The following is a 109,836-nucleotide window of genomic DNA, read 5'->3' on the forward strand; positions in this document are numbered from 1 at the left end:
ACCAGATAACATTGTGTGTTTTTTTAATTCTTTTGTACGGGGTTAGGGTCTATTTTCACATTTGCTACAAGTTCTGCTCCACTGAAAAACCCTTACATACTATTAGTCCTTTGAGCCCCACAAGTAAAACGCACAACACTTCCACATACCAATTTGAAAAGAATCATTACATCACAACATTACAGCATCACACGATTGCACTTCTGCAACTCATGAAGCTACACTCAAACCATCACCAAACATCTTGTCATGTCTATACTCAGATTTAGATCGGCTGCTGTTTGGATATTTAGTAAATACCTCTGAGTTTGTAAAAGTCTCATACTTTCTGTTCTCAACATTGAAAAAACTGTACATGCAGCTGTGCCACGTAAAATCAGTGACATTAAAAAAATGGTTTTATTAAAGCAATGCCACCACAAGTCAAAACGTAGAACAGGAACTTGCATGCAGTCAGATTGCAGTCTTTAAATATACACATTGACACTGTATAAATCGTTTCGTGAATACTTTCTGCTAAATTAAAGATATTATAACATGGAAATGGGCAGATGTTCGTTTGATATGAATCCCTATCTGGCCTTTTAAGAACATAAACATGTGTTGTAAAGTAACTAGTTAATTAGCTAAGACATTAATCGCCAACTCTTTGGGCGATTAATGGAAAAAAGTTTAAGATTCTCTGATTACAGCCACTTAAATGTGAATATTTCTCTGATTCCAGGAATGACTGCTTTTGGTATTACTTTCCTAAAATAAAAGAAGAAGAAAAAAAAAAAGGAACAGATGCACCAGATTATAACACATCCTTTTCAAGTGACATCTCCATCTCTGCTCTGCTCCCACTTTTCTGTCAGATGTCAGACACTTCTCCAACAGTGAAACACACAGAAAGGTGTTAGAAAGCATGAAAGACTGTAAATGACAGCAAAACACAGTAAAGACTCTCATCCTGACCTGAAAATGAAATTGGTGCATTTAACAGCATATAGTGAATTTAGTGATGTGACAAAGAGCCAGAAGGCATAGTTTACTTCTCAAGCATTCACAGTCATAATGCACAAGATGATTTTTCCTCCAGTAGTTTATTTTGATTAAATGCCTTCAGAAGAATTAAAAAGAATAAAATCCATTACTTCATTAACTAAATTACATTTTTATTGTGCTCACATTTTTATAATAAAATGGTACATAAATGTGGACATTTATCCTCATTAGGGTTGAGCTAAGCCCACCTGTGCATGCTGGAGAAATGAATCCATGATTAAAAATGTCAAAACCCACCAAACTCCAGCTCAGAGTCTTCCTTGACTTCAGCATCATTCTTGTAGTAGTGTGTGAGCACTTTCTGCACAAACCTTGGAGAAATGTGGTAAAACAAAGTTTAAAACATATTCCTAGTTCTTTTATTTCTTGACATTTTTATACACACTGTAGTAACTTATATACAGTGTACACCACCTAGAGTCTCTGGACACTTCACAAGTCATGAAGTACATTATACATGATATAAACGAAAATACACAATATACATGTGAAAATACATACACATTCATACACAATCACGCACACAAATACACAGGCAATAGTGCTTAAAAGACTACATGGCTGAGGTGAGTAATTTAGAACAAGGATCGGTAGATTATGTTCCCAGGCAGTGGAATCACAGGAGATCATACTGATGAGAAAATAAATGTGTTGTCAGTGTAATTCCATCTACACTTTTACAGCAGCTCCTTTGATTAAGACATACACGGCAGGAATGTAATACCGAAAGTAGTGTATAGTTAACAAAAGGGAAGTAATGCATTGCAACTTGAAATTGAAACTAGTTGCCAAAAAAAGCATCCTCCTTCCAGTATTCCTGGACGTAGTCTGTCAAAATGAAGAAGTTTAATGTCACTGAGTTTGAACTCTAACATGACTGAGCACTTTTTCTAGTCGTTTCACAGTAATTTTGAGCATATGAAAATCAATACAGTTTCCTGGAAAACCTAAAATTAGTTTTGGCCCGCCAGATGTTTTTCATGTAAGAACATCTGAATTCATTTTAAAAATGACATTTTCTTTGCTATTGAGGGTGCTTTACTTTTTGTGAGGTAAAATGTTATTTGAAAATGTAGGATCCCTAATTATTATCAATAGAGTGACTGGGAGTCCGTCAAAGAGGGATCTTGGGGTTCTAGTGCTAAAGAAAGCCATGAGAAGCAGGTGAAGAAAATGTACTTACTTAGATTATCCTGGGAAAGTTTTTTTCTATTATCACCTTTCTAACACAGAAGTGAAAATTTGCATAATAACAGTATGATACAATAAGTACTTTTTCCCTGTGGTCCACTATTGAGTTTTCATTTTGGCCCTCAAAGGGAAAAACGTTTGGGCACCCGTGCAATAGATTACTAAGCATTCAGTCAAAACCCATGATTCATCTAAAAAATGAAAAGCTTCATACAGCTGACTGTATACTATGATGCATACAGTATCAAGCATTCCATTAAACTGCAGTCAAAGTACAGTGCCTGATATTTGATTTTTTTCCCAGAACACCTGAATGATACCATCAATATCCTTCCACTTCTCTTTGCGACCAGCCAGCACCTTCCATCTCAGCGCAGTCTTCCTGGAAAACTAAACTAAGTAGACTTAATTATGATACATGTAATCATTTACAGGCCCACTGCACACTGTCTCTCTCTTTTAAGACATTGTTTGTACAAGAAGTTTATCACAATTAAAAAAGATTGTCTAATAGAATCTGACTGACCAACAAACGCAGACGTACAAACACCTGACAAAGTACTCAGAACTGCTTCCATGTTAGTTTCTGCTACAAAGGGTGTCTTTTCCATTATGACACACACGCATGGATGCACTGGGTGAAGACTTTACCAGTCGACGCTGTGGTGGTTTGTAAAAAAAGTAATTATTGTGCTTTTAGGTATTTGTATAGAAGTACAGATATATACTGCAGTCAAAGAATGCTTATACTGGCTTCCACAATGTGTGCCTAAGACCCTTCTCACACTACTTCCTGTCCCACCTACCAGCACATTTTTTCAGACAAAGATAAAATCCAAAAGCAACCTCCATAAATTTGGAGACACACCGAGTAACATATTTTGAGACCTTTCATACATTGGCCCATGCTTAGACCATCTTCACTGAGCAGAGACACTCATCAGAGAGATGTCTCATCATACGCAGCACATTTTAGAATATCCTTATTTAGTTTTATTATTTGGCCCTTTAAGCAGAGGCATCTGAAGTCAGCATCACTTTAAAAACAACACTCTGAGTTTACTCGTAGCTGAGAGAAAAGACAATAAAGATTAAAAGTCCTCCTGAAGTTGATTCTCCTTGAGGAAACAACTGGAAATAAAGTTCTTATCTCTGACAAGTCCAATACCTGTCTGGTTGAACTAACATAAAACTGAAGGCTGAAGCACTACTACTTAAAGACAACTGAATCCTAACTGGCTAAACTGCATACCTGTGTTACATGTGCACAAGCAACTTTTTTGATGTCTGTATGTGACTACGTTTTGGCTCTGACTCAAAAAATTGGACTGCTAACTGAGCTCAGGGCAGTTACAATTAGCCTCCATTAGCACTCAGTGCGTTTACATGCACAGCTTAGTCAGAGTACAGCCATAGTTCGACTATGCTGCTTAATCAGACAACTGCAGGTGTCCGAGTATACATGCCGGTGAGTAAATCGAATTACTGGCTGAAGCATGTCATAGCCCGGTACGCTAGGTGGTGCTGTACCCATTTCAACTAGCGGTAATAGAGAGCCACCTCCAACTGACCTCTTTACATCACCAGCTGCCTCAGCATTCAAGAAAGATGGCGTACGAAGAGCGAGGAGAAACTACATATTTATACATTTCGTATATGGTTTACATGATAATTTGTGTAATTAGATGCACTGTTCCGCTCTGTCTTGCGGTTATTTTGGAGGAAAGCCTCTGCCGCCGCCGCCGCCGCCATCACCATCCTTCTGCTTCCGGCTCACGGCCCTGGTAAAAAAATCTCAAGCCCGTGCAGAACGCAAAAATCTGATTCAATCTGATGGAGCGTATACATGCAAAAGTAATGCGACTATCAATCGAATACTCTAGGTGTATTAATCCGACTATGGTGGTCCTCTGTGTTCGTTCTGGCTCGGTACTGCCTCGTCATCGTTGGGCCTGATTCTGGCATATAGGTGATCAATAGAGCAAGAGGTGTGCTGACACATTCACAGGAACTTGAACTTATGGGAAGCCGTTTAGGCCATACCAGCATACTTCACTTGCACATATATGCATTTCTACATGTATATACACTACTGAGTTTATGCGTGTATGTGAAAGTGCTCAGTTTCAATATATATGTGTGTGCAAGTGTAGAATGTATATATGTGGAAGTAAAGTATGAAGTTGTGGCTGAAATGGCTTCCCATATTAGCTAGCTAAGCAGTACATCGAACGTGTCTAGTCTGCAGCCAGTGATAAACCCCTTGGAAACTGAAAATCAACTGAGAGGTTAAAAAACAAATCTGTGTTTGCGAGTTTGTCTGGTGATTCCAGGCTCCACCTTTAGGAAAGTATCAAAAGTAGAAGTACTCATTATGCAGTAAAATGTTTCGTATACATGAAAACTCTGTCAAACTGTTTCTCCATTCGGTCTGCAGTCACCCGCTTTTCTTTTCAGAGATCTGAAATATTGAATCAACTCCAGATTGATGTTTGGCATTTGTTTTGCCAAGTAAGAGTGTAGTCTTATAAACTTTGTGTAATGTGGATACCAGCATCATAACTGCACTTCAAACTCCATCTATTCAACTACTGTCTTTAGTTTGTATATTTCATGTCCTACACATATTGTCATCTGCATGTTTACCCTTACAAATATGTTATTAAGTAGCCAATGAGCTCTTCTAATCTTATCAGAACATTTCCTCTTTCTGTCTTTAACATTTAAAATCTGTCTCCCTCTGAACCATCTTTGCTCTCACTTCTGTCATTGTATTTGAGACCAGATAACATTGTGTGTTTGTAAGTTGGTTTTGCATGTTCATCTGTCTCTATTCTATTCAGTACCATTCATTAGTCATTATTGTACTTCAAGCCCCATGAATAACAGATGCAACAATGGCACCCATTGATTAAAAAGCATCATTACAACACAACATTACAGCATCACACTTTTTTACTTCTGCAACACACGATGCTCCACTCATTCAAAATATCGTGGTGCACTAAGTGAGGCAGGTATGTAGCACTGATCAAGGAGGACAGAGGTTAGGGATCTGCTGGGATATGGGGACATGTTGGAGGAAAGAAAGGCAATCTCTAGCCTGAAAGCAGCTGCACTTGTTAATAAAAAAATAGAACAACTGAGGACCCAGGGATGAATTGAGCCAGAAGGAGGCAGTAATGCAACTCAAAGAATGGCAACTGCCAAAAAACACCAAAGAAGAAGAAGAAAGAGTGACATATGACCAAATGTGTGCGTGTTCAGGTCAACACTGCCTGAGAAGGTATATGAATTAACCCTGCACATGAAACCGGACAGCTGGCCTTGTGTCAGGACTCATAACGCAAAGTGTGTTGCTGCTGTTTGGGTATTTAGTAAATGCCTCTGAGATTGTAAAAGGTTTAACACTGTTCTCAGCATTGAAAGAGCTGTACCTGCAGCTCTGCAGCAGAATCCAATGACATTAAAAACTGAAACAACAGAAGATATATCTGGTTTTATTAAAGCAAATGTCACCACAATTCATAACACAGAGCAGGAACTTGTTTGCAGTCAGATTGATTGTCAGGTCTCTAAATACACACACTGACACAGCATAAGTCGTTATGTGAATACTTTGTGCAAAATTAAAGATATTTTAACATTAGTAATGTTTGTAAAATGACCAGAGTTAAATTACATTTTTCATTCAGAAATCAAACTCTTCAATGTACGCGGTGTGTATGTGTGTGACTATATGATCTGGATCCCGATCACACTTCATACATATTGTATAGATACATAAAACAACATGTAGTAAATTTAGCAAAGCACAATTTTTTTAACATCGTTGAGACAGTAAGTCATTACAGTTTACTTCAAGATCATATCTCTCACAACAGTTATATAGTCAGTTACATATATAATGCAAAATAGTATCTTACCCCCAGTAATTTAGTTTGATTAGATGCCCTGTATATTCATTAACAACATATGTTTTATACTGTGGATTTGCACATGCTGACCACAGATGAATCAAGTTGGCTGTATAAAATGCATCACATGCAGATGTATGGTTATCAGTTAAAACCTGACTTTTGCCCACCACTGAGGATCTCACACCATCTGATACTCAAAGGGTCACACTATTTTCTACCTCTGCTGGAATCAAGTATGTGTATGGGACTCCCAGACTTCCATTTCTGGCTTTGACATTGGCTTCAAACTCTTCAAGCCTTTCTTGAAATTCCTTTATCAGCTTGCAGGGAGTCTCCTCAGTGAAATGATTCTTCGGGTAATGGCCGAGAGGCACCTGATGAGGTCATAGATTAAAAGAAGGTTGTTTTTTGTTTTTTTTTGCCAAATCATTTGAATGTTTATCAAAGAGACTATTGTGAACATAATGTACAGTTATTGAAAGTGAGTATTATGGCTGTGATGATATATAGATACATACTTAACTTAAATATGGGTATAATTTATGTCATTTTTAAGTCTTGGCACTTACAAAGTCAGTGGACTGCTTGCTGAGGAGCCACACGACGGCCATTCCATGAACTGTTGTGCTGACGTCAGGGAATGTGTCCAGCATCGTGGCCTCGTTTGTTGTCCCCTTTTTAGTTGGTGGAGGACACTGCAGAGAGGTGGGGGCGTTGGGCATCCAGCCATCAAAGTCATACTGCAGTGAAGGAAATGCATTTCTTCACATATGGATAGAAAGTGCCTGTTTAGCCATAGGTGAGAGGTTAATTCTGTCTGTTTTACGGTAGTCAGTCATGTGAAACATGAGGTTGCTGCAGTAGAAGGACAGTAACAGGACCAATCACGTTAGCTAGTTAGCAGCCTGTTAGCTAAGCTAGCACAATATCATACGGTCTCTCCGAAATCCAGGGGCAAAAGTTACATTTTTTGAACGTACTCAAGGCAAAGTCTTGTTGAAATTTTTTGGAAGGGAGGAGTTTCACAGGCACATCAGATATATGACTCACCTATGAAGCATTATGCTTTTATACCAAATGTAAACTAAGATAGTGACCTTAGGAAACATCATACCTGGGTATATTAGCATTTGTTGCATTTAGCTCAAAGCAGGACTGTGTCAAAGTACAGCCCCATTAACCGTGGCTGTAGACTTAGATTAACAAGATTCACCTGTCCAGAGCTGACGGCTGCATGCTGTGCTGAGCTGGTGAAGATCACCATGGTGACGAACTTGACCAACTCAGCCACAGAGGTGAAGCTCTGAGGAATTCCTGAGAATTAGACAGAATATTGTGTTTAGATAGCTACATTAAAATTTGATTTGCACTTGAATTTTGACAATAAAATGGTAAATTAATGTGCACATTTATCATCATTAGGACTTGTTTTTCAGTAAAGCCCACCTGTGCTTTTCTTGGAGAGGAATCCATGAACAAAAATGTCCGAAATCCACTTCTGCAGTTCAGAGTCTTGCTTGACCTCAGCATCATTCTTGTAGTAGTGGCCGAGCACTCCCTGCACAAACCTTTGAAAAATGTGGATAAATCCAGTAAAACACATTCCAAATTTACTTACACGTTTTTATACACACTGCAGTAGTTTTTCTAATGCTAGCAGACCAAAGAGATCAAATTATGTCATTGGAACAAGTTTCCACAGGCCGTTTATTCACATAAACTTACATCATCAGTATCAGCATCAATCAGAATCAGAATACGTTATTAATCCCCAGGGGGGAAATTGTTTTTGTTCCAATACTCTGTGCAAAGTAGTAATCGAAATACAGCATGAATGGAAACAAGAAATAAAGATAAGGATATAAATAAAATACTAAAATAGACAATAAAATAAAATAGAATGAAAATATTAAAGTAGACGATGTGTTCATTACAATGTGACAATATGTGATGAACAATGTGTTCACCTCATGTGTTCATCACCTGATGTACTAATCACAGTTTGGTCATTGTGTCAAATTGACTTCACAGTCTGGCTCTCCTGCTGGCTTGTGTAAACAGCATTTTAAATAAATGTTGCCAGCCTTTTTAGCTTGTTTGTTGCTATTTGGCCCCTGACAAACCCTACCAATGTCTTAGTCTTTGTACTGTAAAACAGTATAAAGACTTTCAGTGACTTCATGTTACTAAAAACTAAGATAATAATGCATACAGTACCTGCTGATGATATCCCAAAGCCTGAGTCCATCATCCCTGTAGTGGAAGTTTGGCACATCCTCCAGTCCACGCTCAGCAATGTCATCTGGTATACAGAGGGAGCTGTAGGTCATGGAGGACATGGATCTCCTCAGGATTGTGATCATACCCTCTCCACCAGATGCTGCATACTAGGGATCATTCACATATGTGAGGAAAACAGTCAGAGAGGAATACTGTAGATTATATGGTTCTACTGCGCATGTTGGTCTTTTCATACCTTTGTGAAAACTCCAGTCTTAGATATCAGAAGCAGTCGAGCCAGGATGTTGATCTGCAGAGTGTAGCGGGTGTGATGTATGAGGAGCTGAGGGAGAGAAGGGACTTTGTTATTAACACTATTATTTGTCACCCAAGTCAGAAAGTTAAAAAACAAAAATCAGCAGTTTAGACAGAGTTAAACTACAGTGAGTTCAGAATTCTCCCTCACAGTTACCTTGTACAAAGGATGCACCATGGGCACGTTGCGCAGTAGTGACACTGTGAACACTTCAGCCAGCAGGTGAGTGCGCAGCAGGTGAACGTTGAGTTCATGTATGTTAAAATCTGCGCTTCTCACGAAGATCTTGGCCATCAACCAGTCGTACTCAGAATCAGTAGGAAAGAAGATGGGATTGTCGTCTGCTGGAGTCTGCTTCAGCTGCAGGAGAAGGAAGGAGGATGAGGTCATCAAATTAATTTGGTCCTTTACCATCACTGGTCTGTATGGTTGACTTTTAAATATAGTTTTGTTCTGCTTGCCAGTTTGTTTTTTGCAGCATGGTATTCTGTTGATCCCTTTAGGGGATATTCATTATTCATTTAATGCTTGTGTGACATGAAAATATAACTGACTTGACTTGTGCCCTTGTCAGCCTGTCAAACTTGAATATGGCAAATGGTGATTTTATTTTTAAATTAAACTTCCTTTCCTAGTAGAAAGAACTGAGAGACAAAGTCAGTAAATAGCAAATGAACCTGGGCCCACCTGTGCACCCCTGGGCATGTTGGTCTTAAAATCAGGTGTGATCAGACACACTGGTGGCTCACTGCTATCTTCAGACAGCATAGAACAACAGTGCTGTAGACCAACAAAGCTAGTCTAAAGTCAAAGGTGCAGTGTTTGCCTTCTATTTGATAAGTGCTTTATTCAGACGGTAAGATGATCCTACACAGGCAGGTTTAAAACACTCTTAGTTTATCATTAGAGAGGCTATGTTCAATCATTTTAAATGTTTCCATGAATGTGGTAATGTCACTGTCACAAATGCTGTGGCACATTTAAGCGGCAAAACTATTAGTTATTAATTTGACAGGAAACAGAATTAGAGTTTTAGCTTTGACGGAGCTCTGGAGGACAGCTGCTTCACTAGGCTGAATAAATGGAAAGCCTCTTAAGCAAAACGTAGTACACTTGAAGTTCATTTTATTAAGTATGTTCGAGTATAAGTATAGCAAGTATACTATGGACCATGTACTTGTAGAGTACTAGAAAGTTTACAAATGTAATTCTTATTCTGACTAAATTGGAAGACTTTAAGTTTATAAAAGTACTTTAAGTATACTTTATAAGGTCATTTTAAGTTTACAGATGTACACTTTCAAGTACTCAACAAGTACACTGATCTGTATGTTACTAGTATACTAATTATATTCTTCCAGTCCACATTTTATTAAGATGTGACTCAAAATAAATGTGTGTAGTGAACAACATTTTTATTCTGTTAAATTAAGTATAAACACAATTGTGGGAACTTGTAATCTAGCAAGTTCTAGCCAGAAAATCACCATTTATCAACATCCACACCCACAGTGTCACAGACGGGAAGTCTCTCCCGGAAAACACCCCTTCACTCACGGTGCCAACATATTTGTCATTTTTGTTAACACAATATAACCCACAACCGTCTTACAGATCATCTTATTCACAACCACATTCGCGAACCATAATTACACCAACAACAACAGAATACCCAACAGTATTTGCGCCACAGTCCACTAGGGGTGTTACAGTATACTAAAGTACAAGTATAAGCTTTAGTATTAAAGTATAAGTGTAAGTCTAAGTATTAATGTAGTTAGTCTTAGACTATTCTTTATACTTTTCAGTATAAGCCAAGTATACTTCACTATACTTTTCTTAAGTATATAGAATATAGTATATAAAAAGTACACTTAAAGTATACTGCCTCAGTTTTAGTATAAAATAAGTATACTTGTAGTACACTTGAATAAACTACTTTTTGCTAAGGGTGGTGCTGTGCACCTTCCTTTGTGCCCATGTGATCTGCTATTTAACTAGCAAAACGGATACAGTCTAAGTAAATGCTTTCAGGTGGATACTTCATGCTACAGGGGAACATATGTGTTACAGTTTCTAGCTTGCCGCTTTATTATTGCCTGTATTTGACTCGCCATCTTACCTGAATAGCAACTGGCATCAGCTGATCTTGAGGTGTTTTGTGCAAGAGGACCAGGGGAGCCATCAAGTACTGCTTCTTCCTATTGATGACATTTTGTTTCACTCCATCCAAAATTTTGTAGTCAGCCAGGAATATGTTGCCTTTCTGTTGGATATTTAGGGAGGATGAAAAATGACTTGCACTAACAAAGATTTCTCAAGGTCAAGGCATCAAGGTCAAGGCAATCACCTTCATTTCTTCTTCCAATCTAGACTGACCATGGAGGAAGACCATGTCATCAGTAACAGGAAAGTTACTGGGCAGGGCCGTACAGCGTCTGATCAACATGGGGTTGATGCCATTTAGATATTGGTAGCCAAAAAACACATCCTCCTTCCAATGTTCCTGAACATAGTCTAGAAAAAGAGGGAGTTGACATCACAAGTTTCAAAATTGTTTCAGCGCTTTTATTAGTCTAAGTGTGCACTGCATGTGAAACAGAGAAATGGGAGAACAATTTGTTTCATATAAATCAGAGTGACAGACATGATTGGACACTGTTTCTAGTTGTTTCAATCATTTGTTAGTCAGAGTCTTGATTATATGCAATTAAATGCAGTTACCATGAAGACCTAGACCTATAAGACAGAGATACACACTCATTTCCTTTTGAATGTTTCTATTAGTGAGTCAAGTACAAAAGCCAATAGATTATCAAGCATTGAGTCAAAATTTATAACTTATCAGGAGTAGCATAATAAAATACAGTTGACTATCTGAGTAAATACAGTTGAATGTGTACTACTATGCAAACAGTATCAAATATTCCCTTAAACTACTATGATAGTTCAGTACCTGCCATGTGAGTTTTATGCCAGAATGCCCGATTAAGATGATGCATATCCTTCCACTTCTTCTTGCAGTTAGCCAACACTTCCAGTTTCAGCTCAATCATCCTGGTATATGAAAAAAAAGAGATTAATTGTTAGAAATGTTGTTTTATAACCAGGTCTTGAGAACCTAAACCTGAAATATCGACAGAATTTGAGGAATTCACCCTGTGATTGCTGTGAAGGCAAACTGTATAGTCTTGGTGAAGGAGAAGCGGACCTCAGGAGGCAGAGAACAAGGGTTTTTTGCCTTTATGCAGTGTGGTATTCCCTCTTTATACACTTCCCAGCTGGGAAAAATAGAGCAGAGAAGCGAGGACAGTCTCTCATATATATATATATATATATATATATATATATATATATATATATATATATATATATATATATATATATATATATATATATATATATATATATATATATACATATACATATATATATATATATACATATATACATATATATATATATATATATACATATATACATATATATATATATAAATATACATATATACATATATATATATATATATATATATATAATATAAGGGTGCATTAATCTGAGCTCTCACCGATACTCTTCCTTTCTCCGCTTCAGCTCTTTATCCCGACTGTACCTGCCAAGACGATGGTTGTCTTCAAAGACTCTCAGAGCTTAAAGAAAGATCCACAAGAAACTTTAAACTTGAGGGAATATACAGTATGTTGGCGTGAATTTACTCCTTATGCATCTCTGTATAATCTAGCATTTAGAACTTGTCTTTCTTGAATGTCTCATTACAGTGAACAGCATATAGGATAACAGGATGTCAGATAGGAAAATTCCCACAAACCTGTTCCCTCTCTGAAGCGGTGCACCTTGCTGTCAGTGATCCAGCGGTAGATAGGGACTGTGTACGTGACTTCTTCAGGGGATTTTATCTCCACCTTGTCAGGGAACCAGTCTTCTTCAGGGAACAGTGAGAAGCGCTGTTTGTCTAGCTCTATTAGCAGCAGCTTTCCAATGGAGACCGGGCAGGGCACGGTAAAACTAGACACCTGGAATATAGAAAGGTTGATTTGATAACCAAGAATGGAGTAGTAACAAAACAATGACTGACATACAGTTACTGAAAGTAGAAGGGTGGTTAATGCTGCAGATATGAGTCTCAGATAAAGAAGCTTGTTGTACATTTAGAGGAGGATATTTCAGACTTACTGCTCCTCTGGCGAAGGCTGAAGATCCTTTGTAGTCTCTGAGCTGAGTGCGGCAGCTCTCTCCATCTGTACCCATCAGCTTAATGTAGACATCATTATAAGTCGTGGCATGGTCGAGACTGCCAGTGAATACGGTCACTTCATAATTCACCATTTTCATTCTGGAAAGCAGAAGAATCCTGATGGGGAGAGATTAATTAAAAACAATCTCTCCACCAATTAGGTGAAAACTGGGGTTGGTAAATTGGAAAAACCATCTAGCCCAATTATCCAGCCAGTGAACCCTGCCCCCTGCACTAGTGGTGGGGGGATTTATCCAAATATCGATACAAACATTGGTATTGATATAGATATTGACACTGCTGTGGTTTCATCAAAGAGGCGACCTGGCTGTTTGTGTCTGGTGTGTAAGTTCTGCTGCGCATGTAATAATGTGGAGCAGAAACACTTTGCTCCTCCTCTTCCTTCCTGTGTTTTGGTGTTCTACCATCACAGGATTCCTCGGTGCAGCACAAACAGACGAGCAAGCAGGCTCAGCCAGCAGCACAATGTCAAGAAAAGATTAGTATGCACAGACACCCACCCACCCACACACACACACGCACGAACAGCTGCACACACACCCACACACACACACACACGAAAAGCTGCACACACACACACACACACACACACACACACACACACACACCACATACACTCCTGCCAGACACCAGACACCATACATAGTCCTGAAATGATTCTACAACATGTTAAAGTTTGGCTTGCTGCATAATGTTTGCCATAAATTCATGTAAAAGGGAAGGTATTATAATCGTTGATAAAATCATTCAAGTGAGACATTGGGAGAGGAAGTGAGAAAGGGAGTGGTGCAGTGTGCCTGTGTAAATCAAGGAACTGCACTTGCAGTGTTTTACTCTGTCTCTAATGATCAGAATGAGAGTTAAATACTGGCGTTGCAAAGTAGAACAATGTGTAATGTGTGATTATGTTTGAAATCAATGTATTAGAAGTTAGTAATGTAATGAAGGTGAGTGTGTTTGAAATCAATGTATTAGAAGGTGGCAATATAATCCCAGAGGAAACGAAAATTGGAAAAGAGATCTCAGTAGTGTCTCATCCAGTTCTCCTAAACAACTATGAGATCTATGTGAGACCAAAGAGAGGCTGTGACTGATTTCTCCTGTTTATCAATTGTTCCTCCTGAGAAACAGGTGCAGAAAATCTCAACTTGGGCTCCCTGTAAGTTTCAAAGGAGATCTCATCAAGCTCCCAATGAAGTTTCAGAATGTCTCCCCAGTACTGGAAAGGAGCAAGGTTTAAGTGGTAAAGTCTCAAGTCTCACCTATTGCTCCTAAGGAATTTTAGGAGAAACAAATGAGAAATGTTTGAGACCAACAAAAGACTACAACGAGACTGAAATGAGAACTCTCATTGAGCTCCTTTAGTAAAATTTTCCTCTGGGCTTGGGTGTGTTGTTCTGACAGCTAAACAGATCACTTGTCAAACAAAAGAGAAATGTTCAACACTTCAATCCACAAAGCAATTTGGCTATTAATAATAATTAAAGATTATCAGGAATAATTATCAATTAGGATAAATAATAAGATCCGATTTACAATAGATCATCCTGGGGCACCATCCCTGAAGAAGTCTCAGAAAAGGTACTAAACTGTTTGTAACTCTGATCTCCATCCACTGGCTGATCACCCCTCGATTAAGATTTCGTAATACCTTAACATGCACTGGTCACAGTCTGTGCCCATGCCCAACGCATGATCAGGATCTGACACATCCTCTAGGCCTCATGTTGATCTGACCAGTTCTTTAACCTGTTCTTTTAATTTCCTCATGACCTCAGCTCAACACCTTATTACTGATTATCATTAGCTTTCCAAACTTTGATACATTGCTTTTAATCACATTGTACACTTTTTCACCGCATACACGGCCAAGTTCAACAGTTTGACCTGTTCCACTTTGCCAGGTCACTCATAGTGTGATCAGTGCAAGTGAGTACATCCCCTAACCACAGACTCTGCTTCTTCTTTTTCCTTAACAACCACCTTTGCCCTACTTTGCTTTATCTTAATGTCTTTAATATTCCCTTCATTCCCAGAGGAAAATTTTACTGCTCAAAGCTTGCTCCTTTATGGCTATGGAGCTTCGGAAGAGTGATGAGGAGGAACAGCCCTTCTCATTATACAGTGTCCAGGGTGAGGATGAAGAGGCGGGGGTGCTACCCTACAAGGTATGCATGACTCTGAATGGAGAAACAGTGACATTTGAAGTGAATACTGGATGTGGATTTACCATACTGAATATGGAAACATTCAAAGAGAAAGTGAAAAATGCCCCTCCATTGAAGAAAACTTGCTTGAAGTTGAGAACATTTACAAAACAAAAGATAAAGGTAATGGGGAAAACATATGTAAAAGTGAACTACAAACAGCAAGAAAATATATTGCCCAACATAGTAGTTAAAGGTACAGGTCCAAACCTACTGGGAAGATGGTGGATGAAGCATATTAAACTGGACTGGGCAGAAATCAAGCACCTCGCACACCATCCACAGTCCCTGACACTAGAGCCAGTATACACTGCAAACCACTCACAGCCCCTGACGCTAGAGTACATGCTACAAAAACATAAGGGAGTCTTTAAAGAGGAGCTGGGGACTTTAAAAGGGTTCCAAGCTACTATTCATGTACCCGATAATGCTGCTCCTCGCTTTTATAGACCCAGATCTGTTCCCTATGCTATGAAGCCTAAAGTTGATGCTGAGATTGACAGATTGCTAAAAGAGAACACCATTACTGTGAAGTATTCTGGCTGGGCAGCTCCCGTAGTTCCTTTGCGCAAACCTGATGGTAACTGTAGATTGTGTGGAGATTATAAATTCACTGTCAATAGAGTCTCCACCTTGGAACAGTACCCCATACCCAAGGTGGAGGATTAGATGGCAGTGTTATCTGGTGGAAAACAGTTCACAAAACTGGATGCATGCATATAAGCAGATCCAAATGGATGATCAATCCAAGAAGTACTTAACTGTAAATACTCACCATTACCGGAGCAACCAGAGAAATGCACCTCAGAACCCTGGATGAGGTGCTGACCAGGTTAGAAGATGCTGGTCTCAGATTAAAGAGAAGTAAATGCATGTTGCTGGCTGATGAAGTTGGAGTATTGGAGTATTTGGGACATAACTTGGATGCTAAATGAGTGCACACTGTGCAAGGTAAAAGCTGTTGTTGATGCTCCCACCCCAACTTCAGTGACAGAGCTCAAAGCCTATCTGGGCTTGTTGAATTATTACAACCTCTTCCTTCCCAATCTCTCCACATTGCTAACCCCTTTACATCATTTGCTGAGGAAAGATGTGGAGTGGAGCTGGGGGGTCCATCAAGCAGAAGCGTTCAGGAGGTCCAAAGCCTTACTGAAGTCAGGTGATGTCTTGGTGCATTATTCTGGAGAGAGGCCTTTAATATTAGCGTGCGATGCCTCACCCTATGGCGTCAGGGCAGTGTTGTCCCACAGAATGGAAGATGGAACAGAAAAAGCAATTGGTTTTGTATCTCGCACTTTGGCACCAGCAGAGAAGAAATACTCCCAACTGGATAAAGGTTTGGCTGTGATATTTGGAATTAAAAGGTTCCACAATTACCTCTATGGCTGAAAATTCACAATTGTAACTGACCATAAGCCCCTGATTTCCCTGTTCAATGAAACTAAACCTGTTCCTCAGATGGTGTCTCCACGTGTTCAGCTTTGGTCTGTATGGCTCAGACCTTATGATTATCATGCTGTACAGTATACCGCCCTGGAAGGCAGCATATCAATGCAGATGCCCTCAGTAGACTTCCCCTGCCAGAAACATTCCCTGCTGAGGAAGAGGAGGATCTAGTGCTGATGCTGGATGGAATGGATGATGCACCAGTGACCACAGAACAAGTAAAACATTGGACCGCTAAAGATGTGACATTGTCACATGTGTGTGAATATGTGCTAAAAGGATGGCCTTCCATAGTGGAGCCTAAATTCATGCCATATTTCACTCGCTGCTTAGAGCTTAGTGTACGAGATGGATGTGTTCTGTGGGGTGCTCGAGTTATTATTCCTCAGAAAGGACGTACAACACTGTTAAAGTTGCTACATTAGTCCCACCCAGGAATGTCTCAGATGGACTGGCCCGGTTGTATGTCTGGTGGCCACAGATGGATCAAGAGGTTGAGAGGGAAGTAAATCAGTGTGATGCATGTCAACAGAATAGCATGTCTCCTTCTACAGCACCCTTACATCCCTGGGAATGGCCAGGGAAGCCCTGAACTCAACTACATGTGGATTATGTAGGTCTGTTTTTGGGCAAGATGTTTCTGGTGCTGGTTGATTCCCATTCTAAATGGATGGATGTATATCCCGTGACTACAGCGACCTCTCATGGCACAATTGAAAAGCTCGGACAAAGGTTCAGTGTCCATGGATTGCTGCAGATGTTGGTGAGTGATAATGCTACATGCTTTACAAGTGCTGAGTTTGCTGAGTTCTTGTCTAAAAATGGAATAAAGTATGTGACTTCAGCCCAGTAGATCCCAGTATACCTCAGGCTGTGAGCATCCCATCTCCTGTGATGCCAAAACAAGTGCAGTCCCCTGAGGTCCAGGCCTCTGACTCTATACCCCATGTGAAAGACTCTGAGAGTGGCCCACCGATGCTGGGGAGTGAGTCCCCGCTGGTATTGGAGGAACAGTTAACACCACCCTTAAGGCACTAGAGAGAGGGGCCCTCCTGATTATTATAGGCCTTAATTAAACAGAAAAGATAAATAACAACAAAGGATACTGATTTATCAGCTCTGCAGAGAATACTACTGTTTAAATTTAATTGTTAAACAATATTTTTATTCTAAGTAGTCAGATGCCAATTTATGTGTATGGCATTTATAGTTCGGTTAACATTTGAATTTAAGTTAAAATTTGAGAGTTAAATTGAAGAGCGTTCAACTTATTAATGTAAGTAAAATGTGTCTCCTGTCTAATGTTGATTAACTGTCTTGTTTTCTTTTGCAGTGAGTGTTGTCTGCAGACCTAAGAAGGGAGGGATGTAGTATCCTGAGACTTCTTATAGTATCTAGAGGGAGCTCTAGGCTCCAGGTGTGGTTACCTGGCAGGAAGTCTATATATATAGAAGAAGCATGTCTAGTGACTCTCTCTGTGTGCTGCCTACTATGTGCCAGTAAAAGCCAAGCAACCTATTTTTTGGTGTCCTGCATCCTCTTTGAGTTTTCTGGAGTCACAATGTTATAGTTAATGTCTGAAATCATCTCCTAAAGTGTCTCTCTTACCTATTCCTTTTATGAACAGCACTTTTGAGTAACTGATTCACTACTGACACCTGTTTTTATAGGCAAAGATTTATGAGAGTGTCCAGTCATACCAGGAACTCTGGTTAAGGAATGTTCTGTGATGAAATACTCTATTGCTTTTACTGTGCTTCTTAGGAAGGTGCTGCCAGGCATCCGGAAATATCAACTAAAATTGTATCTTCTAGCCACCAGGGGAAACCCCCTTATAGACTAACAAGGAAGACTTCAAACATTCAAAATATGCATTTAGATTATACTTCCTTCATAAAATCACAGAGTAACCCAGCGTGGGACAGGCCCACTGCACACTGTGTTTCTGTTATAAGAAATGGTTTGTACAGGAGGTTTATCACAATTAAAAAAGATTGTTTAATAAAATCTGACTGATCAACAACAACCAACCAACAACATGACAAAGTACTCAGAACTCCTTCCATGTTACTTCCTGCTACAAAGGGTGTCTTTTCCATTATTACACACACACACACACACACACACACACACACACAGACACACGTCGACTTTACCAGTCGACGCTATGGTGGTTGGTAAAAAAAGTAATTATTGTGCTATTATATGTATTTGTATAAAAGTACAGATATATACTGCAGTCAAAGAATGCTTATACTGGCTTCCACAATGTGTACCTAAGACCCTTCTCACACTGCTTCCTGTCCCACCTACCAGCACATTTTTTCAGACAAAGATAAAATCCAAAAGCAACCTCCATAAATTTAGAGACAGAGTAAGATATTTTGAGACCTTTCATACATGGGCCAGTGCTTGGACCTTTTTCAGTTCACCTGTGAGACTGAACAGAGACACTCAGAGAGATGTCTCGTCATACGCAGCACATTTTAGAATGTCCTTATGAAGTTTTATTATTTGCCCTTTAAGTGGAGGCAACTGAAGTCAAAACAACACTCTGAGTTCACTCATAGCTCAGAGAAAAGACAATAAAGATTAAAAGTCCTCCTGAAGTTGATTCTCCTTGAGGAAACAACTGGAACTAAAGTTCTTATATTTGACATATCCAATATCTGTCTGGTTGAACTAACATAAACTGAAAGCTGGAGCAGGTTGAGGGAGTAAATTCTACAAGAAGAACGTTGAACATTAGCTAGCTATAATACATATCTGAGTAACATGAGCAAAAACAACTTTTTTTTCATGACTTTGTTGGACATAATCCAGGGACATTCAAACAATTTTCTAAACAAAGTTAGGCAATGTATGTATCTGACCATGATTTGGCTATGACTAAATTGGACTGCCATCTCAGCTCAGGGCAGTTACATTTAGCATCTGTTAGCTCTGGCTTTAACCACAAAGCAACCATTATCTGTCTACCAGGAAACTCCATAAATCACTCAATCAGCACTGTAAATAGCCTTTGTGGTCGTTCTGGCTCGGTACTGCCTCGTCATTGTTACTGATATACTGGCATATAGATGATCAATAGAGCAAGACGTGTGCTGACACATTCACAGGAACTTGAATTTATGGGAAGCCGTTTAGGCCATAGCAACATAGTTCACTTGTATGTATGTGCAAGTGAAGTATGAAGTTATGGCCTAAATGGCTTCCCATATAAGCAGTACATCACATTTGTCTGGTCTGCAGCCAGTGATAAACCCCTTGGAAACTGAAAATCAGCTGAGAGGTTAAAAAACAAATCTGTGTTTGCGAGTTTGTCTGGTGATTCCAGGCTACACCTTTATGGAAGTATCAAAAGTAGAAGTACTCATTATGCAGTAAAATGTTTCGTACTCTGTCAAACTGTTTCTCCATTCGGTCTGCAGTCACCCACTTTTCTTTTCAGAGATCCGGGCTGTTGAATCAACTCCAGATTGATGTTTAGCATTTGTTTTGCCAAGTAAGAGTGTAGTCTTATAGACTTTGTGTAATGTGGATACCAGCATCATAATTGCACTTCAAACTCCATCTATGCAACTACTGTCTTTAGTTTGTATATTTCATGTCCTACACATATTGTCATCTGCATGTTTACCCTTACAAATATGTTATTAAGTAGCCAATGAGCTCTTCTAATCTTATCAGAACATTTCCTCTTTCTGTCTTTAACATTTAAAATCTGTCTCCGTCTGATCCATCTTTGTTCTCACTTCTGTCATTGTATTTGAGACCAGATAACATTGTGTGTTTGTAAGTTGGTTTTGCATGTTCATCTGTCTCTATTCTATTCAGTACCATTCATTAGTCATTATTGTACTTCAAGCCCCATGAATAAAAGATGTGACAATGGCATCCACTGATCAAAAAGCATCACTACAACACAACATTACAGCATCACACTTTTTGACATATGACATAGTGACATATGACCAAATATATATATATATGGTTTTATTAAAGCAAATGCCACCACAAGTCATAACACAGAGCAGGAACTTGTTTGCAGTCAGATTGATTGTCAGGTCTCTAAATACACACACTGACACAGTGTAAAATGACCAGAGTTGAATTACATTTTTCATTCAGAAATCAAACTCTTCAATGTACGCTGTGTGTGTATGTGTGTGTCTATATGATCTGGATCCCGATCACACTTCATACATATTGTATAGATACATAAAACAACATATAATAAATTTAGCAAAGGACAATTTTTTTAACATCGTTGAGACAGTAAGTCATTACAGTTTACTTCAAGATCATATCTCTCACAACAGTTATATAGTCAGTTACATATATAATGCAAAATAGTATCTTACCCCCAGTAATTTAGTTTGATTAGATGTCCTGTATATTCATTAACAACATATGTTTTATACTGTGGATTTGCACATGCTGACCACAGATGAATCAAGTTGGCTGTATAAAATGCATCACATGCAGATGTATGGTTATCAGTTAAAACCTGACTTTTGCCCACCACTGAGGATCTCACACCATCTGATACTCAAAGGGTCACACTATTTTCTACCTCTGCTGGAATCAAGTATGTGTATGGGACTCCCAGACTTCCATTTCTGGCTTTGACATTGGCTTCAAACTCTTCAAGCCTTTCTTGAAATTCCTTTATCAGCTTGCAGGGAGTCTCCTCAGTGAAATGATTCTTCGGGTAATGGCCGAGAGGCACCTGATGAGGTCATAGATTAAAAGAAGGTTTTTTTTTGTTTTTTTTGCCAAATCATTTTAATGTTTATCAAAGAGACTATTGTGAACATAATGTACAGTTATTGAAAGTGAGTATTATGGCTGTGATGATATATAGATACATACTTAACTTAAATATGGGTATAATTTATGTCATTTTTAAGTCTTGGCACTTACAAAGTCAGTGGACTGCTTGCTGAGGAGCCACACGACGGCCATTCCATGAACTGTTGTGCTGACGTCAGGGAATGTGTCCAGCATCGTGGCCTCGTTTGTTGTCCCCTTTTTAGTTGGTGGAGGACACTGCAGAGAGGTGGGGGCGTTGGGCATCCAGCCATCAAAGTCATACTGCAATGAAGAAAATGCATCTTCACATATGGATAGAAAGTGCCTGTTTAGCCATAGGTGAGAGGTTAATTCTGTCTGTTTTACGGTAGTCAGTCATGTGAAACATGAGGTTGCTGCAGTAGAAGGACAGGAACAGGACCAATCATGTTAGCTAGTTAGCAGCCTGTTAGCTAAGCTAGCACAATGTCATATGGTCTCTCTGAAATCCAGGGGCAAAAGTTACATTTTTTGAACGTACTCAAGGCAAATTCTTGTTGAAATTTTATGGAAGGGAGGAGTTTCACAGGCACATCAGATATATGACTCACCTATGAAGCCTTATGCTTTTATACCCAATGTAAACTAAGATAGTGACCTTAGGAAACAACATACCTGGGTATATTAGCATATCTTGCATTTAGCTCAAAGCAGGACTGTGTCAAAGTACAGCCCCATTAAACGTGGCTGTAGACTTAGATTAACAAGATTCACCTGTCCAGAGTTGACAGCTGCATGCTGTGCTGAGCAGGTGAAGATCACCATGGTGACAAACTTGACCAACTCAGCCACAGAGGTGAAGCTCTGAGGAATTCCTGAGAATGAGACAGAATATTAAGTTTAGATAAAATTTGATTTGCACTTGAATTTTGACAATAAAATGGTCCATTAATGTGCACATTTATCACCATTAGGATTCGTTTTTCAGTGAAGCCCACCTGTGCTTTCCTTGGAGAGGAATCCATGAACAAAAATGTCTGAAATCCACTTCTGCAATTCAGAGTCTTGCTTGACCTCAGCATCATTCTTGTAGTAGTAGCCGAGCACTCCCTGCACAAACCTTTGAAAAATGTGGATAAATCCAGTAAAACACATTCCAAATTGACTTACATGTTTTTGTACACACTGCAGTAGTTTTTCTAATGCTAGCAGAACAAATAGATAAAATTATGTCAGTGAATCAAGTTTCCAAAGGAGATATGATGCTCAAAAATGTTATCATCCCTTTAACAGCCGTTTCTCCACATAAGCTTACATTATGTGTGTTCATCATGTCATGTACTACACACAGTTTCGTCATTGTGTCAAATTGACTTTACAATCTCCTGCTGGCTTGTGGAAACAGCAGTTTAAATAGATATTACCAGCCTTTTTAACTGTTTTGTTGTAATTTCATGACAAACCCTATCACTGTCTTAGCAGTATAAAAACTTTTAGTGACTTCATGTAACTAAGACCTAGGATCATAATGCATACAGTACCTGTTGATGATATCCCAAAGCCTGAGTCCATCATCCCTGTAGTGGAAGTTTGGCACATCCTCCAGTCCACGCTCAGCAATGTCATCTGGTATACAGAGGGAGCTGTAGGTCATGGAGGACATGGATCTCCTCAGGATTGTGATCATACCCTCTCCACCAGATGCTGCATACTAGGGATCATTCACATATGTGAGGAAAGCAGATGAATACTGTAGATGATATGGTTCTACTGGGCATGTTGGTTTTTTCATACCTTTGTGAAAACTCCAGTCTCAGATATCAGAAGCAGTCGAGCCAGGATGTTGATCTGCAGAGTGTAGCGAGTGTGAGATATGAGGAGCTGAGGGAGAGAAGGGACTTTGTTATTAACACTATTATTTGTCAACAGTCAGAAATCTTGATTAGTCAGTGTGAAATACTTCATTTAATATATTCAAACTAAAATCTTTTTGGTTTAACAACTTTGCAAGATACAAAAATCAGCAGGTTAAATAGACCAAAACTACAAGTACAGAATTCTCTCTCACAGTTACCTTGTACAGAGGATGCACCATGGGTAAGTTGCGCAGCAGTGACACTGTGAACACTTCAGCCAGCAGGTGAGTGCGCAGCAGGTGAACGTTGAGTTCATGTATGTTAAAATCTGCGCTTCTCACAAAGATCTTGGCCATCAACCAGTCGTACTCAGAATCAGTAGGAAAGAAGATGGGGTTGTCGTCTGCTGGAGTCTGCTTCAGCTGCAGGAGAAGGAAGGAGGATGAGGTCATCAAATTAATTTGGTCCTTTACCATCACTGGTCTGTATGTTTGAATTAAATACAGATTTGCTCTGTTTGCCAGTTTGATTTTATTTTAAAATTAAACTTCCTTTCCTAGCAGAAAGAACTATCATACATGTGACACAAAGCAGCCCACAGCGCAGCACTAGATTCAGGCAAAGGCAGTAAATAGCAAATGAAATGAAAAAAATGAAAGCATGTTGGTCTTAAAATTAGGTGTGATCAGGCACACTGGTGGCTCACTGCTATCTTCAGACAGCAGAGAACATCTGTGCTGTAGACCAACAAAGCTAGTCTAAAGTCAAAGGCACAGTATTTGCCTTCTACTTGAAGAGCGTGTGATTCAGACAGTAATATGATCCTACACAGGCTGAGGGAGAGGCTGCTTTCATTGATTTCCATGAATGTAGTAATATCACTGTCACTAATGCTGTGGAGGACAGCTGCTTCACTAGTCTGAATACATGTACAGCCTCTTTGTGCTGTGTCTGAGCGCCATGCGCTTTAGACCAAGCACATAGATCGTTTTAACAGCGCCCACTGATACAGAGTCTTGCTTCAAAACTTTTAGCAAAGTGGATGCTTCCTGTTACTTGGGAACATATGTTACAGTTTGGATCAAATCAAGCTTCTAGCTTGCAGCTTTATTATTGCCTGTATTTGACTCGTCATTTTACCTGAATAGCAAGTGGCATCAGCTGATCTTGAGGTGTTTTGTGCAAGAGGACCAGGGGAGCCATCAAGTACTGCTTCTTCTTATTGATGACATTTGGTTTCACTCCGTCCAAAAGTTTGTAGTCAACCAGGAATATGTTGCCATTCTGTTGGATATTTAGGAAGGATGAGAAATGACTTGCACTCACAAACATCATTCTAATAATGATTTCTCATGATCAAGGCAATCACCTTCATTTCTTCTTCCAAACTAGACTGACCATGAGGAAAGACCATGTCATCAGTAACAGGAAAGTTACTGGGCAGGGCCGTACAGCATCTGATCAACATGGGGTTGATGCCATTTAGATACTGGTAGCCAAAAAACACATCTTCCTTCCAGTGTTTCTGAACATAGTCTGGAAAAAGAGGAAATTAAACCCACTGAGTTATTAGTCTAAGTGTGCACTGCATGTGAAACAGAAAAATGGATTCAGTCAAAATTCATGTCCCCGGCTGAGCGCCACCATGTTGGAGTTTACCCTGGTGGACAAGCGGGTCGTCTCCCTACGCCTAAGTGCTGGGGGGAAAACTCTGACTGTTGTTTGTGCATATGCACCAAACGGCAGTTCAGAGTATGCAGCATTCTTGGAGATCCTGGGGCGAACAGGGACGAAAAGAAAAAAAAGGGCACATATTGCACGTTCTCGCTACTGAAGAGGGCACTAAGTTCTGCATATCCTCAAGGGAACTTTAGATATGTATGTTATACAAATGGTACATTATATAGCCTTAAAACAGACAAACTAGACACCAAGAGGGCACCCAAGAGGGCACCCATGAGAGCAGTATTTTGCCAAACAGGAGGGCACTTAAGCATGCCTTTTTGCCTCCTAAGAGGGCACTTTAGTGCACGTTTTTGCCACCCAAGAGGACAGTTTATCATGTTTTAACCAGCCAAGGGGGCAGTTTAGTGTGTTTTACTAACTAAGAGGGCAATTTAGCACATGTTTTGGCTCCCAAGAGGACACTTTAGCATGCCTTTTTCAACAGTTGGGCCAGCAGGGATGAGGATCAGCACCTCTAAATCTGAGGCCATGGTTCTCAGTAGGAAACCAGTGGATTGCCTACTCCGGGTGGGGAATGATTCCTTCCCTAAGTGAAGCAGTTTGAGTACCTCAGAGTTTTGTTCACGACGATGGGGCCGTGAGATCGACCTGAGAGTCTGAGCAGTGGGTGCGGTGTTGCATGCGCTTCACCGCACAAAGTGACGAAAAGGGAGCTGAGTCTAAGGGAAAGCTCTCGATCTGCTGGTCAATCTTCGTCCCTACCCTCACCTGTGGTCATGAGTAATGGGCCATGATCAAAAGAACGAGATTGAGGGTACAAGCGGCCAAAATGAGTCTTCTCCACAGGGTGGCTGGGTTCTCCCTTAGAGACAGGGTGAGAAGCTCAGCCATCCGCGAGGGACTCGGAGTAGAGCCGCTGCTCCTTTGCATGGAAAGGAGCAAGTTAAGGTGGTTCAGGCATCTGATGAGGGTGCCAGCAGGGCGCCTTCCTAGGGAGGTGTTCCTGGCACGTCCAACTGGGAAGAGACCTAGGGGCAGACCCCGGACCAGGCGGAGTGATTAAATCTCCTCTCTGGCCTGGGAACGCCTGGAGATTCCCCAGTCAGATTTAGCCGACGTGGCTTGGGAAAGGGAATTCAGGGGCTCGCTGCTGAAGCTGCTGCCCCCACGATGGATGGATGGATGTACAACTATGACAGTTCAGTACCTGCCATGTGAGTTTTATGCCAGAGTGCCCGATTAAGATGATGCATATCCTTCCACTTCTTCTTGCAATTAACCAACTCTTCCAGTCTCAGCTCAATCATCCTGGTATATGAAAGAAAAAAAACGTATTTGTTATACATTAAACATTTTTCATAAGCTAGAGAGCTGAAAGCTGAAATATCTGACAGAATTTGAGGAATTCACCCTGTGACTGCAGTGAAGGCAAACTGCATAGTCTTGGTGAAGGAGAAGCGGACCTCAGGAGGCAGAGAACAAGGGTTTTTTGCCTTTATGCAGTGTGGTATTCCCTCTTTATACACTTCCCAGCTGTGAAAAATAGAGCAGAGCAGTGAGGGCAGTCTCTCTCTCTCTCTTTCTCTCTCTCTCTGTCCTTATAAGCGTGCATTAATCTGAGATCTCACCAATACTCTTCCTTTCTCCGCTTCAGCTCTTTATCCCTATACTTGCCAAGACGACGGTTGTCTTCAAAGACTCTCAGTGCTTAAAGAAAGATCCACAAGAAACTTTAAACTTGAGGGTATATACAGTATGTTGGAGTGAATTTACTCCTTATGCACCTCTGTATAATCTAGCTTTGAGAACTTCTCTTTCTTGAATGCCTGATAACAGTGAATAGCATACAGGATTACAGGATATCAGGTAAAACAATTCAACAAACCTGTTCCCTCTCTGAAGTGATGCACCTTACTGTCAGTGATCCAGCGGTAGATAGGGACTGTGTACGTGACTTCTTCAGGGGATTTTATCTCCACCTTGGCAGGGAACCAGTCTTCGTTAGGGAAGAATGAGAAGCGCTGTTTGTCTAGCTCTATTAGCAGCAGCTTTCCAATGGAAACAGAGCAGGGCACAGTAAAACTGGACACCTGGAATATAGACAAAAATTTAAAAAGAAAAAGTTTATTTGATAACCATGAAAGGAGCCGTAACATAAAAAATTACTGACATACAGTTACTGAGAGTAGAAGGGTGGTTAATGTTGCAGATATGAGTCTGAGATGGATGAAGAAGCTTGTTGTAGATTTAGAGAAGGATATTTCAGACTTACTGCTCCTTTGATGAAGGCTAAAGATCCTTTGTGGTCTATGAGCTGGGTACGGTGGCTCTCTCCATCTGTGCCCACCAGCTTAATGTAGACATCGCTGTAAGTAGCGGCTTGGTCGAGACTGCCTGTGAATACGGTCACTTCATAATCCACCATTTTCACTCTGGATAGCAGAAGAATCCTGATCGGGGGAGAATGAAAAAAGAACAATTTCTCCACCAATTAGGTTAAAACTGGGGTCAGTAAGTTGGAAAGACAGTCTAGCCCAGCCTAAATTTTAAAGTATCCAGCCAGTAAACCCTGCCCCCTGCACTAGTGGTGGGTGGATTCTCCCGACTGTATCTGCCAAGATAATGGTTGTCTTAAAAGACTTTTAGAGCTTAAGAAAGTTAAAACTTGAGGGTATATACCAGGGGTCACCAACCTTTTTGAAACTGAGAGCTACTTCATGGGTACTGAGTCGTATGAAGGGCTACCAGTTTGATACACTCTTCTGAAATAACAAATCTGCTCAGTTTGCCTTTAGTTATATGTGATTATTAATGATTAATCATATTCATCTATGTGAAGACACTGATCACATTAATGATCTCTCACAATAATTATCAACAATGACTTAACAAGTTGGGAAACAGATAATATCAATATTCAATTTTCATTTTTAGAACAGGCCTGAGGGCTACTCATGTGGTCCTTGGGGGCTACCTGGTGCCCGCGGGCACCGTGTTGGTGACCCCTGGTATATACAGTATGTTGGAGTGAATTTACTCCTTATGCACCGCTGTATAATCTAGTTTATAGAACTTCTCTTTCTTGAATGTCTTATTACAGTGAACAGTGTTCAGGATTACAGTATGTCAGACAGGATCATCTCCACAAACCGGTTTTCTCTCTGAAGTGGCGCACCTCGCTGTCGATGATCTACCGGTAGACGTGACCGCTACAGGGGGTTTTATCTCCACCTTGTCAGGGAACCAGTGTTCTTCAGGGAAGTATGAGAAGCGCTGTTTGTCTAGCTCTATAAGAATCAAATTTCAAATGGAGAAAAAGCAGGACAGAGTAAAACTAGGCAACTGGAGCAAAGACAGAAATTGTTTGAAAACATCAAGATGTAGATAAAGGTCATACGATAACTAAAAACTGAGCTGCAACATCACAATAATTGTCGAACAGTAGAGGGGTGGTTAATACTGCAGATACGAGTCTGATGAAGGTTAAAGAACATTTGTTGTTTCAGTTTTGCTGCTTAAATGTGTTGCTGCGATGTCTTGGTGAACACACGATAATCGATCAATAATCGAGTCTGATTTTGCTCCGATTTGACTCCTTCCTGACGATGGATGATTATCTTCTGTGTTATAAGATTATCCAATACGATCATCCTGTGGTCTGTGGTGTTAAGAGTCAATTTGTCCTGATAATTTGTTTGGAAACGGGTTGCGGCCGACGATCGTAAATGTTGAACTTGTTCAATATTTACGACAAAAAATCTTAGTGTGTGGGGAAAGCTGTCAGTCACTACTACGTGAAATGTGAAACGCAACGTAGCCAACCAGCTGATTTCGGAACACAGAAGCGGGCGTAAATAAAAACAGAGGCGAGATCTAACTTTTTCTATGGGGATGTTCGAATTAGCCGTTTTAAGCCGTTTTAAATCCGTTTAGCGTTGGTGCTAACGTCAACCATTATGCACTACCATTAACCGTCATACTGGTGGTAAATTCAAGTATTGTGTGTTGTCAGAAAAACTCACATTCCCTCTTCTATGTCTTCCGTGTCTTTCGTATTTTACAACATTTATTTACTCTTTAATTTACAGTCTATGTTCTTTTCCGTTTATGAAGAGGCCGGTGACGCTGGGGCTGTTGCCATTGGTTACTGTAGATCACGTTTGACCATGCAATATTTCTGGCTCTAAGGACTAGATTCTAGATCGGCCGTGAGACAGATAATCCTCGTGTGTGGTGTCCTGTGCTGAGTACACAGTGCGATCAAGTTGATTTTTTAATCTTCATGTGTGGAGGCTCTACAGATAAAAAATCTCCTAAGATTAATAAAATCCTTATGTGTGTACTCCCCTTTAAAGAAAATCCAGTACCTCCAGAACTTGTACTGGCTCCCAGCCCCACAATGGATCCAATTCAAAATCCTTACTCACAAAGTCATCCATAACCAGGCCCCTTCCCAACTCACTCACCTGTTCCACAGCCGCACTTCTTCTTGCAGCCTCCGCTCCCCTGTTGCCACATCTGCTGTCTGCCAACCCTCTCAGCACTAAGCACCTTTCCCGGGCAACAGAGCCTTTCGAGTAGCCCCTCCCTCTTGGACTTTTGCCAACCACATGTGAAATGGAATGGGCACTGGAAGGGAAACATAGATGGCACTATTGTGTTTTATCTACTATAAGGGCATCCATAAGGGCATCCCGACATCTCCTCCCATATACCAACATCCTGCACGCTCACTTATTTTCTTCTTCTATGCTCCCTCTTGGCCTTACAATCCAAAGTCACAAAGTTTCTTACTATTGCTATGCAGACAACATACAGATATACCTTCCACTGAGACCTGGTGCCTCCGAAAAACCTAGATGCTGTTTTTAATCAAATGTTGGATGGTACAAATTATGTCAGAAATAATCCTTTTGAACTACCAACACAAAAGCATCAACAATCATTGAAAATACCTTATCCACAAACATAAATCCTTTTGCCAGAAATCAAGGTGTCATAATTGATTCAGATCTTTCAGTCGAACCTCAAATCAAAAAAGTTGGCCAGCCTTCCTTTATGCATTGAAGTATCCTCTCCAAAATCAAAGCAATAATGTCAAGATTCAAGAGTCGAAGTGTTTATTTCTATATGCACAGTAAAGGAACATGTTCTTCTGTACAATGAAGTTCTTTCTTTGCTGTCCACAGAATGCCAACAATGTAATAAAGGGAGGTCTTGGACTTAGCACATATGTACCTCCGGCGTGAGGGTAGAAGTGTCAGTAGTCCTTGTTTGGGGTGGGTGGGGTCTTTGAGGATGGGGGCAGCTCTCCTGTGGACCCTGCGGTGGTAAATGCTCTGCAGAGAAGGCAGTGGAGTCCTGGTGATCTTCTCCGCAGTCTTTACCATTATCTGTAGGCGTTTGCGGTTCAAAGCAGAAGTGCTGCTGTACCATGCGGTGATACAGCCGGTCAAGATGCTCTCAACAATTCAGCTGTAGAAGTTGCTGAGGATCTCGGGCGACATGCCAAACTTCCTTAGCCTCCTCAGAAAATACAGCCGCTGCTGGGCCCTCTTTACCAGCTGTGCTGTGTTGAGTGACCAAGTGAGGTCATCGCTGGTGTGGACGTCCAGGTATTTAAAGCTGCTCACCCTCTCTACTTCAAGCATCCGGTTGTACAGTGGCCAGTGAGGTATCCTCTATTATTACTATTATTATTGTTTATTGTAATATTACTGTCCTTTGGCTGCTGTGGCAAAGAAATGTCCCTGCTTGCAGGACTGTAAAGGAATTCTGATTCTGGAGTAGCCAATGAGCTCTTGTAATCCCATCAGAACATTTCCTCTGTCTGTCTTTGACATTTATAAACCATGTCTCCCTCTGATCCATCTCTGCTCCCACTTCTGTCCATTGCATTTTTGGACCAGATTACATTGTGTGCTTTCCCATTCAAACTCTGCCCATACACATTATCATGTCACCCCAGGGCCCATGGATTAAACGGTGCAAACGCTGCCACCTACCGATTTAAAAGCGTCATTACGACACAACGTTACAGCGTCACATGATACAAGATTTTACTTCCGCAACACGTGACGCCACCCATTCAAAAATGTCAGGGTGCACTGGGTGAAGTGCGTGCCGGATCTGTCTGTGCTCAGGTAAACACTGCGCGTGAAACCGGTCGGCAGCCCTCGCGCCCGGACTCATCATGTCTCTGCTCAGGTTTGGAGGCGTGTTGCTGCTGCTGGGATGTTCAGTGAGTACCTCTGAGTTTGAAAACATTGTATACCTTGCTGTCAAAAATATAACTCCACCAGACTCAGTTCAGTGACGTTAGAGACAGATGATGGATCTGGTTTAAGAAAAGCTGTGCGGCCGAAAGTCTCAACACAAAACAGGAACTTCCCTGCGAGATCGGCCGACAGGTCTTCAGATACACACATCTTTAAAGAGCACGACATTTGTGTCCATGTGAACACTTTTTCTGATGACACTAAAGGTGCTACAACATCTGTAATGTCTGTAAAACAGGCAGGTGTGCAGATTTAACATACATGAGTGAAATAGCAAATTGTTTTTCATCTATTCATCTAAGGATCTATTTTGCTGTTTAATTAGTCAGTTTGAGAATTTTTATTAAGATAAAAAAAAGTAAAGATTTGCTGATTGTGCTTCTTGAATATGAAGATTTGCTGGTTTCTTTAATCCTCTAGGGCAGTAGACTTTGGATTGTGCACAACACAACACATTTGAAGTTGTCACGTCAGGCTTTTGGAAACACTTATGGACAAAGATCGAATCGATTTATTGATAAATTATTTTCAATGATTTATCGACAAAGAAAATAGCTGTTGGTTGCAGCTCTAACATGTTGGTTGGTAGGTTGTAGCTGAAGCATTAGTCACAAGGTTTATCATGTCCGAATGACACATCGTGAAGTCAGCTGAGATGTCAGGCCTGTGCCATAAAAACATGAAACTTAACAACAGCGTGGAGCACGTTATAAACCATCTTAACTGTTAATATGTGATGGAAAGTGTAATGTTTGTAACATTTCAACTGTGAATCAAGTTATGATGTGTTGAACTGCAGCTCGGGGCACCTCGATCGTTCAGCGTGGATTACAAGAACGACTGCTTCCGGAAAGATGGGGAAGAGTTTCGCTACATATCAGGAAGCATCCACTACAGCAGGATCCCCAGAGTCTACTGGAAGGATCGGCTGCTTAAGATGTACATGGCAGGACTGAACGCCATCCAGACGTGGGTTTACATTACATCATCGCTAATTGTTGAAAGCAACTTGGCCTTATATAATGAGGAAAATTGATCAGCAGTGATTTGAACTGATCCTCATTTGAAACCGTTGATATAGATTTCCCAATGTCGGGCCGACATTAATCATGCATCTCCAAAAACATAGTTGTTTGCTGCAGCTGTAAAACTGCGATACAGCAAAGCCACCATGTGCATCCTCCTGCTGGAGAAAAATCCACCCGGGTGCGTGGGGATATTGACTCTGTAATCCCAGATGTTGGATGGAAAAAGCAGTTTTGAAATATTCGGTAGTCTAAGTTGATTGATTGGCATTCTACAAGTGATCAACAGAGCAGCAAGTCTAATCAGTCAATCAAACTTTAGTTACTTGCACCTTTCAAACAAGTCAAAATCCACTTCAAAGTGCTTAAAGGTTATTTATTTTACGTAACACACGTTACACAGCTGTACCAACTGCCTGATAGGTTTGATGTTGTTGTATTTTTTAACTTTTAGCCACTGGCAGCTAAATATCATTTGATGTTTAACACTTGATGCTGACTGCTAGAATAGGGTAGGATAAAACAAGGAGAGTTGGATCTTTTAGTATGTAAGAATAGTAATAACCCGAATGTGTGTTTTGATAATGCTGACACTCGATGTACGTTGAAGGTACGTCCCCTGGAACTTCCATGAGGAGTCTCCAGACCACTACAGTTTCAGTGGAGACAGGGATTTGGAGTATTTCCTTCAGGTGGCCCAAGACGTGGGTTTGCTGGTCATCCTTCGGCCTGGACCCTACATATGTGCAGAGTGGGACATGGTGAGTGGGGCTCTGGATACAGCTGATCCAGGTCCTGAAAAGTGTTTTTAGAGTTCGACACACTGCCATCTCAGACATCTTGAGTCTGGAAAGGATGGATCTTTGCTCAGAATAACAATTTGGCTACTGACACTTTAATTTACTTTCTGAATCTTCAAACTTTCAAACATATTTCCCAATGATATTAGTGATTTACAATGTGGACCCCCTCTGCGTGTTTGTTATGTTGACCAGGGTGGGCTGCCTGCCTGGCTTCTCAACAAGAAAGACATTGTGCTGCGGTCTTCTGATCCAGGTGAGAATCAAAGACAGACAGGCCGAATGGTGACATATGGCATGAGTTTTGAATGTAACAATGGATCTTTGAGACTGAAGGATTGACACGACTGACCCGTCACCCTTCAAAAACTGACACACTAAAGGATGCTGACTCCGTGGCAGGCCATCAGTCCCCGCATGACTGATGATGAGATTCTCCATTTTAAGGAGTGATTAGCTCTCATTGTTTAGTGACTCACACACAGTATCGTCTTATCGTCCTCTGATGTGCCAAAGACAACAAACCCCAAAGAGCCAGATGAATGGCCCTCAGCTCGGGCACATTTATGTGTACTAGTGACCAAGAGGGTTTCCATGTGCCCATCATTGTCCGGTGCTTTCCAATCAGCTCCTCAGCCATTTGGTGTCGCATCTGTTGTCATCACTCCCCGGAAGTCAACAACAACAGATTCACAGTTGCAGTGCACTTTGCATTATATTATGTGCATTTGTGTATTTCAGACTACATTGCAGCAGTTGACAAGTGGATGGGGAAGTTACTTCCGATGATGAAGCCTTTTCTCTACCAGAATGGGGGTCCTATCATCAGTGTACAGGTGAGTGTTGAGTCCTGCTCTGATTCCTGTAGGTTTGTTGTGCATTACGTATCATCGCAGCACGTAACTCATGAATAACATCCCCCACTTGCTGTTCCTGTGTTTTGTCAGGTGGAGAATGAATATGGCAGTTATTTCGCTTGTGACTACAACTACTTGCGTCACCTTTCCAAGCTGCTCCGGTCTCACCTGGGCAACGACGTGGTGCTCTTCACCACAGATGGAGCTGGGATCGGCTACCTCAAGTGCGGCTCAATACAGGATGTTTACGCCACTGTTGACTTTGGGCCAGGTAGGTGTCAGCGTTGTGATTTTCTCTACTTTATGTCATGTTTTAGGTCAGTCAGAAGTCACGAGGAAGTCTCAAACATGCACACAAACTCTCTTTGTTTGGATTCTGCCAGGTGGAAATGTAACCGCTGCCTTTGAATCGCAGAGGTACGCTGAACCTCACGGACCACTGGCAAGTATATCCCTCGATATGGATTTGCACCGTTTGTGATCTTCAGAACTACCATACATTTTCTCTCAGCTGCTGCTAAAGTTTCCTGCTGTATTTACAGGTGAACTCTGAATTTTACACCGGCTGGCTGGACCACTGGGGGTCACCTCACTCTGTCGTGTCTTCTGCCATAGTCGCCAAGTCCCTCAACGAGATGCTGGCCATGGGAGCAAACGTCAACATGTGAGAGTGCTTGTTTCTATGACACGTTAAAAAAAAATATATATAAAAGAAAATGTAAAATAACTGATACAAACATATAAAGGCATATGAAGGGGGACGTCCCCTTCCTAGGGAAACCAGAGCGTTGCCTCTCTCATTAGTCCTATAATATAATTGAAAAAGTTTAATTTGAAACAATATAATAATATGCATTTAGAACAGTTGTGCCAATTGTAGACAGAAGGTAGAGTTTTCAAGTTATTAGATATTCAGTTCCCCCGTCTTATGCTTGTTGTCGCTCATCAGCTAATGCCAGGAAGGTATTCAGGTTAGGTAAGATGTCTGACTCTCCTGTCAACAAAATACATTTTATCTAAGTCTTTAATTCACTGTAATGTCTCCCCTCACAGGTACATGTTCATAGGAGGAACCAACTTTGGATACTGGAACGGTGAGTACACTTAGACAGACTGGTCTGGTGAGATGATTTCATCATTTCAAGCGACTCACAGCAAATGTTGAAATGTCAAAGGTAAAAAGGTAGCACACATAAATATCTAATTTATTCTGACCATGTCGACAAACATGTTGACATTTCAGCCTTTATCAGAGCACAGAAGTAGATGGAAGTCATGTTGTCTATATACAGGAGATGGCAGGTGATTGGCTTGGGTTGGTGACATGGTAATTAACTTGAGGATATATTGGACATTGACTCAAAACTGATGAAATGCTAAATCCCGTACAGTTTAACAGTTCTGGCTTTCCACATTTTGCTGCTCTCCGACACATGCTTGTCCACCAGGGCATGTAAGCATGTAGATTACTGATGTTGTAACGCAGTTTATGAATGGTTTGATAGGAAACAAAAAAGGAACCTCACCCTCTGTTTTCCTCTTGATATCTCAGGTGCCAATGCGCCATATGGCGCACAGCCGACGAGCTACGACTACGACGCCCCGCTCACCGAAGCAGGAGACCTCACAGAGAAGTACTTTGCTATTCGAGAGGTGATCAGAATGGTAAGAAACACGAGTGCACGCCTGTGGTTAATCAGAATTGAGCAAAATGTAGTGAACAGATGACATCCATTGAAACCATTATTCAACATAACAAAATCTTTTAGAAAAGTGCCTGATTATCACAACACAATCACATAATCGCACAGCAATGACAATATCAATCATTAGGAAGACATTGTCAATGTTATATGTATCTTTTTCTCTACAGTACCGTAAGATACCAGAGGGCCCGGTTCCTCCAACAACTCCAAAGTACGCGTACGGGACTGTTGTGATGAAAAAGGTACGTCCTCTGTTGTTACATTCCGTGAACTCCTATCAGTATTTTCAGGGAATACTTACTTCAAACTCAACTTTTTAAAAGACTTCTTTGTTGTTTTTGTCTGATTTAAAACATGAAGAATGATTACTGAACGCAGCCTTCTTTCACCAGCTCCAGACAATATCAGACGCCTTAGAGAATCTGTCATTTTCCGGCCCTGTGAAAAGCGCATATCCTCTGACCTTCATTGAACTGAACCAGGTATCCGCTAATGTTTTTCTGTTTCAATGTCATGAAAACAAATGTTTTATCGTTGATTTGTTTTGACAGTGTATCCCCATGCTGTTTGTAGGCCTTTGGTTTTGTGCTGTACAGGACTGCTCTTCCTGTTGACTGCAGCGCACCAACGCCACTGTCGTCTCCACTGAACGGCGTCCGTGACAGAGCGTATGTGTCAGTGAACGGGGTGAGTCTGAATGTTTCCTAGTGGGCGTTATTACTCACAGGTCCACCACATGCCCTGTTGATCGCAGATTATGTTATATTGAACAGGTGGACATTTAGCAGGCCATCAGTCTCACTACTTAACTGGTACTATTTGACACACCATCATTCTTTTTAGTTTCTAGATTAGTTCCTGTGTTTAGACAGTATTAGACATCTGAGAACAAAGTAAGTTAGGCACTCTGGTGCTGTACCCCCGCTAGTATAGAAACAATGGAAAATATTTGTACTGTATTCTATTTGTACGTCCAGTATTGTTGCCAACATAACAGTGCTGATTTTCTTGTGAAGGTGGCTGTGGGCATTCTTGAGAGAAACAAGGCCATAACTGTCAATGTGACGGGGAAAGCTGGTAGTCAGGTGGACATACTGGTGGAGAACATGGGTCGAATCAACTATGGAAAAGACATCAACGACTTCAAGGTTTTTTCCAGCCACATTTTAAAGTTACCGTGTATGTGCTCTGAAGTGTCTGCTTAACCTTTTTAAAAAGCTTTGCTGGATTTCAGAAGGAGGTTATACACGCCTCAAATATTATATTTAACTGCAAAACATTGTATTTTTTATTAAAATTTGCCGTGTTAAGCGAATTAACACTTCCTCATGGTTGACTTTCAACTTGCGTGAAATGACTGGTTTCTTTGTTGCACAGGGCCTGGTGTCAAACATGACTCTGGGGAATGACACTCTAAAAGGCTGGACCATGTACAGTCTGAGTATCGATGAAGCGATCCGTCAAGGCCTTCTGAGTGAGACAAAACCAACAGCTTCACCGCAGCCTGCCGCTCTCTCCCCTCCAACCTTCTACAAGGGAAGCTTCATTATTCCTGACGGCATCCCCGACCTCCCCCAGGACACCTACATCCAGCTGCCCAAATGGAGGAAGGCATGTGACACGTTCAGGACATTCAGTTAGAGTTTGAAATGAAGCCATCTACCAAAATCTGTATGATATGACCATATATATGAATACAATTATATGAGTATGCATAGGAACATGGTTACATTTATTACTGACCTCAGGGGTTGATTTTTATAACCCCGCAAGAAAAAAAAAAAAGTTTTTTCATTTTTCTTTTCCTGTAGAAAAAAAAGGTGCTCACCTGCTTAAAAATAGAGACATCTATAAGATTTATTTATTATATCCAATAAATTAACCTTATAGAAGTCTCTCTTTTTTACATGTGTTAAGACAAATGAGCTAAATGAATACCCAACATTTTTGATAATAGATTCATTGCTTCTCTAATTACAATTTATAAGACAAAAATAGCAAAGATTTTAAATTATGAAAGATTGAAAGATATGTTGCTTGAGTTGAGTTCATTGGAGAAAAGAAACAAATAATCTTGGACTCAGGAAACCTGTAAAGGGCATTTTACACCATTTCCTGACGTTTCACAAACTAAACGATCATAAACTGACTCAAGATATGATTAACAAATTTTATATATTTATATATATATATATATATATATATATATATATATATATATATATATATATATATATATATATATATATATATATATATATATATATATATATATATATATATATATATATATATATATATATATCATGTGCCAAGTTTATTTAAGGGCTGCATCATTATTTTACACCATATGAATTACAGATTTATATAATAATGAATAGACTACATAAAAATCAGATATTTAACTCAATGGACAATAATTGACAATATCAGCCTACGTTGGGCCATTTGTTTAATGATAACAAGTTAGAATACCTAATTAATAAGAAGTCAGAGTGTATCCTGTTATGATATTCCCTCAGCAGGGGAAGGTTTTAAAGAAAAAGATGAGTGTTGGCCAGGTTTTGTTATGTCATGAATAAAGTGTTTATAAAATTAATCTAGTAGTAGACTAATTGAGCAAACCTTTTGATTTTGATTTTCAGGGTCAAATTTGGATTAACGGCTTCAACGTGGGACGTTACTGGCCTAGTCGAGGCCCTCAGGTGACACTTTTCGTCCCTGCCAACATCCTCAGCACGGCTGCGCCCAACAATGTGACTGTCCTGGAGCTGGAGGAGGCTCCCTGCAGCTCCGGGCCCTGCAGTGTGGTGTTTACTGCCACCCCAATCCTGAACGCAACGGTCCAGTCTGACTGCAAACTGCACGGGAGCCTCTTTGTTAGAGACGATTTCTCGTGATAATAAGGGAACTGCTGCACAAAAATCTGCTGCACAAAATCAATTTGCACTGCTCGCCAATGTGCTTCCCAAATCAGCACCTGTTCTGAGCTTGTTGAGTGTTTGTTTGATTTTTTTAAAAAGCTGTAATATGTGAAGGAGGGTTAATCTGGAACAGGACATCAGTGATCGAATGTGTCTTTAAAAGTGATGAAATGGGTTTAAAGCCAAATGCTGTGTTTAACCATCGGCCTGTGGGCGTCTCTACCTCACTGATTCATGACATTTTCATCCAAAGCCTTTTGTTTACATCACAAAGGGATTATTGCCAATCAAAGTGCTGCCAAAACATCAGAGCATCCTGTTTTTATTTTTAATGTGAAAAACACATCAGGGAAACCTTATATATACTGTAGATAATTACTATTATTATTATTATTATTATTTTACAGCTGCAGATGTATTGTGGGCCTGCTGATATTTAGTTTTTATTGACTTGAAAATATTCTGCATACACTCTGATTTAATGCTTGTAAAGAAAAAGCCTTTAAAAACAAAAAATAAAAACTTTGATTTGATATTACTTCAGTGCTCCCCCCCACAGTGATTCCAATATTTGGTTAAATGCCCCTTGGCCATTTTGACCTAAATTAGGTGCTTTTAATAGCCATCTATTGACTGTTGTCTCGTTCATGACGTTGGACTGCTGCACCTGTGTAGAGCCACACACATTGTTGCTGGTGTGGATGTTTTTTTTATTACAAGAGGACAACATGATTATAACTTGTGATCCGTATTTCAGAGAAGATGGAAAAATCTTCACATTAACGCAATAAATGATATCACAGCTGTGGAATATTAAATTAACCGTCTTGCGTGCTGCATCTGAGCCTTTCTAACACTTAGGTTTGCATGAAGTACAGGCCAGGGACCTTTTTAAAATATAAATTATTAAAATCTTATCAGTAGCTAGGTAATCATCGGCCATCAGTATAGGCGGAAAAAAATCCATATATTTTTTTAAAATTATCTCATCATAATATTTCTTCATAATATTCATTTTTTTTTAAGCCATGCAACGCTTTGTTTTGCATCTTCATCTGTTCTCACATTGGTTACAAAAACTACTCCACCGAAAAGCCCCTAAAAGCCCCGTGACGAAAACAGTTGCAGCACTGCCACCTGCCGACGGAGAAGCGTCATTATAACACAGCCGGCGTCACATGATTTTACTTCCGCCCAGCTCGTTCAGAAATATCACGGTGTGAGCAGGTAGTAAAAGTATCAGTGCTCAGGTAAACACTGCGCTATAACGTACATCAATAAACTGGGACTCATCATGTCTCTGCTCAGATTTGGAAGCTTGTTGCTGCTGTTTGGATGTTCAGTGAGTACCTCTGAGTTATTAAACATTTGATACTCTTTTTCATTACATATAGGGAACTGCACCAGCTTCGGTCTAACAACATTCCGGTATGAACACTTTTTGAAAGAGCTTAAGATATTTTAACACCAGTAATGTTTTTTAAATAGACAGATGTGCAAATCCAACATAAATGAGTTTAATAACAATTTGCTTATCTAGAAATTAAATATTCAATGTACATATAAATATATATATATATTGTGTGTGTGTGTGTGTGTGTGTGCGCGCGCGCGCGTACCTGTAGCCTATAGAGACTAGAATTTAAAAAAAAAAAAAAAAAGGCCAGTGTGATCACGTCCTATTTCTTTTTATTCAAATATGACTGATTTTAGACATGGCAGAAAAAAGGAGGGTTTTGAAACATGTTTGAACTGATGTTATTAAACTTGAGCACATTTTTTTAAAAAAAAACTAGAAAATTAGCATTTCAAGTGGAGCCTCACACATGCAGTTAGGCCTCACTATTCTACAGTTATGAATTTGTTCCATTCGGGTTTGGAAAGTGAGTGAAAATTAGGTGAATCCGGCTAATCGACTAGATGTAAACTCTTCAACATTTTGCCAGTCAGTTTGAGAAAACAGTCAAAATTATCTGATTCAGCTTCTTGAATATGAAAATCAAGTTATGATGTGTTGACCTGCAGCTCGGGGCACCTCGATCGTTCAGCATAGATTACAAGAACGACTGCTTCCGGAAAGATGGGGAAGAGTTTCGCTACATATCAGGAAGCATCCACTACAGCAGGATCCCCAGAGTCTACTGGAAGGATCGGCTGCTTAAGATGTACATGGCAGGACTGAACGCCATCCAGATGTAGGTTGACCTCATGTCTCTCTCTCTGTGTGCCTCATTTTGACTTTGTGTTGTTTTCACTGGCTGTTGTTGGGACTGTTTCATTTTTCAGCTGGCATCAATAAAAACACGAGTCAATGAGTTGGTTTAAAACTCACTGTAGCAGCACTCACATGTCACAGTCATGTGTGGTGATGTTTGGTAATAAGGCCAAAGATGAGAAAGGCCTCCTGCTGACCCCTTACTGAGCATTTGCTGTAGCTAGTTAGAGATCAAAATACATTTAATCTGCAGCAATTTTGGTGTTCAGGTCTTTTAGGATTCATATATGTACGAGGACTCCCTGTAAAGCAGCTGTGTTACAGAGTGGATTACCCTGTCCGCAATACAGCAAATATAGACAACCTGAATGTGTGTGTTTTGATAATGCTGACACTCAATGCACGTTGAAGGTACATCCCCTGGAGCTACCACGAGGAGTCTCCAGGCCGCTACAGTTTCGGTGGAGACAGGGATTTGGAGCATTTCCTTCAGGTGGCCCATGACGTGGGTTTGCTGGTCATCCTTCGGCCTGGACCCTACATATGTGCAGAGTGGGACATGGTGAGTGGGGCTCTGGATACAGCTGATCCAGGTCCTGAAAAGTGTTTTTAGAGTTCGACACACTGCCACCTCAGACGTCTTGAGTCTAGAAAGGATGGATCTTTGCTCAGAATAACAGTTTGGCTACTGACACTTTAATTTACTTTCTGAATCTTCAAACTTTCAAACATATTTCCAAACCATATTAGTGATTTACAATGTGGACCCCCTCTGCGTGTTTGTTCTGTCGACCAGGGTGGGCTGCCTGCCTGGCTTCTCAACAAGAAAGACATTGTGCTGCGGTCTTCTGATCCAGGTGAGAATCCAAGACAAACAAGCTAAATGATGACATAAAGTCACAGTCGCAGTGCACATCGCATTATAATGTGTGTGTCTGTGTATTTCAGACTACATTACAGCAGTCGACAGGTGGATGGGGAAGTTACTTCCAATGATGAAGCCTCTTCTCTACCAGAATGGGGGTCCTATCATCAGTGTACAGGTGAGTGTTGAGTCCTGCTCTGATTCCTGTTGGTTTGTTGTGCATTACGTATCATCGCAGCACGAAACTCATGAATAACATCCCCCACTTGCTGTTCCTGTGTTTTGTCAGGTGGAGAATGAATATGGCAGTTATTTCGCTTGTGACTACAACTACTTGCGTCACCTTTACAAGCTGTTCCGGTCTCACCTGGGCAACGACGTGGTGCTCTTCACCACAGATGGACCTGGGATCAGCTTCCTCAAGTGTGGCACGATAAAAGAAGTCTACGCCACTGTGGACTTCGGGCCTGGTAGGTGTCCGGTGTCCCACCAGTGCTCTGCAAGGTTCAGTTGATATGTTAAGTTAAGGTTGATGTGGTACATGATTTCTGCATCATTTTAGATTTTCTGTTTGTTGATTTAATGTCGTGTTTTTCTCGATCAGTCAGATGTCATGATGAAGTAACAAAGCAAAACAGTGCCTCTTTGTTTGGATTCTGTCAGGTGGAGATGTAACTGCTGCCTTTGAAGCACAGAGACAGGCTGAACCTCACGGACCACTGGCAAGGATTTCCCTCGACATGGATAACACTGTGTGATATTCAAAATTGCCCTACAATGTCTCTCAGCTGCTCCTGAAGTTTCCCTCTCTGTTAACAGGTGAACTCTGAACTTTACACCGGCTGGCTGGACCACTGGGGGTTACCTCACTTTGTCCTGTCATCTGCCATAGTGGCCAAGGCCCTCGACAAGGTGCTGGCCACGGGAGCAAACGTCAACATGTGAGTGTGCAGATTTCTGTGACATGTATGTGTATATATAAAAAAAAACCAATTGAAATAACTCATGCAAAGTTATTTCCCTTCCTGCCCCCTTCCTGGGAAAACCAATAGTCAGTTATCCAGTATAGCTTAACAGCAGTCATCAGCATTTCTTCTGCATACATTTAGCGTGACGGTACCTTTGGTGTCCATGTCAGCGACTGCTCTTCAGAGATTCTTCTATTTACTTCCCCAACAGTGAAGAAATAGCCACACATGCATTCACTGGAAGCACAAAAGCAAATGTCAAAAATGCATTCAGGTTGTTAACATGTCTGACTCTCCTGTCAACAGGATACATGTTCTTGTAGAGAGGGAAAAACCTTGTGTTTGAAACGTATTAGAAAGATTTTGTTCTTTATTTCAGTGTAATGTCTCTCCTCGCAGGTACATGTTCATAGGAGGAACTACCTTTGGATACTGGAACGGTGAGCACATCTGGACAGACTGGTTTGATGGGATGATTGTATAATTTCAGGTGACTCACAACAAAGACACTTGGGCCGTTAGTAGCTAGAGCTTAGTGGAGATGCACCTGCCCAGTGTTTTGTTTGTTCCGCTAAACTCAGGTCATGTAGTTTGAACGTTGAATTCCCAAAAGGTTAAAAGGTAGCACACACACAAATCTTCAGACACAGTCGACTAGTCTCAGTTTCATTCATTTGTTTCCGGCCATGCCAACAAACACGCTGCGGTTTCAGCCTTTTGACACATGCCACGCTCGGGTCAGTTCAGAGCAGCCAGTTATAGCTGAGGGGATCAGTCTCTTCCCAGAGCGAGTCCTTCTGCACCCCAGCGCTCTGGGCCTCCGCTCTGAAGGCAGCAGGGTAGAGTGGGTGTGGGAGTGGATGTGTGGTGTCCTGTCCTATTGAAGTTCCAATGTGCGTAATGGCGATATTGTCCAGTTTGGTAAGGTAGACTGTGGGCTATGTCAGTTATCTTGGCAGCGGTGTTGGTTTTGCGTGAGTTTGACCTAGTTTTAACGCAAGAAACATAACCCTCTGTTTTTCTTGATACCTCAGGAGCCAACGACCCATACAGCCCGCAGCCCACGAGCTACGACTTCGACGCCCCGCTCACTGAAGCAGGAGACCTTACAGAGAAGTACTTTGCTATTCGAGAGGTGATCAAAATGGTAAGGAACATGAGTGCAGGCCTCTAGTTTTTCTTTTGACTGCCACCATAGGTGTGATTGATACTGGGGGCACAGGGGACATGTCCCCATCACTTTCTATAAATGGTACATTCTGTCCCCATCACTTTTTAGAAATATTAATCAACAATTGAAAACTGTGTCCTACCTGTACCGAGCAATTCAGTGACCAAATTTAGGCAGATATTGTAAACATTATATGTATCTTTTTCTCTACAGTACCGTAAGATACCAGCGGGCCCGGTTCCTCCAACAACTCCAAAGTACGCGTACGGGACTGTTGTGATGAAAAAGGTACGTCCTCTGTTGTTACATTCCGTAAACTCCTATCAGTATTTTCAGGGAATACTTACTTCAAACTCAATTTTTTAAAAGACTTTTTGTTGTTTTTGTCTGATTTAAAACATGAAGAATGATTACTGAACGCAGCCTTCTTTCACCAGCTCCAGACAATATCAGACGCCTTACAGAAACTGTCGTTCTCCGGCCCCGTGAAAAGCGCATATCCTCTGACCTTCATTGAACTGAACCAGGTATCCTCTAATGTTTTTTCTGCTTTAATGTCTAGAAAGACATTTTTTTATTGTTGATTTGTTTTGACAGTGTATCCCCATGCTGTTTGTAGGCCTTTGGTTTTGTGCTGTACAGGACTGCTCTGCCTGTTGACTGCAGCGCACCAACGCCACTGTCGTCGCCACTGAATGGCGTCCATGACAGAGCGTATGTGTCAGTGAACGGGGTGAGTCTGAATGTTTCTTAGTGGGCGTTATTACTCACAGGTCCACCACATGCCCTGTTGATCTCAGATTATGTTATATTGAACAGGTGGACATTTAGCAGGCCATCAGTCTCACTACTTAACTGGTACTATTTGACACACCATCATCATTTTCAGTTTTTAGATTAGTTCCAGTGTTTAGACAATATTAGATTACAGCTTGTTACAGATTACTCTAAACATCATCCTGCATGTTGTAGCCTAGAATACGAACAGTTCACCTGTTTTTTGTATTCAGTAAGTGACTACTTTTCAAAGTAATATCTGAGCAGCGCCGGTTCAGGTCACAATCCTAGTGTCCACACAGTGATACAAAGAAGCCAAGATGCATAGTTACACACAGTGTAACAGCATCATGTCTATGTTAGAACAATTATAAAAGACAATATTTGTATGAAATCAGTCAAATGTAGAGTAATTGGTGAGAATGATTCCTTGTTCTAGATAAAAATGCAGCAAACTCCTAATAATTTCTGATATGACGTGCCAACATAACAGTGCTGATTTTCTTGTGAAGGTGGCTGTGGGCATTCTTGAGAGAAACAAGGCCATAACTGTCAATGTGACGGGGAAAGCTGGCAGTCAGGTGGACATACTGGTGGAGAGCATGGGTCGAATCAACTACGGACATAACATCAACGACTTCAAGGTTTTTTTCCAGCCACATTTTAAGTTGCAGTGTGTGTGCTCTGAAGTGTCTTCCAAATATTTGTAAAGCTTTACTGGATTTCAGAAGCAGATTATACAAACCCCAAATATTAGATTTAACTATAAACAAATTGTATTTCTATTTAAATTTTACAAGTGAAGTGAATTTCAACTTGTGTGGGAATGATCGGTCGCCTCCTTCACTTGCTGCTGACTAACATGAGCTCCCCCTCTGCTCTTCCTGTCCGTCAGGGCCTGGTGACCAACATGACTCTAGGGAACGCCACTCTAAAAGGCTGGACCATGTACAGTCTCAATATTGATGAAGCGATCCATCGGGGCCTTCTGAGCGAGACAAAACCAACAGCTTCACCGCAGCCTGCCGCTCTCTCCCCTCCAACCTTCTATGAGGGAAGCTTCATTATTCCTGACGGCATCCCCGACCTCCCCCAGGACACCTACATCCAGCTGCCCAAATGGAGGAAGGCATGTGACACGTTCAGGACATTCAGTTAGATGTCAGCATGATGTGAATAACAGGAACATGGTTACATTTATTACTGGTTTAAGGGGCGGATTTTTATGACCTCCGTATAGAAGCTGCAAGAAGCAAATTTGCCTGGATCATTTATTTTTTCCATTCACTCAGAAAAACTTTATCAATTTTTTTTTTTTTTTACATTTTTTTTTTTACAATTTACCTCTCAGGGTTGCAAACCTCTGGGTCACATGCATAAGTGACTCAAATGATTTAGAGTCATTTGTTAATAGGACAGCTGACGTAAAATGAATCACCAACAATTGTGATTAGACCTGTGTTGGAAAAATTGATTCTCTGATTCTGAATCGATTCTCATATTAATTCCTCAAGATCGATTTGTACGTCCAGAGATCACTTTTTTTAAAATGCATTTTTTCCCCGGTGAACTTTAACCCCACTTCACGTCGCACATGAAGTGAAGCTTTCAAAACAGTGAACGTGGCGTCGGACAGCAGTAAAGTTAGGGATTCACTTGCAAAGATATGCAGCCATATTCAGTTGTTGAAAACAAGGGCTTCAGGCGGCTAATGAAAGTAACGGAGCCGCACTACGTTATGGTGTCTCACGATATCAGATGGAATCAGATCAGAGAAAAAATTTTATCTTAGTAAATCTTGGCATTTGTCCCCATTTCCTGACATTTTACAAACCGAACGATTATCATCTATTTCAGCAAATCATGAAAATAATCATTGGTTGCAACCCTATAAAGTAGTTTCATATGTCCAATATAAATTACAGAATTATACAAATATTAAACTAAATGACTAGAAAATATTTAACTCAACAGCAATCATTTAAAAAGATCAGCCTTCGTTGGCCTTATTGTTTAATAATAGGTTAGAATAACTAAGTAATAGCAGTCACACATGCTGAGTGTATCCTGTTAAGATATTCCGTCAGCAGTGAAGATTTCAACAAGCGTTGGCCAGGTTTTGTTATTTCATAAATAACGTGTTCCTAAAATGAATCTAGTAGTAGATTCATTAATCAAACCTTTTGATTTTTATTTTCAGGGTCAAATCTGGATTAACGGCTTCAACCTGGGACGTTACTGGCCGAGTCGAGGCCCTCAGGTGACACTTTTCGTCCCTGCCAACATCCTCAGCACAGCTGCGCCCAACAACGTGACTGTCCTGGAGCTAGAGAAGGCTCCCTGCAGCTCCGGGCCCTGCAGTGTGGTGTTCACTGCCACCCCGATCCTGAACGCAACGGTCCACTCTGACCACAAACAGCCCAGGAGACTCTTCGTTAGAGACGATTTCTAGTGATAATAAGGGAATTCGCTGCTACACAAAATCTGCTGCACAAAATCAATTTGCACCGCTCGCCAATGTGCTTCCCAAATCAGCACCTGTTCTGAGCTTGTTGAGTGTTTGTTTGATTTTTAAAACACTGTAAAATGTGAAGTCTGGATCCGGTCTTTAAAAGTGATGAAATGGGTTTAAAGCCAAATGCCGTGTTTAACCATCGGCCTGTGGGCGTCTCTACCTCACTGATTCTGTGACATATTCATCCAAAGCCTTTTGTTTACATCACAAAGGGATTATTGCCAATCGAAGCGCCGCCAAAACATCACAGCAGACTGTTTTTATTTTCTATGTGATAGACACATCAGGGAAATTTTAGATATACTGTAGCTTATTATTATACAGTTTCAGGTGTATTGTGGGACAGCTGATATGTAGTTTCATTGATTTGAAAATATTTTGTGTACAATCTGAACCTGTCTGATTTAATGCTTATAAAGGGGTCCTTTTCAGATCTATATGAGTCACCTTAAAAAATGTTTTTATTGTATTTGTTGTCATTAATATGGAGATTATAGAAAAGGTGTTAGTCTGTGCCTAAAATGTCTGTTCATGGCACAGTTTGGGTAATAAAATGAATAAGGAGAGAATGTAGTCACAGTATTCATGCTGTGAGAGACTGGAAAAAATCAGTTTGTTTCGTGGGCACAAACTTCTCAGCTAATAATAACAGAAAACAGAGAATATGAGGCTGAAGACAGCAAATTCAGGATTACGTCACTACACCTGTGAGCATACACTTTTATATTGTTGTTTTTATTATTTTTTTTCCAAACATAATCCAAGTGATTTTTTTATTGTCAGAAGATGGCACCAATACACAATATTTAACCTTTAACCTTGTATTGCAATCATTGGGATTTGTGGCAACTATAAGAACAGTGAACCACTGAGAAAGAGGAGGATTATCAATAATTTGAATGACAAAAAACAGTTGAACACTGGAAACAGATTGGTCAGGATAAGGATGTTACCTTCAACAGAATAAGACTCAGATGTTATTTTTTACTTTTAGATAGTAAGAAGTAAGAAATAGCCCACCGATAATTGATTTTGTAAATCGATATTGATATAAATATGTGGAGAAAAGAACATAACATAAACATATACTGGCTGGTATTAAAAAATAAATGTTTTTTAGGCCCACTTATACACAACCAACTGTAACTAAGAAAAATATTTTACAGTTCAAAAACTGGAATGGAATACACTTGTCTGTGCTGTCTGGATAGCAAACTCTCTAATGGTGACAGTGGTCAGCACATGACTTTTAACTAAAGAAGCATTTTTACAAAAGTATTAGTGAGCTGATTACAATATAAAGCATGTAAATGTGTAACATCAGCTTGAGCGCACAGTGAAGTGTGGTGAACAAAGAAAATAAAGACAGGGATAAAACCTAATCCAAATAACAAAGCCCAGCCAGGAAGTCAAGAGGGCTGTACATTATCAGCTGATACTGATGTAGCTGTGATATATCTCTGACACCTGCTCACATGTGCCACTGCCGATTTAATCTACCCTGTTTATACTGTACAGGTCTATATTCAATTATTCTAGAATTTAGTATAATATAAATTAATAATTAATTCGCCTAAATCAAATGAATACATTGTCGTAAGTATTTATGTCATTTAAAAAAAAAAAAAAAAAAGAATCTTTGAGTTTATCACACAAACAGGATTTATAGGTAGTTTGGGATCTTGTCGTCCACACTCCGAAGCACAAGATGGCGGTAGTGTGTGCTGCCGTTAAATATTACAAAGAGGAAGAAAACTTGATATCGTAGAAGAAGAAGGCGGCGGCCTGATAGAAATGTAACGAACAGACGAAAGAACGCCAACAACTGGACGTTTTTTGTCTGTCCCCACGATGAGGTAAAGAAAAACACCGGACCAAATATTTAGCTTTTACCCGTCACATAAATGTCTCGATAGTTATCCGGGTAGCAGATGTAGCTAGCTATGATTAGCATTAGCTAGCTAGTAGGATGTTGCTCATTTGAAGTAGCTGGCTTTGTTATTACTATAATTACTATAATTATTATTAGCTGTGTGAAACAGCGGTAACGGTCCTCACTTGCTAACAAGCGTTGTTATGTTAGTGTTGTTTTGTGTAAAGTTAAAAGAACCAGATAAACGGGATGTAATATAGCACCTAGCACTCGAAATTAGCTGAACCTGTGTGTTTCTTTGCTCCCTCGGCAGGACGTGACACCTCTGTGTTTGGGACATTGCGCCATATGCAGCACAGTGGCTATATGACTGAATAGAGTACAATGATATTGTACTCTTGACACCTGACAAGAATTAACAGACATGCCTTGGTGCCTGAACACCAGGTGGAAATATATTTTTTAACCATACATCTCAGGCGTCGTCACACTGTGAAAGCCAAACTGCATTTGCATTTAATTTCTATGCAGAGCAGCTTGTCTTTGTAAACACCCGTAAAGCGAGCTGCCTCCGTCTAGACCATGGTAGACAACCGTTATGCCACAGCTCTGGTCATCGGCTCGGTGCTGAGCCTGTTGGCCACAGTCTACCTCTCCGTGGCTGTCGGAACCCAGCACTGGTATCAGTACAGCAGTCCAGCCCTTAAACGTGAGGCGATCAATGTCTCAAAGCTCAGAGATGAATTCGTCGATGGAGACTTTGATGAGAAGACTTACAGTGACACCATGTTCAGCCTGAACGGCACCCTGGGACTGTGGTGGAGGTGCATCCAGGTGCCACTGCCCAGCCAGTCACACTGGTTCAAAGAGCCAGGTATGACTTCCTGTTGATGATATCACATCTGTGCAGCTTTCACAAATTTCACGAACTTTAAAACTGACATGCCTGACTGCATCATAGGGAAATGTGATTGAAGTGACTGCATTTTGTATTTGTTAAAATGTGAAAGCAAGTTTCTTCTAATTCACTGAAATACAGCAGATGTCAAACATAATATGTTGATTTGAAAACAGTGTGAATGTCAGTGTTATTTTGAGAGAATCATATATAACCTTGCATCACATCCTGTGGACTGGTGATGCTGATGATTAATGGCATCTCAGTTGACTTTGTGCCCTCTGTTTCTGACTATAGATCCAAAACTGGGGACACAGTGTGTGAGCTTCACGCTTCCTCAGCAGTTTAGTCCAAAATACAGAAACTCTGGGAACAACAGCGAAGAAGACCTGCTGAGAACATGTGAGTCTACACTAGTCCCCCCTATGTGTCATGAGGGTGTGTTTAAGTTCCATTTTACACCACCTCCGTAGGTTGTTAACTTAATGTGACAGTGTCATTTATGGGTTATCTGTTAAGGGTTGCTAATGTTCAATAGACCAATAGACAATAGATTTTAGGTATGGGATGTTTAAAATTCAGTATTTCAATTCTTGAATTATTGGTAGCCATAATAAACAGTGTTAACATATCAGATCAGACAGTACAGACTATTGTGAAGTGATGTTTAGCTAGACTGACTTGTTTTTTTTTTTAATTTATTCGCGGTGGACCACCACAATATCAACACTGGCTGCCACTTATTGATTTTCTATTTTTGGAGGTTTGTGCTCTTTCTCTCTCTCTCTCACGTACACATGACATAGTCTTTCTCACACATGGGCTTTACTTGGACGGGCCACCAAGGTTTATTAACAGCTGTCCAAGTATATTTGGTGATCCATTTTAGTGTTTTGATGTTTTTTTTTTTAAATCCATACAAGAGAACAACATGATAACTAGTGGGCATAATAAGTAAGTAAAAGTTTCACAAATAATGATTACAATTTTTCTGCTTTTAGTTTATTATTTGCTTTTTTTTTGCATTGGGCAGATTTGTCAAAGGAGTTCTATGATTTTGTCTCAACAGGTGTCTGTTCCCCTCAAACTGTTGCTTAAATTGTGTTCATCTTGCTCCCATCACCATCTCAGCATACACCTACCTTATTTGAACATCAGTCATGTTTTTGTACGCAGGTTTGAAGAGTTTTCGTTTAATAAAGGTTCTGTCTTTTTTTTTTCAGACTTGTGGAGGTGCCAGTTTCTCCTGCCCTTGGTGTCTCTGGCTTTGGTGTTCCTCAGTGGCCTTGTTGGGGTGTGCGCCTGCCTGTGTCGCAGCTTCACCCCCACCTTGGGTGTAGGGGTGCTCCATGTACTCGCAGGTGAGAGAAAATGCATATAAACACAAAAATTGCTGTGGCATCTGTGATGTTACCCATATCACAGACCGTGATATTATAAATGACCTGTAACAGCAACTGACACCGTCAGCGAAAAGATTGCTATTATATATGTGCTGAGTTCCTCATAGTCACTTTAAGCAGTTTTGACTTGTTAGAATGTAACATGACAAAATAGTTTTACAGATATTTCAAGTTAATATTTTAACTTGTCACATAAGCCGTTTTTATACTGGGCAGCAAGCTGCCAATTTTGCCGTCCTTTTTGCAGTTACGTCCGCAGATTTAGACAGAAGGTGGTAAATTTGGGGTCTGATTTGGTCCGCCAATATGACGCCTCAGAGGGTACACATTTTTCCACCTCCACTGCTATGTAAATCCGAGCCGTCGATGTGCCGGTAACTGCGTGAGATGGGCGGAGGTGTCGATGACGTGCACTGTTGTTGTGCGATCCACAGCCGGGGAGTTTTAAAACCAGGAAACAGCTGATCACAGCAGTCAGTTCATCACTTCATCCATGGACGTCAAGATGAGCAGCTGGAAAGTTGCTGAGATCCAGGAGATGCTAGTGTCTCCTCTGTCTCTGTGGCTGTCTTCGTTGACCGCTTGTTATTGTAGCAGCAAGCTACTAACGGTTGCTACTTTCAAATTAAAAGCTAAGAACCCAGTTCTAAACTCCAATGGGGTGCAGTGTAAAGCTCTTATTTTTAAGACAAATTTGACCTGCTTCACTGTTCACACTCAATTTCGTGCTTCATGTCACGTCACATGTTTACGCCTACCCCATGGTGGCCAAGCGGCGGCTTTTTGGAAAAGAAGGAATATTACACCTCCCTTTTAGATAGACAAGATGGCACATTGCAGCCTTCACCTTGCTGCATGTGCCACCTTTTCTATCTAAAAGGGGCTATTGACACTAATCTCTACTAGTCATTAGTTAAAGGGGCTTTCCATAGTAGTTGGTGTTTAGTTCCAGCTGCAGCACAACACATGCATTTGTGTTAATGTGTTTTTTCATGTTTTACGTCTCTCCGCTCCTCATCAGGTCTGTGCTCTCTGGGCACAGTCTGCTGTTTCTTGGCCGGAGTGGACTTGCTCCAAAAACCAAAAGGGGTGGAGGGCTCGCTGGGCTGGTCCCTCTACCTCGCACTCATCTCCTTCCCTCTGCAGATGATGGCAGCAGCTTTGTTCCTGTGGGCAGCTCGGAGTCACAGCAAAAACTACACCCGTGTGACCGCCTACAGAGTAGCCTAAAAGAGAGACTTCTACAACAACCTACTCTAAAGCCGCCCATGTGTCAGAGGACTTTCATAGAAAAAAAAAACATGGTTAAGACAGGATGTAAACTGAAGTGACTGTACTGGTTGTAACTTCTCACTTCCTCTTTAACATTTTTAGATAGAAATACACAAAACAAGGTATCACAAACTGAAAGGCAGGAATAAACTAAACCAGTTTGCAGCTATCATCATAAGTGCTCATAAATAGAGGTTTTAATATTTACGAGTTGTCTTATTTTGCCTTTTTTTAATTTCTTTTTTTTTTTAGCATCTTTTATCTGTATTTAACCCAAAGCATGATCTTAAAATGTTGTTAACACCCTGATCTTATGGATGATTTGTAATTCTGGTGTTTACTGTGTTGGTGTGCATTACTTTATTGCCTTCCTTTTTTGTTGCCATTGCTTCAAAAGCTGCTCACCACATTGCCTTCAAATCAGTTATAGATTATAAACTTGCACTTGTCACAAATTTCCGACCTGCAGTTATTTAAGCCTGGGTAGCTTTCTTTGTTAGTGCATGAAAAATATCACTCAAGCCTATTTTTGATCTTTGTTTGAACATGTTTTCTGTATGATTTTTATTTTTGTGTAATCTTAAATATCGAGCCTTTCACTGTGCATGCCTCTTCAGCTGACATTTCTTTGATCTGTGGTAATTGTTGTTTTCATTCTGTGGTATGTGTTGACTTAATGTCAGTAAATATCGCCCACTAAAAATGTAACCACTCATCTCCCATTGTCATCCATCACGTATAGATTTCATATTTATTATTACAGTTCATTTGTTTAAAAAGCTGAATTTAATTTGATGTCACTCGAGCAAACCTGTGACTTCCTCTTAACATTTAATTTCAAATGTTTCACTCCTGAATTATACTACTGTCATTTTAGGTTTGTTGCAGTGAAGTTTCACTGTTTTAAGATATTTAAAAGGTTATTCTGATCCTGGTTAAAGTTCCTTTAGAGATTTGTCAGTCAGTGAATTGACTGGTTTGACAGCCAAATGCAGGTTTTTGCACCATTTAAAGTCTTGTAAATGTTTGTTGGTGATACTCCACTGTCAACCTCTTTTGAATTGCAATTGAATTTACAAAAACTTAATTTGTAAGTGCTCATAAATCTACGACTTTACACTTAACATTTGTGTGGAAAATGAAATAATTTTTCATGTAAAAATTCCAAACTGACTCATTTCTTGGCACCAGAATACAAGTTGTGATATTTTAGTGTCACAATGTTTTGTTACTCGTCTAATGTGTACACACTCCAGCTTTTGTAAATGTTTTTATGTTTTCTGAAGCACACTGTACCTGTTTCTGTATTAATACATTTGACATTTGCCTACTTCTGTTGTTGGCTTTGTGTTTTTTCTGATCTTTTGCTTTGCTATTGACATTTTTTTAGCCGCATTAGCAATGTGCGTCACATTATCATACATCCTTTTTAGGCCTCTCACAGTTTCATCATTTTCACTTCAAGATTATCGTGGCCCAAACAATTCATGATAACGATAATATCTATCATCAGAATCTGAAAACTGCCGCTCTGGCACTCAAACTTTTGGTGTCGGTGTTGATGTCAAGGGTCTCACTCTCATCTGTCCCCTCTGACATATTATTCTGTGGCAGTAGTATTGCATCAAAAATGTTTTAAGTTATAACTTTCTCTATTTTTATTATTATTTATATTCATGGAGGATTTATATTCTTTCACCTTTCATTGAGCAGAGAAAAGCAATTTAGAAATCTGACATCATCGTAATGTCATGTCTGTGCAAAATTCAGTAGTCCGAAAAAAAGGTGGAAACTGGAAATCCACGTGACGTATGACCGTCATTTCAATTGTCATGGTGAGTGAGGCCTGTTGTTCAGTTTTTGTCAACTCTTCTAGAGATCGTAATCACATCAAAACACGCCATCTAATACTTCATGCTGTCCACATTTCCGTTAATTCAAACATGGTGTTTTGCATCATTGCCACAGTGCAAAAGAAACATTGAAAGTCAAGTTTTAGTTTATATACCTGTGCAAAATCATTCATTCAAATACAAAAACAACTCTGCTCTGAAACCTGATCCTTCGTTAAAGCCTCACAGAGGAAGTACTGTTGCAGAACTCCATACAGCATAACGAGCTTATCATAGCGTTGATTCATTGCATAAATCTCATTTCCTCATTTGAAATGATTAAAACATGATTAAAACAAAAAGTGTGCGTCATAATTCAAAACTCTCTAGAGCAATTACATTGGGCTCATTCTGTCTCCGCTCTCAGTCCTTCTTCACACTTACGGGCGGAAAGTTCAGAGTGATCTTCTTGGCTAAATGGAAAGCAATCTTCTTCTCGTAGTAGGCACATTCATTTATAAAGAAAGGGTACAATTCTTGTCCTTCGTGCTTCACCGTCTCTCCAGAAAATGTCAGGAACGTGGGGTCGCCTGGTCGGAGAAGCTTGAAGTCGTTATCCTGGAGGACGACAGAGAACGCTGACAGGTGAGTTACGAGGCACCAGGAGAGCTTTTGAGTGCAAATGTGGAGTTTAAATTCCCTAAATCATGTTCCTTTCTTTATGGATTGCTGCATGTAAATTTGAATGTGAAAATGTTATTTAACTGTCCATAGCAAGTGGGGTTTTTAGAGCTCTGTTGATTCATTTTTGGCAGCGGCCCGCTGTCCAAAATGACTCTGAGAGCAATGAGACTGAATCAGAATAGTCAAGTTGCTGGAAACAAACAATGTGTTGAATCTTGATATAAACTATTAGGGGAACTATTAGATTCATGTTATACTTCACGGTAACTCTTTCTATGAAGCCCATGTTTGTAATGAGCGCATCTTCGAACTATAGTGATACATAATACGTATGCATACGTATTGTTGCTGAACCTGACTCATAATCATAAATGCTTTTTAAGGTGTTATCTGTAGGTTCATCACTTGTGACATTGTTTGTACACTGTCATTTGACAGTTTGTTGTTCTGAGATGTTGATTATAGCTGCCTTAAGTGAAGACTTCTGTGTGCATGCGTTCGTCCTAGCATACCTGCAGCTGGGGGTGTATGGCAGCAGTAATCTCATTGGTTGTAGGATCCCTCGGGTAGTCTACACTCCTCTCTGTAGTGTATGCTTCCACCTCACCTCCCTCAAAAGTACGCCCTGTAAGCAAAGGACAGTGTGAGGAATAATGCTGGTGCAGTCGAGGAGGGTCGCACAAAGTCATTTAAGTCATTTATAGGTTTAAGGTTTACAAAGTTATGAGACACCAGCTTCCTAGATTTGTGCTGCCGCCTCCATCTTACTTTGGTACGGACAGAAGTCTCAGAGGCCGGCACTGCAAAACCAAAGCCATCTTCACGGCTACATTCTACTCAAAGTAAGCAAGAACCGAATTTGTGTAAAGCTTTTGAAAACAATACGAAACATTTCAAGAAGTTGTTAAATCAAAGACAAATAAAACATTTTTTAAGACATAACAAATCAGAGCGAGGAATCAAAATTATGAGATGAGATTTAAAGAACTCAACAGTTTGCTGAATTTATACATAGGGAGGGACTGCTCCGTAGTCTAGGACCCAAAAGTTTGCAAAAAGTTTGATTCTTGAACTTTAATTGACAGAACTGGGGCATCTGTCCATTTAGATACGGTACAGTAGTTGTTTCTCACCAGAATTGAATGCCTGAAGCCACTCCATTGTGAGATCCACTGCCTCCTTCACCATGTTATAGATATCAGCTCTGACCACACCGTTGGGTTGAGGGCCGACCTCTAGCGCTGCAGAGAGCAAGAGGAACAGGTGAAACATCCCAATCAGCTTAGAAAAATAAACTTTTTCTGCAGACGTGGACAGGAAGATTCACACACATACTTACCGAAGCCGTGTTTGCCCACCGATTCAAAGGAATACGCCTCAGGAAGTGGTATATCCAGCTGGATTGCTCTCACCGGCATGGAGGTCATCTTGCTCTGAAAACCAACAGAAGTCAACAATTTACAGCTCTGCAAGCTTCAGCTCAGCCCTTTGACCGTTGACATAGAGTACTTGTGTTTGGATAATTAGGAGAGGCTGCTTTCAGGATTTTGAATGTTTCCAGGCATGCCTTATGTATGCAGCAAATATCAACCTGACAGGACAGACTACACTCTCCACAGGAAAAATAATGTGGTGTTTTTTAGACAGTTGTGATGGAGCGCAGGCAAACTGCCTCTTTATTCAAACAATGTCACGGTATGAATCTGTCGAGAGATTTAAATAGTCAATGAAGTTAAGCTGCTGTGCCTCATGCCCTTGGGGGATCGCTGCAGGTAATGTGATTGTATTATTTCACCTCCCGCATCCCATCCGCTATTAATCATAATGTTTATTTTATGATTGGGGCCATCGGATCTGTGGATTATCTCTAGGATATAACTGCGAGCTGCATGTTACTGTGTGTGAAAAAAAAATCAAAACACACATTTAGGAAAGGCTGGGGCTTCTCAAGCCTTCATCGCCCGCTGCCCCTGCACATAGTTCGCCTTTAACCTGGTTAACATCAGCATGTCGGCATTTAGTGTCAAACCACTGCCTAGCCTCATGCAGCTGTTAGCATGGCTGTAGACTTAAATGTCCTGCTGGGAAACATATCTCGGTTACAATTCTTAAAAAAAATAAATAAATAAAGAAGAAGTTGAAAGGGATCTTGATCAATAGTGCTCATGTCATGTGTTTATGCTCCTGTCTGCAGATTTATCCTTATCCTTACTCTCAGTGATCAAGTATCATCAGGCTGTCATTCATTATGCTTTGATTAAAAACATCAAAAACATGTTTATGTTACGTGGAGATAAAATGCAGAATTTTCATTCACATTAAGTTGAAGAATATGAAACCTGCAGCTCTGGTACTCTTTGCTCTACATCTGTTCTATTAAATCTATGGCATCCGTCAAAATCAGTGAAGTCAAACCCTACAGCTGTCTGTCTGATGACTGAGCACTTACCTGTATGTATTTGTAAATGTGCAGGGTGATGTAGTCTACAGAGTATAAGATGAGGCACAGGCCCATGTTGGATGTGGTGTTGTGGATATCACAGAGTAGATCCACGGCCTCTTGGCTTCCTTTGGGCCCCAGCTGAGCGTTCAGCTCCTGTGCTCGCCTCAGCTCGTAGGGTGAGGAGTCTGTTATGGGGGCACTGGAAGCCAGGAGAAGTAACAGAGTTATGTAAAAGCTGTTTTCAGTTTGATTTTGTGTTTACAAGAAGGAGCATTGTGGTGCAACTTTCCTTTTTTTTTTTCAACCTACCTCAACAAGGCAGCTGTGAAACAGCGATTGATATCTTGGTCTATGTATCTTCTGCAAGCATCCACAGCGTGTGGGTTCGACAGGACGGTGGTTATAGAAGCCGATCCAGCCCGATCTACCTTCCGTTTCTGCATGTCTCTCACCATGTACACCCCTGACATCTCATTTCCGTGGGTACCGCCACAAATGGCAACACGGGACAGTGGCGGGAAAGAGATGCGTTCCATCTATTGTTAGATAAGAAGTGTGCGAATTAAACATTTTCTAGATTCAAAAATCACTTACGGATTATTAGAGCATGTCAGGAATTCAAATGAGGGGCCATTCTTTTCATCGGAGGTTAGGGTTAGGGTCAAGAGTTGGGGTTAAGACTCGCAAAATTGGAACGGGAGTGAAAAGTCCAAATGTGCTGTAGGATGACAGTCAGTTATTTATTTTAATAAGTCACTGACTCAGACTTTAAGTGAGATCCCAGTGGATATGTTAACCCCTGTTTAAATATTGTATGTAGGTGTAAAAACAGCATTAGACTTCAGGCATGTGTTTCTGTGAATCATTGCAAAGACAACCTCTTGAGCAAAACAAACTGTAGTTGCCCATTTACTGAGCCGTCGTTACTATTGTTAATAGAAAGGACAATTCTAAATGAGGCACAGGCTGTTCACTTTGTAAATATGTTTGGCTAGAGGTGTTGTGACCCAAGGAGAGACTACAGATAGCAACCATCCTGAGTTTGGCCTCTGATGGTTGATATATTCACATAATAATACTTTACTTTACTTTGTGGCTATACAATCAGCAGCCTAATCTTTGAGGGAACAAGCGTGAGTGAGACCAAAAAGAAGCTGTATCTCAGTTTGGTGTTTTCAAGTTCTCGTTGAAGAGCTACTATCACTGTCTCTTCTTAATTGGCCAGAACATTTAAAAATGGGAAATGGTGGTTCAGTCAACTAATATTATATCAAGATTTAAACTGGTTCATGCTGTGCTGCACAAGCGTGAACCAGTTTAAATCTTGATATAATATCTGGATGGTAAGTTTAGAGACATGCTGACAATGGAGAAGTCTGAGAAGTTCTTATTCATTTTGGTAAACTGATGCATCCTGATGAGAGCTTGCGACTGTGGTGGAAATTTCTGTCAATAAAAGAGTAAAGTCAGATCTGTCTTTTCGGTAAGTTTGATCCAACCAGCTGCAGATGGACTCACCACACAGTCAAATTCATGAGCTGAGTGAATGAGCCCCGGGTAAAGGAGTGTTCACAATTTATACACAGATATCAACAAGGTCAAGGGAAGAGACAAGCACTCTCGGCGCCAGCAGTGATTAAGCTACACACATACGTACATACGACTATCCCAATCAGACAGGCTTCTCATCGACACAAGACATAAAGTTAAAACTTCATGACGCATAACCTGGGACTCGAAGCATAAAATTATCAGACATAAAACATGAGACAAGAAGGCGACTTTCTATCTGAGTTTTGGCTGGTTCGTGACTCTACTACAATCATATAGGGCAGAGGTTAGGTGTTCATACATTTGCAGTCACATGAAGCAAGTTAGATAAATGAAATCATATTCAACAAAATAGTTCAAAATTCATCAACCCATAATGAAAAGGAATTTTTCCATCACACGACCGTAAAATAATTTCTCCTCTCTCCAAAAAATTACAGCAGGTTAAGGTCTCTTTAAATGGCCAGTGAAGAGAGTACAGAATTACATGGCCTCTTTTCATAGTTATAGTCAACATATTCTTTGATCCTCCTTCTTGACACTGTTCAGCCCCAAAGGTCAACATTAAAAGCCTCAGGGGACCACACAGCTGTTGAAAGGGGCCCCGCCGTATGCAGGAAACTCAGTTACTGTCCTAACTGACCTGAATAACAACCTAAAAAAACCTTTATACACCTACAAGGAAATGATTACATAGCTTGTACCCTTCACACGTATATCCTCTCTGACAACAAATAATACAAGTGAATTGTTGCTCCAACATTATACAGAGATGTTGTTATCTTTTCTTGAAAAGCGATAGCGACACCGATATGCAAGTCAAACACAGCCAAACTGACGGAAACACCCCCAGAGCCCCTTTAATCACAAAGGCAAATTGTGAGGAATGGCGGACTAACCAAGTTTGGTAATGTGTCTATTTTTTTTCTTTGACATCTGACCTTTAATGCCTCATACTGTCGGGGCCACGGATCTAATAAACTAATGATGATTTCAAGAATTAAATCTGAGCTCTAGTATGTTTATATTTGTAACATTTATTTATTTATTTCTTTATCTGCTGTCATTGGACATTGCTTGTTGTGGCATGCAACTTTAGTGGCAAGTTCTCCCTCTTTTACAGTATGTATGTAAAATGGGCCTAAACAAATTGATATTTCACTTTTAACACTTAAAAAATGCCTACAACTACATTATGATGTGTTATAACTCCTTTATCATATGCTCCCACACTGCATATGAATGCTGGGCAGTGTGCAGTAAGTTTTGTGAATAAATGTGATGCTGACAATGTGTAGGAATATCTCTCTGTTGCATTGTTTCATTTTTCTATACTCCTCTTTGTTTTTTGCATTGAACGACATATCAATACAATAGCAACAGTAAAACAGACATTTAAAAAGTGAAACATCATAGTGTGTCATCATCAAAACATCAGTTCGGAGAGAGGAAACATATTACAATTTTTCAGAAGTTTGTTAGTCTCAGATACAGCATGCTGCCTTCATAGAGTTGATAACAACTGTAAAGTAATAAAAGTAAGTAGAGAAGTTTTCACAGCCAGCTCACTACTCACTACTGTTTGTTCATGTCTTGCAGAGGAGCAAAGTCCTATTCTGCACTGTTCAACTGACAGGATCAGCTCAGAGAGAAAAACATGTAAAACATGTAAATCAACTTCCACTAACAGACCGCATGAACACAAACGCCAGACACAATGTTCACAGCCGGATGTTGTCTTACCTTTTCTGTCAACAGGTCAGCTCTGCTCTGCACTCACTGATCTTCAGCAACCTTTGAATTCAGAGTGACGTCGCACTGGCACGGCACTGCCTTATTTCAAAACACACACTGCATATGAATGCAACACAGGCGCAAGCTGCGTTCACAGTCTGAGCCTTTAACTGTAGACATGCGCAGACATGAAGGCCAGCACTAAACAAGTCCACCAATAGACTGTTTCAGTCACAGCCGGCCTGCCTACTTCCTTGTGTTTGTTTCAACCTTCGAGCGGCCCTCCTCTTTATGTTCTTCGGCTCAGATTTCAAGCAGTGGAACATGTTGTGAGGGTTAGGGTTATATGATGATTCAGGAACTTTCACTGTGTTGTTTTCTACCAGCAGAAGTCGCTCTGAGTGCTCTGTGGGCTGGGGTGCAACTTAGAGGGACCACAACAACAACAACACAGGGTTGTAAATGCATCTACTGATACAAACGCTTTTTCCATTTTGCATTTTTGATGAGTGGTCCTGTGATGGGGCATGATGTCATTTTGGAGAAGAAATTCAAACTCAGAATTTTGATAATTAAAGTATTAATGAGGTGATAATACAAACTCAGACATGTTTATTGTTTACATAAATGAATAAACAAGCTGTTCGCAGGGGAAAAGGAGGTTCCCAGAACACTGTTTGAAGCTATAAAAGGTGGCAGGGTCCGCCACATATAAACAAAGTAAAACAGAATGAAACTGTGTTGTCCTTAAAGGTCAATTTGTTTATTCAGTTTTTTCTGTCATGAAAACAAAGAAAGGCTGTTTACTTAGTTTGTTTACACATAATTTAAATCAAAGAAGAATATTCTCTTATAACATCAAATGAAAACTCCCCCAAAATGACATACTGCACCTTTAATTTGACTTTTGGGACATTTAAAAAGAGAAGAAATGGTGAAAATGTTTCTTTCCAAGGGGCTACAGCCATGAGTCATTGTTTGTTACCTTCGTTAAATTACATTTAAAAGCATACATGCTGACTGTGGAACTGTGCAGATGGGCAGTATAAACACCTTTTTCTTCACATACCTGTCTTATGTTAAATATGTGACCTACATTTTACATGTTCTGCAGACATTGTGTTCACAGTGCAGCAGTAAAGAGAAACTTTGGTGAAAACTTTTGTGTCCAGCCTGATAATTGATTGTAACCCTGGTTCAGCTTCAGGTGAGGTTAATCCTGAGAGCTAACCTTATCAATTCCTGGCTATAGTCTGGAGGGATCAGTTTACATGATAACTTGGGTCATTCTCACTTAAATCTGCCTTTTGAGACAAACGTTGCTGATAATGAAGCTGATTTACTGTGATTAACTGAGTTGAACTGGGAATTTGTTAAAAATTCTTCTGCGCTTAACTTTAATTACTCTCACATCATAACTTATAAGCATCAACATGACAACATCAACATCATGTTTTCAGCTCATCTCATTACATTACGATGCTATCTGACTTGTCTTTCATGGTCTAGTTTTGTGGTTCTCAGCCATTTTTGCTCGTGACCCTTCAAAATAAAGCAGTGTCAACATGTGACCTCTTGTCACAGACGTGATGAGTTAATGTTCCACAAATTCCCATTCCAGTAAAGGTTAAAGTTCAAATTTGTACACAGGAACGTAGTGTCTTTTTCTTTCCTCTCCCATTTATCATCCTGCTGCCACTTCTTGTACACATTGTAACCGATTAAAGTCAAACTGAACCCTAGTTTGGGAATCACTAACATCTAGTAAATGTCAAAATGGTTATTACCTCACAACCTTTGTATCTTTCCCCTCCAAATAACCCTGCCGGCCTCTTCCATCTCTCTCACTCTCTCTCTCTCAAGAGACGTGCTGAGCTCCATTTAGACATGTAATCCTGTCGGATCAGTCACTTGATCATAAGCTGCTTCCTCTCACTCGTTCACTCCGTCTCTCATCCTCCCGTTCTCTCTGCCAGTTCAATTAAATCTGGTGGATTTCATTTCACTCCAATTCGTTTCAGTTCAGATGAACCCAAACAAGCTTCGACTGCCTGAAAATCATTAGAACTATACTGCCAGAGTGCTGCTGCGAGGAGACTTGTGGTTTTGTTCTGCTCGCCAATCTGTTGATGTCGGACCTTTAATTACTTCTTTTTTTTTCTGTTTTCAACCTTTGTTTTAACGGGAGAATACACTGCGGTAGAACCTTTTCAACGGTGAAGCAGAGTGTAAACCATAGACAGCAAGAAACAAAAAAAGGTAGCCAGTCAAAATTGTGATAAAAAATAAAATCAAAAAAAAGGCAAATTAGTAAAATAATTAAACCACAGGAGTAAAGAAAGGAGTTACAATTTAAAAACTAAAACAAAAACTGTTGGACATGACATAAGATTATAAGAAGTCAAAAGTTAAAATGTCTTATGAATATAAATGTGGCGAACTGTAGTTTGCGCTGCATGTTATACGTACTACTATAACAAAGCCTGACAATGACAATGACAGTTTAATGCAAAACAGCGGTCATGTCGTGTCAGCGTTTTATTTTGAAGGACCATTCATTAATTCCCTTTGAACTCACACAAGTGCACACACACCCTTATTTTTTCTCTCATGTTTGCTGCCAGAAGATGGCAGAAAAGCTCTCGAGCCCATCAACAAATGTATAATTCATCCCAGTGGAGGAGTAACTAATGGGCCTGGCATTTTGTCTGAAGTGTAGCACGGCACTTCCTTTTTTATGTAACTGTTTATAAAAAAGGGAGGTGGACACATTTTGAGCCATACACCAAGTTATACAAATTGCAAAATGAGTTACTCTTTATTATCATTATAAATTATATTGACATTTATTTAGTTTTCAGATAAAGATGTCCATTAAAAAAAACTCAAGCTTGTGAAATAGAATTCATTATCAAAGATTGAACTAGGTGTCTCCAAGCATTTTTACTTATGACCCCTTCACAGAAAAGAAGTTGAGAGGCCCTGTGTCATGTGTCAGATATCTATGTGTCGTTCCACGGAGGGGTTCACCATCAACTTTCCCAGCAGGCCATAACTGCTTCCATGCCAGTTTATGTCTCACTGTGAAAACGAAATGTTTTTAACAATAACACTGCCTGACTGCCTCTGATGAGCAGAAAGAGGAAGAGACAAACCATTCAATTATACAGGACTGGAGCCCCGGAGAGCTTAAATTCTGGTTTACACACAACTACATTTCCGCTGACAAACGTAATATTGATTCACAACAGGACACAAAGTAGAAAAACCACGGACAACAGTCATACCTGGTGTGGCGTTCTAGGAACAATCCTGAGGAACCTCATTTCCCCCGCGATGTCAAGAAGTATTCAGTTCATTTTCACATGTGAAGTAGCATTATCAGACTCCTGCTTTGAAAATATCAAGTAAAAGTACCTAAATATTAAATGCAAAATGTACTTAACGTATCACTATCAGTACTCTTAATGCTGAAAAATGACGCTGTGAGTGTTTTATTATTATTTATTGTAACATTGTTCTAATATTCCTAATGCATTTCAAATGAATGAATGTCAGTCACATTTTTATCAAATAAGTGATGCAGAGGACGTAAAATGACACAGAGCATCTTTACCAGTTTACTTTTCTCCACCGGGTTGTATTGACTAGACTACGCTCCACTCGTCAGTCACTGTAATTTGCTCCACTCGGATCAAACATCACCCTATCACCCACAGATCAGACGGCAGACAGAGACAGACTTATCTCTCCTGCTGTTCCCAGAATTCTGATTAAATGAAGCCTGAATTATTCATACGAAACAGAGGAGCTGTTGAATGCAGCTGATGATATTAGAAGCTGTTTGTGACCTTTTTTATTATTAGGGGATGGGGCGTGTTGAGAACAGGTTTGAACGCTGACATTTGAGATAGGGAGTGGCCCAGAAGAGGTGGCCTCTGGGTAATGAGGTCTTACTGAGAGGAAGCAAGACTTTTTTTCGACCTTCTTGTGGTCGTTTCCCACAGCTTGTATGTGTTTGTGAGCTCGAAAAAGACTGACCCACACACTCAAAAAATACCTGTGTGTTCAGAGATTTTTTTTTTTTTTTGTCACAGGCGGGTGCCAGACTATAAACACCAGATATGACAATGTTGATGGAAAACAACACACACACACACACACACACACACACACACACTGCTCATAAAAACAACCTCAGCAGGTACACTTGAAGCTAATTAGCAGTAATAACCCAGCAGGAGATGAAAACTAATAAACTGTATTTTCTCTGTGAGGCAATTTGAAGTGTGATTTGGGATCTCTGTAGTGTGATTATCGGAGACAAACACATTTTGTCACACAACAGCAGTCAGTCAAATGAAACCTGCATCGTGTTCAGCAATGCCTCTGAGCACAGATCAGACACGTTGGTTCCCTGTTACAATGTGTAAGTATAAAACTTATTTTTCTCTTTTGCTGTACTCTATTCTGCAAACTCTTCAAGTTAGAGTTTGATCAGGAGATACTGTGTTTAAAAAAAAGAGGGGAAAAAAATCAACAGATGTTATGTGAAATAAATCTATGTACTGTGTTGCAAAGATATCTACTGAAGTTAGCATGCTAAGCAGCTAGCCCTGGCCTGTCCGTTCTCAGAAAACTAGTCAGCTCTCTCAGTCCAGAAGGCTCACTGTACAGCTAACTGAGCTAACTGTGCTAACCAACAAATGGCAGCAACAGTTATCTTTATCAAAGTCACCAAATTGCACGTCACCTTTTGCACAGTTTGTCCTCTTGTCTGTTTATGAGACTGTTCAGCCTGTAGAGAGAAAACAGACTCTAAATATTAAGTAGAAATCTGTAGATCATTTTCAAGTAGGAGCATGAAGAGATGTTGTTGAAATAAACGTCCCATATTATACTGTTCTTCATCAATTTCACACAGCTGTCAGAGGTTCAACAACACTGTATTCAAAATGCATTGCCCCAAATCCATCCATGGTCCTGAATTTCAGCTGACTAAAAGTCGCTCAAGTGAGCTCTACTGAGAGCAGGCTGATTCTGTGCCTGCACCTTTAAATGCTAATGAGCTCCTTCTGTCAATGCCTACTTGCCTGCTACACATCCCTCTCAGGGAGACATGCCACTTGTGCTAGCGGTAGCATGCGCTAATGTTATGGTGGATGTGTCGCTATGGCTCGTGGAGATGCTGTCGTTCAACCATACCAGTTTGACCCTAAATCGGACCAAGAAGAAGAGGCTCCTGAAGAAATACAGACTCTGTGGCTGCAGCAGGACTTTTCAGAATGGTTAGTGTGTCTGAGTGATGTTAGTTTGTTCGTATGTGTTACAGTTACTGTCATGTAGCTAATTGCTAACAGCTTGAGAAAACTGTGTTTGTCTCCAACAGTCTCCAAACTCTTGGACACTGTTCGCATCATCTCTGTCTCCAGTCTGCACAAGTTTCCAGACTTTTTACTGTGACAACCAAGCTCCATTGGAATATTATTAACATTAAACTCTGTTTCAAACACCACTGCATAGCAGACCGAGGCAGAGCTAACTAGTAAGCCAGTTTCCAGCTGACTTCATTATATTCATACTCGTAGGCAACTGTAAATATTACCATATTTATTACCAAGGGGACACTTACCTGTGGCTCGGGTGCAGTTGCTGGGTCCCGTAAGGTTGGGACACGAACCGGAGCCAGCATGTTGTCATTAAAAATAGACGCAACCACTGTCTCTTCCGTTGTTCTGTAGCTGGGACAGAATATAGGCACATATGTTGATTTTTACAACCAACAACAGAGCACCTTCAAAGAAACACCACGGAGAAGAAATAAAAACTCTGAATTTTTACACTATTGTTTAGGTAATAATAGAAATTCTTTTTTTTTTCATAGTGAATAAACAAGCTGTTCTCAGAGTTTCCCCAGAATACAAAACAGGTGGCAGGGTCCGCAAAATATAAACAAAATAAGACAGTACGAAATTGTGTTGTCAGTTTGTTTATCCAATTTATTCACTCATGAAAACAAAGAGTTTGTTTATTTAGTTTGTTTAGTTATAAAAATAGTCAATAAAGATCTTTCTATCAGATTTAAAAAATTTCCCCAAAACTACATACTGCGCCTTTAAGTGCTCTTAAAAGTCACATTCAGAGATTCAGAGAGAGTCTCACCTTTAAAACCATTAATGGCCTTTACACTTACATCAGTTTTGAGCTTATGGTTATATAAACCTACACTAAACCCTGACAGTAGTAAGGATTAACTGCATCACACTTATTCAAAGCCTCACACTGGAGATTTAACGCAAAACAGTTTCCTCCATTTAGAGTGATGCAGTTTGGACATTCACCAGAGTTTAGAAGTAAAAGTCACTATTTGATGAGCTAATAATCTTACTGGCCGGACCAAAGAACACACAGCTGTTGTTCATTTGATCAGACTTTTACTAAAGCTACTTTGTCCGGTGCAGGTCAGAGAGTTTCAACATGTCAGAGTTTTTTTGTTTTGTTTTGTTTTTTTTAAATTGTGCTTTTAGTACTTTTAAGTTACCTCTGAATACCTCCTCTTCCACTGCAAAAAACACAAACATTGCTCAGCCAAAACCTTTACATATGCTCCTTATGCTACAGTAACTGACGTGGTGCTCATATCAGTGTGACTGCCTTCGACAGATGCATCTGATCTTAGACTATCAGACATGCATCTGCTTGATGCTCTCTCTCTCTCTCTCTCTCTCTCTCTCTCTCTCTCTCTCTCTCTCTCTCTCTCTCTCTCTCTCAGTCTCTCTCAGTCTCTCTCTCTCATCTCTCTGTCTCGTTGGTCACATGTTAACACATCTGGCGCGTATGTTGCGCATCGGAGGTGCCCAAGTGATGCCTGTTGCCTGCCAGCAGCGGACAGAGTCAGATCGGGACCGAGCACACCTGAGGAATGGCCTCTGAACGCCATGAGTCCAACTCAACCAGAAATCTGACCAACCAGTTCGTGCAGCCGGCGTGGCGCATCGCGCTGTGGTCGGTGGCGTACAGCACCGTGCTGGCCGTGGCGGTGTTCGGAAACCTGATCGTTATCTGGATTATCCTGGCGCACAAGCGGATGAGGACCGTCACCAACTATTTCCTGCTGAACTTGGCTTTCTCCGATGTGTCCATGGCCGCTTTCAACACGCTCATCAACTTCGTCTACGCGGCTCATGGAGAGTGGTACTTCGGAGAGGTGTACTGCCGGTTCCACAACTTCTTCCCGGTCACTGCGGTGTTCGCCAGCATCTACTCCATGACGGCCATAGCCATCGACAGGTGGGGACAGAAAAGATACCAATTTTTAAGAATAAATTGACTGTTGGAATTCCAGTTGGATTAAATGAAAATATGAGGCACAATAAATGTTGTGTAGAGGATCAATTGCACATAAAAAAGTACATGCAATGACCTTATTTAATAATTCCTTCACAGAAAAAAGTTTCTAATGTTATTTTCTGTAGTTTTCTGTGTTTTTACTTAAAATATTTTACAAAATGAGCGCTCAGGGATTAAACACTGATAATGATGCAGCTATTTTGATAATAAAATCATCAGTTTCAGTATTTTTAAAGTCAAAATTCACTGATTCCAGCATCTTACTACCTTTTTGACATTAATTGAATGTCTTTGAGTCTTGGACGAAACAAGACATATGAGGACGTCATCTTGGGTTTTTCTTGAGATTTCGTGACAGTTTATAGACCAAGCAACCAGTCAATGAAAAAAAGAGAGGAAGACTTGTGATCAAAATAACATCAAGGTTTCCTCAGTGTACCGGAGCGTGAGCACAACATTGTGACAGGAGAACATTTTCTGAAATTGAACAAAACGAAATTTAATTTTTAACTTATTTGTAGTTTTGCAGAAAGATACAACATTTGTTTTGATGATTGGGACAATTATCACCTGAATCTGAGTTCCCATGTGTGTAAATGTGTGTTCGTCACTCAGGTTTTACCTCCTTGATCTAGGCTTGATACTAAAGAAGACCGTGCTTTTGAGGTGGACGATCAAGATCCATTTGTATAGTTTTGCCTTTGTGTGATTTTTTCTCTGCTTTTACTGTGTTTCATGTAGGCACTTTGTGATGTCTCGGCTCACAAAAGCTGTATGTATAAACTGCTGTATAAATAAAGTTACTTATGTACTCTCAAGGCATTGTCAGGCTGTCTTGTTAGAGCGAAAGAGCTCTAAAAAGACACTGTTCGCTCCCTGCTCAGCACCAAACTGCACATAAAGTTAGCTTGTAAAATTAGCTTGTAATACGTAGAATTTAAAAGGTGATTGGATATTGAGTTGGATACAAGCACAACCCCAAAGGAATTGCTAATGATGAGTTAAAACTCTCCTGAGACCCTCAACATATTGTGGAAACTACCTGTGTGCCTTTAACACACTTTTACATAAGTCATGATTATTTGTTTTTACAATAAAAAGAAAACATTGCCAACCATGAAATAGTTTATTAAATTCAGTGTTTATACCCTCACAATTTTCTATTTTTAAATAATTAACTTCGAGTTGTTACATTTTTATGTAACAAATGTTTTACATTCAAGAACAGACAGTCTCCACCAGGAGTAGCTGGTTGTTATTTACAGCCATATAATGACTTAACTAAGTTCGGTAAACGTGATATTTTCGGTGGACACATGATTAACACCTTTGGAATTCCATTTAAAGGAAATGATAAGATTCGGATGATGTGTTTTTTCTTTTTATGACTAGAACGGTTTATTTGTTTTGAAACTCAGCTTATCCTCTTAAATTCAGTCAAGTTATTTATTTTATTACTCAGTTTTTGTTAATTCAGTTTATTTTCTTGTATACTTTATTGAGGCTGATATGTTGTAGTTTCTCTCTTGTGACAAGGGTACTTGTTGTATGTTGCTTTGGATGAAAAGCTTCTTCTAAATGCCCTGAATCTGAGTAATGCAGTGAGTCACGCTAACCCAGTCAGCAAAACACCAGCTGTGATAATGGTCATGCCTTTAAGCTACTGGGTTTATGTGCCAGGTTTGCATTAAGCGGAACTGTTTTGTAATCTTTGCATTGACCAGCTTGGAGTCACAATTCATTGTGACCTCTGACCTGCAGGTACATGGCCATCATCCATCCCCTGAAGCCTCGTCTGTCGGCGAAGGCCACCACAGGAGTCATCGTCTGTATCTGGAGTCTGGCCGTGGTTCTGGCCTTCCCTCTCTGCTACTTCTCTACAACCAAAACTCTGCCCCGCAGGACCCTCTGCTACGTGGCCTGGCCCCGCATGGCCGACGACTCCTTCATGTGAGAACTCTGACGAACCATTATCGCCATTATCTTTTCAAATCTGGGCTGTAATCTCGTTTCATGTCTGTGAGTGTCTCTGTGCATGGTCTGGTTGTGTCTGTCATCAACCCCAGATATGTATATGTCATGGTTCAGCCTCTCTCCATCCTACTTGTTACTCGTCAGTTAAAATGCTTGCGTCTCTCCATTTGTGCAGGTATCATATCATAGTGACAGTCCTGGTCTATGTGCTGCCCTTAGTGGTGATGGGCATCACTTACACCATCGTGGGCGTGACTCTGTGGGGAGGAGAGATCCCAGGAGACTCATCTGATAACTATCATGGACAGCTCAGGGCCAAACGAAAGGTAACCACTACATTTATTGAATGCACTTACAGTCTATAGTTAAACTTCCTTCTATTAAGGAAGTATGGCATATATTTCTACTTACTAAGACAGTTTTTACTTGTCTGAGGACAGTCAGTGAAACTGTAATAAATCACTGAAGTGACGACTCTCACATAGATGTTTTGGTTTTTTTGCTGTTTTCGAAACTTTTTTGAATGTTTTTATGTCATTTTATATTGTTTATTGTTTTGTATGTAGAGTATATTTCACTTTTTTCTGACTTTAATCCTCACTACTGCAAAATTGTTTGTCTTTGATTAGAAATTGGCATTTTGTGTGACATTTTACAGAAATGACAAGTTGGTTAGATGTTACAAAGACTTACAAAGAAGTCCTTTTTCTGCAGAAAATGTGGGTCAAGTTTCATGGTTCAGGTTTGTAACATCCTTCATGCTGCAAAAACATACAATATATAGACACTTTTTTATACACATATGTAGACAAAAACACCAAGGAAGTAATGGAAGTTTAAAAATTGTGTCTGGGTGAATATTAACATCAGCCATGATGTTGATGATAACATGGTCGCCACCTTTACATTAAAAAGGTAAACATCAGGCAAAAACTGTCCGTCATCTGTGTCTGTGTTTGAGCCCCCAGCATCAGTGAGGTAAAGACAGAGTCAACCACTCCCCATCCTGCTGTTGTCATGGAGACGGGTGTCTTATCCTGTCTTCTTCCAGTCCTCCCTCAGGTAGTGTTGAATGGTAGAAAGACGTCTTGGGCAGTGATCGTCTTCAGGTTCGCCACGCATAATCCAGAACTAACGTTTCCTCTTCCAGCGCCGAAGATTTTCTTACTGCCATTTGCAATAGGTGTCAGGTTGGGGTATAAAAGGGGAAAGACTATGGAAAGGGAGGTGGACCCAAACGCAGTTACCGGAGGCACGATCAGGGAAACAAAAGGCGAGCTTTTATTAACAAAAGCCGAAATACAAAAACAGACAAAAATGGGACAAAAGGCAAAGTAGCAAAATAAAACAGTTCAACAAAGTGCAAAAGAAAAAGGCAAAGTACAAATCAAACATGGAAATCTCAAAATCAAAACATACCAAACTGGGACAGAAGCATGAACAGGAGCATGGACAGAAGACAGAAAACAATGACCAGACAAGGAGTGAGGGGAACACAGAGACTAAATACACAGACACTAATGACATGACGAGGAACAGGTGAGGAGAGAGAGGAGGAAGGAAGCCAGGTGTGATAATGAGGGGGAGGAGCACAGAGGAACAGACCAGGAGGGAACAAGACAACAGACAGAGGGAGCCAGAGGGGAGAACATAGGAGAAACTTAAAGGACACATGAGGGCATGGAAAATCAAAACATGAGACACAAGACATGGAAAAACAAAACACAACACAAGACATGATACAATGACGTAAATCAAATACAAGAAACCAAAAAACAGATACAAGAACAAACAAAACAGGAGTCATGACAATAGGTGTTTGAGCAGCAAAACAGAAACAATAGAAGTTAAATAATCAAAAGTGTAGTGAAATTTCAAGGAGCTGCCAGCTGCTCCATCTGAATGCACCGCCATTGCCCTGACTTGATCTAAAAAGACAGAGGACAACACACCAGCTATCCATATAACAAACAAATAAACAAAACAAGCAGGGACATCATTCCACCAAATTAATAACGATCCACTTGTATTGGAGGATGACTGCTGGTTTGGGAGAGAGGAGAACACGTTACACAGAGAACTAAAACAGATGCAATCAGGTCTCTGCTGTGTGGCAAATCACTGTGGACCACTTATACAGCTCCAATCAGTAAAAATGTGTCCTGGGGAGCTGCAAAGCACATCGGTTCAGCGCTGTAAAGGGAATTCATTTAACTTTTCTAGACAGATAAAACAGACTTCAGTCAGTACACTTTGACTTGTCATGTGTTGCTAGAGACTCAAACGTAGCTATTTCAACGTGAGCTGCAGCCCAAACGGAGAGAAAAGTATCCGGTGGCACTTGTTCCACAGCAGTGAGACGTCATCAGTCAGGCAACACAGTGTGCTTTGCAGCAGCTACTGTGAGGGTCGGGTGAAACAGGGATTAAGGTCGTCACAGCTGTCATGGCGAGCATCTATCACGATGGCCCTGCGAATAATGAATATTGTTCGACGTCATAGAAACTGCAGGTTAATCAAAGAGAAAGTGTAAGCAGGGGGTTTTCAGTTATAAAAGGGTGTTTGGGGTGAAATTTGATCAAATAAATGACGCAAATCATTTCCTAAACTGTGAATCAGCAACATTTCAGACGGGCCAAACAACAAACATGTATCTAAAATTAAACTTAAATTATCCTGTAGAATGAGCGAAGAGAGCAGCAATCTGAACTAAAAAATGGAGATTGACATTATGGATGCTGTGTTGATGCCACAACACATTCAGTGCACAGAAATAGAGACGGAGACAGGTGTAGGTTTGCCATTTATTATCTTCTCGAGGGCTTTATAGAAAAAGATCATCACCGGCTGAGATTGCTGGCAAAATTGAGCCGTGAGAGATAAAAGGGATTTCATAAATGTCAGGAAACAAAGCTACAAGACAATGTCAGGCCTGATTCAAAGGCCCATGCTGACAAGATGCCATCTGGGCCGGAGATAAGAGGACGTCGCTCTCATCTCCGTCTGGCAGATGAGCTTCTGATGATGCTACAATAACTGCCCGCTCCTTTCAACCCCCCACAGCTCGGTATTGTGCTGCGACGCACTGATGATGTCTGCGTCGCTCTCCCCGCCGTCCACACTGGAACCTGCTGTGTGTGGTGCGTCATCGCTGACCTTTCTCCTTTCTTCATGCGGCAGCCACTTTGAACTCATTAAAATGAAAAGCCAATGTGGTCATAATGAAGGGAAACAGAAGACATACTTGCAACTTCAAAGACAAAAAAGAAATATTAAGAGCTGTCATGGCTTCAAACACTCAATATCACAGCGAAGTGGCATGTGGGCAAGAGTGTGTTTTGCTTCTTTAGTCTGATGTTTCCCTTTTGGAGACCACAACACAACTTAACCATATACATAGACACACATGTTCACCGAAACAACTTTATAATTTGAAGATGAATCAGATATTATGTGGCATAAAAGTGACAAAAAAACAAAAAATCAAACAAACAAACAAACAAACCCAAAAGCAGCTGATAATGTTAGTTGTTCTCGCAGGTGGTGAAGATGATGATTATCGTGGTGGTGACCTTTGCCCTCTGCTGGCTCCCCTATCATGTCTACTTCATTGTGACGGGTCTTAACAAGCCTCTGAGCAAGTGGAAGTACATCCAGCAGGTTTACCTGTCAGTGCTGTGGCTGGCAATGAGCTCCACCATGTACAACCCCATCATCTACTGCTGCCTCAACAGCAGGTGAGTAAAAATGAAAATCTCCCCAACAACAACAACAAGAAAACACTCTTGTAGACAGGCCTACTTTACATGTACAACATGATTTGATGTGGGTGCAGGTTCCGGGCCGGTTTCAAGCGGGTTTTCCGCTGGTGTCCATTTGTCCGGATCTCAAGCTACGATGAGCTGGAGCTCCGAAACACGAGGCTTCGACCGGGTCACCAGAGCAGCATGTGCACCCTGTCTCGGGTCGACACCAGCATCCTCAGCAAAGACAAGAGCGTGTGTTCCCGTGGAAACAGGTCCAGACTGAGTTCTGAGCTCAACAATAAAGACGATTAGCTGTCTTCACGGACACACTCCAGCTAAACACTCATCCTTCTTTGACACATTACTTTGAGCTGTCAAATGTTGATTTTCCTGTTTTTTTGTTCACACAAGCTGATAAATATTAGTAAACACAGATGCATGTGGTGAATGCTTATAAATCTCGGCATTGTTTTTGATTTGTACATTACACCAGAGTTTTTGTAATGTGAGGAGGGAGCAGGAGAATTAAAGAAGAAGAGACATGAGGCAAAAACACTTCAAAAGAAAAATGGATGTTGATGTTCTAACAGGAAGTTAGTTATTGTAGCGTGGCGATATGGTCTGACGATATGGTCCGTTTACCAAAAGCTGCAGGTTGGAGGTATGGGTATTTATATGTGTGTGTGTGCGTGTGTGTGTGTGTGTGTGTGTGTGTGTGTGTGTGTGTGTGTGTGTGTGTGTGTGTGTGTGTGTATGTATGTAAGTATGTATACACACACACACATATACTTTATTTTTGTGTCAGAAGGCAGAGGTCCAAAATTAATGATTTAAATTCTGTATGTAAAATATCACACTGAGCTCAATATTATTTTTTTATTTCTTTATTTTGTTATGTATTTACTTATTAATCTGGTCATATGGAAGAAACTAAGGTACTTCGTTAGAAACATGAACTAAGTATTTCAAGAAGCTTATGACATTTGTTTCATGTTACACCCCGTATGATATGCATAGTAGTATATGCATTAGAGTGAATACCGTACTCTGTAGACATGCCATCAGACCATTACTCAGTGGAATTCATTGACATTAACAGCAGTAAGAGTATTACTGCTGCTCAAGCAGAGATAATACCCTTAAATCTGTTGTAGTGACACTGATATCAAACAATCCTGGTTGGACTTTTCCTGCATGTCGTGACAGAATGTAAATTCACAAGTGCTTGCTGCTGTGATTGTTTAGTGGAAGAAAGCATGTGCCATTTTAAAAGTAATTAATCATTTGATATTAATTAGAACTGTAAGACTTTTTGGGACTGTAAGAGTTGGTATTTACTGTGAGTATGATTTTCTCTTGTACATTGAAAGGGTACGTAAAGTGTGTTATAGTATTTTGATATGTTGTTGCAAACACAATCATTCATAGCCTTTATGGTGGATTTGTATTTTTAACTATTAATATTCTGTTATTAATGCTTTTATATACTTGTGTATGTGTTTCGCTAATTGTTGCTGATTTGCCATTTGTATTATACGTACGGCCCTTTGAGGCATGCTTTGTGATATTGCGCTATAATAAACTTTGACTTGACTTGACATATGTGCTGGCTGTGGACCAGTGACTGACTGAGGATTAGAGACCTAAGAAAAAGTTATTGAAAAAGACGTGTTCCTATGCAGAGTGAATGGGATGGATCAGAGGGGAAATTGTCAATTGTCAAATGTTCCAATTTCCAAAAATGTTCCTCCAGAAAGTGTTTAGGAGCTCGTTTCAGTGTTTTACTGGATTTAAGCTTAGAGGCAGTAAACTGACTTCATTCAATCTGTTTGCCAACTCACTCAGAAACTGATGAGATTGAATCATAAATAAAATGTACCCCAGGTACTATACTGTACGTCATTGTGAACTGGTCCATCAGTCCACTGAAACGATGTGAGTGAAACCTGATTCATTGGATCAGAATAGGGTGGGAGTCAGCATGCATTTCAGTGACTTCCCTGTTTATAAGCTGCTGACATTCTAGGAAAAGATACTTGAGGGCCAGTCCTCGAACAGACGTACGTGTGTGAAAAATATGATGCAAGACAGAGATGGTTCAACCAGTTTATTGCCAAAACAGCCAAAACATATAACAGCTGTTGTTAAGACCTGATACTGCCTTATTTTCAGGCAAACTCTGTTGTTGCCCGTGGCATTAGAGTGCTAATCACAAACATACAGCATGTAAGTCACGTACTGAGGTCCTCTCCATCCGGGGAACTGTGTTGCACATCCCTTCCACTTCTTTCCTGTCACATTCTTACTGTACACTGTCTAATAAAACCATACAATGACCCTCCCCACCCATATTTAAAAAAAAAAAAAAATTGCCTTATCTTCAATATGTTGATATTAATGTATATTATTGTTGACATGCGTAAAGAAAATATTTCAGCTATATTTTTGCAGCTGACTACAAAAGCTTGCAGCACTTTAACTGGCAGACATCAGAGCAAAACAGGTTTATATTCTCACAAAAAAAAAAGTATAACTGTACAGACATGCAACTTCTTAACTCTAAGAGCAGTCTGGGATGCTCATTGTTTTTGCTCAACAGTTAAAAAAAAGAAGAGATAAAGCCACCATCACCGACACGAGCCACTGGGAGGAGACATCAGCCAGGGACCTAAAGAGATGGAAACAAAAGACAGAGATCATTATTATCAATACATCTCAAAAGCCCCAAAACAAGTAGTTTCTCAAGATTGTCATACAGATGACATGTTCTGCCAAAGATCACAGAAGAGGTGTATATATTTTTAGTATTTTCTGTGCTCTTCTTGCTGGTTTGAAGTAGACGGCGCTCAGATGGAAAAAGATGATGTCACCAAGCTCTGAGCACTAATGAGTAATTAACAACATTTGAATCAAAATATGAGGTCGGTGGGTAAATTGCTGACATTGTCAGCACTGCCAGTCAAATCTGATCAAACTACACCCATACACACATGATAATGTCCACTTTTCAAAATCATAGCCAAAACGCCAGTATGAAATTTAACAGGGGTCTTCAGTTATATTGTTTTTCATTAAACTGCACTTATATTAGGTGACCACAGGATCTGTCACTTACACGATTCCCATTAAATAGCCGCTCCCTATTGGCAAAAAGTTGAGGCGTAGGCTAACGCTTAATGCAAATAAGGTCAGTCCAATTTAACTCCTCACCTTTGGAATCACCTGTGTGTTATTTCAGGCCTAAAAATGTTTTCAGAAATATATTTCAGTTTTTTTTTTAATTTGTTTTAATTTGTAATTGAGCTGCTACGTTGGTCTGGTTTGAAATCTGAGGGCAGACAGCCTACAAGTGGCATTCGTCAAATCAGGTGAAGCCTGACAGAGTTGCTGTGGTTGTTGAAGGGTGGTTTCTCTGACTGCACCACACCCAAAATATTTTGGGTGTGGTGCAGTCAGGAAAAACTATGTGGTCTTGATTGCAAATATCAAATGCTTCTCATTAATTACTCATAATTCTGTTACCTAACTTCACACACACAGTTTTGATCAAGATTCAGATTTAACCTCATAATTCCAAGGTTAGTATTCGTGAACAATCTTGTGATTGAGCAAAAAATGTTATTATTATCAAGGATGTGAGTCTTACCTTGAAAAACTCTTACAGCCGGGCTTGTTGACCAGTCTTGAGTGATTCAATACAACTCCAGTGTATGTAGCATCATTCTCGTCAGTTATTCTTTTCACTTCCTCCACAGTGAACACCTCAGTAGAGGATAAGAGTGCTAAATCCTCCCAATGGCAAATGTTGTCTCCCAGGTTGGCATAGAAGCAGGAAGTAATACTGAAAAGTGTCACCCCATCCAAATCACCGTCTTTAAGATATTGTGTATAGTTTGAATGAGCGATGATAAACTTTCCAAATCTCACCTCTGAGCCCTTTTCAGCTGTGTATTCTTCTGACATATAAAACAGAGTCTTGCACGTCTTCGGATTCAGCAGTGTAATTGCATCCATGAGCAGGAAGTAAAGAGACTTGAAGTGGAAGTCGTCTGTGTAGGTGCTAATGTTTGCACCTGCTGTCGAGACAGCATCATCAAAGGGCCTTAAAGAACTGTCTCCACTTTGTGCACTCACAACTGTACAAAGTGCAGTCGTATGTTCCTTCACTCCACCAGGGATCAGCTTTTCACATTCTGAATTTACACGCCATTCTTTCTGGAGTTCCTTAGAGCGGTTGAGCTCTTGTCCTAACAGGCCTGAACGAATAAACTCCTCCATGGTTTGCTCACGGCATCCTGTGTATATGACATCCACAGCATTTGGGGCCATGTCCAGTAGTTTTGCTTTCCCAGCCGTCACCTTTAATTGAGTGTAGAATTTAAAATATACTTTCAAGGGAGAAGATTTTTTTCTGACAAAACAAGATTGAACAGGTGTTTGTTCTAGAAATAAAACTTACTTTGCAGGAGAGACTTATGAAGAGGATTGCAGCGAAAAGTAGCTTTCTCTTGTCCCACATTGTGAAGGGTTCTTCCTGTCTTCTACCGCCACAAACTGGCTGAAAAAGAAATCAAAGAAAAAGCACTGCAGGACCAAACTTGAATAAAAAGTTCTATGACGCCATACACAGTTGAGACATGAGATGATCTGGCTTATTGCTCAAATCATTTGTTGAGACAAGCCCTAAAGTTATCACCAGATTTCTTTCCCTGAAATACAGCAACGACACACACAGCAACAAGATCATACACTTAAATGAATGCTGAAATGTTAAAATCATTTCAAGGAACATACCTTAAGAAAAGTTAACGTATTTTCTGGGAGCACCTATCTCAGAATCAAGTCGATGTACATCAAACTGCAGGGATGTGATCATTCTGTGCAGAAGAAGCGGTAGGTGGGAGAGAAAAAAAACAGTATCTCACTGAGCAACTCCTTCTGTTTCCTGTAAAAGGAAGTAACATGCCACTGGGAGCCCTGGTGTTCAGGAATTTCCTCTGATAGAGCTACTGAGTTACTGTAGGAGACTCTTACTGATTTGTTGGCCATGCTCATACAAACCACAGAAATCTAACTGGACCAGCCCAGCAATAAAACTATTTTTGTTTTTTCTGTTTATTAGTTTGAATGCTGACTCATGAAGTTCAGCTTCCAACTTTGGCAGCTTTATTGTGCTTCCTGAAATGTGAGGCAATGGTTATTCACACTGGCTCTATCAAAAGATAAATACAATTTTTAAAAAAGATTTAAAATCAGTTAGACATAAGTCAAACTGTGCAGAAACATTTGTGACACAAAATTGGTCCCCCTCTCTCAGCCCTTCCAATCCACTCCACTTCTTCCACCATTCCGTCCTCCCCTTTTCCATCCTGTTTGTTGATGATCTCCTTGTCTATGATGTCGGCTTGTGATCACTTTTTTTGGTAAATTTGTTATGCATTTTTTAAATTCATGCTACAGTTCCTCCTGACTGGCCGGCTCCTGCCCTTCTTTGGTCTTGCTGCCCGACTCTCTCCGTGCTGGAGAAAACAGAGAAGCTGGATATCTGAAAGTCGGGCTCCCCTTCCACTTGTAGCCTGGTGGCTGGTCAGCCTTTAGCCCATACGCGGGTGGGAATGTGGGGGGAAGGCCATTTGCCAATATCCCAGAAGAACTCCCTCTTTTTCACAGCCATGCCATACATTCATCACAACTTTCTGTGTGCAGGTCCACCACAGCATACAGCTGTTGTTTTTTTTTTTACCCTTGGCCCTCAAACAGACTGAGTCTGCCACTGCATTGAGCTAAGTGAACATTTTTATTTAATTGTGAAAAAAATGTTCATCAAAACTGTGTAAAACTGTCTCTTCTTCCAGCTAGATAGCTAGGCCAGACAGTCATATTCATTTTACATTATATATATCCTATATATATATTTGATAAAAACAAAAGGCAATCTTTTAATAAAAACTAAAAATGTAATTAAAATCATGGCCTTTTATTGAAACACGTACTTACTGGACAACATACCATGAGCTGTATATTGCTGTCTTGGGAGATTGGGCGACAAATTCCTATTCAGCAGCCAAGATTGTGTTCCACCTCTTGACCTCCTCTCATTTCCTTCCTATCCTTGTCAGCAGAGTAGGAGCCTGCTGAAGCTCACTTCCAAAAGTGTTCAGTTTGAGTGGGAGGAGCACGAGGAGCTGGAGTGTCAGACTGACAACACCCCATCCTCTCCAGATCCAGGCAGTACCAGGCTGTGGTGGAGATTTATCCAACCCCCCTCTCTCTCATCCTGTTTCCTGTCATCTCTGAAGCTGTCCTGTCAATAAAGCTATACAGGCCAAAATATTAAAAATCAAAATCATTCAGGACATTTAAAGATTACATTATTGAGAGAGATATGGTCTGAGGGTTGGAAGCCCATTCCTATCAGTTAAAGAAAAGGGAATACGATGCAAACTAAGTTTAATTCTGAACTTACAAATTAACTCAATAATTATGAGATGAGAAGTAAATATTGTGAAATGAAAAGTCAACATTTTTCCTGTGACATTTTATATGATAATTATCACTTTTATTTCACAGAATGTATACTTTCTAACTCATAATTGGAACATACCATTGGAACGTTTATATTTTCTTTACATTTACTTTTTTTTTTTTTTTTCATCAAAGGGGTGTTTGTCATCATTGCTTTTCTTTAATGGCCTCCATAGATGTGACACACAGTTTATGCACTGAAAGGCTTTTATTTTTGAAAAAAACAGCCGGAAGTCTTTGTCTGACTAACAATACACCTACACTGCTTGAACTTGAAGCGCCTCCTCGAGTTTCTTTAATTATTAAACTACGCTTTGTTATTTCTGATAAACAGTATATATACAAATTCAAGGTGGGGACATCAAAAACAAATTATTGTTTGTTTTGCGACGGTTTAACTCCGTTTTGTGACCGGAAACGCTGCTGTCTGATACCGGAAGCGCTGTGTTTCCGGTTCCAGACGCGCCAAAAATCAAAACAAGACGGAGTTTGGTTTTTTTTACACTTTCGTACTAGTTTTTCCCGAGAGAGAAATAACTGAATAAAATACAGACATGGGCACAACGGCAACGTAAACGACTGGACTGTTTGATCGATGAGCCGCAGCTAATGGTGAGTCATTTCTAAAAACACTGACGTCAATGTTATGCTAGTTAGCTAAGTCAACGTTACAGCTACGGTCTGAATCAGCTCGAGCTAATTAACGTGTCAGACCTGGTTCATTAAGATCTAACGTCACCTGCTCCTTAGGGTTAGTGGTAGGTATTCAAGTATTCAAGTCATTGTATTCAGTTAATGTCATGCTTCTATCTAGCTGCCGATGTTACATTTCAGAGGATTATATAATGGTATTATTGTACTTAAGCTTTACATCTACGCTTTGGCATGTACAACATGTAATGCATCAGGATGTTCCATAGTATGTAATGTTGTAACTCCGATATGGGCCTTTGGTAATGTGAGGTAAGGTAAAGACGTATTAGCAGCAAAATGTACTGAAATATCAAAGTGAAAGTATTAATTTGTCAGTTTGGCTCCTTTCAGAGTTTTTTGTTATGTTTTTGTTGTATTATTATCAGCGATGTAAACAACATGTTGATCTTGTAGCTGGTCCAAATGAATCAATTAACATACGCTCTGTTTACATTTATATACCGTGTTGTTGATACACATTCAGTTGCCAGTTCTGAAGGTACACCAAGCTAAAACGAATGCACAACAGTCCTGCAGTAAATTTTGCTTCCATGGAGGTTATAAAGCTCAGTTTGAATCAACTATATGATCTTTAAGGAGGATGCAGGTTGTGGTGCTGTTAATCTGTTATGTTCGTATTATTTTGTCTATCCTGTTCATACAATTAAAGCTAGCTAAATAGCACAAACACCTCCATGTATAATTCACATTGTTTTTTTTAGCAAGTCACTGAATTTGTACCATCTCCATGATATTGCATGGTAGCTGACCTTTGTCCTTGCTCTGCAGATGGATACATGATGAACCAGCAGCCCTGTGGGTGCAATTAATAGTCCCATATTAGTGATTAATAAGCACTTGAGGATGAGTAAGTGGGGCGACCGACTGAAGAAGGTTGAGCAGCTCGCTCAGTCCTTCCAGCTGAAACCTCTGGCATCACGCTACAAACCTCGACTGTGGCCATGCCAGCCGTCCTCCGTGTGGAAGCTCTTCCCTCGGCAAAGTATGGCGATCAGCTTCGCTCAGAGCTGCAAAGAGGTAACATGAGAATTTTGCTCATACAGGACGATCTCATTTTCCAGCCTGTGTGTGAAGGGAGATTGCTGACATTTGTGCCTTCATTTCCTAGACCGTCCATGTTTTTGCACTTGAAAAAGAAAACACACCGCTGGGTCAAAGGATCTACCTGGTTACCAGTTACAGTGAGCTGTGGCATTACTACAAGTAAATATCACAGGGATCATACAAAGCATTAGAAGTTTGTAAAAATGCTAAATGTTAGAATCAGAATTCCTTTAATTGTCCTACAAACGGGGACATTTCTGTGTCACAGCAGCCCAAGGACAGTAATATTACAATAATCAATAATGATAGTAAAAAAATAAACAATATAATAAAAGGTAAGAAATAGAATAGACTTATATTTACATAATATTGTAACAACATAAACATTAGAAATATATTTGAATTTGAATATACTATACTTGGATGAACATAATCACTCACACAAACAATACATCTTTTAATATTTTTGAGGAATTGAACAATAAGCATGATAATCATCAGTTGTCACCTGGCTTTGAAATGAACAGCTGCTAAAATATACAATATTGGTGACAGTAGACATTGATTGCTGTGGGTATGAAGGAATTCTGCAAACTTCATGTTTCCCAGTTGCACACATAATAAACAATTAGACGTGATCATAAGGCTTTGAAAGTCTGGAAATTTGGGAAATAAAGCATTTCAAAATAAGGACCATCCTATTTAGTGTGTTTGTACAAAAATGCAATGATGTGCACTGATCTGTGATTATGATTTGTCCCTTGATGTTTTTCCAGGACTTACCCACAGTCGTTGATGCACTGCTATGAGGTGATACCAGAGGGCACTGTTTGTAAGCTCTACTTTGATTTGGAGTTTCATAAGCCCTCAAACAAAGAGGCTGATGGGCAAGCTATGGTGTCTTCACTCATCCAGGTAGAGCAGTTCTTGTATCTGCATTGACAGTGAATCTTCCTATATTCTGTTCAAATGTATTTTTATGGAGCAGCTTGCTTCACACATAGATAATGATTCACACATTGTTCAGTTTAAGAAGTATTAAGCCAAATAATGTGTTATAAAAGTATCTACCTGACATTAGGGATGTCCCTAATAGCAAATTTCCATGACATTTAAATTAAAAGTCAGAAAACGGTCAGAATTGAATACAATGCAATCTAAAGTATTAAACATTGTCTACAAAACAAGCGCAGCATCTTAGATGCAACAATTAAACAGAGTTGTTAACATTAGCAGTGGACTTGACATTTCAATTATGTCAAGATGTGATTCAAATGTTAATGATAATAACATAAATTACTAATTGTCAAGGTTCCTCCTTGACATTCAACCACTGAGAATTCTGAAGCAGATACAGCTCAAATGTCAGTCAAGGAAAAGGTTCTGTGATAGAGTAAGACCTCAGGAAGAAGATGCAAAGACAATGATTAGCAAGAACAATAACCAGATAAAGTTCTTTATCCATCACTCTGTTAATTTCAAGCTGTACAACACTGATTTCAGGGTTGCTAAATTGTCAATTGAGAGAGCTCTTTTTTTTAGCCATATTGAATCTTTTCTGAATGTAGGTTATTGAATAAACCCTCTGGTCACATTTTAATGGTTGGGACAATAGTTTTATTTCAGGAAATAAAGTTTTTCTGAGGGGAAATTAGGTTCACTGTTGATTCAGATGAGCCCAGGATGATAAGTAAAATGTCTGGTCCAAGAAAAGAGGTGTTGACTTTAGTAATATTGTCAAAAATGCTAAGATATGAAAAATGTGTACAATGTGAATGTAATTATTCATATATAGGAGGAACATCTAACAAATACATTGTTTATTTTACCTTGTGACTTTCTTTCAGTGTAGATGTATTACTCTTAGCTGTCTTTTTTTGTTGACAGTATGTTTGTGACAAGCTGATGGAAGTTTATGGGATTAAATGCTCCTCAAACAACATCCTCAATCTTGACTCCAGCACAGAAGAGAAATTCAGTCGACATCTCATCTTCAATCTCCAGAATGCAGTGTTCAAAGACAACATACATGTGGGTATGTTCCAAGTTGTGTGAAGGCAACAAAACCTGTTTTCTTCCACATGTACCTTCATTTCATATACTCTCCTTTTCAAATTTAGGTAGGTTTATCCACGCAATCCTCCAACCAGTCCTGAGCACACACAAAAGTGGAAGTAGCCTAAATGATGAGATCAATTCGGTGGCAGAAAACAACGAAACACGGTTTGTTTTTCAAACTTTTGAAGAAAATGTTGTGTGTCTCTGCTGTTGCCACTTTGTATAGATTTTCTCAATTATGTGCTGACAGCAGAACACATTCTAATTCTGGGGAGAAGCCATCAAAGGCAGGTGAGACAACTGAGAGTCCACAGGCCAAGAGACGCAAGTGGGGAGAGAGAGACCTCAAGTTCCTCCAGGTGAAAAACAAGGACGGCCAGGACTGCCTTTTTGTTGATCTTGGTAAGAGAAACCACAAGTTTGTCATATTTTACCCCTTATATCCAGAGCTGCAGATTAATTATAAGATTAATCGATTAAGTCAATGAAATGTCAAAAGTGTTCATCACATATCCCGGAATCCAAAGTGACATCTTGAAAGTGATTATTTTGTCCAACCGCCAGTCCAAAACCCAAAGACACTTCATTTACTGTCAAAGATTACAAAGAAAAGTCTCAAATCCTCACGTTTATGAAGCTCGAACCTCCTAATGTTTAAAATTTTTCCTCAAAAAGAATGACAAAAAAAAAACAGTTGCCGATTAATTGATTAATCAACTTGTAATTGCAGCTCTACCCATATCAGATGCATACTTGTGCTAAATCCTCAAGATAAACTTAGGACCCCTTAGACATGTAAACCTTGCTAGTATGTACCTATGGATATGTAATTGTGGTTATAATTTATAAAACAGGTGTTTACACCAAGAACAGAAATTTCCGCCTTTACAAGTCATCAAAAGCTGGAAAGAACGCTGCATTCACGGTGGCAGACGACAACAAGTTTATTACCAAACGTGAGAAGGGAATTTCTCCCGAGGAAAGTGTTTTCTTGGCTTCCTTGATCTGTAATCTGAGGTACATTGAGCAGATTTACTTCACTTTTCTGTGTGCTGAAAGTGTGCCCTTCATCAAACCAAACCTTTAAGAAGTTATTTATGTTCATCATTAGTTTCACAGGTCAAAAGATTCTTACGTGGGACGTCCCGGGAACAAAGGAAGCCAAAACCTTGAGGCCTCACTGCGAGCAGGAATTAGCCAAAGATCCAGGTAACACTCGACTGACATTGAGACTTCTGTTCTATATTGTGGATATACGTACACATGTAGTGCATTAAATAATCATTCAACACTGTAACTTTTTTTCTACCTCAGACTTGCTCTCTGGCTGCGAGTCGTCCCCTCATCGCGAAGTGGACAGCTTTGTGTTAACTGTGGTTAAAAAGGATGGAATACATGGAAGTAAGTGTTGGGGATGATACGCAATATACATTTGCAAAAAGATTTGTCACTTTCAAATAGGTCTGTAATGATTCATTGATTTGTCAATTGAAAGAAAACTTATCATCAGCGATAATTGATTTCAGTCATTTCCCCATTCCAGCTTTGTAAATGTGAAGATTTGCTTCTTTTATTCATCATAAATAATAGTAAAGTCTTGCACAGTCTAGTGTGTTGGTTGGAACAAAGAAGAAGTTTGAAGATCTTTTTAGATCAAACAATTAATCTTGAAAATAATTAGCAGATTTATTAGTAATGTAAATGACCATTATTTGCAGCCCTACTTTCAAAACACTTGCATGTCAAGGTTGGGCTGCAGGGCTGCAAGTACTGATCATTTTCATCACCAATATGTTGAGAATCATGAGAAAATGTTTTTTTTAATTAACTGGAACAAATCAGTGGTTGGTATTTAATCAAAACTGTTGTTGGTTTTGTTCTTTGCCCAGCAGTTTGTGATAGTATGGTATGTTACTATGAACATTTATCAAGCTCCAAAGTGTGTATATTAAAAAGTCTTTGGTCAGAGTATAGTATGCAAAGACTGATTCTACTATGTTTAATCCAACAGGCATCAGACGATGGAACTACTTTGCTGCTGAACAACTGCTTGTGTACGACATCGCAAAATATCGCTGGTGTGAAAACGTGGGAAGGTTTCACAAAAGCAACAACATCATGTACGTACATTTGGTGTTTTGTTGACAGTCTTTACATGCTCTGTTTTTGCACATTTCTGATCTGGTCTCGTCGTCCTCTGCAGGATTGTTGTGGATCTCAAAGAGGAAGTGTGGTACCAGAAGTGTCACGACCCTGAATGCAAGAACTTCAGATCCTCAAGTATGTTATGACCTTTAGAACTGACTTTCTGATATACTTACAACTGTAGGACCACTGATCTGTCTGAGATAATCATTTCTCATGTTTCCAGGTTACCCACTGCCTCCAGAGATCTGCGTCAGCTACATCATGACACTGGTTTGTTTGCTGGATCTTAACAAGCGTCCTTTCTAAATAATTTGCCAGAAAATCCTGTTTGTCTTCTTTTAAAAATCAGAGCCCTGTTGCTCTTCACAACATGCAGCAGTGTTTGATAATGCCCTCTGTTCACCATCAGGATGATGAAGACCAGGCCTACTTAATGGACGATGCTGGTAACATTGAACCCAGCCAGACATCAAACCAGGCCCGGCAGAGTAGCGTGTGTCCACTGGGGTCTGCTGATGTCTGGGGAGATGGCCAGGAAGACCAGGACTATTTAGAGAGCCTGGAGAACTTTGAACAAAACAACGGAGATATCTCTGATGAGCTTCTGCTCAAATGTATGGCAGATTTTGACTCACGGTAGACGGTGAGGTTCATGTTTTTTTTGCACTGATTGTAGAGGCATAAAGTACACTTGGTTCACTTTAAGGCTCCAATTTAGCAATTCATGAACAGCATATAATGTGTAATAAAAGATTAAATTATATTTATTAAAACTTTAAGTGTCCTTACAGCTGCTTATAATTATAATACACTGTTGTTAAATGACTAATTAGAGTGTAACATAGTTATGCAAAAATACATTTTTAGCCACCAAAACAATAAGAATTCATGGATGCCCTTTTAAAAATCCATTAAAATAAGTTTCCTGTTATAAAACACAACTAAATCCCAAAGTTTTGAAGAGATTTCTTTATTTGGTACAGTTGACAAATAAGATACTGTACGTATAACTCCAGCACAAAACTGCACCTTTGTCCTTCTCATACAATAAAAGTCTTGAAAAAATGCAAGAAAAAGAATATGGCTTGAACAGTCAATGATGCCTCAACATAATTAGATGTGTGTAATGATGATAATTCAGTCAAAACGTGAATTCACAACCCAGCTTTGTGTCGAACAGCTGAAATGCTGCTCCGGTGGTTTCATGGACCATCAGTGAAAAGGAAAAAGTGAAATGTGGACGTGACGTGGAATCAATTTAAACAAAAGAAAACAAACAACAAAACACATTACCTGGTGCAGCTTTATCCCAAAACCTGTGGCACTAAAATTTGAAAATCTATAAGAGGAACTCCATGTACAGTATAATAAAATTCACTAACGTCCATGCAGTGTTAAAGAAACAAAAGCAAAATGGCACAAAAACTCTGTCAAGCAACAAGATTCCCGATAGGCTATCAACCAAACTGTGCACTAAAACCGCGTTATCCATCCTTTAGCCTACTGGATTGAGAAACATGGGAATGCGCTACAAAGTATCAGGCACGATACTCTGCATACAAATAGACTTTTCAGCAGATACACTATTTACAGCTTCATTGATTACATTAAATATCAACTTAAATAGATAGCCAAAACATTAAATAGTCTGGTATATAAATACTCAATATCTGTCACAATTGTAAATGCATGTTTATCGGATTTTTCCTGCAGCTCCCGACATTAAAAAGCTAATCCTCTCTGACCATAAAGAAGCCAGGCTTTAAAAGGCAGTTAAGGCATAGGCAAGTCACATTTCTCCTCAGTAACACAACAAAGTTTTCTGGGATATTCTGCACTGATTAGCCGATAATAGCTGGCACAATTTAGTTGTACAGTTTCTAGATGAAGCGAAGACAATAAACACTTAAAACTGAGATTGCAGTCCCCACAGGATAGTGAAGATCATCACTGGTAGAAAAATGGAGGGAATTCATCCTCATTAAACTATTTGGTTCTGGCTGTGTGCTCTACATGATTGTCACTTTCCCTACAGTCCACCTCAATCCCAGGTTAGATCTTAATTTTGGCATAGAGTTCATCAATTTGCTCTCTGAAGCGATTGCGAAGCTCAGTCCTCTTGGCCTTCAGGGTGGGTGTCAGCAGGCCGTTCTGGACAGAAAACATCTCAGGATGTAATGTGATATCTCTCACCTGCAGAGAAAAAAAGAGCAAAAACTGCGTCAGTGAAAATATTGAATATAAATATTTGAGTCTGACTGAAACTACCAGTTATTTTCTTGATTCATTATTTGTTTGATAAATCCGAAAATAGTGCAAAGCTCAAGGTGACGTCCTCAAACTGCATTTTTGTCCAGTCCAAACAATAGAAAAGTAAAGCAGGAATGATTTATGAATGAACTAATTTTTCCAAGCAAAACTGTCAAAAATGTGTTAGTTCCAGCTTTTGCCATTTTGGACTGTTGGTTGGACAAAATAAACAATTTGAAGACATATTGTTCCGGAACCCAAAGTGACTAGTATTTTTTTCAAATCCTTGGACATTTTTATGGATTCACATTTAATCATGAAAATAACTGTCACTCCGGAATCAAATATGTTGCATTTAAAGATGTTTATGTTGCCAGATCAAATCCAGCAATGTGAGAAAAGCAGATCAAACATGGCAACAATCACCTGCTCAAAAGACTTGAGTCCTGCTTCCTTGCCCAGCCTCAGGATGTCCTCCAGGATGGCTGTCTTCACATCCTTAAAACAGCCAGAAAAATGTTAGCATGCAAGTGGATGTGAGGCTGTGTGTCAGAAAAAAAAAAAATCTCACCTTGTTTTTGCACAGTTCAGAGTACGATCCTTCAATCCCTTTTTTCTTGATCCAAATAGGTAGAAAGTCTGGATCAGGTACCACAATCCCCACCAGGCATGCCTGAAAAATACAACACAGATACCAGGAAGATCAGTGTCTCAAAAATTCACCAAACTAGAAACAGCACTGTTGTTCAATGTCCCATCTCAATCTCATAGTAATTACTCACCTGTAAGCTGTCACCATGAACAAATATCTGGGCCACTGGATCACTGAGATTGTAGACATTTTCTATTTTCTCAGGGGCGATGTATTCTCCTTGTGCCAGCTTGAAAATGTGCTTTTTTCTGTCAGTGATCTTCAGGGTGCCATTCTACAACAAACAAGGAGAGAAAAGCCTTGAAATTAAGATACAGATTCTATGTCACTAAACAGATTTACCCACGATGTCAGTTAATGGTCAGTAGTGCCCTTCAGACTGTTCTGCTTACAGGAAGCCATTTTCCAATGTCTCCCGTGTGCAGCCATCCATCCTGGTCGATTGCTTCTGCTGTTTTCTCAGGATCTTTCAGGTATCCCTGGAATACATTTGGTCCTTTGACACACACCTAGGAGGAGCAATGATCAGATAAAAAGAAACACAAATAGATCAATGATGTAATAATACTAGTGGCATGACTCAGGGATCACAATGTCAGTCTGCATTAATTGGTAAGTCCACCAGACTGAATTACCTCAACGTACTATTTGGATTTCTTTGAAATTCTCTCCAGACATCTGTTTGGTTATTCCCTGACCTTTCATCTAGAACCCACCAGCTCAAACAGCTGGGAAATATCAAAACTAAGATGTTAACATGGTAAAAATTAGGGCTGCAACAACAAAAATTGTTTTCATTGTTGATTAATCGGTTTATTTACTTGATAAATCAAGTAGTCATTTGGCCATACATTTTAAGCAAATGAGGAAAAATGTCAGTGTTTTGTCCTCAAATGTCTTTGTTTTAGCAATCCAAAGAAATATTGTTCACTGTAAATGAGAAAGAAACCACAAAACATTCACATTTAAGAAGCTGGAATCAGAATTTTGACTCAATAGCAATACTTGGCAATGAAGGCAATAGCAAGCTACTAATTGAATAACTGTTGAAGCTGTCATCAACACATCAGCATGATAGCGTTGTCACTATGAACATGTTAGCTTACATTCTAAGGGCTGCCCACATGGCCATGACTGAAAAAAAAAAATCTCTTTTTCATATGTTGTTGTATTCATTGTGATGTACAGTACGTCAGCCTAAATTCAACAGTGTTGCTCTTACTGTGCGTGTCAACTTGTTCTCTGTACAGTGTTGATGGTGATTTATCAGGCTGTGGCTTTAGAGACAATTCTTGTTGGTAGGATCAATTCACAGTTGTTTTGTCTTCTGTAATGTGACTTTTTTTCATAATAGTAATACATTAAAATGATGTGCTTAAATCTCCTGTTTCTGAGAGCACAAATAAATACACTTTCTGATCCACTGTATGCGTCTGATGCACCTCCTCACCTCTCCCTCTCCATTGGCAGCCAGGTAGTTCATTTCTGCAACATCCACCAGTTTGACAGAGTTGCAGGGCAGAGGAGGACCGACGTGACCTGGACACACAAAATAACCACAGTTCAGGTTCACGATTTCAAGAAATAATCAAGGATATTTTTAAAACACAAGGGGCAGTACATCTGAATGATCAAGAGCAACAGTTAGTGGATGTGTGTAGCTTTTACCTGCTGACCAGTCCCCGGGCATCGACATGGTGCACCCAGCTGTACATTCAGTCTGACCATAGCCCTCATAAAACTGTGGAGCAGAGAACATTTATTTTTAGTGACAGTCATGGAGTTAAAACAATCCCAGTTATTGATAAATTAAAGTGTGGATGCGGCTCACCTGACAGCCCAGTGCAGCTCGTAGGAACGTCAGGATGGTCGGAGACACCGGAGCTGCTCCTGTGATCATGAGTCGGACACGGCCGCCCAGACTCGCCTGCAGAGTGTGAAACAAACAGGAAGACACACAATGTCATACTGAAACACTGGATACTGTTTCTTATAAACCATAAAACCCTAATCATAATGATTAAAATTACCGTCAGGAACCTGGCACATGTGATTGGTGTTTATCTGACCTACAATAACAGCAACAGTCCTGCACCTTTAACATACGACGATGATAGAATCTAAAAGTATTACAAAAAATAGGTAGTTATAATTCTGTGTGCATTTCTATTAGATTAAATCAGCCTTTACTGTCTGCCTTAGGAGAAATCTGTCTTGGCCATTCAACAGAAGACAGTCAACTCCAGCAAACGTTCCACCAGAACATTTATATGAAGTTTACATTTTTAAGGGGAAGAGGGAAGAGTGTGTTAAAGTTGTAGAGTTGATCAGAAACACGAAGCCCCTTGAGAGCACGCCATGTTTACCTGGACTTTCTTGAAGATGAGTTTGTCCCACATGCTGTCTTTTCTGACCACGCCACTCTTAAGCTCCGCCTCCTTCCTCCTGAAGGCAAAATCGAGCAGCCACCTCTTCAGCGGCGTGTTGGCTTGACTAAATACCTGTGGAGAATTTAAACAAGCTCATTTCAAAAAGCCCATAGAACAGGTCTGCTACAGAGAATCACCACATTTTATAATAAACAACATGATGGATGAATAGTGAATCAGACGGCATGTAAACATTTTATCAGTTACATAAATACTTTGTCTGACCTTATCAAACATGCGGTTGAGGAGGCGTGGGACCACAGGGAAGACTGTCGGCTGCAGCGCTTTCAAATCATCCATCAAAAGTCGAATGTCCCCTTGAAAATAGCCAATTCGAGCCCCATGGATGAGGATGACACCCTGATGGAAAAATAAATCAGTGCAACATTGTGTTCACCAGAGGGCAGTGTTACTTCTGAAGAGTTCACTACAAATCAGCAAGTCCACCGGTTGTCACACAATTTTTTTCAGCATCAATACTGCAACATTTCTCTATTCGTATGCCTTGTACTTTGAGGATAATAAACTACCGAATTTAAAACATTTAAACCAAACTTCTCAAAAAGTACCGATATTTTGTCTAAACAACAAAGCAGCTGCAGAAGTATTGCAATATAAAATACAATCAAAAATTAACCGAGTTGAGGCACAAAATCTATCTCCGAAAGACAAAGCAATCAATATTATGAATCTGGCACAAAACAAACTTTTAGTAGAGACTCAAAACTACAATTTGAATAAATCAATAGGACTTCACTTATAGTTATTATAATTGTGCATCATTCCTGATGGTAAACAAGTCCAACACATACCTGTACAACCCTCTCAAACATGTGAGCTAGGGGGAGATAGGATACATGAATGTCATGGAGGTCCAGCATGCAGTGCACCTGCAGGACACACACACACACAAAAAAACAAAAACACATGCACGAATGCAGGTCAAGCACTGGCGTACTGTACCTCCACCACCCTCTCAAACATGTGGGCCAAAGGGAGGAAGGAGATGAGCACATCTTTACTGGTGGGCTTCAGTACGCCCTGGACGACAATATAGGGCCGGAAGAGGAGGAGGAAGATGGAATGAAGATGGGAGGAACACAGGAGTAACGGAACAAGACGGACAGGAAAATATAAAGAGGATCAACCCGAGTCAGACAAGGATTTAGATTTAGAAGGTGTCAAAAAAAAGAAAGAAAAAGAAAAAAGGTATTTTCTGCATTTATTTAGCAAAGAAAAATGTTTGATGAATTGTTTGTGCTTTCCATGATAATCACAGTACAACAAAACAAAATCTAAATTTGATGGATACACGTTTGCCTATCTAATCTACTAATCCTACTATAAATCACTTAGTTTAAGTGATAGAGACCTGGAACATCAGACACCGTCCTCCTAACTGAACAGAAGTAAAACTGGTGAGGGTGCATTCAGTTATCATGGACCCAGTCTCTGAGCAAACTGCCTGATGGTAGAAGGCGTAACACAAGTGTGCCGTCTTTTAAAAGCAAGCTCAAGACCTACCTGTTCTTTCAGAATCATGGCTCGCTAGTGCCTTCATCTCTTTGTCTGTCTGTGTGTCTCTGGGGATGTGTGGGCGGGTATGTTCATGTTGGTGGTCAGGCAGGGGATGAATAATTTGTATGAAACTTTTCCTTTCTATGCACTGTTGATCTGTTTTTCGACTCAACATGTTTCACACACACAAGACATGAGTGTGAGTATTGTATAAAACGTGACCTACAATTAAATTTGACAGGTAACACTAGAAACCATTGCATTTGCTTCTTTACTACGGAGTACTGTCCTTTACTGCCTTTTCTCATCTTTGATCTTCAGTTCTCGTGTCTTTTTTATGATGAAATTAACTGTAAAATAAAACAGGTGAGTGCTTGTTTGGTGTCTGTAGTTTTTACAGAACAGGGTGGAAAAAGTCTAAGAATCACTCCCCGATCATCTCCACTCAACTGTTTCAGCGCTGGAGAAATATTTGTTTGTTTTTGCATGTCTTTAAATCACAATCACAATCATCTAGGGCATTGCTCAACCTAGGATGCAGCGACTGTGCCCCTGCAAATCGCGGTTTGTGAATGGAGCCCTGACGTTAAAATGTCTGAATCCCTGCAAAGGAAAAGGTAAAAGCAGCTAGCCTGTTAATGTTTGTACAGTTAGCCAAGTACTTAGTGTTGGAATAACTCGCTATATTTAGCGTGTAGTTTGCTAGCTTGTAGGAGGTTGGTGTTGTTTCATGTTGCGATGAGGAGAATGAAAACAGTACATGCACAGATAGCAGCAGGAAGCAGGGAAAAGGTGCCCAATGACAGGATTTATACCAACAGTCTACATCTGTTAGTCGGACTGTTATCTGATGGTTGAAATGCTTAGTGCTGTACACAGTAATAAAGATAAAGCAGGTGACAAAAAGCTACATTTTTTTTATCATCCCTCTTTTGTAATTCAGCAGCAGGACGACTCCATTTAGAGAGAAATAAGTGAAGAAATCAAATAATCAGCCATCTTAAAAACAAGGGGATCAGAATCAAACATACATTATAAAACAATGTCATTTATCTCGAGATTCAATGGTTCAGTTTTACATGTTCCAGTTCTATCTGGTTTGTTTGTTTACCTCTGTCATTTTAATGAAAGCTGCAGTGTTGGAGATTACATTTCCGTGAGTCAGCATTGCACCTTTCGGGTTTCCTGAAAGCAAAAGGGTGATCATGATTACATACATGAAGTAAAAACATTTCCGGTAGATTGAGACGACTTTGACGAGTTGTGTGATTACCTGTGGTTCCAGATGTGAAGCAGATAATGGCGAGGTCCTCTGGTTTAGGAGGCTGTAATCAGATCACAGATCTAATACTAGTGCACAAGAAGCCTGAACTGCTATTGTATTAGAAATGTGTAAAATGTTTTATTTAACAACCAACAACAACAGCACAAAACCCTTATTTTTCTCCTGTCAATGACTTGACCTTTTTCTCACATGGTCAACAGGTCAAGTGTTCCTGTTCTGATCCTACTCACCACTGGTTTCTGGTAGTTGGCTTTCCCCAAGGCCTGAAACAAGTACAACACATATGGTGAGATATAGTGTGTCTGCAGGAAGCGCTGATAATAATCATGCTTTGAAACACACAGCCCCCGTGGGCCCAATCTCCATTTAGTGGTACGACTGAATAACAGTGTGACTGGAACAGCAGCAGCAGCAGCAGCTGCAGCTAATTTTCATTAACATCTGCTGATGGTTGAAAATGTGCTCAGTGGATTAATTTAAAATGATTAAAATGTGGTAGAAATGAGAAAGCATTTGGAACACCTGACATTAACAAGAGATCAGATGATGAGGTTGTTATTCTCACCTCAAACTCCTTCAGACTCAAAATGTCAATGCCACACTCCTTTCCTCGGGTCACCAGGTCGGTGTCGAACGCCTCCATGAGCAGAATCGTCTTTATCGTTCGCCCTTTTCCGCTCGCACAGTCCAGCATCATCCGGGCCTTTTCGGGTACGTCGCAGATCACAGTTTTGATGGCGGCTGGAAAAACAAATGGCCCCAAATTAATTAACCGCTTATGTTCGTATGTTCAGTCCTTGATCTGGAGTGTTGCGACAGCCCTGCAGGCAGGTGTGCGGTGCCCTTTTATGTACCTTTGTCGATGATGTAGCCGATGGCCTCTGTGCCGAGTGTGTCGTACAAAGGAACTGCCACCAGGGAGTATGTGTAACAGGCCAGCTCTGAGATGGTCCACTGAGAGAGAAAACAGACCAGCATCTCAAAAATGTATTTGAAGTCAGTGACAACAACTGCTAAGATCAAGTTAGGCCTTTTTCTAGTTTTAGCATTTCACCTCTGATAGAGTAGTAGGTAGTTTTCTCAGTTCTTAGTATCTTAAGAAAAGCTACTCAAACTACAGTTTCCATAATCAAGAATACACTTTCAAGACAGCTTCAAGCAAACTAAACTACAATAAAGTTTCTGTCCACCTTCTCCCTAGCTACCATAATACCTTGCGCAAATTATGGGAGCAACCTCCAGCAAGACTGTCACTAAACCAGAACCAGCATTTTCCAGTTTAACATGATGCAAATCAACAGTCATCTAGATCACAGATCTACACCAACTAAGCCTAAATGTACTTCTTTCCTGTGTTTAAAACGCACTTAACTACATAGTCGGAAGTCGTTCACTCTTCACTATCTTTGCTCAACAAATTTGTGCAACAAAAGACATTTGCTGCACCTCTGGTCTGTTCTGGGAGAAAATGCCGATGAACTTGTCTCCTGTATGAGAGTGTCCTCGGTGAAGGAGAGCAGAACCGATGTGCTCCGCTCTGTCTAACACCTGTGGGGGAGGGGGGACGAAAAATTAAATAAGGTTTGTAGCTGTGTGATGTGGACATGCAGAACATCAGATTTCCATGTCTGTGGGCTCACCTCTTTATAAGACTGCCACTCGTACGGCTGGTTTGGCTTCCTCGATCCGAGACAAGGTCCATCATCTGCGACAGACAACAAAGCTCACTTTTACTACGTTCACTTGAAGGATTGTCATGTTAATTCTCTCAGGGAGTGTTTGACTGTCTGATACCAGAGCAAACACTCACTTGACACTCGGAGCCCTCGTAGGAACACCTCATACATTGTGAGCGCATCGTCGTAGTAGTGTGCGAGCGGCTCGATGCCGTCGTTCAGCACCGACCTTCTCGCACGTTCTCCACCCTAAGCAGGAACAAAAATAAAAGGAGTAGTACGGTCAGATCCCGTGAGAGGATGGTGAACACAGATTCATTTTGTGGCATGTTACTCATGATCAAAGCGTCACCTCGGTGATATTTTGACACACACAGATCTTGTATTGCACACAAAGCAGCGTTTGTAGTTCAGACTGAAATGTGTCTTGTGACGCTGACAATGTTACAGCAGATTACTTTACATCAAGGCTCTCTTGTGCTTTATATCAGGTTACATGTAACTTTGGCATTTTATGGGCAAAACTTTCCCCTTTTTCTTGCGGGAAAGTAAGAACTTCATCCCCTTCATCCTGTGTCTAAAATCAATGTTGCCTGATGAAACATGGAGGGCTGTACTTTCCTGGATTCACAGTTGTTCCATAAACAGCAGACAGGTTCACGGTTTTCTCTACTCTCAGGTCATGTTACAAAAGTGTCATCCCTCTGTGATGAATAGAAATCAAATGATGGTACATTTATGATGCCGTTTATTTTGGAACTGTCCACTGATTCATCCATTCTGGTCAAGAATCTTTTTGAACAGACACTTGGCTTTCTCTGGATGCTCAGAGGACTCTTAATTCTGTCCTCACACATTCATACGGCTGTATTGAAGCACATGGCACCAGCAAAAAAAAAAAAAAAAACACAAAACAAAAATAAACAAATTCATGAAAGACTGGAGGACACAATCTCCACCGTGCTTCAGATTATTTATTTTTTTGACAGTTATTCACATTGAGAAACTGATTTAATAATTCAAAATGTCAGCATTAATAGGAAGATTTTTGGGGTCCCTTTTTCAAAAACTGGGCCCAATTTAACACATATGTATAAATATATTGCTTCGTTTTTTTTCTTTCCCCCTTTTCCGAACACTTTTCTTGATGGGTTGCGGTTAACAACCACATGGGGATGCTTAAGATGAACCTTGTATCTCCTTCTCGTGGGTGTCGGTGTGTGTTTAAGTTTGGTCTAAGATGGTTTATATGAGGCGAATAATAATACGTCGATACAGTAAAATTCTGAATTACACTGAGGCTCATATTTGCTTCTCTTTGTTTGTAAAAAATGCTTGTGTCGCATCAGTCTTTGCAGAGTACACAAGGAAGTTTTATGTCTACTGACGTTATCATGATAACAGATATTTGCATGTTTGGGTCAACACAAAGTTTACCTTCATGCACCATGACTACTCTGGACTAACATCTCTACTGGACCTTAGATTGTTGCTAAACACAGTCATTGAGTCAGACCTTCACAGGAAGTTAATGAGATGCAACTAATAGTTTACAGTATTCATGAATTCTTTATAGAGTTATAAACCATTCACTATAAGCATTGGGGTTGCTCCTCTTTTTGTCTTTCTATTTAGTAATAAGACACTCATAAATGTTAATCAAAAAGAGGTAGCTGAAAAGAGGAAGATAAAGCAAAGATTCAGCTGGTGCAAAAAAAAAACCAACAAAAAAAACACCAACCAGACGGATTTTTCACAACCAATTCTTCTTACTGTCTTAAAAACCTAGCCTTGGTAAATAATTCAGTTTTCATTCATTCAACTCATTAACCATAAATAAAAACAACAAACTAATAAACCCACATAAAGGATAGGAAAATGATAAACCGATTACTTTACCAGCCCAGCCAACTTTAACCAGACTGAGATGAACTTTTAGCACTTTCAGCATGACAACGACTGAGGACATTTCACAACTTCCTGGACAGCATCCAATTAACATTCCTGCTGAATGAGGTCCGCTGTCCAGCTTTCGTTCTGCACTCCAGTAGTTGCATCATGTTTCAGTTATTCCGCCAACAATCAGCTACAGTTACGAGGCGGATATGTAATCTTTTCGTCCCTGTTTCATGAATGAATTTAAAACATTTCATACAACCATGGAAGAGAAAAAGAAAGATATCACCTACTGGTATTTCCACTGACTGCAGGCCGAGGTCGCAGGGCGCTTTGAGGGCTTTCGGCCGGGAAGCGAACCAGTAGGTGGTGAGTGCTGCGAAGGCGCCCATGCCCATGAGCGCGTTGGTGGGCAGGCCGCGGACGTACTGCCGAAGATCATCCAGCTCGGGAATCCGCAGCTGTCTCAGGACTTCCTGAGCCTGCATGACTGTTCTGTACTGAGCCTGCAAGGAAACACGGGCAGAAAGATTACGATGTCTGGTAACTACTCGTCTTTATTCTGTACTTCTTTTCTTCTTCTTCTTCTGTAACTATTAGTAATTGGTAAACTGCCGCTGACAATCAAACGGAAACTGTCCATGCCCAAAGCTCTTCCTACACAGTGGGGTGATACAGCAGGATGTGGTATTCTATCTTTTATGAATGGGGCTCTTGTTTCAGACCATTACACAGCAACATGACAGCCCCCCCTTTAACGGAAGAGTAAGAACAGTGGTCCCATTCAGGGTGACAGGCAAAATCTGTTTGTCTGCATCAACATGTTGACAAATACATGCAATCCTGAATATACTCCATGCAAAAAGTCTGTCTTTTTATTTATTTACATTAACTCATTTTGAACTCCTATAATCTTTGGAGCTGCTACGACTGAATATGCGAGCAGCTGTCAAATAGTCGGTTTGAGTGTCTTTTTAAATTTTCAGCTTCTTATATGTGAATATTTTCTCGTTTCTTTACTCCTCTGTGACAGAAATCTGAATGTCTTTGGGTTGTGGATGAAACAAGACATTGGAGGATGTCATCTTTGGCTTTAGGAAACACTCACTGAGAGATTTCAACATGTTATAGACCTAAAAACGAAATGATTAATTGAGAAAATAATCGACAGATTACCCGTTAGCTACAACCTTACTACTTTTAAAAAAGAGCTGCAGTGACAAGGTGATTAATCGATAAGTCTATTTACAGAGAAGAAAATCGATTCATTGTCTATCATTATTATATTAGGCAGAAAATCAAAAACATTCTCTCGTTCATTAATGTGACAAATGTCCTCAGTTACGGCCAAAGCATGATAAAAACTCTCATTGTTTTGAAGCATTATTTATCTGAGAGTTTCATTTCTTCTGGTCACTGCCAACCTATTGACACAAAGCAGTTTTCATGCCCTAATACAGCAGTGAGGTGTACTTATTTCTGGCACACTGATGTAATACAGAGAAACAAACTGTATGAAACTAAAATAAAGCTTGAAGGAAAGATCCACAGTGAATCACGCAGTGTTCAGCCCTGTGATTCAGGCATGATCCACCACTTCAGAGCTACTTCAGAGAAGTCTCAAGTCTTTTTACATAATAGAAAATCAAATCTTACAGAATTTCATTAGGCCCTCTTAACCTTAGTTTTAAAGATCCCATCAACATGTCTTTGAACATAAATAGCTCTTAAATCATCCCTTAAAGTATTTTTATCTTTTCATTGTCCGTCGTTTGTACATTCAGCTTTTCTTTTCTTTTTTTAACACTTCCTTTAGAAGAAGTCAGCAAACTCTTGGCCATTGGATTACTTACATGTAAAAAGATGATCATTATTGTCAGTCATTTAGCTGCTGAACGACAAGCGCTTGCACGTCTGCCATTGTCCCTGCCCCGCACTTCCACAAATGTTGTATACAAAAAAGGAAGATGTGCTCTCCTACTCAACAGCTGTGCACTTGGAAACAAAGACACGGGAAGGAAACATGACTCCACACACATTTTCAGATCACAAGCCTCTGTGGAGACATGAGGACACAGACACTACACACCGGCTGCACTGAGCACTACACACCTCGTTTCTCTGAAGGAAAGTGAGGCTTTCCGGGTCCGGATGATTCAGAAATTACCTCACTGGGAGGAAACCTTCAACACTTCAAAGTCCTGGATATATGGTGGCTCCACTAAAATGTTAATAGAACATTCACTGCTCATTTAAAAATGCAAATTAGATGAGCCTGTGGTAAGAAAGACCGATTTAACCTCTGCAGCTGATACATCTAACCAGGAATTATTCTTTAAGCGTCACATCCAGATATAGAAACATAATCATTAATAACTCTTTCTTTTCAGACTTGGCAGCTTTATGTACGTCGCGTTCAACTAATGTGACCTCCAAGACAGATGGTAGCAGCCCCGAACGTGTACGAACAAGTGAACAACCGCCATGGAGGTAACAATTGACTCCTCACCTACTTCTATTATTAACACCGAGCCCATGACTCGACGCCGGTGCCAACTGGGACAAAAGTACAGGACAGCTTCAAAACAAGCGAATCTTCTTTAATTGGCACTTCATGACAACTTAAGTAAAATGTTAAATGTACAGAAAGATCACCTCAGACTCACTGTAATCTTCATTCTTATGGTCAAATATTAAAACAAAGACAACAAAAGATTCATTTAAGCTGTTAAATTCAATTAATTATATCTGCCACCCACAAGAAGTTAATAAAAATAATGATGAACTGAACATTAATCTTCACAAATGCTCCACTGAGTCTTACAGGTGTTACTATCAACCACAGCTATGCATGTCAAGCAATCATCACACCACTTGTCAGTGTCGGCAACCTTACACAATTCAACACAGCGAAAAGAAACGCAGCACTGACTCACAAAATTAAGGCACAACAATAAATCTCTGTATACTCACAATCCCACAGTGTGTGTGTGTATGAAGAAAAAATGACTGTACTGTGTCCAGTCACAGGGAGAGTTGTAGTTATCTGGAAGGCCCTGCGCTGCTGCACTTGCTATTAGAAGGACTCACACTGACCTCTAATAGACCTCTGAGGTTCTCACAACTATGAATAGCAGAAACACGCCCCCTTCAAACAGAAACACAGACGCGTGAGGCACGGCTGGCCACTCACTGGAGGGCAAGACGAGTGACAGGTCGATTTTCAGACACATCTACTGTACAGAGATTCTGGTTGTTGTGTATTTGCGCCTTTAAAGCCTTAAAAACGTCTTGTTTTACCTTTAGCTGCTTTCTTTGTGGTTAGATTTCTGTTTTCCTGTTGTTGTTTCTTCCCTTTGTCGAGTGTGAAGCACTCTGAGCTGCACGTTTTGTATGAAAAGTGCTATAAAAATATTGTCGGTATGAAAACACAATATAAATACACACTGTAAAATCTGACAAGGTGATTTTTTTTTTTTACACTAGCAGAAACATCTGCGTGTAAAACTAGTTTAAAATACACGAAGGCTGCATACTCAATCAGATCGATCTGAGTGATTCAAATATCTTTTAGTGATGTTTATCCAAGACTGAGCGATCAGTGTCATATCGTACGTTATCTGGACACAGTACACGCAATTCTTCTGTTGCCGAGCATCCAAACTGGTGAAACTAGTCCAAGGAGGAATTACACACCAATTACAGGAAGGTCTTTGTTTTCCACATAATAGATATGTTGACAAATCACAGACAGACAATCTCTGGGTATGTGAGCACCAACACTGACTAAACAAATGAGTCCATATCTGCAGATTCCTCAGAGTCTAAGGTGGATAATGTGTTTATTTCCCAGTTAATTAAAGTCGTGCTGAAATTCAGACCTTGGCACTGGGTGTAAAATAAATTTGCACATTTTGTTTATTGATTTCCTGCTGCAGTCTGTGTCTGAGAAGTCTGGGAACAAAGTTGGTGTTATCAGCTGTGACTGTAGCAAAAGAAACTCACATGGATCTTTGGGGAGTGTGACACGAACATGTATTACAGCGCTGAAACATAACGGTGGGTATTATGGATAAAATCCTATAATTTTATATGATAATATAATTATTGAACATGTGATTTTCTGAATTATATCCATACATAAATAGCGAAAGAGACTTTTGTGGCTATTATCTGGATTTTAAAATGATACGTTAATTTACAAAGTGACCACAAATGAATTAATCACACTGATGCAAAAATCCACTTTTACAATACAGCCAATGTCGACAAAGGTGCGTCTGAACGAATGGACACGTGTGCAGATGCAACAGTGCAAAAGCAGTGCTTAAGATCCGCTGAAGCTTTTTGATTGTTGTAACTCTTGTTTTTATTGGTAGAAAGGGGATCGTGTTGAGGACCGACAGTTCACCCCGCATAACGGTGGGTTAGATTTAGTCACTTGTCACTCTAACCTCTGGGAAAACATCAAGAAAACTCAACCATCTCTTTACTTTCCTTTGAAAACACCAGACAGCATGTCAGAGAGAAAGACGTCAGCAGAGGTGACTAAACGAAACGAGAATACAACTTGAAAACATTTACTCTCATTAACCCATGCTACTCACATCTTTGATTCTGTTTTGACTGAGAGACACGCAGCAACAGAACATATTGTACATTTAACGCATATCTTTGACAACTAACAGTAAATATTTCATCCATTCCATTAATCAACAGAATTTTAACCAGTGGGTTTCAAAATGAATCGTCCAAGTGATTTATTGACAATTATCGAGATTTACTTGTGCTTCTCTTTGATGTACCACAAAAATATTGAATAGCTGCACCGATTCTTTTCATTTTTAAATGATCTGCTGGTATTGTTGAATCCTTTAGGCTATGAAACTTTTTGTTAAATGTGACTCACAGCTTTGCAGAAGTCATGGGGAAGTCTTCAAATGTCCCGACCAAACCCAAAAATATTCAGTTTGTCGATAAATATGACAGAGATAAGCAGGAAATCCTGCTTTTAATTTACTAAAAACAATTATTTGTCAATGTTACATGTAAAAGACAAACTAGAACATTTAGTAACTAAAAGATGAAGCAATAATGAAAGTGTGGTTCAGTAGTAGGTTTACTCGTCACTGAGTCGTCCTTGTCAAATACCCAACACACAGCAAGCAAATGTCAATGTCACTGCTTGGCTCAGAGCGGTTGAAGGCAAAAGGTACTCCAACTGTCCCCCCACAACTACCACCACCACCACCTCTACGCTCCATACTTGGCCTGGGAAGATGACAAGCCAATGGCAGAGCCAGCTCGCCAGTCACCCCACACCCAGGCACACGCAAGACACTGGAGAAAGAGGCGTCGAGGGGGACTCAGGGCAGCTGGTTCATTTGACACATAACAGAACATCAAGCCTGCAGCCTGGGATCAGACCACAGCTGTAGGTTTGAAACAATCAAACAGCAGCCAGGAAGTGACAGGAAAAATAAAACTACGTTTGGTCAGTCACACTAGATTTCCTCTTCGTGGAGACGTCTGAAAGCAAAAAGCAGTGTGACCCCGATTAGCTCGTCAGCTTGGGTGTTGAGTGTAAAGTCAAACGATTTAAGCTCATTATAACAACCTTAACACTGGAGGATTAACACAGGGAGCCTTTAAACAAACTTCACTTAATCACATCACGACAAGATGGCGGCCTTCAAATCTCATAACCGGCTTTCTCTCAGCTGCGCCAAGAATGTAAACTAGAATACATCATGCACATCTGAAATATGGCTGGATTATTTGATATTTACTGTAGTAACAAAGGTGTTTGACATGGATGGAGTTGGGAGGGAGGTGCCTTTATAAATCCTCCTGACACCAAGAACACAAGCACACAAATGTAGGCATGTCCAGCTAAGTAGCTTAGAACTAGGGCTGGTTGAAAAACATAAGAATGGAGATTCTCATCTCACACAATTCAGAATCTATTCACAAATGTCAAAAACTGATTGATGTCAGTTAGCTGCGTGATGGTGACAGGCTGAAAAAGGCGGAACTATAGGTAGTAATGTTAGAGTTATCGTGAAGTTTCTTAAGTTAACAAAACACACACGCTCATTCATTCAGCATGTTAAAACTCAGCGACTTGTACAACGATTTTGTATTTTGTAACCCACATACATGCTTGCATGTTTGTTGGGTTCGTCAGGAGGATTACACAAAAACTGCTGGATGGATTTCCCACAAACATGGATGGAGGATGGGTCTCAGGCCAGAACAGACCCCCATTAACATTTGGTGCAGATGCGAATAAAAAGGAGAGATCCAGTTATTATTTCTCACTTTCTTAAACATCTTGAGATAGGGCATTTTTCAGCAGTTTTGTTTATTTCTCAGGGAATGAAGCACAAATCTTGATTATTGAAAAAACAGGTATATTTCAGTGGCTGGTGTTTTTGAGTAAGACGATTTAATGCAAAGAAGAATTTGGATCTAGTGGATTTAAATGTTTTCTTTATATTGGATCAGGCTTGAATGAATGAAAGGACACTGTTGCCATTCTAGTTCGGTTTGTAGTATATAATAAGTATACAATAATAACCCTAACCCTACAGCAACAGCATTACAATATACAGATTATGATCCTGGAAACAGACACATTCCAGTATGGAGTAGCTGCTGCAGTCCAACCTTTTACTTTTTTTTTCTGCAAACTTTTACATGACAAAGAAGCCGCACACAGCGGTTCGCTATCGATTCTGTTCTAAAAATGTAAAATATTGACATCTGACATTCACGCGTTATTGACCGAGTGGATCTTGTTGTTGGATCTGCTTCATTTGAGCTGCCGAGACCTCATTGATAATTCAACAGTTTTACAAATAGTAGAGCACGCCCTGAGGCCAGTAATCAAAATAGGATGAGTCAATATATTCTTGTGTAAAAGCAGTGGCGTATAGGTTTACATGGACATAGAATGAGGATGCCCCAAGGCAAATGAAAGACTCGAAAGATGAGCTGTAAAAGCAGGAAGAGGAAGAGAACAGCCTGAACCCGCCCCGTATGTATGGCCGACTGCCACAGAGAAATGAGTCGCAGAGATATATGGTGATGACTGTCAGCGCGCGGCTGCTGGATGGCTGCTGAAGCACATGTGGCTTCAGTGCGACGTCCTTCATCTGCTCTGGACTGACTCGTGTCCATCCTTCGCCAGTCAAATTTAACCCTGGTTTTAGGACACAAAGGCTGACCTTGCACAAGACAGCCACGCTCAAGACCGCAGGTCCCGACCTCTCTGTTGAAATCACACACTCCCAGTCACATGGTCGCACGGCAGAGAGATATACGGGGTAGGGAGGGTGGAGGATGGGATTTGTGAAGTGGAACAAAGGTCACGCACCCGTCAACGGCTACCAATCAGGCAACAGGACACATGACCTCCACACAGCAGGTCAAAGGAAATATACTGTCGTCTCTAACCTAATGTTCAAGGTTAAAGGTGTTTTGAATTTCTTTCAGAGGAGCCATCACAAAAAATTAACTGGGGGAAGTGGAACAAATTTTAAGCACCTTAAAAGTTTCAAAAGCTGTGTCGAATCCGTTTCCTTCCTCATGACACATTTGCGATGTCGATTCTCTAAAATGGTCCATTTGCGGTTGAACGGCTACACAACCTCACGCTACCACCAGCTGTTAATCAGCTGCATGTCGTGAGGCCATCAGCAGGTATATGAATCACATCCTCATGTGCATGAACTACTGACTGTACATAAAAGTTGGATGACACGGCATCTCCCCAAATGTGAAGCCAAATAACTGTTGAGTTTTATCTAATTTCGTTACTTGATGATTTACAAAAATCTAAGCCCTCCTCACGGCACCCATTTCACAGACAATTTTCTGACTATACTGAATAAAGTTTTTGGGGCTTCAAAAGGTTCAGTGAAAATTTTCGCTAAATATTTAACACCATTTCCTCAAACGCGCCTATATTATTCACTTCTTCTTTCTATGCAAAAACTAGAATTATTGCCAGTGTGCAACTTTTGGATTAAAAATGTCATCACCTCATTTTATCCTATCAAGACATCTGTATAAAATTCTGTTTGAAATAACAAATCAATTGTTGAGTTAACAACTAATCAGTTCATCCCTCAGTCCATGTGGGCAGAAATTCCCTGAAGGTGTCAGTGACATATTCACGACTACTTATTGCAATTTTCTTGAGGGCAGTAAATCCTCAAATACTGAGTGTACAACGACATAATACAAAGAAAAGATGCAACGCTTCACAATCGAGGATTAGTAGAAACAAAGGTAATAATGACCTCTTTTAATCAATTACCAAAACAGTTGCCAAGTATCATTCTATTGATCAGTTAATCAATTAATCAGCAAATCGTTGTAGCTTTACCTACAACTACAAAATGTAAAAGATGTGCAAAGACATTTCATTTTTCAGGAGCTTGATGGGAGTAGTATGGAGCAGGACTCCACTGATGACTGGATGAGATTAAATACGCAAACTGGTTCGAGATATGAAGTCACCTTTTCCATCATCACACTCTGGGGTGGAATGAGTTTTTTTAACTTCCGATTATTTGCCCGAATGGGATATCTGAAGAAAAAGATTCCACTGGAAAATCATCTGGGAGAGACGTCACCCACAGTTGTTCACTCTTGGATTTGAGGCCAGTTTATGGGGCAGATGGTGAACTTTGTTTCATTCACATGATTCTTTTAAACTCAATTTAATCAGTTGGTGACCTGAGGAAAAAGTTGGTGGGATGACTTCACCCGGAGCTAAAATTCCTGCTGTAAAGGTCTCACATCAGATCCGCCCCTTGATTGTTGTGTAAACGTCAGCCGGCTCAGGCGTAAACACGCCATCAGCCCCAAAACAGTCAGACAGGCTGATGCTGGTACTCTCAAATGACCACAGCAGAGTGACTGGGCGAATCTCAAAACCACAGTGTGTCTCTGTTTGCTCTCATGAAAGCTGCTCCTGTACTCAAGGGCAAAAAAAACACATGATTGAGTGTCCGCGGTGGCTTTTATGATCCTCCCCATGTCTGTAATGTAACTGCTCATGTGACTGCACACTAGGGCCTGAAGAGCATTACCTAGTCGTTTAAAAATGATCTTAAAAACAGGGAGGAAGATGACAAACACCCACTGGAGCTACATTCCACAGATTCCTGTCGGAGGAAGTTTGCCGTAGCACGCAGTCGTGGGTACCAGGAACACCCCCGATCTGCACCCCCTCCCCTAAAAGACTGTATTGTAATTCAGCAAAACACACGCACCCGTCAGCCGATTCATGGATTCTGACACAAAACAAGGAGTGAGTGTGAGAGTCTCCAGATGTGCCGACTGTGTTGCTAGTTAAATACACATCCCATATTCCCCATGTCTCCCTCTCACTCTCCACTTATTCCCTGTTCAGTTCCTGTCTAATAGTTTGTCCACCTGAGTACCAACATGTTTGTCATGACAAGGAACAGTTTGATGTTTTAGCTATTACTCATTTGCTTTCTTGCCCAGAGATATAATAACTTCAGTACCACTCTTTGTTTCTGTGCGCTGAATATGAAGCTAGCCAGGAGATGGTTAACGTAGCTTGGCATAAAGACTAGAAACGGGGACCCATATCTGACAGCACATACAGCCGATTTCTCTTAGTATGTGGAAAGTCCAGGAACACTATTTTTTCATCCATAGCAGCTGAAAAAATAAAGGCAGAGTGAGTTACAGAAGCTGGTGGAACAGCGGTGTGCACGGACGTGACGTCGCTCCCTATAGAGCCGTCAAGTGGGAGGAACCATTTCAGACGACCATTTAAGTAATTAGTATAAAAGGTTTAAAACCTCCATTCTAAAATACACAATCCTTCAACAAAACGTAGAAGCAGACCAGCTTGGGTACATAAAAATCCTGTTATGTGTGCCACTGACGGCGGAGGAATGGAGGAAAAACAACAACCCTGAAATCAAGTGTGAACGGACAGACTTTAAGTTGATGGATTGCGCCAACAAACAAAGCAACCAAACTTTTTAATGAAACCAGGTGTTAAACTGTGTTTTTAAGGTGTTTTTCCATTCACTGGGTCGCATTCTGACTTATCCAGCTCGGATAAATTGATGGAAAATTTACATTAAGACTAATCTTTAAGGTGGCGTGCTGAGGATGAATTAAGAAGTCTCACAGCCTGAGAAAGGAAGCTGCTCTGTAGTCTGGTGGAACGGCAATGACGAGCCAGTTAACATGAACACAACAATCCGTTAGCTGGGAATAATCAGGTCATGATAATAATCTAAGTTCATGATGTAAAAAACTGTTTTTTCACTGGCTGGATGCGTGTTAGGTGCAGGGACTGGTGGGAGAGATCAGTGCTCAAGGAAAAGCTCAGATGGAGAGAGAATTTCAGATTGTTTGTCAAACAAACAATGTGACCTGATGAAGGATGTGTTGAGCCCGGCGCTCCGACGAGATAAGTGTGCTTTAAGTGCCCATGTGCAAACTGATTAAGGACACAATGCAGATGAATGTGAACAGTCTCGACCACAACAGATCATGATGCACTGTAACTTTGCCTGAGAAGAAAAACCTCACGTTCACTTTGCAAACAAGTTTTAACAGTTTGCCGGAAAGAGTTTCATGCTGAATGCAAAAGGAAACGCAGTGGACGCATGGAGTGGAAAAACAACCACGTCCTCCTCCTCCTCCTCCTCCTCCGGCTGCAGTTCAGACCTGACTTCCTCATTTGTGTGCGCTGGGGCGGATTGGTTTTGAGGTTACCAGGTCAGACACATGCTGAAATAAACTGTTATGGCGGGTGGGATGCCAAGACTTTGCGCTTGGATAAATGGTTTCATTGTTCCTCTTCTTATCTTATTATTTACAACAACAAAAAAACACACACACACACATCCAGCGTGCTGCGCAGGAGGAAAGTAGGTTAGACGGAGATTAGACGGGAAAAAAAGTTTAAAAAACAAAAGTGTTGATTCACTCCACACGGTGTCTAATCAGCCATGGTGCTACGTGTCCATATCTCTGATTACATTCTCAGAGGAGCGGCTTCATACATGCGCGGGGTTTTCTTCTCTCTCTCTGTGATAGAAGAGATGAGCAGACTGTGCTCTGATTACACATGACTGAACATACCGTCCATGGTGAGATTAAGAGAAATGAAGATATAATAGAGACGAGGAGGAGGAGGAGGAGGACACACAAAATGTGGCTCGACTGTGGTCTATTTTAAGACAACAATAAAGCGAAGAGCAGCTCTTCTTTTCCCCGACGGCTCGTTAAAATGTCACGTTTTCAATAAACCTCTGTAGCTAACACAGAAAACAGTCGACGCTGGTGTTCAGGTGAATGCATGGCGGCTGTATGTGAGCGTGTTTGTCTCCACTAACCTGTGAGCAGCAGCAGCAGCAGCAGCAGATCCGGAGACTTGAACCTGGTTCTTGGGCAGCAGCAGCAGCAGCAGAGCGGTCTACATTTTGTTCAGCTGCTCTCAGCCAATCAGGAGCGAGCACACGTGTTGCTTCGCCTAAAGTTTGAGAGGTGCGCTCTCATTGGTCGGTATGTTGAAGTGGAAGAGGCGTTCAGATCCTGTGCTACCAAATAATGGAATGTAACTAAGTACATTCACATTTACTCTGCTGAAGTACTGAATTGAGGTAGTTGTACCTTGTACATTTCCATTTTCTGCAACTTTCAGTCACTTTCTTCAGTCACTACTTACCACTTAATTAAATTATTTTGTTATTTATCAGCAATCAGATTTGAGAAAAAAAGGGTTACAGTTTTTTATAAACAGACACAAACTAAAATC

At 40.2% G+C, this 109,836-nt stretch overlaps 10 protein-coding genes and 1 long non-coding RNA gene across 25 annotated transcripts; 5 read left to right on the forward strand and 6 right to left on the reverse strand.

Moving 5' to 3' along the window:
• Nucleotides 1–5,718: 5,718 nt before the first annotated feature.
• LOC119020471 (hydroperoxide isomerase ALOXE3-like) lies at nucleotides 5,719–13,301 on the reverse strand. 3 transcript variants are annotated; one of them, XM_037099806.1, is made up of 14 exons: nucleotides 12,889–13,293; nucleotides 12,524–12,728; nucleotides 12,263–12,344; nucleotides 11,853–11,975; nucleotides 11,651–11,751; nucleotides 11,045–11,211; nucleotides 10,817–10,960; nucleotides 8,851–9,054; nucleotides 8,635–8,721; nucleotides 8,376–8,545; nucleotides 7,605–7,726; nucleotides 7,372–7,472; nucleotides 6,728–6,898; nucleotides 5,719–6,532 (listed from the first exon to the last, which is right to left on the reverse strand). In XM_037099806.1, exons 1-14 carry the CDS (start codon nucleotides 13,045–13,047, stop codon nucleotides 6,353–6,355), a joined length of 2,016 nt encoding a protein of 671 aa, XP_036955701.1. In that variant the 5' UTR covers nucleotides 13,048–13,293; the 3' UTR covers nucleotides 5,719–6,352. The 3 variants fall into 3 exon arrangements, with proteins under 3 accessions (XP_036955701.1, XP_036955707.1, XP_036955713.1); XM_037099812.1 differs by lacking the exon at nucleotides 11,853–11,975; XM_037099818.1 differs by lacking the exon at nucleotides 5,719–6,532 and having other exon boundaries at nucleotides 6,807–6,943; nucleotides 12,889–13,301.
• Nucleotides 13,302–20,604: 7,303 nt separating this feature from the next.
• Nucleotides 20,605–29,944, reverse strand: LOC119020453 (hydroperoxide isomerase ALOXE3-like). Of its 5 annotated transcripts, XM_037099758.1 has the most exons (17): nucleotides 29,915–29,944; nucleotides 29,426–29,588; nucleotides 28,135–28,246; nucleotides 27,232–27,409; nucleotides 26,845–27,049; nucleotides 26,588–26,666; nucleotides 26,370–26,492; nucleotides 26,167–26,267; nucleotides 24,643–24,809; nucleotides 24,414–24,557; nucleotides 23,492–23,695; nucleotides 23,212–23,298; nucleotides 22,959–23,128; nucleotides 22,416–22,537; nucleotides 22,192–22,292; nucleotides 21,550–21,720; nucleotides 20,605–21,355 (listed from the first exon to the last, which is right to left on the reverse strand). In XM_037099758.1, exons 1-17 carry the CDS (start codon nucleotides 29,927–29,929, stop codon nucleotides 21,176–21,178), a joined length of 2,322 nt encoding a protein of 773 aa, XP_036955653.1. In that variant the 5' UTR covers nucleotides 29,930–29,944; the 3' UTR covers nucleotides 20,605–21,175. The 5 variants fall into 5 exon arrangements, with proteins under 5 accessions (XP_036955653.1, XP_036955679.1, XP_036955686.1 ...); XM_037099784.1 differs by lacking the exon at nucleotides 29,915–29,944 and having other exon boundaries at nucleotides 28,110–28,246; nucleotides 29,426–29,466; XM_037099791.1 differs by lacking the exons at nucleotides 29,426–29,588; nucleotides 29,915–29,944 and adding an exon at nucleotides 28,982–29,107.
• Nucleotides 29,945–31,035: 1,091 nt separating this feature from the next.
• On the forward strand, nucleotides 31,036–39,334 carry LOC119020509 (beta-galactosidase-like). Its single transcript, XM_037099860.1, has 16 exons — nucleotides 31,036–31,200; nucleotides 32,037–32,206; nucleotides 32,873–33,023; nucleotides 33,258–33,318; nucleotides 33,804–33,898; nucleotides 34,010–34,190; nucleotides 34,303–34,361; nucleotides 34,462–34,583; nucleotides 34,973–35,013; nucleotides 35,472–35,584; nucleotides 35,793–35,867; nucleotides 36,018–36,107; nucleotides 36,199–36,312; nucleotides 36,642–36,773; nucleotides 37,003–37,236; nucleotides 38,271–39,334. Exons 1-16 carry the CDS (start codon nucleotides 31,153–31,155, stop codon nucleotides 38,523–38,525), a joined length of 1,941 nt encoding a protein of 646 aa, XP_036955755.1. The 5' UTR covers nucleotides 31,036–31,152; the 3' UTR covers nucleotides 38,526–39,334.
• A 397-nt stretch (nucleotides 39,335–39,731) lies between these two features.
• LOC119020517 (beta-galactosidase-like) lies at nucleotides 39,732–46,997 on the forward strand. Its single transcript, XM_037099871.1, has 16 exons — nucleotides 39,732–39,891; nucleotides 40,575–40,744; nucleotides 41,176–41,326; nucleotides 41,561–41,621; nucleotides 41,713–41,807; nucleotides 41,919–42,099; nucleotides 42,293–42,351; nucleotides 42,449–42,570; nucleotides 42,997–43,037; nucleotides 43,632–43,744; nucleotides 43,982–44,056; nucleotides 44,206–44,295; nucleotides 44,388–44,501; nucleotides 45,058–45,189; nucleotides 45,441–45,674; nucleotides 46,746–46,997. The coding sequence occupies exons 1-16, from the start codon at nucleotides 39,844–39,846 to the stop codon at nucleotides 46,995–46,997; spliced, it is 1,938 nt and encodes a 645-aa protein (XP_036955766.1). The 5' UTR covers nucleotides 39,732–39,843.
• A 1,757-nt stretch (nucleotides 46,998–48,754) lies between these two features.
• On the forward strand, nucleotides 48,755–53,836 carry cldnd1b (claudin domain containing 1b). Its single transcript, XM_037099920.1, has 5 exons — nucleotides 48,755–48,916; nucleotides 49,247–49,807; nucleotides 50,129–50,233; nucleotides 51,055–51,192; nucleotides 52,256–53,836. Exons 2-5 carry the CDS (start codon nucleotides 49,516–49,518, stop codon nucleotides 52,462–52,464), a joined length of 744 nt encoding a protein of 247 aa, XP_036955815.1. The 5' UTR covers nucleotides 48,755–48,916; nucleotides 49,247–49,515; the 3' UTR covers nucleotides 52,465–53,836.
• LOC119020527 (N-acyl-aromatic-L-amino acid amidohydrolase (carboxylate-forming) B-like) lies at nucleotides 53,514–60,962 on the reverse strand. Its single transcript, XM_037099900.1, has 7 exons — nucleotides 60,760–60,962; nucleotides 57,775–58,001; nucleotides 57,472–57,664; nucleotides 56,362–56,455; nucleotides 56,156–56,263; nucleotides 55,535–55,647; nucleotides 53,514–54,956 (listed from the first exon to the last, which is right to left on the reverse strand). The coding sequence occupies exons 2-7, from the start codon at nucleotides 57,999–58,001 to the stop codon at nucleotides 54,762–54,764; spliced, it is 930 nt and encodes a 309-aa protein (XP_036955795.1). The 5' UTR covers nucleotides 60,760–60,962; the 3' UTR covers nucleotides 53,514–54,761.
• Nucleotides 60,963–65,019: 4,057 nt separating this feature from the next.
• tacr3l (tachykinin receptor 3-like) lies at nucleotides 65,020–74,549 on the forward strand. 2 transcript variants are annotated; one of them, XM_037088129.1, is made up of 7 exons: nucleotides 65,020–65,179; nucleotides 65,864–66,038; nucleotides 67,523–68,040; nucleotides 69,862–70,050; nucleotides 70,250–70,400; nucleotides 73,615–73,811; nucleotides 73,910–74,549. In XM_037088129.1, the coding sequence occupies exons 3-7, from the start codon at nucleotides 67,673–67,675 to the stop codon at nucleotides 74,130–74,132; spliced, it is 1,128 nt and encodes a 375-aa protein (XP_036944024.1). In that variant the 5' UTR covers nucleotides 65,020–65,179; nucleotides 65,864–66,038; nucleotides 67,523–67,672; the 3' UTR covers nucleotides 74,133–74,549. The 2 variants fall into 2 exon arrangements, with proteins under 2 accessions (XP_036944024.1, XP_036944788.1); XM_037088893.1 differs by having other exon boundaries at nucleotides 67,533–68,040.
• LOC119014440 lies at nucleotides 70,466–71,550 on the reverse strand. The gene is made up of 2 exons (XR_005073031.1): nucleotides 71,494–71,550; nucleotides 70,466–71,287 (listed from the first exon to the last, which is right to left on the reverse strand). It is a non-coding gene; the product is annotated as an uncharacterized LOC119014440 (long non-coding RNA).
• A 1,363-nt stretch (nucleotides 74,550–75,912) lies between the features above and the next one.
• si:ch211-145b13.6 (erythroblast NAD(P)(+)--arginine ADP-ribosyltransferase) lies at nucleotides 75,913–80,133 on the reverse strand. Of its 2 annotated transcripts, XM_037097968.1 has the most exons (5): nucleotides 79,830–80,133; nucleotides 78,615–78,697; nucleotides 78,280–78,378; nucleotides 77,467–78,179; nucleotides 75,913–76,488 (listed from the first exon to the last, which is right to left on the reverse strand). In XM_037097968.1, the coding sequence occupies exons 3-5, from the start codon at nucleotides 78,337–78,339 to the stop codon at nucleotides 76,413–76,415; spliced, it is 849 nt and encodes a 282-aa protein (XP_036953863.1). In that variant the 5' UTR covers nucleotides 78,340–78,378; nucleotides 78,615–78,697; nucleotides 79,830–80,133; the 3' UTR covers nucleotides 75,913–76,412. The 2 variants fall into 2 exon arrangements, with proteins under 2 accessions (XP_036953863.1, XP_036953873.1); XM_037097978.1 differs by lacking the exon at nucleotides 79,830–80,133 and having other exon boundaries at nucleotides 78,280–78,374.
• A 417-nt stretch (nucleotides 80,134–80,550) lies between these two features.
• Nucleotides 80,551–87,097, forward strand: primpol (primase and polymerase (DNA-directed)). 5 transcript variants are annotated; one of them, XM_037097921.1, is made up of 14 exons: nucleotides 80,551–80,957; nucleotides 81,828–82,076; nucleotides 82,168–82,262; nucleotides 82,880–83,018; nucleotides 83,991–84,138; nucleotides 84,224–84,326; nucleotides 84,412–84,563; nucleotides 85,016–85,178; nucleotides 85,273–85,370; nucleotides 85,476–85,562; nucleotides 86,173–86,281; nucleotides 86,365–86,441; nucleotides 86,533–86,579; nucleotides 86,719–87,097. In XM_037097921.1, the coding sequence occupies exons 2-14, from the start codon at nucleotides 81,903–81,905 to the stop codon at nucleotides 86,947–86,949; spliced, it is 1,623 nt and encodes a 540-aa protein (XP_036953816.1). In that variant the 5' UTR covers nucleotides 80,551–80,957; nucleotides 81,828–81,902; the 3' UTR covers nucleotides 86,950–87,097. The 5 variants fall into 5 exon arrangements, with proteins under 5 accessions (XP_036953816.1, XP_036953840.1, XP_036953824.1 ...); XM_037097945.1 differs by having other exon boundaries at nucleotides 80,552–80,957; nucleotides 84,415–84,563; XM_037097929.1 differs by lacking the exon at nucleotides 80,551–80,957 and adding an exon at nucleotides 81,034–81,103.
• A 166-nt stretch (nucleotides 87,098–87,263) lies between these two features.
• Nucleotides 87,264–109,566, reverse strand: acsl1a (acyl-CoA synthetase long chain family member 1a). Of its 3 annotated transcripts, none has more exons than XM_037097886.1 (21): nucleotides 109,415–109,566; nucleotides 98,309–98,521; nucleotides 96,254–96,368; nucleotides 96,084–96,148; nucleotides 95,890–95,991; nucleotides 95,298–95,397; nucleotides 95,009–95,184; nucleotides 94,674–94,706; nucleotides 94,432–94,483; nucleotides 94,270–94,343; nucleotides 92,453–92,530; nucleotides 91,866–92,000; nucleotides 91,578–91,712; nucleotides 91,043–91,138; nucleotides 90,880–90,952; nucleotides 90,662–90,750; nucleotides 89,604–89,720; nucleotides 89,342–89,485; nucleotides 89,131–89,232; nucleotides 88,986–89,057; nucleotides 87,264–88,502 (listed from the first exon to the last, which is right to left on the reverse strand). In XM_037097886.1, exons 2-21 carry the CDS (start codon nucleotides 98,501–98,503, stop codon nucleotides 88,362–88,364), a joined length of 2,094 nt encoding a protein of 697 aa, XP_036953781.1. In that variant the 5' UTR covers nucleotides 98,504–98,521; nucleotides 109,415–109,566; the 3' UTR covers nucleotides 87,264–88,361. The 3 variants fall into 3 exon arrangements, with proteins under 3 accessions (XP_036953781.1, XP_036953802.1, XP_036953792.1); XM_037097907.1 differs by lacking the exon at nucleotides 92,453–92,530 and adding an exon at nucleotides 92,604–92,681; XM_037097897.1 differs by lacking the exon at nucleotides 109,415–109,566 and adding an exon at nucleotides 100,989–101,107.
• Nucleotides 109,567–109,836: the final 270 nt, after the last annotated feature.

This window comes from Acanthopagrus latus, chromosome 1 (assembly GCF_904848185.1).
Source record: "Acanthopagrus latus isolate v.2019 chromosome 1, fAcaLat1.1, whole genome shotgun sequence".
In the NCBI taxonomy this organism is placed as follows: domain Eukaryota; kingdom Metazoa; phylum Chordata; class Actinopteri; order Spariformes; family Sparidae; genus Acanthopagrus; species Acanthopagrus latus.

Coding starts and splice junctions, on each gene's coding strand:
- LOC119020471 (XM_037099806.1), bottom strand. CDS start 13,047: ATGAAAATGGTGAATTATGAAGTGACCGTATTCACTGGCAGTCTCGAC. Junction 11,752..11,852: donor GCCTTCACAGCAATCACAGG/GTGAATTCCTCA, acceptor TTCATATACCAG/GATGATTGAGCTGAAACTGG. Junction 10,961..11,044: donor GATTGGAAGAAGAAATGAAG/GTGATTGCCTTG, acceptor AATATCCAACAG/AAAGGCAACATATTCCTGGC.
- LOC119020527 (XM_037099900.1), bottom strand. CDS start 58,001: ATGGAACGCATCTCTTTCCCGCCACTGTCCCGTGTTGCCATTTGTGGC. Junction 56,264..56,361: donor GGTGGGCAAACACGGCTTCG/GTAAGTATGTGT, acceptor TGCTCTCTGCAG/CGCTAGAGGTCGGCCCTCAA. Junction 54,957..55,534: donor CCATACACCCCCAGCTGCAG/GTATGCTAGGAC, acceptor GTCGTCCTCCAG/GATAACGACTTCAAGCTTCT.
- LOC119020509 (XM_037099860.1), top strand. CDS start 31,153: ATGTCTCTGCTCAGGTTTGGAGGCGTGTTGCTGCTGCTGGGATGTTCA. Junction 35,014..35,471: donor CAACTTTGGATACTGGAACG/GTGAGTACACTT, acceptor TTGATATCTCAG/GTGCCAATGCGCCATATGGC. Junction 35,585..35,792: donor TTCGAGAGGTGATCAGAATG/GTAAGAAACACG, acceptor TTTTCTCTACAG/TACCGTAAGATACCAGAGGG.
- cldnd1b (XM_037099920.1), top strand. CDS start 49,516: ATGGTAGACAACCGTTATGCCACAGCTCTGGTCATCGGCTCGGTGCTG. Junction 49,808..50,128: donor ACACTGGTTCAAAGAGCCAG/GTATGACTTCCT, acceptor TTCTGACTATAG/ATCCAAAACTGGGGACACAG. Junction 50,234..51,054: donor AGAAGACCTGCTGAGAACAT/GTGAGTCTACAC, acceptor TTTTTTTTTCAG/ACTTGTGGAGGTGCCAGTTT.
- acsl1a (XM_037097886.1), bottom strand. CDS start 98,503: ATGCAGGCTCAGGAAGTCCTGAGACAGCTGCGGATTCCCGAGCTGGAT. Junction 94,707..95,008: donor TGAGTCTGAAGGAGTTTGAG/GTGAGAATAACA, acceptor TACTTGTTTCAG/GCCTTGGGGAAAGCCAACTA. Junction 90,953..91,042: donor GAGCTGCACTGGGCTGTCAG/GTGAGCCGCATC, acceptor TCTGCTCCACAG/TTTTATGAGGGCTATGGTCA.
- primpol (XM_037097921.1), top strand. CDS start 81,903: ATGAGTAAGTGGGGCGACCGACTGAAGAAGGTTGAGCAGCTCGCTCAG. Junction 82,077..82,167: donor TCGCTCAGAGCTGCAAAGAG/GTAACATGAGAA, acceptor TTCATTTCCTAG/ACCGTCCATGTTTTTGCACT. Junction 85,179..85,272: donor TCCTTGATCTGTAATCTGAG/GTACATTGAGCA, acceptor GTTCATCATTAG/TTTCACAGGTCAAAAGATTC.
- tacr3l (XM_037088129.1), top strand. CDS start 67,673: ATGGCCTCTGAACGCCATGAGTCCAACTCAACCAGAAATCTGACCAAC. Junction 70,051..70,249: donor ATGGCCGACGACTCCTTCAT/GTGAGAACTCTG, acceptor CCATTTGTGCAG/GTATCATATCATAGTGACAG. Junction 73,812..73,909: donor TACTGCTGCCTCAACAGCAG/GTGAGTAAAAAT, acceptor ATGTGGGTGCAG/GTTCCGGGCCGGTTTCAAGC.
- LOC119020453 (XM_037099758.1), bottom strand. Junction 23,299..23,491: donor TGGTGCATCCTCTGTACAAG/GTAACTGTGAGA, acceptor TCTCTCCCTCAG/CTCCTCATATCTCACACTCG. Junction 22,293..22,415: donor CCTCTCCAAGGAAAGCACAG/GTGGGCTTCACT, acceptor TCTCATTCTCAG/GAATTCCTCAGAGCTTCACC.
- si:ch211-145b13.6 (XM_037097968.1), bottom strand. CDS start 78,339: ATGTGGGACAAGAGAAAGCTACTTTTCGCTGCAATCCTCTTCATAAGT. Junction 78,180..78,279: donor TCATAAGTCTCTCCTGCAAA/GTAAGTTTTATT, acceptor ACTCAATTAAAG/GTGACGGCTGGGAAAGCAAA. Junction 76,489..77,466: donor GGCTGTAAGAGTTTTTCAAG/GTAAGACTCACA, acceptor CCATCTCTTTAG/GTCCCTGGCTGATGTCTCCT.
- LOC119020517 (XM_037099871.1), top strand. CDS start 39,844: ATGTCTCTGCTCAGATTTGGAAGCTTGTTGCTGCTGTTTGGATGTTCA. Junction 45,190..45,440: donor ATAACATCAACGACTTCAAG/GTTTTTTTCCAG, acceptor CCTGTCCGTCAG/GGCCTGGTGACCAACATGAC. Junction 45,675..46,745: donor AGCTGCCCAAATGGAGGAAG/GCATGTGACACG, acceptor TTTTATTTTCAG/GGTCAAATCTGGATTAACGG.